At 43.3% G+C, this 144,179-nt stretch overlaps 3 protein-coding genes across 3 annotated transcripts in view; 2 read left to right on the forward strand and 1 right to left on the reverse strand.

The window, feature by feature from the left end:
• Nucleotides 1-22,070: 22,070 nt before the first annotated feature.
• MECP2 (methyl-CpG binding protein 2) lies at nucleotides 22,071-67,622 on the reverse strand. The gene is made up of 3 exons (XM_088455681.1): nucleotides 67,504-67,622; nucleotides 26,834-27,172; nucleotides 22,071-23,216 (listed from the first exon to the last, which is right to left on the reverse strand). Exons 1-3 carry the CDS (start codon nucleotides 67,533-67,535, stop codon nucleotides 22,208-22,210), a joined length of 1,380 nt encoding a protein of 459 aa, XP_088311807.1. The 5' UTR covers nucleotides 67,536-67,622; the 3' UTR covers nucleotides 22,071-22,207.
• Nucleotides 67,623-101,616: 33,994 nt separating this feature from the next.
• Nucleotides 101,617-113,574, forward strand: LOC148478281 (blue-sensitive opsin-like). Its single transcript, XM_088455680.1, has 5 exons — nucleotides 101,617-102,004; nucleotides 106,339-106,507; nucleotides 108,518-108,683; nucleotides 110,416-110,655; nucleotides 113,342-113,574. The coding sequence occupies exons 1-5, from the start codon at nucleotides 101,617-101,619 to the stop codon at nucleotides 113,465-113,467; spliced, it is 1,089 nt and encodes a 362-aa protein (XP_088311806.1). The 3' UTR covers nucleotides 113,468-113,574.
• Nucleotides 113,575-139,463: 25,889 nt separating this feature from the next.
• LOC148478282 (red-sensitive opsin) overlaps nucleotides 139,464-144,179 on the forward strand; it is a 12,913-nt gene continuing 8,197 nt past the window's right edge. The window contains exons 1-2 of the mRNA XM_088455679.1: nucleotides 139,464-139,694; nucleotides 140,517-140,813. Coding sequence (XP_088311805.1) covers nucleotides 139,586-139,694; nucleotides 140,517-140,813 — 406 coding nt within the window. The 5' untranslated portion in view covers nucleotides 139,464-139,585. The remainder of the gene's footprint in view (nucleotides 139,695-140,516; nucleotides 140,814-144,179) is intronic.

A 144,179-nucleotide genomic window follows, 5' to 3' on the forward strand; every position in this document is an offset into this window, starting at 1 on the left:
TTGGTGGTGAATGAGGGGAGTGTCTGGGTGCTGCTGGGATGTTGGTGGTGAATGAGAGCAGTGTCTAGGTGCTGCTGGGATGTTGGTGGTGAATGAGGAGTGTCTGGGTGCTGCTGGGATGTTGGTGGTGATGAGGAGTGTCTGGGTGCTGTTGGGATGTTGGTGGTGAACGAGGGCAGTGTCTAGGTGCTGCTGGGATGTTGGTGATGAATAAGGGGAGTGTTTGGGTGCTGCTGGGATGTTGGTGGTGAATGAGGGGAGTGTCTGGGTGCTGCAGGGATGTTGGTGGTGAATAAGGGGAGTATCTGGGTGCTGCTGGGATGTTGGTGGTGAATGAGGGGAGTATCTGGGTGCTGCTGGGATGTTGGTGGAGAATGAGGGGAGTATCTGGGTGCTGCTGGGATGTTGGTGGTGAATGAGGGGAGTGTCTGGGTGCTGCTGGGATGTTGGTGGTGAATGAGAGCAGTGTCTAGGTGCTGCTGGGATGTTGGTGGAGAATGAGGGGAGTATCTGGGTGCTGCTGGGATGTTGGTGAATGAGGGGAGTATCTGGGTGCTGCTGGGATGTTGGTGGTGAATGAGGGGAGTATCTGGGTGCTGCTGGGATGTCTGGGTGCTGCTGGGGTGTTGGTGGTGAATGAGGGGAGTGTCTGGGTGTTGCTGGGATATTAGTGAATGAGGGGAGTATCTGGGTGCTGCTGGGATGTTGGTGGTGAATGAGGGCAGTGTCTGGGTGCTGCTGTGATGTTGGTGGTGAATGAGGGGAGTATCTGGGTGCTGCTGGGATGTTGGTGGTGAATGAGGGGAGTATCTGGATGTTGTTGGTGAATGAGGGCAGTATCTGGGTGCTGCTGGAGTTTTGGAGAAAGCACAAGGGGGAGGGGCACCACCATCTATTTCGCCCCTGGGCGCCTGGTATGATCTTGCGCTCTTGCCCTTGAGGCAGTATTTTTGCCTGGGGCATGTGCAAAATTCCGTAGCCAAATGCAGAACTGTTTTGAAAATCTTGCTCTTCTCTACATTACTTTAAGTCACTACAGAGAACAAGCTGTGCTCCCCGCCAAGCTCAGCTCTGCCTTGTTCCATCTGATGGCAGACTAAGAACTCTCTTGAATGTGAGAGGGCTAAACGATTTCAAAATAAAATCAATAGTTTTAAGGCTATTGATTTCTGTGGAAGCACATTCATTTAAAATAATTCCTTGTCTATACCTTTGCTCTAGTCCATTACACTTTTCAACTAAAAGCCACCTAAATCATGTCTACAATCTATTTTCCAGTTGGTTTTTACAGTTATGAAGATAACTGATTTTAATATTTAATTTTCAATTTAAGTTAATTAAATTCACACATGGTTGAACATGTTTCAGCTGGATCGTTTCAACTGTCAGAAAAAATTGTGGTTCGATCCTCTGATTTTTCATGTGTGCACCTAGTTTTATACTTCATTGACACATATTATACTACAACTATGGAGCCGGACTATTACTTGTCTGCCTAGCCCTACTATACTTACTGTGACCGTGCTTCTCCTCTCCTGGTCTGTCCCGTCTTCCTAAAAGTGGGCTCCCACTGCGCATAACAGAGACGGGACATTGTCGATTAGTATATATAGATTACCTTATTGTTTTTGGCATTCCGGGTTAAGCAAATATGTTTTGCACTTATTTGATAGAGCTTACACATATCGCCAACATTCATGGTTTTATCTCCCTATTAGTGTGGTAAAACCACAAACTAATACCCCTTTTCCACCTAATTCCAGGTGTGACCCAGAGTTGGAACAAAGTTCCTATCCGGATCAGACCCGGAATTTTGCCGGGGCCTACTCGGGATATTCCACGAGTTGGCGCCGCTCACCCCGGAGTCGGGTCTACATAGACCCGGCTTTCCCGATGTGAAAGTGGACGCTTGGAGATGATGTCATCTCCAAGCGCCACTGAAACCGGACCAATCGGCCGGCTTGCAGCGCACTCCAGGTCATCGTGACCCGGAGTGCGCTGATCTCACAGCAGGGTTTCACGGGCTATGCCCGTGTTAAACCCTGCTAGTTACCTAAGTTGGATTGCCAGGTCCCTCGACCCGGCGATCCGACCCTCTCCCCTTTTACACCAGGGAGCTGCCCAGGTTAACCCTTCAAAAACCCGGGTTTTAGCTCCGGTGTAAAAGGGGTATTATTGTTTCATCTTTAAAAGGAAAAAACACTTGTTAGTAATGTACAAAATAAAAAAAAATAATGTGCAGAATTATGTACAACCATTACTTTTGTAATTAATGTAGGTAGGAAAATGTCATCTATGTTCTAAAGACTATTTCTGATGGAAGTAGATTGTAAGATCTTTGGGACAGACTCTAGTACTTTTTTTTTCCTAGTCATCACCATAATTGTTTATTTGTAAGACATCTCACAATGTTGCAGTAGGTAACTATAACTAAAACAGATACATACAAACTTGCTGAAGGAAGTGCTGATGCAATAACGGGTACACACTAGACCACAGGTTCTCAAACTCCGTCCTCAGGACCCCAAACAGTGCATGTTTTCCAGATTTCCTTACAGAATCACAATTGATATAATTAGCTCCACCTGTGAATCTTCTAGAATGTGTCAGTGAGTAATGACTACACCTGTGCACCTGCTGGGTAACCTGGAAAATGTGAACTGTGTGGGGTCCTGAGGACCGAGTTTGAGAACCACCACATTAGATATCTCCTCCGAGATATCGGGCACATAGTCTAGTGTGTACCCTCAATGTCACTGACGATGCACGCTCCCGCGCGTCGTCAGCCACATCACCCATTTGACCTGCATGCAGGTCCGATGGGTGATATCGTCGGCTTGTGCCATGCTGCCGAATGGAGCATGGCCCCTGCCGTCACAGGCAAGTGTACACACTAGACATCGTCTAGTGTGTACCGACCTTAAGAGAGTGCCTTGCTTATGAGACCTTACCATCTATACAGAAAAATAATGCTGAGATAATAGGAGATATTGGTGGTCCTGGACTCAGGACAAGGAGGTGTGACAGTGTCATAGTGTGCAATACCTAGCCCTTGATGGGTGTGCTCACCACTTCTGAAGTGCTACAGAAACCTAATTTTATTGCTGTCCGCAGTAGAGGCAACTGTATCTATAGCATATGCTACGAAAATGCTTCCCAATCCTCTGCCAATCAGAACAAATGTCCTGATCGTTGGCCATGGGACAGTCCCTCAGATGGGAACTGTCCAGCCAATATAGCAACAGTTGGGAGGTATTGCATCAGGAGGGTGTCAGTGCAGAGGTGGGTTTTGCAAAAATGCTCGATAGACTAGGGGCCTCGCAACAGCGCAGTTGGAGAATTGTTACATACTACGCACACAGCACAGTGCGTGTAGGTTATCATCGCAGAGTGACAGGTAGTCAGCGTTCAGGGGTGGTGACAGGGGAGTGGTTGAAGAAGCGCAGGCATGCCTGTCTGTTTGAATGCCGTTACATGAGCCATTGATACAGCTAACGCAGCTTGAGTACTTACTGCATGCAACGAGTTTAGCAATTTCTAGTTAAGGTCAGGGCTGCTGTAATTCTGCGTGAGGGGTCGATGTTACAAATGTGTACGCAGAATTGCAAGGTATTACGGATATAATAGCGGTAGTGGGAGGCAGTGGGCGTCTCTATGCTGGCATTGCGATAGCATTCATTTGCATGTTTTCGCAGCAGACCTGCATACGATTATGGAGCTGCGATCATAATAGCGATCCCTAATGAATCAGTCCCTAGGTCAGGAGAGAATGTACTGAGATGGGGCTTCATATATTAAAAGCAGCATGTGAGAACTCTTAGGGGTATATTTACTAAAGTGTGGGTTTTTAGAAGTGGAGATGTTGTCCATAGCAACCAGATTCTACTTACCATTTATCTAGCACCTTATAGAAGATAATAGCTGGAATCTGACTGGTTGCTATAGGCAACATCTCCACCCAGCAGCGACGAGACATCGGGGGCCATGCTGATGAATGCAGCTTGGCCTCCGCTGACGATATTGCCCCCCGGACCTGCATGCAATGTCGCGCGGGAGCGTGCCTCATCAGCGACATACACACTGGCAGATGTGCCCGATATGTAGTTCGATCCGAAGGGATCAGACAACATATCGTCTAGTGCAGGGGTTCCCAACCACGGTCCTCAAGGCACACTAACAGTCCAGGTTTTAAGGATAGCCATACTTGAGCACAGGTGTCTTAATTAGTACCTCAGTTATTTTGGTTAAACCATCTGTGCTCAAGCAAGGATATCACTAAAACCTGTTAAGTGTCCCTTGAGGACTGAGGTTGGGAAACACTGGTCTAGTGTGTACCTGGACTGTAAATGCCAGCCTCAGGGCCGGCTCGAGGAGGGCGGAAGTGCCCCCGCCCCATGCCACAGGATACATGTTATGCGCTCAGGGGAAGGCAGCAGTGATGGTCCGGGAAGAGAAGGGGCGTGGCACGAGGCCCGGCCCCGTGACTCGCAGCACGCCCCCTTTGCGAGTGCCCGCAACAGTGCGGACTGCCAGGGCTGAACTACAGCCCCAGTCCATCCCTGCTGGCGTAACACGGTAAAGCAAGGAAAAGGCCTTAATCAGTCATATGGTGACGTTGATGTGACGGGAAAAGCTCCACCTGTGAGGACCCTGCACAATGTTCTCCAAGCAATCTCTATCACATGAGGGGAAGAGTGCTACCAGTTAATTCCAACTGATGTGAGCTTAAAAATGTTGCACTTCTTCTAGCTGGAAAAACAAAAGTGCTAGTCTAGAGCACATGTATACCGTTCCTGTAAGTTATCTCCAGCTAATTTTAATGGGTCAAACATTTATAACTGTAAATATGCCTAGCTATAGTAATTACCATAATACCTAGAACTTGATTTTTTTTTTATATATATATAAAAACATTACATAAACTAGTTGATCATCATGAGCATAACGCTAGCCGTTGCTGAGGTTGTGAAAGTGTTGGGGCCAAGGCTTGCCGCTTCTCTTCTGAGTATACACGGGGCCCATTTCATACACTGCTGGGACTTCCAGTTAGGTATCAGACAAAACGGGGCTTCGCTGCACAGGTGTGGTTGCCTATATGTCGCCAATCATGAAATGTTGATATGTAAGAATGTTGTCATATCGTCCCTGACTGCTGCAGTTCACGTGACTTCCAGGTCAGAGCTGGGCTGCTCTGGGGTTATGAGTGGTTGTCAATCTTTTGACTACATCCCCTCACTGCCCATGCGTCAGTTCCAGAACATGAATTAGTTTCCTATGGAATTTGTCAATTTCATGTTATGCCCATGGTTCGAATTGCTTTGTAAATGCTCGCTGATATGTGGAACATGGAGCTTTCTGCAGTTGCCACTTCTGCCAGACATCGGCGTTGCAAATCACTGAAGGCGGGGTGCGCTGCCTGAAGGCTGGAGGCAAATTGTCAGAACTTCTAGTTCAGACCGAGGCAGTAGTTTTGTTACTTTAAAATACTCACCACCTTTTTATAAAGCAAGTTACCAGTATCACCTGGTGGTCAAATGGCGATATTAAGCAGTAAAACAGAAAATAAAAAGAAATAGTTCTAGATGTGAATAGTACCTAAAAAAAAAATTCTCAGAATCTTCAATTGGGGGGAGAATAGCAATAATCTCGCACCTCCAGAGCAAGTCTGATTTTTCCTAAAATCGTTAATTGAGGAAAAACCAGTGGAAGTTGCTCGGAGACCCTGGCGACAACTCCCGAGAACTAATTAAGCAATTGGAAGTTTCCAGTTAGCTTAATTAGTCCTAAGTTACTCACCTTCCAAAGAGGTGTCTTCTGCATCCAGCATCAGCATGTAGTGTGTGTATGAGCGAGTGTGAGCCCTCCCGTAACGGGCGCTGTGAGAACTACATCTCTCAGCAGCTCTTGCTTCTCCCACCAGTCCCCCTCCCAGTGACAAGATGGAGGGGAGGCCATCGGGAGCTGCGGAGACCCCCGGGCAGGTGTAATTTTTTTTTACGCGGCACTAGGTTTTTAGAGCTGAAAACGCCACAACCACTTTTTATTTTATTGGATACTGCGCTTATCGGGAGCGCTCATATTTAAATGAAATACAAGAGACAACACAGATAGGCATTCCCTGCTTTCTGGAAGGTGTTTTTCTGACAGCTAAAGGACATCATGTTTTCACCAGGGGTAACAGAGATCAGGACTCATCCTCTTTGTTTACTAGATGTATTTTGTACATCTCAGTTGCACATCTGTAGAAAAAAATAAGCTTCTAGGCAAACTACGAACAATGTTTTAAAAACCAAACACAAAAGTGACGCATGCAATAAGGGCAGTACCAAAGTCACCTCACACTCATGATTAATAAATGCACCTAAACCATTGACTATTTGGAGAGAAATGTAAAAGTTTATAATGGACTTTGAATAAATATTTCACTCTTCCCATTAAGTGCATTTTCAGGTCATGTGCAGACTTTTCTGGCAGCAGTCTCAAAGCCCAGGACATTGGCGCCCAACGGGAAATCCATATTTTTTTGCTTAACTTCCTTCAATGTACAAATTAATGTAAATATCACTCTGTACATATGAAACTTTGTCATAAAGTGACATCATTCCAGCCTACGTCTAATGAAAATTGCAATACAAATCATGTGATCAATATTGTATACAAATTTGAGTTATAGTGCCCGAGATCACTTGTGTGTACTGTCATCCCTTTAGATCTGCTTACACTTCTTGTTCAGGGTTGACTTTGAGTCAGCAATTTATATAGGCAGCGTGGGGGTGGAACGCATGGGGTTCTAATCCAACTAGGGCCCTATCTGTGTGTTGTCTGTACATTCTCCCAAAATTGTAAAAATTTATTGTTTCAAAAAATACTGGAAGATTATTTGGCTTAAGAAAACAATGGTATTTGTGGTGCATAATTCAGACTGTAAGTTGACCAGGGCATTGGCTAATGTCAATGATTACTCTCCGTACAGTGCTACAGAGTAGGTTTGGATTCTTCTAGCTAAACTACGTTTTCCAATCTTGCGGCTCATCTCTTTTCTTGAATGCTGTTTGCAAGGGATAAGTGACATCACCGTATGGGTAATGACCTTTGAAGAACAGCAATGTGTGGAGAGTTCAACCCAACAACATTCAGCAAAGAGCAGGAAGTAATGGCAAGAATCGGCAATATCCATGGAAACCCTTAAGAAGGGTGGTTTACTAACCTTTATTCTTTCCGTTGTACTGATTTCAGTGGTATTTTAATGAGTTTGGGCTAGTTGTCCCAGAGCAACATACTAAACTGAAGTGTTTAGAGGAAGACAGCAGTACAACCACCCTACAATAAATGGATTATACTGCATTTTAGTAAGAAGAAACAGGTTTTCCTTAAATCATCTGCATACAAAAATACATCATAGAGTAAATAAAACTAGTCAGTGCAAGTAAGTCATTAAAATGCTATAATTATAGGTAGATGGTGGGTAGACAGATCAGATGCCCCTAATGGCAATGAAGCCCTAACCTTTGTGTTTCCTACTTAAACTTACCAATGTCATTACACACACTGCTGAATTACTTAAGGGAAATGGTGGCAAAGTATCACACACACACACTTCCAATTCTCACCTCGTAAGTAAAGATTTTATTAACTTAAAAATTACCCCTCAATGATGTGAATTACAATTTTACAAGTGACTTAAAAGGGAACCTTCATAAGAAAAAAACATTTTATAAAAAAAAAAAAAAAAGGTCCACCTTTGTTCAAGCCCACCAACCCTGTCTCTATAAACCTCAATACCATTGCCGTACAACGGACTATAGAAGCACCTTTGCAATGGGGACAGTCAGGAAGTATAGCAGAAACCTCTCAGCACTAGACACGTAACAGGACATTTGAACTTCTGTGTATGGGAAAGTTTACAGGATGAAGAATCTAATAGGACAGGAGGTATAGCTATCCGATCAGGTGCACAATTTAATACACCACCTACCATCTTGGCTTTTTGCAGACCTAGGAAGTCACCCAACAATGAAATACCTTTAATCCTGTCAATCCACACTAATGTTGTGTGATAGTGGGTATATTAAGACAGGTCATTTAAAAGTAGCATAAGGCCCCCCATACACCAGCGACTGTTGCAATTCGGTGATTCCCAGATGCCGGGGTCGGAGGATCGGTGAAACCCAACACGATCATGATTTGCAAATTGGCGACTTTTAACATGTACAATTTCACCAATCATCCGACGTATCGGCGAACATTGATGGCCTCCAGTTGGCATTTCCAACAGGTGGATCTGCTTTTTCCGATCCGATGATGGGGCCTTTTGTCCAAAGGTGTTCAGTCTAACATATTTTAAAAATAAAAAGCCACCTGTGCATTTCATTAGAAAATCAACAAATGAAACACTATATAATTTTTGTAGCCTGAAGCATTTACTTTTCCATTATTGGTAATAATTCGTTAACATCTGAAATTCCACTATGTCCAGCAGTACAAATCTTTTACAGATTTGTGGGAAGATTCTTAATGGAGATGCCACTCACACTAGACACCATTTTTCAGTCTTCACAAACAGCTAGTATTAAAACATTAGTTCTTCTTTGCAAAAACGAAAGTGTCACACTCACCACTTTAAGCAAATGATTTTAGTAATGAGAATCTATGGTTAATATTACAGAAAATGTAAACCAATACTGTAGAAATGGTAACTGTAAGCGGATAAGGCAAGCAAGATTCTGGTGTTTATCTGGTCTAACAATCCATAGCATAATCAATATAAACCTTTCATCGACGACCTAAGCCAAAAAGGTAAACTGACCAAATGTATATGTAAAAATGCGAATATCCTGACAAAGCGTTAAAGGGGGAAGATAAAGCTTCTGTCATTTTATTCTAGCACAGCCTGTAAAGTGACTGCTGATTGGTTGCTATGGGCGATTTCTCCACGTTATAGCTGAGATTTGATAAATTTCCTCCTAAATGTTTAAAGAATGCATGTATATTTTAGGCAAGTTATTGATCATGATTGTTAGTCTTAGTGGGGGAATTCAATTAGACCCATTGAGTTAACAGGTACTAATTGAACAACGGACTCTATTTAATTAGCCCCGCTTATCAGGGATTTTTTTTCCCCAGGTCTCCCGAGACCCAAAAAAGAAACCTCAGATAAGTGTGCGATAACAGCCACTTAATTTCACGGATTCTGGGTGTTAACGGCCGTTATCAAGACTATCGGGTGAAAAAGGGAGACTACGTCCCTTTTTTACCAGTGATATCTTATCACCTGTAATTGAATTTCCCTCTTAGGCTCTAAGTGGCTCATTCCAATATTTTTAGTTCTAATAAGTTCCTAAACATTTTGTTTGTGCTGTTAAATAAATTAAACCTGCGTTTTAGTTGCCTTTTAATCAACCAAACATAGCATCTGAAGTTATTTCTCAGTAGGATATATCACAAGAACTTTAGTGGACACCAGAAATAAGCCAGACAAAAACAAACAAAAAACAAGTGTTTTAGGAGAGGAGTGAGATTAAGGTTAACAATGGGCTCATGAATAAAATAGCGTTCAGCATATTTATTAATGTGTTACAAAGCAGTTGTGTTTGGAACAGTTACTTCATTTTTGTTTAACAATACTAACTTCAGATAAAACATTTATCGACGTTGTCTTTTACCCATCAAAATCTACACACAAATATAAAATTTAAACACCACAGTTTTAACGGACTAGCAAGGAATTCAATGTCTTAAAACAAAAATCTAAATGTTTTCTTTTTAAAAGGGAGTAATAACCTGGAAGGGGAGGGGGTTAGGGAAAGAAACAGGCACTAGTCTGATACACGTGTTAACAGAGCAGAACTGTACAGAGAAAGCACTCAGCATACATTTAATTAACAGTCCTTGTATATTTGGTCATATGATGTTCAGTACGGATTCTTGAAGCAAAGTCTGTTTTGTACGGCTGTTGACAGAAGCGGTGAAAAACGGATCCCTGCGTCAAATAGGCGAGAAGCCACTGAAAGAAACAAATCTGTTTTGCACTTCTCAGACGGGATTTTCAATTGTCTTGAATGGTTCATTGATGCAATCTTGTACCAATCTAAATGTTACACTCGGTGATGGAAGTTTGCCATCTTCTAAAAGTTTCTATGTGATGCCCTGTGATATTTGTAGATCAAGAACATGTTTTTTTTTTTTTTTTTACATATTTGTGGGTCTGTCCACCTGCAGGGATGACGTCTTCAATCTGGTGATGAAATGGCGAAAATTTGGACGACCAGTAATGTATTTCTTATTCCTTTACCACATTGTTTATTTTGCAGTTGCGAAATTACATACAATTAATGTGTGTATATGTGTAGTGCACAAGAAATAACTTATGATTTTTTTTTTTTTCACTTAGCCTTCTTTTCAATCTTCAGAATGAGTTTTTGTAATAACATTCCAACAAGGAACATGGAAGCACAACCATCGTGTACAACTATCCACTGGTGGTGGAAGCACTAATATGTGTACTTTGATCGAATGCCCCATTGGGAAGAGTAACGATGAAGAGCAGGGCCAGGTTTCCATGGCTGTCGGTATAGGTAAAGTCCAGTTAAACAGATCCAGCTTCATGAGTGTCGACTCATGACTGAGAAGTGTAAAAATACAAAAATGTTTCTTTCATACACTACGTCCAGTTAACACAGGGAAGCGTTTTTCTAAATATATTTATGTATATATATATATATATAAAACCAGAAGCACGTGAGAGGTGACGTATCTGTTTGGACACAGAAGCAGACTGGCAGGCAGTATTTTTTTTTTTCTTAAGTTCCCTTGATCTACCCTACTGATACCACACATATTATAAGCAACTTGTATTATTCCAACAAACTTAGAAGAGAGCTGAAAGTAAACATTTTCTTAAAACGCAATGTATTGATGCAAAAACATTTTTTTTTTTTTTTTTTTTAATTATATATAGTTTGTGTAAAAAAGAAAAAAAAATCATGAAGCAAAAATAACTGACAAAAAAAGGTACAATTAATTTTGTGGACCACAAAACATTACAGAATGGATACGATTGCTGATTCACTAGCAGGAAGTGCACAGATGGCAGCTATTGTGGCATTTAGACCAGATTAAGAAGGCATGGCATCAGGATACCATAGTTTTTATACTCTGTTAAAGGTCTTAGAGGAAAGATACCTACTGTATGGCAAGTTTTTTTTTTTAAACTTGCTTCACTCTGGGTCTTAAATGTATTGCCCCATTAACTCGCACATTGCAGAAACCTAAAGATGTTTTTTTTTACAAAAATATAAATCTCTGCTAACTGCTTGCAGCTCAACGTTCAGATCCTTGTATTCTGTTCAGTCCCTGCCCACTACTCATTTATAGAAATTGTATTCTTTTCACAAACATGTTCTCCCCTGCTACACTTAGACACTTGGTAAAGGTCATTATAAGACACGACAGCCCATATTTGCTAAACATTGCATTCAATATTATTGCAGTTTTAAATCCCGCAGGTAAATCACTGATAAACAGCAGTTTTGAAAAATATAGGCCCAAGTTCTGAAAGGTAATTTTACCTGTCTGTATGTCTTTAGGCCTGTAAGTAGCAGTGGCAAAGCAATTACTAGGTTACAAATGTGTTAAAACACCAGCTTTTACCCTGACACCTATATGTAAATGTACACTCAAAATTGTTGTTTGTAAAGTGTATGCAAACTGGATCCGAGTCTCCACTCATTTCCCAGTTTTTTAATTGATTGGATAACATTACCACTCAGCTAGTACACTGCATAAAAGCCAATCAATGCTCAGTAAGTGTGAATATATAAACTGTGCCTCAAATGCTGCACACAATGCTTTGACTATTACTCAGGGCAGCATTGAAATAACTATTCAAGTCTTTCAGGGCCTCCTCCGATTACTGTTCAACAACAGATAACCAAGGCACATTTCTCTTGGAGGGCAAGACTTAGGGGTCGATTCAGACCCGGACGCCAAGCTGCACTCTCTTGTAGCCAAAAGGGGGCGGGTATGCAAATTCCGCGATCACACTGTCTGGTGTACGGACGCCCTCTATGTCTTAGAGAGCGACGGCAGAGCGAAAGCACGCTGGTATAAAGACGCCCACTTTTCTTTCTTAACACACGTCATCTCCAGGAAGTGTATGAATAATCAGAACCATTCGAGCTGCATGCAGCACTTGAGGTAGACCCTACCCCACCGCAAACACTGCGATCACAGCAGGCTGAAATACAACCAAGTGACGTGTATAATGACGCCTCCATGCTAATTATGCACACCCATAAAACTCAGTTTTGACGCCCAGACACGCCTGCGTTCGCAGCACCACTCCCCCGTTCACAAGCACCTTCCAGTTACCACCCACAATTGGCACTGTCACTCAAAGTAGCGTCCAGTCTGTGTACTACGAGCGCACGATTCCTGGACGCAGTGACTGGTTCATGCTTGCGTATTTTGATGCATGCACTGACGGGCCATAATTGCCCATAGGGTGCGTCCGCGGCTTAGTGACGGTCTCAATCGGGCCCTTAATTCCCAAATATTGTAGCTTTCAGAGACGATAATCCAATTGACTGCCAAATCCTAAGTCCTCTGTGCATTCTGGGCAGGTGTGCAAACCACAAATCTTCGCTCACTTTTATTTCGTCACACTTTCTCCAAAGTACATCATCGTAAATCCAAACAAGAGTTTATTTCCTGCAAGACTACAAATACATTTTTTTTAAATTTAATCTACATTTTCATGTGAAATGTAAAAAAATAAATAAATCCACTAAGATGTACTTTTTTTGATATCCATATAGCAAAAATATTTAATTATCAGCACTATTTTTTTGTCATTATTATTTTGAACAACTCTTATAACCCTTTTCCACCAAAAACCAGGCTCCAATCTGGGACACTGAGCACAGGTTGGAGCAGAGTTTTACCCCTTTCACACTGGTGGCTGGACCAGGTTCATTTCCCAGGTCCAGCCGTTCACACCAGACCCGCATCATCTGGTGTCACAGTTGATGCTTGGAGATGAGTCATCTCAAAGTGCTACTGAAGCCAGCTAGTTCACTGGTTTGAGGCACCGTTACCCAGGTCCAACCCTGGTAGCTACCCAGGTCACACGACCAGAGGTTTTTTTTTTTCCAAGGACCCTTTTACACAACGCCACGATCTGGCAATATGGGTTATATTGGCAGTGGAAGAGGAGTATAACTTGCTTTGTGGCTGGCGTTGTCAAGCTACTGAGCTACTGCTACTACATATCAGATGTGAGAAGAGAGATTGTTAGAAACAAGTATAAAAGAACTGCCTTTACTTGAAAGCTTAAAAGTGAGTGCTATATTTAGGTAAAAAGGCACACTAACCCCATATTTTTATCAGTCAAATACAACTATTAAGAGAGGATTTATTGTGTTATTCATGTTGCTGGATTTTATAGAGTTTCTATGAAATGTGTATTTAAGTCTGGTTAGTAGTTTTTAGGCCTCATACACCAGAGTGTATTTGTAAAATGCATGTAAAGAGGTCAGACGTTAAAACCAGTGCGTCTAGTGCTGCCATATTAAATGGAAAGTTTTTTTTGCATTTTTACGGTTGTTTTATTTCCATGTATTTTTGTAATCACACAAACGCTAGTAAAAATTTAATTAAGAGTATTTTAAAAGCCAATCAAAAGCACATAGACCTGCCACTAGGCCCCACCCCTATCTGAATTGAGGAAAGGTATACTTGTTTAGAAGAGTCTGTAGCCTTTTCCCGCCAGCCGTAACAAGGTACCCATACTCAGGGTGATCCAGAAACAAGCCAGATTCGGTTGTTCGTGTACATAAATCATGGGTAGATGAAAATGGCAGTGATTGCCTCACCTCACCTACATTCTGTCCTGACCAACATCTGATCATTCCCACTGGATTGTTGATTAGTATTACCCTGCAATTTAGGTCCCTCTGATACTAGAACAGTAATATGCGGGTACCTTTAGTTTACACTATGCTGTAAACAACAGGAAACGGTCATAAATAAGGATACTGTTGTCTTTAGCTTAGGTTGTCAAAATTGGTTGCAATTTGTTGGAAATAGACCAGGATTAGGATACTACTAATAAGCATATGAGTTAATCCTTAGTTTAGAGGTTATGCGGTCAATATCCCGACCGTGGGGATACCGGCACCGGAATCCTGACACCTCTCAGAATCTCAGCGCCGGCATCCCAACCGCCGGAATCCCGAAGGTAAGTAGAAGGATTGGGGGAGGGTTAGCGTTATGTTTTAGGCACTAGGGGGAGGGTTAAAGTTAGGCACTAAGTGGGGAAGGTTAAGGTGCGTGGAGGTTAGGTTTAGGTACATGGGGGGGGAGGTTAGGTTCAGGCACAGACGAGGGAGAAGGTTAAGACACCTACCGATTCTGACCGCCGGGATCCTGTACCCATTCCATTTATAGAGATTATGACAGTACAGGATCTCCCGGGCTGAAAAAATGAAGTCCTGTGTATAGCCACCAATGAGAGCAGAGCAGTCTATCAAGCTGACCATACACTGCAACTAATCGACTAGTTTGAACCATTACACTGCGCAACAGTGAAAGTATTTAGTTGTAATTGATTTCAGCATGCGAAGAACGAATATGATATTTAAACCTCTCAGTTAGCTCTCGGTTCCGAGATATAGCCCATTTATGATCATGTAGGGGTATTTTTTTAAATGTTAGGGAGTTTTGGCATCTAGAAAACATACAGGTTGGCTGAGTCATTGAAGGCCATGTTTGATTATTTTCTGTGTATATCTTCAAGTGAAGGTTATGGGCGATGGTTTTTTTTTTCTCCATTTGTTTTGAGTTTTGTGGTTATAACTTACATGACATTAAAAGCCAGGATGCCATGTAAATGTGTTAACATTGTTGACAATTTTTGTTACCAGTGTGATGATGTGAAATTTTCCACCAGGAAACAAATTGCTCCACTTGTGAAGCCAGCCTATCATCATTATTTTGGAATCAAGGTATGGGAACAGGACAAACCCTAGGCACTTCATATTTGCTGCATTACAAAGGCTTTGGAAGCCTTTAAAAAGTGTTGTGTATAGCTTCTTGGCTAACAGAAAAGCAGGAAACTATGTTGAGTTTGTGAACAACCTTCCAGAAAAGTAACATCAGTGAGGCTGCAACATGTCACTAAAAATCCACTTTCTCATCTGGACTTCTCCCCTGACAATTGCGGTGCAGTGGGTGACAAGCATGGTGAGCAATTCCACCAAGACATGTCAGCAATGGAAGGAAGGTATCAGTGTAGGTAGAACGCTTCAATGCTTGCCGACTACTGTTGGACAATGGTAAGAGATACCCCAGAAGAGTACAAGCTACAAGCAAATAGAAACCTCTCATGAATAGGCCACTATTGGAGATCGTACTATCGGTTGCAGCATGTGGTTTCATTTTATGTTCTTATCTGCAATTGAATCTGCTATTTATGCTGTATCAAGAAAATATCAGATTATTGCTTTTCACTATGACTATATTACTGAATTATATATAGATCAAAAACTACAGCTAATAAAAACATTTCTGAAGTCATATTCGTTTTATAGACTTCAAATGACTAAAGTATGACTATTTTTTAGAAAGGAAACAAATTAAAAAGTATTTATTTGTTGTACAGTGTTATTAATCAGTGTATGGTACTGAGCAATGATTATTTACAGCCTATAAATGGCTGAAAAACGGTTTGAATTACTAAATGTCAGATCCCCCTGACCGTTGTTTAGCTGACTTCAGGCTGTGCATGGCAATTTACCTCCATACATCGTGTAGTAAATGGAGATGCTCCAACTATTGGGCAGTTGGCTCCCCCCCTGTTCCTGTCGGTTGCTCTGCAGCACAATTGTGCAGAGTATTGCCAGATTTAAGCTGGATACACACTGATAGATATATCCGCCGTTCAGTGGAAAGGCCGATATATCTATAGCAAATCGTTGTTCACAGGCATACCGGATCAGGCCTGCAGCACAGCAGATGGCCGATATATATCTGAAAGTTATTGGTCCTCTGCTGGTGTGTACGGACTCCCCACCAATGAGTGACAGCTCATCTGGGTGGGCAAATTTAAATGCCCGTCCAGTTGTATTTTCAAGCCTGGGACATTGCGCAGACGATTGGTAAGTGTGTATGCACTTACCAATCGTCAGATAGGCCGGCAGAACAGTCGATCTAGTGCAGTGTTGGCTAACCTTGACACTCCAGCTGTTATGGAACTACATAACCCAGCATGCACTGCTACAGTTTTGCTATTAGGGCATGCTAAAACTGTGGCAGGGCATGCTGGGATATATAGTTCCACAACAGCTGGAGTGTCAAGGTTAGCCAACACTGATCTAGTGTGTACCCAAACTTTAGACTCATAATCATGTACACAAAACAAGAGAGATCACTCAGTAAGATAAAAGCTGAGCAGTGAACCTGCATACACCCCAATTCCCAAACAAAGCAGAGAGAAAGGTAATTAACTTGGGATTTTATTTTTACAACATGGACCTTAACCTGTAAAAGTATGCACACGTGCAAAAACTAAAAATCATGATCGTAGTTGTTTTAACGGACTCTAAAAGAATGTGCAACTTCATAAGGAGTTCCCACTAAACTAATGTATTCATTTACACAATGCCAGACATACGATAGCAATGTACAGCGGGCAACAATGACACATACATACAAAAACCAGAAGAAAAATACACTGCTCATCAGAGCTTACAGTCTACGAAGACACGAGTTATATAAGATAAAAGTGGATAGAGAGGATTTAAAATTATATAAGAAACAGGTATCTCAAAAGAGGTGGGCTTTAACTATTATTGAACATAAAATTTTGGGGAGACTGATGGAGAAATAGTTTCAGTGACCAAATATAGTGAGTTCAATAAAAGAAGTACAATATAGAAGGCGTGGAGGTGTAATGGTAAAGAGGATACAATTGAGGAGATTTGGATAGGTTTGTTGGGACATTGATAAAGTGCAGCAGTGTACTTACAAAGGACAGTAATGGAGGGTATTGTACAGTAGCGTGCAAAAGTCTTTGGCCAAAGCTTATATGTTTACTTATATTGCTATCTCAATGAATATCAACTTTAATTGCTGCCTAAAATCATCATGATTAGAAACGAGACTTTACTTCAAATGTACTATACTTAATTTACCATATTATTTCATATTTAATTTTCATCACAGTTTCAAGAGTTTATTGATATGCTAAAGTACGTAATTTAGAACTGGTCATTAATAAATCTGGTATGTACATTGATTATTTTTATTCAATAATATTTTTTAAATAAAATATATTTTTCTGGAATATTTTTTATCTTACTTTGTTTTTTTTTTTTTATAGTGTTGAAAGCAATAAGAACAACCATAACTTTTGCAAAACTAAGAGAAGACGTGAATATTCACCTGAATTGGGTGACTACATTCAAACTCTTTCTGAAAAACGTTATACTCATCGACAAATTGCTAAAAAATAAAAAATCAGTCTAGTGTAACAAATACATTAGCTCGATACAAAGAACAAGGTACAAACGTGACTAAAAAAAAAAAAACGTTCTGGAAGACCAAGGTGTACATCAAAAAGGGAAGATAAATACACTATCGTAATGAGTAAGCAAAACCGAAGACTCCCAGCAACTGCAATCAAAGAAGAACTCAATAAAATTAGACAAACTCCAGTATCAGTTGATACAGCTAAAAGATGGCTGAGTAATGTAGGTCTAAATGTTCGCATGGCTTGCAGAAAACCATTGTTGAGGTCTGTATATAAAGTAAAATGCCTTTGATGGGCCAAAGAACACTGGTATTGGACACGGGATCAGTGGAAAAAAGTATTTTGGACCAACAAGTCCAAATTTGAACTTTTCAAAACCAGAAGACGTCAGTATGTTTGAAGAATGGTCGGAGAACGTTAAACATAGTGGTGGTCATGTCATGATTTGGGTTGGTTTTGGTAGAGGAAAAGTTTTGAGATTTAGATCAAACAACATCGACTATGGATAAGAAATGATACCACAGTATTTTAGTACATCACATTGTACCAAGTGGAACTCGAAATATTGGAAAGGGGTTCATCAAAAAACAAGATAACAACCCCAAGTACAAATCTAAACTGTATAAATTATTTGAAAAGTAAAGAAGAGCCAAAAGTTCTACAAATTATGACATGGCCTCCACAGTCACCTGATCTCAAGCCCATTGAGAAACTATGGGATGAATTAGACAGAAAAAAAGTTTGTGTAATGGCTCCAACAAATACTAAAACTTATAGGAATGTCTGAACGAGGCGTGGAAAGGCTTAATTTACGAAACTTTAGAAAAGTCAGTGCCTCAAATGCCCAAATTATGTGAAGCAGTGATACGTGCCAAAAGGTGAACACAGTGATGAAAGACTAATTTAATCTTTAATTTATGGTTTTCTATAAAATGATAAATCATTTTGATGTTTAGTTACAATATCATGTTAAACATTATTATGAATTAATATTTTCATTATTTCACTACATTTTGTCTTTCGTTAACAATTATTTTCCTTAGCAAAGACTTTTGCACGCTAGTAATGCAGTAATACAGTAATGTAAATGCATGGAAAAAGAGTGCAGTGCGCTCGGACGCTATACAAAATTATATAATCGATAATGCATCTATTTTTAGCAGCAATGCACATTAATACACCACTGTAACTGATGGAGAAAAAAAATAAAAGAACAGTGACACCTATCTTAAAACTATGCTTTGACAGAAACTTAAATTTTCTACATTTTGCTGATCATGTCCCTTTAACACTGTCTTGATAGTTGTTTTAACACTTGATGACCTATGCCTTCACAATCAAACCTATTGCATGCGTGCATTGCAAATTTGACTTCATAACAGATTGACCTCCTTACTCTCACATAAAACTGTATTTTTAAAACATTAAATATAACTTTAATTACTTGTCTATGAGTTACACAAAAGGCCACATTTAAAAGGAAAACTGAAGATGCATTTCAAATTTAACATTAATTATTGTAAATAAATTAATTTACTTGTCGGTACAAGCAATCCTAAAACGTTATCTAATGGCAATGGAAAGAAATGCCTAAAACATTATAACTTTTTAGATAAGCAAAGAGAAAGGGAAACCATTCATATTTCTGAAGCAAAGGTCTGACTCATTATTACAGGTAGTTCTACTAGTGCTAAAGAATCAGAAAATGGATCATTCACTGTTTCAGGTCCACTTTAAAGAGAAAGAAATGCCATATTTAATGAAATATTTGTTGGAAAAATAAAAAACTCAGTAAAACAGTTCCAGTACATTTCTTTTTGCAACGTAAGTCATTCATGAGTCACATGGCTGCATATCTAAACACAAGAATGCTCCATCTCTGCAAATGGGACTAGGCAAGTCACAATATAGGACTCTCAGTCAGCTACAGTAGAACTACAAGGCCAAGCTGGCAAATCATGCTGGGAACTGTAGTTCAACCACAGCTAGAAACACACAGGGTGTCTAAGCCGGTGCTAAAAAGATATTTTAGATAATATAAGTAGGACAAACAATAAATGATTGATCAAAGCAGTTGGTTTTTGTGTATTTCAGTATACAGACATTTACACACATTATTTCCTAACATACGGATGCAAACGTCTTCCTATGTATCACACGGAATAATCAAACACTTGATTAATACATAACTAAAGTGCTCTCTATAAAAAGGCATTTGAGAATGGCACTTGATTTTTTACAAAGAAGTGCACAACTCTCGTTACAGGAAACCAATAGTTTAAAAAATAAAACAAAACAAAAAAAAAACCCAATGTGCTGAAAATCCTGTTTACAGAGCAGTTGTCTGTGTCGTTTCAGTCTGGATGTCTATGGAAGTGAAAAATATAACACTACCAGGCTAATTCCAGAGCTAGAAAAAGAGCTTGCGATCATTGCTCTGAACGGTCATGTGTGTATGATTGATAAACACAAAATACGGAAGCAGTTTTTTAGTTCACCGATTACTGCATGCCAAATATAAAGCAGTAAAAGTGCTGAAATGAAACCACAACATACGTTTCAACAAATGATCCTATGTGAATGAATTCCAAAGATTTGCACAAAGTAATAGATGAGAAGTTATTGGAAAACCTGCGCAGGTCTGACAGTTCCTTGTAGTAGCACAAGAGGGTGTGAACAAGACTGACGTTACACTGCTTCCCTTTGCCACAGTAACGCCGCCCATGAGGACAGTCCGTGAAGTGCTGCTCCTGACGTTACACATGTATACTGTATAGCATGGATTTCTCTGTAAACAAAGATTTTCTTTACCTTTCTTTGTAGAACAAAAGCAAGGTGCAGGTTAATAAGGACTTCCAGATTATGCCACCTCATCATGATGAAGATATAATAAAGTTATCATATTTTGATTAAATTATAAAAAGAGTAATTTTTTTTTCTAGCATACAGAACAATGCTTTGGAATGAGCATGAAGAAAACATGGTCGACACGGCCCACCTGCCTACATAGAAAGGTTGTCCTACACAGTTTCTGTAAAACAAAGTGTGTGTGCGTGTGATATATATATATCATACATACACACACACACACACACACACAGCGCCCTCACAAATTTGTATCAGTTAAAATTCATCGCAAAGGCCTTCACGTTATGTTTTAAAAAGGCAAGCACACGGAAACAAAAACTCACATTCGCTCAGTTACCGGGCTGAGGCTCTAACAATATTTTGCTAAACAACGACTTCCACAAAGTTCTAGGTGTCACCTAAGCAATCACTACTCTTGGGGATTTTTGTTGTTGTGCAGGAGGGAGATGTGGTGCCGCAGTATACATTACTATACTAAAACCACCGCATGTTAGTTCCTAACAGGAAGTCCTTATGAAACTGCAAGAAATAACCAAAAAAAGAAACTTCACCAAATTAAAACACTTAGAGTTTCGCAGCTTCATTTGACTGTCTGCATTAAAAAAAAAAAAAGTTAAACTAAATGTAATTTTATCTACAAAATAATGTCTCTATAAAAAGGACATAGAAACAACGTACAAAGACAAAAACATTCAACTAGCTTCCTGCCATTCAGTCTTACTCAAACCTGTTTTTGTTTCTATGGGCGAGATAAGCAGTGCAACATTGATTATTACTACAGAAGAGCTACTTATGTTTAAATTAACTGGAAGAACATTGCAGATAATTTTCCCCTTATAAATTGAACATACAGATGTGCGTATGACTGAATACGTATTTGCACTGTCTACTATAGCTGGTACGCCTGACCTCTATCGCGTACCGTGTGTTTTACCTTAACGAAACAATTTATTGCAGACCTCCCACCATTATAGAGATTGCACAGAGACTTTAAATTTCTGAATGTGGGGTAATAAAAAATAAAATGAATGGATTCAGGCAGTATATACTCCATAAAATACTCTGAGGGCTCTCCCATTTAGTCCAGTATAACTAATCATGTACCCAAAGTCACAAAAATATCAAACTATATACATGAGCCTTTGACAGACTACACCAACCGTGACACTCAACTAAAAAGAGAAGTGAGAGAGCCGGGGGTAATAACTATTTCCTTTGTGACTAGCTAAGATACTTTATTAAAATGCTAAAATAATTTTGTATACCCTGGCTTCGTCCATGGGACACAATCATTTGGCAATACTGTGGTCAGCATTAAATCGAACCCCTGTGATTTTATTTGCCACAGGTATAGTAACTAGATGCAAGATATCCAATGCTGATCTGCAACAATGTGAACCCCACTAGAGATGGCACAGGGATTTTTAAAATGTGCTAAACAAGAGGAAAGCTGAAGTTGTCATACCTAGAGTTACACAGACAACCCACCTTGGTCAGTAGTATGATGCAGACTAAACCATGTTGAAAGGAGCCTATTTAGTATAAAAAAAAAAGTGCAAAGCTGCTTCTGGCTCTGTTAGAAGTCTTCACCCCTGACTGACTGTGCTCGTCGGTATTAAAAAGATCCATGTTACACATTGACTCCCACCCCGAAGCTACGAAACTCCAAGCTACAGGAGGAAAAATAGACTTTTCTTTACTTCAATTATAGGGAAGCTTTGTCAGAGCCCTACCCACAAGGAGAAAAGACAACAGCTGCCTTTATTATATTTAACTGTTTTTTGTTTTTTTTCCCCAATAATCTTCTTACAGTCAGCTAACTCTCTCGGTCACCGGTGTTCTGGTATCAACAGGTTCCTCCCTGGTCGGTCTTTGTACAGATGAAGTAATAATGTCTTTTCGTTCACCTTCTCTGTTTCTGCACTTCTCTGCAGGCTTAGGCGGCTCCTGAGCACAGCCGTCGCTTTCGGCTATTTTCTCATCTTTGCAAATTTTGACACTTAAGTCCTGTGGTTCCTGGGCACTTATGCTGTCCTTTGAAGTCTCTGGTTCGGGGCTGGTTGTCGATGCCTTGGATTCAGAGTGGTGGTGGTGGTGATGGTGGTGATGATGGTGTTGGTGCTGTTGTTCCTTTTTGGGCAAACTACTTTTGCTTTTAGGACTACTCTCTTTGCTTTCTGGGCTTTTCGCAGGCTTCTGCACTTTGACGCTTTTCTCTAAGATGGCGGAAGGATACTCTGGGGTTTCTGGAACGTCTAAACTCACAGTTTCCCGTGTCTTGCGTTTCTTTATTGGTAATACGGTCTCTAGGAGTGGCTTGATGGAAGACTCTTTGATTGCTTTTTTCTTTGCTGCTTCCGCTGCAGCTGCTGCGGCGGCAGCAGCAATGGCACTGCCCGGCTTACGGCCCCGTTTTTTCGGTGCCGCTGGAGGATCAGTTTCCGATTTTCTTTTACGGCCTGGACGTTTAATGACGAGGACCTGTTCTGATGTCGTTGCATCAGGTTCTTCCTTATTTCCCGAAAGAGGCATTTTGACCAGTAGCTTCCCCGGAGTCTTTTCTATGACCCTTTTAACCTGAACACCCTCTAACTTGACAGCTGGCTTCGCTTTCACACTTCCTTTGGGCCTTCCTCTTCCTCTACCTGTGCCAGCAGGTTTTGGAGCTTTGGGTTTTTTCGGCTGTTTCTGCTCCCTCCGGGATGGACTTCCTCTCCCAGTTACAGTGAAATCAAAATCATTTGGATCAAGGGATGTGTCTCCTACCTTTTGGAAGTATGCTACAAGCTCAACTTTGGACCGGAAAGCTTTTCCATTTGGACTATAACAAAAGAAAATAAAAGAAAGAAAAAAGATGAATGCATAGGATTTGTAAAAATATACACTATATTTCGTGAGACAGCACAGGAACACAATACTAGTACTTACTATGAGCACACAGTAATAGGTAAGAGTAACAAGCTTTAGGTGGTGCCAACAGCTCCATAAACCAAAGACAGTCAACTATTACAATATGACTACAGTACTATATCCGATATACTAAGTATTTTATATACTGTGGCAGTATCACCAGAGATGGCGTTGGTGAGCAGCAGATTCTGTGTGGGATTGGAGAGATCCTCCCACACAGGGTTGAAATACTGAGTGGTGATACACCTGCCTGGTGGAGAGAGCTCAGGTGTGAGCTAATGAGAAGGCCGAGCAGTCAGGCTGGTGGAGACAGTCTAGTTGGGACTGTAACAGCCAGAGAGCCCAGTGAAGCTGAGCGAGCCATTGGGGGCCAGGAGGCCGGTGTCTGGACCTTGCGGGAGGCAAGGGGGGGGGGACTACAAAACTCTCTGACCATGGGACATTGAAGCAGTAAAGCTGCGGGCTGAGAAAGCCAGGGCCTATATTCTGTGTGATACAGGGAAGGCCACTAGGATTGTGTTTATGTAGCTGTGGCAGCCAAGCCATGCCAGGCTGGAGCTGGCGATAGGCCTGCAAGAAACAGGCAGGGACTTTGTTGGCAGACTAGCTGAGCTAGATACCCTAAACAGGGGCTAGATTGTTTTGTTATTTTCTGTTTGTTATTTTCTGTATCCTGAATTCACAAGCTGGCAGTAAAAGTATCATTTGTTTACTTGAAAGCCGTGTGTGGACCCTCAATAAGCACCTAAACACTGCACCCATTCACCCTCTGCCGAGCTAAATACCCCAAGTCATCACAATACATATACTAATCAGCCATAACATTAAAACCACTGACAGGTGACGTGAATAACATTGATCATTTCGTTACAATAGCACCTGACAAGAGGCGAGATATTTTAGGCAGAAAGTGAACACTCACACTCAGTTCTTCAAGTTTATGTGCTGGAAGCAAGAAAAATGGGCAAGTGTAAAGAATCTTTGACTAGAGCCGAATTGTTACGACTAGACGACTGGGTCAGAGCATCTCCAAAACGGCAGGTCTTGTGGAGTGTTACTGGTAAGGAGAACCGGTGAACCGGGACATGGACGCACGAGGCTCATTGATGCACGTGGGGAGCAAAGGTTAGCCTGTCTGGTCCTATGCCACAGAAGAGCAGCTGTAGCACAAATTGCTGAACAAGTTAATGCTGGCTATGATAGAAAGGTGTCAGAACACACAGTGCATCAAAGCTTGCTACGTAGGGGCTGCGTAAGAACACAACGGTCACAGTGCCCATGCTGACCTTAGCCAACCGCCAAAAGCGCCTACAATGGGCACATGAGTATCAGAACTGGACCATGGAGCAATGGAAGTAGGTGGCCTGGTCTGATGAATCACGTTTTCTCCAACATCATGTGGACGGCCAGGTGCATCTGTCTCATTTACCTGGTTAAGAAATGGCACCAGGATGCACTACGGGAAAAAGGCAAGCCGGCGAAGGCAGTGTGATGATCTGGGCAATGTTCTTTGACATGCACCACCTACCAAAACATTGTTGTACACCAAGTGCACCCCTTCATGGCAACAGTATATCCTGATGGCAGTGGGCTCTTTCAGCAGGATAATGCACTCTAGCACACTGCAGACATTGTTCAAGAACTGTTTGCAGAACATGACAAACTGATCAAGCATCTGTGGGATGTGCTGGAAAAAGTCAGAGCCATGGAGGCCCCACCTTGCAAACATCTTGGCACCAGATACCACAGGACACCTTCAGAGATCTTATGGAGTCTATGCTTCGATGGGTCAGAGCTGTTTTGGTAGCATGAGTGGGACCTACACAAAATTAGGCCGGTAGTTTTAATGTTATGGATAGTTATATATATATATATATATATATATATACATACATACACACATACACATATATATAAAATTAATCATGGTGCAAGACATACTTTCAATTTATATACAAAACCAGTTTGATTTGTGTCAGTTCGACTAGCTTTACACCATTAAGCATGTTTTTATAGAACAAGGTGGCAGTGGTTTTAGAGAAAAAGAGGTTTAAAAGAGTTTGGTAAAGTGAAGGAGTACCATTGAACATATGTAGGCACATTGGTGCACATTATTTTGTGGAGTAGTGAAGAAATTAAGTGAAATTTCGTGCAAGACTGTTGAAATGAGATAAAGGGGTGGAGAGGGGATGGATTTATAGGGATGTTTCTTGCTGTTCAGAGGAGCAGAAATCCATCTCCATTCTGCAAAAGGTCCTGAATTTTCCACCAGATCAAAGATAGCAGCCTTTGGGTCCTGTGCTACACCTTTAATAGGACATTTTTTGCTCACTCTAGGCTTATACATAAAATTAATTGATCTGTTTGTTTGCCTGTCTGGTTATGCATTCCAACACCCTGCAATAATTGGGATGAAATCAGGTAGATGTGGTCCAGTTGGATCCTAGCCAGGTTTTAGAGGGGTTAGGGTCCTGGTCGGACTTCCCGTTGGTGTACGCTGGGACGAACTTCGACCCGGGGACTCTGTTCTGGGCCTTCCACTGGATGGATTTGATAAAAACTTCAAAAGGAGGGGTGGCATGTGGTCTGGGACGCCTAATGGAGTGTGCTGTGCAGAATTTTGACCCAGAGAGCCTGTTCTGGGCCTTCCACTGGATGGATCTGGATGAAACTTTAATGATTTGTAATGACTGACAGTAATAACCGTAATTTAATGACCTGAATAAACTGACTGAAATCACCATAAATCAATGAACTAAAATAACTGACAGAAATGGAACTGGGAAGACTAAAACATATTGTGTACCCAAAAGTCTTGGAATAGCAACATTGCTAACAAAAGGAAAACTTTAAACCTATCTTGCAATGTTAAAGTGATTATAAAACTGAACAGAAAGAAAAGCTGGGGATTAGGGCTATTGGAGACACCACAAAAACGACACTGGCTAGCCACCTCATGGGTGTGTTGGAAGAGCTGCTACTTATTTCTCCAAACTCATTGATAACTTAATAAACTTGAAAATTTAAACCCAGGCAACGCAGTGTACTTCAGCTTGTGAGACACATAAAATTGCCGCATGCAATAAAAGGCATATTTCTATGTCCCTTCACTCGAATGGTTAATTCAAGCAGAGCTTTACTCTAGGAGAAAAATAGAAGCTTACTATTACTGAAAATGTAGCATAACAACGTGGTAGGAGCCTGGATGTTTGTGCAATGTTTATTCTGCCTCACAAAGTTTCTAGTTTGCAGAGAAGCCTCCTGGAAGGAACGCTGGGCAGACTATACAGGCACATTGATGCAAAACCAAGACATTATGCGGTGTGCTTTATAAATTACCTACTCTGTGTAATTTCTGTTGTTGCTCCCAGGGATAGAACTTACTCGTCGGAGTGATAATACTCATTATATTGTTATATTGCCAAGGGATGGCACCGATATGTTTGTTAACTGGTTTCTTTACAAATAATAATAATGAAAAAAATAAAAAAAAAGCTTGAAATCTTTTTTGTTTTTATAACAGCTTACTTGATCAAATATACATCATATTTTCCAGCTGAACGTCCCGACTTCCTCTGTTTGAGCTTTCTTGTCCAGCCTTCAGGAAGAGTAGGGTCATCATACATAGGCCCCCTGTCTCTAATAACAGAGCGTCTTTGCTTAGAAGAAGCAGAGGCTTCTGGGACAGCAGGAGCAGCCTCTGCACTTTCAGGCATCTCCGCTTTCCCTGCTTCTGCAGGTTCCTCTGACTGCTGTGCTGACGGATGAGCTTGCTCTGGGCTTTCTTCATCATTTCTTTTAAATTTTTTGAGTTTCCTGAGTTTTGGAGGTTTGTCTTTCTGATCCAAGTCTTCTGTCTTTTCCTCCCTTGGAAAACAAAACAAAAAAGATTATTAGAATGTACTTTTAAAGATTTATCGTCATTGTTTAATGGCCAGTAGTACTTGGAAGGGCAAAAGGGCACCCCCAAATGTTGTTAGACATGAGGGGAGGTATGAGCGTAAAGGGTCGGATGTCGAGTAGCTTGTAGAGAAGTTTCGGAGTCCATGAGAGATCTGAGGGCATATGTGACAAGAGGGCCTATTCTGCAGCTATTTGTGAGTACTGTACTATGTAGCAGAATTATTAAGCGAGTGGCAAATGGGTGCATTCTGGGAGGAGTGATTGGGAGCTTTTTTTTATGTTCTTGAAGTTAAGGGTAATGTGCAGCCCTTTTGGAGCTTGGTAAATGCGATCCTTTGATTGTACATCACTGGTATAGGAAGTCAACAATTTGCAAAATACTCTAACATCATCTGCATTTTTGTAGTCTTCATTCTAGCACCCTGCACCTGTCACAAACTGTGCAGTACCTCTTTCCTGCCTGGGGTGTCGCTCTCTCCTCTGGTGCCTATTGCACACTTTGGTTTGTATCTGAGCAGTTTGTTACATCAGCCGAGTATGCTGGAAGCACCAGAGCAGAGAGCGACATCCCTGGCAGGAAAGAGGAACTGCCCGAGTTGTGACAGGTGCTAGAATGAAGACTATTTTTGTATATATATATTTTTGAAAGCAGCAGCTAATTTAATCAGATTCCTAGAAATACAGCACTGTCACACAAAACAAATGGATTTACTCTTCACCTACGGAATTTAGTGCACCTCCAACCTGGCCATACTAGTTGCTTTGTATAGATTTGTCAAAAATCACTGCAGGGTCCATTGTTCTATACTTTAATAAGATAGATAAAGCTGCATGTGAATTGGATATATGACACTACAGGGGGAATTCAATTGTTTGTACGGGCCCGTTAGTAATAGGCGCCTGACGAAGCAACTAAATTTCTGCGCGCACCCTCCTGAGACCTGCTTTTGGGTGCTCTAACTAGGACTTTAGAAGGATTTAGCCGCTCTAAAAAGCTACAACCGGTTTGGGTGTGACAAGCAATGGGCGCCCGCGGCACTCATGCTCGATTGAAGCAACAATTGAACTGCTCCATCAGGCTCCCATTACTTCTAGGCGCACAAAAAAACAACTGAATTTCCCCCTACATGTCATACAGTGTGTGTGCTACTAACTAGCAATGTCCGGATGTACAGTTGCCTCTAAAGCTAGGTACACACTCTGCCAATCACTCTGCAGATCTGATTAACGCTGCGATCATCGGTGTACCCCATACACACTCCTCTTTGTCTAGCTCCGTGTGTACGTTCTTCAATGCCCGGAGGTCGGGCATCTTAAATATTAAACTGCTCATAAGATGCAACCTCCCGATCTGATTGTTTGTAGGAGCGTTTTAAGTCATTTATTTGCTACCGCTCCTGAATATACACCTATAAAATTGTATAGGTGTGTATCTAGCTTATGGGATTTATTTTATTTTCGGTTTCGTCCTACAACTCATAGGAAGAAATATCCAAATCTGAATTATTTGGTTTGGCGGGGAAATGCTATGTCATGTAAATAAAGCTAGGCTTGTTAAGTATTTTATTTACAGTGGACAGCATTTTTTTTTAGTCACTTTTAGACCACCTTCCCTCAATCTTAATAGATGATCTGTCAACAGGTCTTTTGTCATACTTTAGGAACTGAGAACAAGCTGACACAGGGCCTGATTCAGAGCCGGATGGTAATGCAATTGCAACTGCATTCTCTCACAGATCGCAGTTTCTAAAATATGCTAATGCCTTTCAAAAGCACAGCCGAGCATAGGGACGCCCACTACTGCCTTCTCCTATTCGTCCGACGATATGCAAGAGCGTAAACATTAGTAACATCAACACACAGCAGGCAGTCACACAATTTGTGAGGCAAGTCTGACCAGCTGCAACACCTGCAACTCTCCTGAGACGCATAGAGCTCTCATGCTACGCAGGAGAACGCAATGGCTAATTTATGCACGCCAATGAAATTACATTTTAACGGTCAGACACTCCTGCGTTCTTCTAACCACCCCCAAGCGCTGACTGTCACTCTTTACTAATAGTTCCTCTGTACAAACGTATTCGCATTGCAATCGCAGTGCGACGCTTGCGCATGCCCAATAACAAACGCTTGTTCTGTTAAAAATATTGGCATTGCGTCTATCTCTCAATCAGACCCACAGTCACCAGTCCCAGCCGTTCAATACACAAAGATCATCCCTAAAAGAAGAATGTAGCAGCCACTTATCCTGGGATAGCAGAAATCCATCAGATACTATAAACCACAGTGATGCATATCCCTGCATTTATATCTATGTATACAGAATTCCTAATAATCATCTGCTTTGTTTGTAGACATTGGCAGAAGCATGGACTCTTACTGGCAGAAGTTTTAAGTAGTTGGCATGACAGATTTATATTTGTAAGGCTAATCAGAATGCTTAATTATGCTTTGTAGCAAAACACTGTTTAAGAATGAAAAAAAAAAAAAAAAAAAAACTGGTACATACAGTTAAAGTGACAAAACCATGCTGTCAATCAAATCAGCGCCTGCCTAAGTAACAAATATCCAGATTGAATTAAAAATCAATGCTTTATATAAATACTGTACACAAGCCTAAACAATACGTTAGATATATTTCAGAGTGGAGCATTTGCCAATTTGAATAGTGTAAAACCTTTACATTTGTAGCCTAGTTCAGTATGCAGATTTGCCAGTTGCATCTGTACTATATTTGAGTTTAGTTTAGTACACTATGTAGACAAAAGTGATTGGACACGGACAGCAAATAGATCAACGGGATGTTATTGACGTCAGTACTTTGCTAAGAAGGGTGTCTGCAGTAATCACTGCACGTGGTGGAACTACAAACTGTCCACAAGTTCCTGGACAGGAGCAGGTGGTATGTTTTGCCATTCCAGTACAGTGACCGAAGGTCCAGTCGGCCTAGAAAGCACCCGCCGCTCTAATTTGTCCCAAAGGTTAGCAATGGGGTTATATCTGGACTCTGAGCTGGCCAGTCCATCTTTGTTACCGAATTTTCTGTATATCAGTCCAGCGTCACCCTGGATACATGACAGGTGGCACTATCGTCCTAATAAAAAATTCAGCATTGCAGCAATGACGGCCGATAGAGTTCAAGTTGTAGGATAGGCGGGTGGATAACCAGTGGCTGCTGCAGAGATGGCTGGTGCAGGATGGTTGGGGGCTGTCTTTACTCTCTGCAGGGCTCTTGTACTACACAAGTAGTTGCAGAGATGGCTGGTGAGGGCTTTCTGTGCTCCATCTGCTGCTGCGATGGCTGCATGTGCTGTCTTTCTGCGGGGCACTGATTGATGACATCACCGGCCAGTGCCCCAGAAGCTACAAATAACCCGGGTTGCGACCATTTCCACTGCCTCATTACTTGGAACCTACCAAAGTCCAACAATGCTTGATTCCTGGGTAGGATTGCAGGGTCAACTGACCTGGGTTATTTTTTTTGGAGCAGTTTCCATTAAGGCCCAACCCGGGTTGATCTGGCAATAACCCGGAATTTTTGCTCTACAAAGGGTACAAGTAAACATTTTAAAGTGTGTTGGTGCCTTTCTTTCTGAGAAGTACATACACTCCCCTCTAGTTCTTCTACCATATTGGAAAGGTGGTTGTCTTTTACAACTGAAAAAAAAAAAAATCTACTTCTGGCAGAACCACCAGTTTCAGTGTCTCAGTCTATTAACTGGATAGCTGAAATCACCCATACATTAACAAGAAGAGCTGAACTTTGCTTTGCTGCTCTTTCAGTTTCAGCAGTCATTTAAATTTACTGTAAATAAGCTTGAAAGGTATATCAACACCCAGCCAGTGAAATAAAAGCAGCATTGCTATGCAATAGACATCGAAATCGGATTACGGTACATAGAAAGATAAAAAAAAAGAAAATAAATAAACTCGGTCACCAATAGGACAAAAATGGGATTTTGGTACCTACCGGTAAATCCTTTGCTCTGATTCCACAGGGGACACTGGAGGTGCTTACGCTGGGGTATAGAGGCGTGGATAGCTGGAGCTGGCACTTTAAAATTTAGAAGTGTGAAGCTCCTCCCCCTCTATGCCCCACCAGCCCTCAGTTTAGAAAATGAAGACCGAGAGGAGGTGGAGAACAAGTGGAGTGAAAAGGAGAGAAGAACACACAATAACTGAATCATACAACATACAGAACAAAACCGAACAGGCAGGCATAGAGCGCAGAGGTGGCCGTCCAGTGTCCCCTGTGGAATCAGAGAAAAGGATTTACCGGTAGGTACCAAAATCCCATTTTCTCTTTCATCCACTAGGGGACACTGGAGGTGCTTACGCTGGGGACGTCCCAAAGTTATCCCCACGGGCGGGAGTGCTCTGTGGCGCCTGCAGAACAAGGCGGCCAAAACAGGACGCCGAAGAGGCAAATGTATCAAATTTGTAAAACTTGACAAACGTGTGAACTGAAGAAGTGGCCGCACGGCACAATTGTGACGTAGATGCTCCTCTACCGGCCGCCCATGACGCACCCACAGAACGTGTGGAATGAGCAGAAATTGACGAAGGAGGCCGACGGTTAGCACTAACATAAGCTTGATGAATAGTCAGCCGGATCCAACGTGCTAAAGTCTGCTGAGACGCTGGCCAACCCCTCCGAACCGCATCATAGAGGACAAAAAGCGACTCCGACTTACGAAGGGAAGCAGTCCTGTCAACATAGATGCGGAGAGCCCTAACCACATCCAAGGTAGAAGAACCAGAGTCCACCACCAACGATGGTACCACAATAGGCTGATTGATATGATAAAGGAGGCTGCACGCGCAAGACCCCTTGAAGAAACGTCTGCACCTCAGGAAGGAGAAAGAAAAATGGAAATGGCAAAAACCTGCACCTTTAAGGTTCCCAGACGAAGGCCAGAATCCAGACCCGTCTGAAGGAAAAGCAGAAACCGGGATAAGCGAAAGGTCCTAGACGGAAGATCCCGACTAGAACACCATGAGATATAAGCACGCCAGATGCGAGGATAATGCGCAGCCGAAACTGGCTTCCTGGCGCGTAGCATGGTGGGAATAACCGCGTCTGGGATACCTCTACGTCTTAGAATATCGGTTTCAAGAGCCACCCCGTTAAAAGTAGCTGCGCTAAGTTGGGGTGTATGAAAGGGCCCTGCAGCAGAAGATCCGGGCGCAGAGGAAGGGGCCACGGATCTTCTGATAATAGGGACCGAAGGTCCGAGAACCAACTTCTCCGAGGCCAGTTCGGGGCCACGAGAATTGCCGAGGCTGACTCCTGTCTTATTCTTTTTAGAAGACGAGGAAGAAGTGGAATCGGAGGGAAAAGGTAAACGAAGTCGTAGGTCCACGGACTTGTCAGAGCGTCTACTGCTTCCGCCTGCGGATCTCGAGTTCTTGACACGTATACTGGAAGCTGACGATTCAATCGTGACGCCTTGAGATCCACCCGAGGACATCCCCATCGACGTATCAGCACGTTGAACACGTCTGGATGAAGCTTCCATTCCCCGGGATGGACATCCTGTCGACTTAGGTAATCTGCTTCCCAGTTGTCCACACCCGGAATGAATACCGCTGACAGGATTATTGACTGATTCACGGCCCACCGGAGGATCAGAGTTACCTCTCGCATAGCCATGCGACTCCGAGTCCCTCCTTGACGGCTGATGTAAGCGACAGCCGCCGCGTTGTCAGACTGAACTCTTACCGGACGAGCCTTTAGCAACTCTGTTGCCTCTATCAGAGCATTGTAAATCGCTCTGAGTTCCAACACATTTATGGGCCACTCCTGTTCTAGAGGGGACCATCGACCCTGAACTCCCCTGGTTCCAAGCTCGCTATTACTGACTTTAGAGACTCCATCTTGAAACGATACATCTTCAGATACCGGTTCAAATACTTCAGGTTTAAGATGGGTCTGACCGAGCCATCCGGCTTGGGTACTACAAACAGGTTTGAGTAAAACCCCATACCTCGTTGAAGTTCCGGAACTAGAACTATCACAGAAGATACTACTAGAGACTGGATAGTCTCCTGTAGAACCTTGGCTCTTTCTGCCTGTATTGGCAGACTTGTAGTGAAGAACCGAGGTGGAGGGGAGGTCTCGAAATCTATTCGGTACCCCAGGGTAATTAAGTCTTCGGATCCATGGTTCTGTAGAAGTCTGGTTCCAAACTTGAAATCTTTGCAAGCGGCCTCCCACTGCAGATGGTCCCAGGTGGGACGGAAGACAGTCATGCCACTTGTTTCTCAGCTGGTTTAGGCTCTGGTCTACGAGCAACAGTGTGTGGACGACCTCTACCTCCTCTTGGTTGCGTGGGCGCACCTCTGGTCCTACCATGAAAGGAATGTGGCGCCCGAAAGGAATTAAACAAAGGTCCCGTGTAAATTCTTCTGGGAGCCGGTGCAGCTGACGGGAGGAGGGAAGACCCTGTGGCTTGGGATATCCATTTGTCTAATTCCGTCCCGAACAGCATGTCGCCAGTGAATGGTAGACTTTCCACCGCACGCTTGGATTCTGCGTCCGCTTGCCAAGCGCGTAGCCAGAGGGTTCTGCGGGCCAAAATCGCCAAAGCAGATATGCGAGCACTAATCTGACTGATATCTTTTGAAGCTTCTCCCATGTAAACTGCAGATTCACGGATGTGTTCTGCTAGTAGACGTAACTCTGCTCTGGAATTACCTGAGTCCAATCCTGTAATCAATTGATCGGCCCAGGAAACCACAGCCTTGTTAACCCAAGCGGTAACAAGTGTGGGCCTGAGTTGAGCACCCGCTGCTGTATAAATAAATCTTAGCGTAGTCTCCAACTTACGATCCGAAGGATCTTTTAGAACTGTAGCTCCTGGTACTGGGAGTGCTGTTTTCTTTGAGAGACGGGAGACAGACGCATCTACTGGAGGAGGGGTTTCCCACTTTTCCATCATGGATGAAGGAAAAGGGTAACTAGATGAAAACCGGTGCGGAAACTGGAACCTCTTATCCGGCTGTTTCCAAGCTACCGAGAGCTGTTGCTGAAGTTGCTGCGAGAACAGAAAAACTGCAGAGCTCTTCGGTTGTTCATTAAATAATTCAAACTCCTGTGATGGAGGAGTTATATCCTCAGGTAAATTGAGAGTCTTTATGACCGCCAAAATTAAAGATTCCACCCCGGGAGAGGTGGACTCTAACTCCTGAGGATCGTCCTGTAATGCAACCTCCAATTCCCCTTCTTCGGTATCCTCCATAGTAAGGAATTCTTCCTCTGACTCCTCTGACTGGATAACAGTCGTCAGAGTACGCTTAGGTCTCTGGTAGGAAGTGGAGGGTGCGGATGCCGCAGTGCCCATAACCTGTACCAAGGTGTCTAGAGACTTGGTTAGCCCCGCCACCCAGGGAGGTTGAGACTTACGTGCCTCAGCTAACTCAGACGTTAAGTCTGACATAGCTCCTACCATGTCAGCGGCCCTGGCAGAGCAACTGAGTCAGAAATAGCCATCGGTGGATCAATTGTTATACAAGCATCACATAACGTGGACCCAGTGGCATGCGGCTTAGATAGTTTGTGGTTACATTTAGAACAGACAAACATCTTTTGAGCCGCTTTTGTTTTGTTCGACATGGATAAACAACAGTCACCCAGACACAATAGACACAGCAGTGATTTGAAATAAAACAGAAGGCTGGTTGCGACACAGAGGACGAGGTACCCCCTCCCACAGATTAGATTCCCTGCACTGACACCCCAGTGTTACTCACAGCCTCTTGCCAGGGATGTAGACAGGAGAATCAGCCTTCTGCATGTGCCTGCAAACTACCTGTAGTGGAGAGATGCAGGCAAACAACAGGTTAAACGCAGCCCCCACGCTGCTCTAACAGCCACTGCCGCGTTAAATAGATAGGGAGCCAGCGCTATTAGGCTCCGCCCCCTTTCGCCTCAAGTCCGAGGGACTGGAAAATGGCCACCACGCTGCAGTTATCACCTCCCCCTTGTGCTAGCCCCGCTGAGAAGGAGCCGTCAGTCGCGCTCATCAGCGGGGAGAGGGGATAAGCATAAACATTGAGCAGCGCTTATAGCGCTCTCTGAATTCAGCGCTGGCGGCGGGGCAGGAGTCGGGGAAAGTGCAAGTGATCTGTACTCACTGCGCTCCTCTGGACGGCAGCACTTCTCTTCCCTGCTTCCTGGAGGCAGTCCGTGCTGTGTGTGTGTGCGGCAGTAAGGAGCTGTCAGATGCTTTTGGTGAAGCACTGCACACTCCTTCCTGTAACCCAGGAGGTTAACAGGGTGCCAGTAACCGGGACCCCACCTTTATAGAGGTGGCGAAGGGTACTTGAAAAATAATGTAAAAGATGTTTTAAAATAATAAACAAAAAATAATAGTGTAAAATAAAAAGAAATAATTAATTATGTGACCTGCTGGAGCACAGCAGATTGTGACCAGCTCTGACGGCACATTTTCTAAACTGAGGGCTGGTGGGGCATAGAGGGGACGGAGCTTCACACTTCTAAATTTTAAAGTGCCAGCTCCAGCTATCCATGCCTCTATACCCCAGCGTAAGCACCTCCATCCAGTGTCCCCTAGTGGATGAAAGAGAAATCTCTATATAATACTTGGCTATGGCATGTCATGAGATAGACATCCCCCATCCTGCATGCTACCGCCTTCGACTGCGTGAAACAGAGAGAAAGTGGTCAGGACAAGACTACCACAAAGAAAATATACTGGTAGGGTAACGCTCACTTCTGGCCAAGGGAGGAAGGTGGAACTCTCGGAGGATAACAATCCAAATATGGAGAGAATACACAAATCCCATATAGATGGTTCCCTATTAGCAATCAAAGCCATGACCCCAGTGCTGTGAGGAAGCAAAGCTAACTGATGTATCGGGGAGGTGAAAGCTTACTGCCTTATACTGCACAATACACGGTGGCCTAGATACAGACAGATGGTGCCTACCACATCAGAGCAGCGAGACAGTATCCCCTGCCTGCTTCTCAGCCACAGCTATGTAGTGTGTGGCTGCTGTGGAACACAGAGTACAGGAGGGGATGGAGCTAGGCTTAAAAAGTCTCTCCCCCATTGCCCTCTCTAGATTCACCATGGCATTGTACCATTTATTTACATATAGACTGCAAGTAGATATACTTTCATCTCTCTTTGAAGTTCCACTAATTTCTAAAGTATTCTTTTAACAATAAAGAATGAAAAAAAAAAAAAAGAGATCCTTTATAATTCATGTATTTTCATTATAGAATTGTTGAATGAAAACCATAATCAGGATGTATGAATCACCACGCAGCATTGTGTACATCCTGAGCTTAGAGAGATGGGCTTGGTAGTAATGGCGTGACTTCTTACGCATCATCAGACCAGTGTTCAGTACAGAGGGAACCTATCAGTATATATGCTATTTGCAGTGCATGTGGCACAGCTGTTCTGTGCTCTTGAACAGAAATTGTCAAGTTAAACTAGATTAGTGCAGCATTCTCAGACTGACGTAATGCTAGCACAGCGCTTACAACCACGTGTTATTATGACAAAAAGGCTCTAGCATTTATTTAATTTCACCAGTCATTACAGTGTATTACAGAAACGGAACGTGAAAATATTTCATATATGTAATCAGAGAGAGCTCAACACTATTTGCGGGTGTGTTTGCCTGAATCCTCTGATGTTCTGCAGTGAAATAAAGAATAATGAATGCTGGCAGAACACACCTAACAGTCATCAGCATCTTGCGTATTGTTATAAATGTATCACAGATGTCCACACATTGAATATTTGGTCCATAAGCATGAGCTCCAAACTGCAGCAGCTGCTTTCAATGTGGCCATGTCTGGGGCACAATAAGCATTCTACTCTGTTAACTGTAACTGTACACTTGTTTGTTCATTAGCGGAAAGCATTTTCCAGTGTCTTCAATCCAAAGGATTCAGAGGGGGGGGGTGGGGTTCAATGGTTTCTCACGACCGTAGCTCCCGTCTAAAGTGACTGAGAGCTATTCAATTGTTTTGGTCACCCTCACTCATCGCGGATTTCTGCTCGCACCCTCCTGAGGTACGAGCAGAAATCCGCCCAAAGTCGGGCCTTTGGGCGTCTTCACTGGCACTTAGCACGGGAGAAGCCGATTTAAGCAGCCAATCCCGTGAGTTGAGAGAACAAGAACGCAGCCGAATAGCTCCCATCACTTCAGACGGGAACTATGGACGCCCAAAACAATTGAATGGCTCCCAGAATATGCTGCCATGTTATAATCGTGTGAAAGACTAATCTTGGAGGCAGCCCTGCTGTAGTCTGCAAGATACCTAGGACTTGGGAGAAGATTTATAGTCAAGTAAGACAATGACCCAACACATACAGCAACAATAACATTGAAGTAGCTAAAGTGGAAATAAAAAGGTCAATGGCATGGAATGTGTCCTATCAAAGCTCAGCCCTTCAAGCCATCAAATCTGAGTAATGATTTCAGAGTTTCTGTCCATCAATGATACCCATAGAACATGAAGGAACTTGAGCAATACTGTAAAGACAAATGGTTGTAAATTACAGTGACGCTGTGCCAAGCTGCAGCGAAAGATACGCCTAGCAGGTATGTAATTCAGAGTATTTGTTGTTGATCAGTAGAAATAAATCCTGTACAAATTCATTTTGATACCATGGTGTAAGAAAATAAAATGAACAATTTTATAGCTACTAGATGCTTTTATGATTTATCACTTTATGGCTTAATTTTGATTATGTAAATTATCGTTAGGTCTCAATTCATTAGAATCCTTAGTGAAACCATTCAGTGCCTCATTTAGAATTAGGTGCAGAGCCAAAACAAAAAGAAGAAAACTTGCTCCTGATCACACAATGCAATGCAGGGAAAATACAGTCTTTACACTGCAATCCTGCACAAAATGGAAAATAACATTGTTAGCAACCCTCAAGAATGATCACACCCTAATAAAGTGCATGCAAAAATAGGCAAAGGTCATTATGTACACATCATGCAGAAACGAGTTGTGAGGCTACTTATGGGACTTCAGGGCTAACTGAATCGTCCCTTTAAAGTTTAGGTAGAACAACCCCGCCCAGAATTAAAATTTGCCCCACATCCCCTGCAATTCAACATAGTTATATGCCAAGGTACAAATTTGCTCCTAAATGTAATTGAAGCCCTCCATGTTCAATCAAATTCTTAAAATATTAAGGGAGCAATTCAATTCAACGCGAATTGAATAGCGCCGGCTATTCAATTCAGTGTGCTGTGTGGTCGGAGAATGGGTGTTAAGGTGCGGTAACCGGCATTCTCTGACCAAAGTGCCGGGCCGCACTGTTAGCGCAGCGCTATGTAGAAAAACAGCCGCACACCCGGCACTTTGGCCGGATTTCTCTTCGCATCCCCAGGGAGGTGCGAGAAGAAATCCTTAGCGCGCCCAAAGAGCGCGGTGTATTAAATAGCTTCGGGAGTCCCCCCCGTCGATATTCAATAGCGCGTTGAATTGAATTCCCCCCACAATTTTGTATAACACTCCCCAAAACAGGACCACAAAACAGGACCCAATTAAATTATATTTATTGTTTTACTTCTATAGTGCCAACAAGTAATACAGCGCTGTACAGAGACTCTCTGCCCCCAATTGGAGCTTACAGTCTAAATTCCCTACCAACGCAAACACACAGACAGGTTAATTGATTGTAGATTAAAATTAACCTAACAGTATGTTTTGGGAGTATGCGAGAAAACTGGAACACAAACTCCACATTGCCTATATCAAGCTGCTCGGAGCACAGATCTGTGACAGAGCATTATCTGCGAGTATAAAGCTGGGTTTACACTAAACGATGTGTATTCCCAGCGATGCGACACACGACCCGGCTGCCGACAAGCCAACATATTGGGCGGTCCGTACACACTGGGCGATCTGGTGTCTGACATGACAGTCCCCCCCCACATAGCTCTGCATGGGATCGTCAGCCGCATCGCCTGATCTTACATGCTGCACATAAGATCAGGCGATGAGGCAGAAGCCCCCACGGGAGCGCACACTACACGATGTACTGCATACACACTACACATATTTTAACGATTTGTCGTTCCGATGTGTCGGAATATGTAGGGGCCTTTAGGCTCATTACATGATATTCATAGGATCATTGTCAGGCATTTTGGTAGTTTTTAATTACACAGTGCAATACTGTGTAAACGGTTATCAGCTGTGATATCCTAGTACGTTGGCAGTTCAGAATCATTTACACCAAATCTGAATCAATCATCTGGGATCATTTGTGCAGCTGGTTAAACCTCACTGCTCCTACCCTCATTATAATTTACATAAGTGTGTTATGTGCATTTGACATTGAATGCCATCATGTGGAGTCATTTGGTATTGTGCTACCAAGTTAATGGTCTTTATAACAGCAACAGTGAAATATTGAATTTTATACACTTGAAACTATGTGCAGCAATATATTTCAAAGAGAACATTTATCAATTTAAAAAAAAAAAAGAAATTATAAAAAAACCTGTTTAGACATAAAACCATAACATGTTTCATTTACTTAAAAGATGGTCTTAAACAAGAAATAAAGAAGTGAGGTCCCGTACACAATAAATAAATACGATAATTTATTAAAGCAAAGGAACCATAACTATTAAATTAAAAGAGGGTAAAAAAAATACTATACTGTAATCCACTGTCTGATACTGAAGCAGCAATCGCACATAATTTGCTATAAAGAAAAGAAAACCTAAGTACCTATTAAGTATGCACTTGCTACCTCTTCCTAGAACTGATTATCTACTTTTCAAAATCGCTTTGAAAGAAAAACAGTTAACACTGCCAAATACAAACATAAACATCATGTGATTGCAGAGGAGGGTGTGAATAGTGAAATCAGAGCTCAGAGGAACATGCCAATGCCTCTCTCCTCACTACAACATGCGCCACGTAACTGTGGTTGCCACAGTAGTCACTAATATACTGGGGAAAAACGGTAGAATTATCAATTTAATCGCCCCCTACATCTTCCTGCTCTCTGACAACCTCCTTGCATGCATTCATGCTCCGCTTGCATATAAATCCACACACAATGCAACACCTCTTGACTCAATCCACTACTATTCATAACTAAAACAAATCCAGTCTCCTTATATAATACATTAAAATAAAATTATAACTAACCTGTTCTGTCCTGATATAGCAGCCTATGTCTACAACAACAAACTAAACACATACATAGACAATTCACTTCCAACCACCACATACTGTCTCTTGCTATTCAAATCTCAACAATTGCTCACCAAACAGACCTGCGTCCAGACAAAGGACTCCTACTGTACGCTGCTGAGCGCACCTGGGAGGAGTCATTGTACCCTACGTCCTCTGCTACAAAATCATCCTTTTGCAACACAGCCCTTTCACTTACCAAGAACTTACCAGCTTCACTTCTTTACTATCCACACGGTTGTCCAACTCCCGCTACCTCTCTGCTGCTTTCAACTTGTTTCTCTGCCTACTTGCACTACCTTCCCCTAAAAAGTGTCATACAATGGGATTTTTTTATTTTTATTTATTAACAGTTTATTTTATAGCGCAGCATATTTCGTTGCGCTTTACAATTAATAAACATTAATAGAACAAAACTGGGTAATAACAGACAGATATATAGGGGATGAAGTGATAAGGACAGGCATATCACTTATTGGAAATTCAAATGACAAAACTAGACAGATGCTGTAAACAGCCTCAAAACCACAAGCAATCATATCATTCCAACAATGTCATAAAGTTCACTACTCAAAGTTTTGTAAACAGAAAACACTGTTGAAAATCAAACACTGATCAGACTTGCTTTGCATAATCCTTATTGCTGGGCATACACTATACAATTATCTGGGTGATCCGCCTAATATTGGCGGTACATCTAGATAATTGTACAGCGTATGCGCAGGACCGAAAAGATCGGTCGGGCATGCCAGAGCGGTCAGCATGTCCGGCTGCATCGGGCAGTGTATGTTCTGCTGAAGCTGACTTATGTACATATCTCCTGTTCCTTCATAGGGAAGGAACGAGAAAATGTCTCCTCACCTGGGAAGGAGCACGGATATGGAGTGCCATACACTGTGAAATTTCTCATTGTATGCCCATAATATCTACTGCGTGTAAGGCTGCCAGATACAATGTCGGTCTGACAGGCATTTTATCTGCCAGTGTATACCTAGCATTATATTGCAACAAAATCATTTTCAGGCAAAATTACCACTTTATGTGACTTACTGTCTGCTAAAGGACACATCTCCATTTTAATCATAACATGGGTGACATCAAACTTCTCTGTGACATACTCTACTTTTTCGGCATGCAGAAAACATCCATCTACTTATTTGTTCCTTAACAACATTTTAGACCCCAAAAAAACAAAACAAAACAAAAAAAACAACAACATTTTAGGATAGAAATGTTAGAAAATGTTAAAAAGCTCCATATAGCGCTAAAATGTACATATATCGCTTATTCCTCCTACATAGTTTCTTTTTGTGAATTAACTGTTCTTAGGCTGTCATTCAGTTTGGTCAATTCATCACTTTCAGAGTTACTGACTATTTTAGTAGAGATGAGGGGTTCGGTTTTGACTTGGTTCTTTTCGCCAAATTAGCGCAAGCTGGGATTGATCCTATTGGCTATCCAAAACACGTGAGAGCCGGATGGTCAATAAGATGCAATTTTTGAGAATTGCACATAACAGAGTAAAAGCGAACCACTCATCTCTACTTTATAGGACCTAGTACCCGGAGCTATTCAGTTCACCGTGCTGTTAACTCCGACTTAAACCACTTAAGTTGGAAAATGCTGGTTAATGCGCCTAAAGCTGGGTGTTTAGTCATGCTAACCGGCATTCTCTGACTAAAATGCCGGCCGCGAGGCTGTTAGCACCGGGCTAGGCTGAAAAACAGCATCGCAGCTGGTACTTTAGTCAGATTTCTGCTCGCAACTCAGGAGGGTGTAAGAAGAAATCCTTTAGTTGAGCTACCAGCGCGGCGAATTGAATAGCTTCGGGAACGCCTTCCCAGAGCTATTCAGCATCGCGCTGAATTGAATCGCCCCTATATACTCAAAATACAACTTTTTAATCATAAGACAGGCTACAACAAAATGGTGCCTATAGGCAGTCTTCTTAAAAATGGCACCTAGATTTTGGATTGAAATGGCACCTGGATTTTGGATTGAATTAAGTACCATTAGAATATTAAATGTTGTCCCTCTTGTGTCTGCAATTACATATGTATGCTGATGAGTCATGTGATCTAGATTGATTGGATGATTAGCAAAGCATGTTAAAGGGCAATACAAGTACTGGCTGGGCTGGGAGTAGACACGCCCACTGAGGAAGTCCTTCGGGATGAAGCATGTTTGGGCTTGGCTTATGACGGAGACACTGACGTCATCAGTCCAAGAAGCGCTGGTGAATTTGAGAGGACGCCAGGGGTGCCGGCTTATGTGGGATGACCGGAGGTCCTTTTACTTTATGCAATGTTTGTGATATTTGCATATATCACAATTTTATATGTGAGTGGTTCTTAATTATTTTTAGTAAAGAATTGAGTTTTAAATGTACTTTACCATTGCGCCTCCTATTCTTTTTATCCACGTACAGATATATATATATATATATATACATACACACATATATATATACACACACACACACACACTATATATATATATATATATATATACACACACACACACACACACACACACACACACACATATATATATATATATATATATATACACACACACACACACACACACACACACACACACATATATACACACATACAGCTTTACATTATTAGGCACAAACACAGTAATAAAATTGTAAAAAAAATTAAGTAAAAGATTGATATGAGCGCTTAGGTAAAAAATGGGATTTTGGTACCTACCGGTAAATCCTTTTCTCTGATTCCACAGGGGACACTGGAGGTGCTTAGGCTGGGGTATAGAGGCGTGGATAGCTGGAGCTGGCACTTTAAAATTTAGAAGTGTGAAGCTCCTCCCACTCTCTGCCCCACCAGCCCTCAGTTTAGAAAATGAAGACCAAGAGGAGGTGGAGAACAAGCGGAGTGAAAAGGAGAGAAGAACACACAATAACTGAATCATACAACATACAGAACAAAACCGAACAGGCAGGCATAGAGCGCAGAGGTGGGCGTCCAGTGTCCCCTGTGGAATCAGAGAAAAGGATTTACCGGTAGGTACCAAAATCCCATTTTCTCTTTCATCCACTAGGGTACACTGAAGGTGCTTACGCTGGGGACGTCCCAAAGTTATCCCCACAGGCGGGAGTGCTCTGTGGCGCCTGTAGAACAAGGCGGCCAAAACGGGACAAAGAAGAGGCAAACGTATCAAATTTGTAAAGCTTGACAAACGTGTGAACTGAAGACCAAGTGGCCGCACGGCACAATTGTGACGTAGATGCTCCTCTACCGGCCGCCCATGACGCACCCACAGAACGTGTGGAATGAGCCGAAATTGACGAAGGAGGCCGATGGTTAGCACTAACATAAGCTTGATGAATAGTCAGCCGGATCCAACGTGCTAAAGTCTGCTTAGACGCTGGCCAGCCCCTCCGAACCGCATCATAGAGGACAAAAAGCGACTCAGACTTACGAAGGGAAGCAGTCCTGTCAACATAGATGCGGAGAGCCCTAACCACATCCAAGGTAGAAGAACCAGAGTCCACCACCAACGATGGTACCACAATAGGCTGATTGATATGGAAAACCGACATGACCTTAGGAAGGAAGGCGGTTATCGTCCGGAGTTCCGCTCTATCCGCATGAAACACTAGGTAAGGAGGTTTATAGGAAAGAGCCCCCAATTCCGAAACCCATACGAGCCGAAGCGAGAGCCAGGAGGATGACAGTCTTCAAAGGTTCAAACATGGGCGACTGAAGGAACAGAAGAACTAGATTAAGATCCCAGGGATCAATTGGATGTACAAAAGGAGGTTGCACGCGCAAGACCCCTTGAAGAAACGTCTGCACCTCAGGAAGGAGGGCCAATTTCCTTTGAAAGAAAATGGAAAGGGCAGAAACCTGCACCTTTAAAAGGTTCCCAGACGAAGGCCAGAATCCAGACCCGTCTGAAGGAAAAGCAGAAACCGGGATAAGCGAAAGGTCCTAGACGGAAGATCCCGACTGGAACACCATGAGATATAAGCGCGCCAGATGCGATGATAATGAGCAGCCGAAACTGGCTTCCTGGCGCGTGGCATGGTGGGAATAACCGCGTCTGGGATACCCCTACATCTTAGGATATCGGTTTCAAGAGCCACCCCGTTAAACGTAGCTGCGGTAAGTTGGGTTGTATGAAAGGGCCCTGCTGTAGAAGATCCGGGCGCAGCGGAAGTGGCCACGGATCGTCTGATAATAGGGACCGAAGGTCCGAGAACCAACTTCTCCAAGGCCAGTTCGGGGCCACAAGAATTACCAAGGCTGACTCCTGTCTTATTCTTTTTAGAAGACGAGAAAGAAGTGGAATCGGAGGGAAAAGGTAAACAAAGTCGTAGGTCCACGGACTTGTCAAAGCGTCTACTGCTTCCGCCTGCGGATCTCGAGTTCTTGACACGTATACTGGAAGCTGACGGTTCAATCGTGACGCCATGAGATGAAAGGGTAACTAGATGAAAACCGGCGCGGAAACTGGAACCTCTTATCCGGCTATTTCCAAGCTACCGAGAGCTGTTGCTGAAGTTGCTGCAAAAACTGAAAAACTGCAGAGCTCTTCGGTTGTTCGTTAAATAATTCAAACTCCTGTGATGGAGGAATTCTATCCTCAGGTAAATTCAGAGTCTTTATGACCGCCAAAATTAAAGATTCCACCCCGGGAGAGGTGGACTCTAACTCCTGAGGGGTGTCGTCCTGTAATGCAACCTCCAATTCCCCTTCTTCGGTATCCTCCATAGTAAGGAATTCTTCCTCCGACTCCTCTGACTGGAAAACAGTCGTCAGAGTACGCTTCGGTCTCTGGTAGGAAGTGGAGGGTGCGGATGCCGCTGTGCCCATAACCTGTACCAAGGTGTCTAGAGACTTAGTTAACCCCGCCACCCAGGGAGGTTGAGACTTACGTGCCTCAGCTAACTCTGACGTTAAGTCTGACATAACTCCTACCATGTCAGCGGCCCTGGCGGAGCAACTGAGTCAGGAATAGCCATCGGTGGATCAATTGTTATACAAGCATCACATAACGTGGCCCCAGTGGCATGCGGCTTAGATAGTTTGTGGTTACATTTAGAACAGACAAACGTCTTTTGAGCCGCTTTTGTTTTGTTTGGCATGGATAAACAACAACCACCCAGACACAATAGACACAGCAGTGATTAGAAATAAAACAGAAGGCTGGTTGGGACACAGAGGAAGAGGTACCCCCTCCCACAGATTAGATTCCCTGCACTGACACCCCAGTGTTACTCACAGCCTCTTGCCAGGGATGTAGACAGGAGAATCAGCCTTCTGCATGTGCCTGCACACTACCTGTAGTGGAGAGAAGCACGCAAACAACAGGTTAAAGAGCGGCTCCACGCTGCTCTAACAGCCACTTCCGCGTTAATTAGACAGGGAGCCGGCGCTATTAGGCTCCGCCCCCTTTCTCCTCAAGACCGAGGGACTGTAAAATGGCCACCACGCTGCAGCTATCGCCTCCCCCTGCGCTAGCCCCGCTGAGAAGGAGTCGCTAGTCGCGCTCATCAGCGGGGAGAGGGGAGAAGCATAAATCATTGAGCAGCGCTTATAGCGCTCTCTGAAGCCAGCGCTGGCAGCGGGGCAGGAGCCGGGGAAACTGCATGTGATTGTACTCACTGCGCTCCCCTCTGAACAGCACTCTCCTCACAGATTCTCCTGGAGGCAGTCTGTGCTGTGTGTGTTGGCGTTAAGGAGCTGTCAGTAGCTTTTAGTTTAAGCACTGCACACTCCTTCCACATTAACCCAGGAGGTTAACAGGTCGCCAGGTACCCGGACCCCACCCTTAGAGAGGTGGCGAAGGGTACCTCAAAAACCTAATGTAAAAGATGTTATAAAATAATAAAACAAAAATAAATATGTTAAATAAAAGAAATAAAATCGTTGACTTGCTGGAGCACAGCAGGTTGTGACCAGCTCCTTAGGCACATTTTCTAAACTGAGGGCTGGTGGGGCATAGAGGGGGAGGAGCTTCACACTTCTAAATTTTAAAGTGCCAGCTCCAGCTATCCACGCCTCTATACCCCAGCGTAAGCACCTCCAGTGTCCCCTAGTGGATGAAAGAGAAATTTACATAAGTCCAACTGACTCAATGTCAATTTGCCACACTTCACATGCACAAAAATTTTAGCTGAATTTAGCATACTAGGCAATGTATATACAGTTTCCTGCCTCTGTAGAGACGGACTGGGGACATACACAAACAACTTCAGTACAGGACGCGTGTCCCTTGCAGATGTGGATTAGTTAGTTTTGCGCCAACATGCAAAGCATTCCCCATGTACTGTCCTGTGCAAGCAGTCTCTGGCTGCTTTTCCCCTTACCCACTACATCAGGTGTGCCTTGAAGAATTCCATTACTATTCAGCACAAGGTTGGTTTTGTCCGGGAAACCTGGGTCTTGCACTTTAATTGCAGGCCCAACTTTACTAAGGTGTCAATCCTATTCCATGCGAAGGGTGCGAGTTGGTGTTGCAAAGGCTTTAAACCGCTGGCAATGGACCGACATCTCGCACCCTGCTCGCAGCCCGAATTCGTTTCATTTTGCTCAGCCCTAGGTCCATCTAGGAGCACCCGCGAGTCCATCACGTGGAATAGGATTGACCCATAAGAGTTTCTGTCCTGAGCTGAATGGATTAGCACTGGTTCACTGGTTTTGCAGCTGCAAGTATAGCTGATCACATACATATTTGGGTCACAAGTCTACATGCACCTGATTATTTAGCTCCTTATTTAAAGCAATATAGAATGTTATTACTTTATAAATAAGATATGTCAAAGATAGAAGTTTGACCACTGATTTTAATTGTCTTGTCCTATATGTGCAACCACAATTATCCACCTGGGTTATATTTGGCAACCATGGGACTCAATTCAATTGAGCGCGATGTAAATAGCGCCGGGAGATAGCTCCCGGAGCTATTCAATCCATCGCAATGTTAGGTCGGAGAAGGCTCGTTCTCGCGCCTTAAACAGGGTTTTAGGCGCGAGAATGGGCATTCCCCGACGCGATGGCCAGAAAACAGCCTCGCGCCGGGACTTTTGTCGGATTTCTGCTCGCATCCCCAGAGGGATGAGAGAAGAAATCCTTAGTCGGGGTTAGCTGCGCGGTGTATTGAATAGCTCCGGGAGCTGATCACGTAGAATAGAATCGTGCCCTTACAGAAAAAAACCTATGTGAAAACGCATTAGCAAGAACAAGAGAAATAAAAGAAGTGAAGGGAATGCACTGCACAATCGATACCTATATAGAAGAGATGCTACATGGTACAAAAGTAATTATTCCATCAGCAATAAAACATTTCCCCATATGTAAGCACAAATGAAGACATTACTGTTGCATTATTGAACTGTGGACAAACAGGAGTTTGAAGCCATAAAGGACAGTGTAAAGTGAAGTATGGCTTCCTAATGCAAGATTACCCCCAAAAGTAGTTACTATATTTCTTTAAGTGCAACTAACAAAAAACATTGGGAACACTGGAAGAGAATTATATTGAACAGAACAAGTGCCATTATAACATCATAGACGTACATATTTTCAAGGCCTAGCTGCACTTTATCACTGTTGTCTATGCTCCACTCTTCACCAGGAGGAAAAATGGAAGCTCATTCCTCCTGCAGGAAATTTTTAATTAGAGCTGTGGCTTTTATCATGGATAGCCAGGGCTATTTATTACGTCACCTAAAGTTTACTGCAACACAGTGAAAGAAATTTGCAACTGTTTACTTACTTCCTAAATAATACATAAATAAAAAGTCTATGGAGCAAAAAAAAAAAACACATAAGGTGGAGATTACAAAACTACCAACATCCACCACATAATTCAATGAGGGAGGGGCAGGTGTATGCACGAGGTCAGCATGCAGTTCCCTTCCCACTGAATAGATACAGGTAATGTCAGAGGCCAAAGCATGTTCTTTTTATAGAAAGAGATTGAGTCCATTATGGCTATTTAAATAGAAAAATAAAGTAAAAGATGGACTTATCTTTAACCACTTAACTAATGTTTTTTTTGTTTGTTTTCTTTTCAAAACCGCAAAGAAATAGATTTTTTATATTTTTTTTTAAGTTTAAAACGTAATTTTAAAAATATAGTTAAATCATTTATTTAAATATATATACCTAGCGGATGTTTTGCAACCGTCCCTCAAAAAACAGCTGCCTGCATATAAAAAGGTATCCCAAAAATCTTTTTCAATACAAGAAAAATACATATAATGCGGCGCTCATCTAAATCTCATATTGGCTAATGTTTGTGATGTTAAAATAAAATTCCAATGTCTTAAGGGGGGCATCCACTAGACGATTTTATCCCTGTCCAACCTCTAAACGATTTTCCCTTGAATCTTCCCTTGAAATTTGATCTTCCACTCTGAACGATTTGCAAACGATCTAACGATAAACAATGTCGTTTCAATCTGTGATTGACAGCTTTCAGCTATAGTGGGTTTGGGAGTGTCAGGGAGTGGTTCATCGTTTGATCGTTCAGCGTGAACGATGTGTAAACGATTTGTAAGCGATCTCCAAGTGATATGAAAGCGATCAAGTGAAATTGACCTGCATGTTCAGTCGATGGAGGAGACGATCAAACGAGCAGCAGGAGCGCGCATCGTTCATCGTTAAAAGCAATTACTGCATGATTTGCAAACGATTTTTAAACGATTGAACGATATCGTAATTGTTCAATCGCCTGCTAAAATTGTCTAGTGGATGCCCCGGATTAGGTATTGTTAATACCTAAGACATTGGAATTATCATTGTGTGGGACTGAGACTATACCAAAGTCTATATGAAACTGACTCCAAGGACATTGAGTGCTAGTTTAATCAGGAGAATATCTTTCTTTCATTTTATGTTATTTTAACATCACAAACATTAGCCAATATGAGATCTAGATGAGTGCCACATTATATGTATTTTTCACCAATGTAATTTCACTTCCCAACCCCATCAAAATAGCCCCCCCCCCCCCCCCAGTGCTATCTTCCCCTCCTCGCACTTCACTCTAGGAGCATGCACCCCAGAGTGCCATTCGCACAACATTTTGGGGCACGACTCAGGCAGTGATGTCAGCGATCACAGACCGCCGCATTACTGCAGGGCAGACAGGGGAGTCAGAGGAGATCCGTTCTGCACTTGTGCAGTACGGATCTTCTCTGCAGAAGCCAACAGACAGAGCGGGCTGGCGTGGTCGCATGTTATGTGACCTTGCCAGATGAAGCACTTCTGGCACTGGTTGCATCACATGCGACCACGCCAGGTAAGTGGTTAAAGAATGTTCCTTTTCCCATGTATTTTTTTTTATATCATAACATATAATATAGCATTACAGGCAGCTTTTGTTTACCCTTTACATTACCTCTTTTTACACACTTTCAGTTTTACCAAATCAAACATGTTACAACTCAACCAAGTTATTTGCATGTAATCACTTTCCATTTGTATTGTGTTGTCTTCAGTTGTTAATTATCATTAATCAAATGTTTTGTTAAAAGTGTGACGAATAGATCATTACGATTTACTTATTTATAATAGACAAAAGTAGGGGGCTAACCTTTAGGGCTCACTAGCATCTATGCATTAAGTTTTGTTAACTTAAGGGAACAATTTATTCCAAAACAGGGCAGCACAAATAAGACCCCTTAAAGTGGATTTAAAATTACACGTTTGCAGCACCTACTAGTTGCAAGCTCGAAAAATGATGGAGAGTTATGAAGCAGTTCACTTATGGATCGATATGTAACTGGAAGCATCCCACTAACATGACAACATTGCTGAGAATCTATGTCTATAGAAGTGATGGGTATTAGGCTGAAGGGAAATCTTCAAGCCTTTACTTGCGATTCCCAACTCCTTCCTGCTTCACGGTCAGATGTGGTCATAGCATGTAACACTTGTTTACAATGGCTGCTAATTTGTTAGTATGACGCTGCAGACACTGTGGCGATTAATAAATGAAAGTTAATAATTATAAAGATAGGTGACTGTCTAATTAATTGTATTGTTTTAACTTATTAATGAGATTGACACTAGTGAAGTGTATCAGGTTGCCTATCACTGGTCTATTGTTTATGCAACAAGAAGCACCGTGTAACCGTAATACATCTGGCATCAGGCAGAGAACCCAGTTGCCAGAGTTGACCGGATCTGAAAAGAGAGAAGATCAGTGCTGGTCAATAGTGGAGCGTTGTTAGCCAAGCCAAAAAGTTAGTACACAGGTTACTAAGCAAAGATATTGGCAAGGACAATGCGGTTTCGTAAACAAGTAACGACAGTAGAATACTTTCTGAAGGTTGTGGGTTAAATAGCCCAGTGCTTCCTCATATTGGCCATTGATTAGTAATAGCATTGTGCCATTACAAATTCCTAGATATTCTTCTCAAGAACTTTAGTTCAAAGAGGGGATTTAATTGTTTTAACGCAGCCACAGCTCCCATCTAAAGTGACGGGAGCGGTTTGATTGTTTGTGCCGCTAGCACCCTCCTGAGTAACCTTATTTCCTGGTTTCTTAGGACACGTTTATAGCATTCTCCACTAATTTTAGTATATGGACATTTTCTTCACGCTTCCAAAAACGCTGGGCCATAACGAACTAGTGTACTGAAACGTCTTTTGAAACATTCTTGAATCAACTCCTCTTCCTCTTCTCTACAGGAAATGGATTAATCGAGGAACAGTGTTAATAGCGCTAAATGAAAACTGGATGTATTTTTAGGCATTAAGAGTAGCTGTAAATGATAAGTCACCAGGTTTTATCTGCAGATCTCAAATGGCTCAATTGACATTTGAAATATGTAAAATTTTACTGTGGACCACCAAACCCAATCTCCCACATAGGGGGCAAATGTAATAGTCTGCGACTTGCAGGCATTGGCGAGTTTGCAGCAAGTTAGCCCTATTTTTTAAAATGATTGCCCCTTTAAAACGTTGGACAGACTTGCAGGAAACTCGCCGATGTCTCCATTACATTTACCCCATAGTAAGCAAAAAGTTACTGTGGTGTCTTGCTAGACTCTTTTATAGCATGCACAAGCATCTTTTTGTCGATATGGCGTGACTGAAGTACTTACAGATTTGTCCTTGTACATCCAGCCTCAATACGCCACGCAGCACAATTTGCCTGGCATGAGTGAGCCGCCAGGTCCAGTGCTAGTCTTCTAGCGTAGGGTGTCTTTTTCCTCTGAAAATGCTTCTAAGTCGCAATGACATGCGACTAGGATGCACCAGCAGACTGTGCTGATTAATCTGATATGTGACGTATATATGTGTGCGACTGAGTCTGTATGTGAACCACAACGGAACATGGAATGAGAAAAGCTTTGGCCGCTACATAGTAGCACTTCGTCTACAGATACAGAGACTCAGTCGCACTCAGATATAAAATTGCTGCATAATAAATCAATCAGCACAGTGTGCTGGTATGTCCTGGTCACATTGCATTGTGACTTAGGCAAAAAAAAGACACCCGGCGCTAGCAAAGTATAACGGGACCTGGCGCACAGGGAGGGGGTTTTTAGCATGACTGCAGCAAAGATGTATAAGGACACATCTGTATCGTGCCCAAATGCACCGGGTTTAGTCTTATAAAGTGCTAAAGCCATGCAAAGTCTTGGTTAGCGCACCCAAATGGCAGTTTGGATGCCAAAGAAAACCCCAAAATTTTCAAATATTTCTGCTCACCACCTAAGTGGGGTGTGGACAGAAATCTGGGCGCCTACGGCACTCACTTCCGATCGGAGCAACAAATGAATTGCTCCATTAAGTGCCCATTACGAATGGTCACGCAAAAATCAATTAAATTCCCCCCCTTAGAGAATTGCACAAAACAGCTCTGGATTCTTTTGGAACCAGGAATCAAAGAGGGATGATGTCTATAATTTAGGGGGGGGGGGGGGGATTTTTTAAAATGATAATTATGTTGCGCATTCAGGTGTCCATACAGTTAAACTGTAGATAAGTAATAAGGCAAGCTTTTAAAAAACGTAGTGATTGCATTTGATTTGCCATTAGATGCAGGTGGAAGACTGAACATAAACTTATTCCAAGGTTCAGGCAAAAATTTCTCCATGATTCTGAAGTCAATTTAACTTCAATCAGAAACCACTGTATGTGGAATGCTCTAGAGACTAAGATATTTTCGGATAACCAAATCATCTGGATGTTCAGCAGAAAGGAGACTGCTAGTGGAGGTGAAGTCACTTTAGAAAGAAGATCAACAACCACTCCATTGAAATGAACCTCAAAGGTGATGTTCGCATAGGCACAATTCTGCATAACCCACAATACCGACTACAGGCGCTCGTCTTAGCCTACATGTGAACGCTCCTTTTCCCCAGTTAAGCCCCTTCAGCCTGAAGTAGAGGCGCAGCAGACAGCAGTTGCTCATATTTGCTTATGTTCGGCTTTGGAGCATACATAACGCTAAAAATTGCAAGTTCCATCTGCAAAACACTCAAACAAACCCATAGGGGGTAATTAAATTTTTATGGGTATTGTAGTTCACATCTAAAGAGGCCGGAAGATATTTAAATGTTTTGTGCGACCAGTCCCCAAGACTACACTTAATTCCTGTGACGGACCCTTTCTAGCAGGGATTAGGCACATTTAGTATCTTTTCCCTTGCACTATTCCGGGTGCGCAGCAGTTACGGCACGCATGCCACTCGAGACCAGCCCCGAAGCCCTACTTATCTCAGATTTCTGCTCGCACCCCAGGAGGGGTTTGGGTGCCCAAAAGCCAAACTTTTTGCTGATTTCTGCTTGCCACATCTGGAGGATTCGAGCAGAAATCTTGGTGCCCACGGAACATACGCCCAATCGGAGCGACAATTGAACTGCTTCTTTGGAATCCCATGACTAACTGGCGCGCAAAAAAAAAATGTAATCCCTCCCTATATAGTTGAAGGGCTGGCTAGTAATATGCTGAACCCAATTTTATTGCTCTGTCCGTATGTAAATACCAGAATCAGCATTACACATATGTGCAATGCTTAACGCAGATTCCCAATTATCGGGAATCTGCGCGGACGCAGGACCCGTTCTGAAGTGGCAAGGCCAGGATCTGCATCCACAGATGCAGTTTCCTGGCCTCGCAAGCCGGCCATCCTGCGTAGGCTGAGGCTTACTCAACTGGCTGGCGCTGTCCACCATTGCAACTGATGGTCACAATGGTTATCCCAGCCAACGACGTCGTTCGCAGTGCTGGGATCGCAAATGCAGCAGGGGGTGTCAGACACCTCCTGCTGCATTTGCATATTAGCAAGGACGGAATTGCAAAGCTGCTTGCATGCAGCTTTGCAATTCCGTCCAGTGCTGAATCACCCCCACAGTCTTGTGTTACTCATTTTTCCCAAATGTAAAGCTTTACGCAGTATGTTGGCACTATATAAATAAATGTTAAGAAAAAAAATCTTCTTAATAAGCTTGATCTAAGAGAACAGGCTAAGAGGGGAATTCAATTGCATTTTGCACGACCATAAGTAATGGGTGTCCGACGGATCAATTCAATTGTTGCTCAGATGGAACGATGGCTCTCTGGTCAGGTACCCGGAAACTAGCAATGAAACAAGGTGGCAGGGTAAGAGAAAGATAAATACCCACACTGGGAAATAACTCGTTGCGAATACACTGGTGAGAGACACGCAGAGGATGTACTTGAAGAATGACTAATAGAGGGTACACTGGTGGTTGGCCCGTAAAGGGTATCGCTGGAGAATGTCTCGTAGAAGATACACTGGAGACTAACACATACAGAGTTCACTGGAGGATTACACGTAGGGAATACACTGGAGAATTGCACATAGAAGATTCACTGGAGAATGGCACGTGGAAGATTCACTAGAGAATAACTCGTAGGAGGTACACTGGGGAATATCACGGAGATTAGAGAAAGCGTACTGAGGGCACTTGGGATCCAGAAGCAGAATAGGGTACTGAGTGCACTTGTATCCAGACGCAGGATAGGGTACTGAGGGCACTTGTATCCAGACGCAGGATACGGTACTGAGGGCACTTGGGATACAGATGCAGAATAGGGTACTGAGTTAGTTCACAGGAGACCAGCACGGAGATAGAAAAAATGTAACACAAGGGATCAGCGGGAGAGCTGAACACCAAAAATCAGCGGGAGAGCTGAACACCAAAAATCAGCGGGAGAGCTTGAATATATAACACTAGAATCAGAGCGAGAGCTGAACACCATAAATCAGCATGAGAGCTGAATGAGTACGCTGGAGATCCTAAGGCGGAGAAGCACCGGTGAATATTTCAGCATGGAGCCTTGAGCGATGTAATAGTCACAATCACTGGAGAGTGAACGAAGTTGAACAGGCCCCTTCCTGTTACCTGGAGTCCTGCTTTATACCTCTAGGTAGCCGTCCATTGGAGGAGAGAGTCAGCTGAGAGCTGGCAAGGATACCACTGGATGAGGGACTAGTCAGGTGATAGGGACCAACATGGCAGCGCCCATGACCGCCACCAGGGGACCAGGACGCACACATGGAAGTCCTAGCAGACCCCGGGGAGAATACGCTGCTGAACCCGGCGTCTGACTGTCAGGAAGATCTGGGGATGTCAGCGAAATGGTGAGTAGTGGTCGATCCCAGGCCGCATCCTGACCGTTAAGTAACACTGCCAGAAACAATTATTAACTGAAACAGCACGAGTCTCAGTTTACTTGGTTTATTGGCTTACTGGCAGTTATCTTCAAAAGCTACAATATTCAACAAATGTTTTCTTACTATCTTTCCATGTAGGGAGGCCAATCGAGGATGTTTTTTTTCAATCCCGGGATTCGGAATTGAAAAATGCTGAATCCAGGGATTCCCGGAATTGAGTTGGTCACTGGGGCTTGCAGGTGTGGCTGGTGCTCAGCATTAAAAACAAACAAACAAACAAAAAAAACACACTACTAAACAGCAGAAAAAACAAAAACAAAAAAAACCTGCGTTCACCAACCTCGAAATTCTGGAATAGGAAGCTCCAAACCCAGGATTAAAATCCCGGCAATTTTAGGCCAAAAACCCGGGATCCTGGCGATCCCGGGATTGGCTTCCCTTCTTCCATGGCGTTACCCCTTAGAACTATAACATCCGTCAGACTCCCTGCATCTATGCATCCAAACTGCCTCATCCTAACACCACTTTCATGCAAGTTTTTCCCCCTATCTTTAATCCTTAACTGCAATGTCCTCAATCTGTTGCCAGAAAATAAAACTCATATTTTCACTCTCCAACTTTCCATTTCTATTAGTTGGTGATATCACTGCAACCAGTCTCCACCATCCATGTAACATACAGAGCATTCTGATTCAGAACACAATAGAGATCCAGCAAATCTCAAATACATTACAAGTTTTCCCATCACTTTCAAAATCCTTTAAATGAGCGCTATTAAGTACAAGCTTGTATCAAACTAACCTACATGACCTTTTTCCACTCAAATGTCTGGCAATAAAAGAAATGTGGCTCACAGTCAGACTTTGGGGTACATTTATTTAGCGGTGGCTTGCTTCATGGCAGTTTTGACCATGTTTAAAACAAACAAAACACAGCGTGCTTTGCTTTGATATTATTGCTGTTTTAAAATTTGATGGAAAATCCACCGCTTCTTACATTTAGCCCATTAGCTTCTCTGCAGCCCATTCACTTTCTACACCCTTCGAGGCCTGGAAAAAGACAAGGAGGTAGAGTTGGACTGCTCCTTTCCCTATGTTGTAAATCTAGTGTTACCAAATACCCCATCACTCACAGTCCCTGTACATGTTACCCGGATTTTCAACCCATTTCAACTCACTTTGTAAGTTGTGGAGTGCCACTGCCTCCCTAGACCACCTCAACAATTTCTTGAACATTTCTCTGCCCTGCTAATTATCCACATTCTCCATGATCTTCCAAACTACAAACTCTAACCTCCTTTCCCAGTAAACTACACTTCTACTACATTCAGTTTCTCATTTTATTAACACTCCTGTCCCCTTTCAGATCATCACTTTATCACCACCTAGCTCGCCTCCATTAACTTATAGGGCTAAATGTAAGCCTGCAGACAGCAGGCATCGGTGAGTTTCGTGCGAGATTAAAACATTGAGTAAATTAACAGTCATTTAAAAAGGCAAAAACAACCTGGTTTTGCCATTTAAATGACTGCTACATTAAAACATCGGGCAGCCTTGCACGGAACTCGCCGATGCCTGCAGTCCGCAGGCTGTTACACTTACCCCATAGTCTCTGCTGTCAAACTCTACCAAGCATCCCTGTAAACAACAAAAAGCTGGTGCCAGGATACCAAAATGGTTAAAATGTTATTTACATGATGGGAGCAATTCAATATGTTTTCACCGGCGGTGGTCAGGGCCAATCGCCCTATGGAGCAAATCAATTGTTGCTCCAATCAGGCACAAACAGTCGCTGGCATTACCGATTGCCCCCTCCTGAGGCGAGCGGTACTGTATGAAAAGTCCGTGCTTTGGGCGCCCTAACCAGGACTTTAGAAGTGTTCAGCTGTTTTACGCAGCTAAACACGGTCTAATTGGGCGCAACAATCGCAATAATGGGAGTCCACAAACAATTTAATAGCATCATTGGACGCCCATTGATTACTGTGACTTAAAATTAGATAGCCCCCCTATGGGGAGAATTCAATTGTGTTTTGGGTGTCTATCAGAGCAACTGAATTGCTTGTCTAATAAGATGCCAAATTAGCTGCTGCAGACACAGGCACATAACTATGACTTTAGACGCTCAAACCGGGAGATTAGTCGGGTGCTACTGGGCACATTAAACACTAATGGGCATCTATTGGAGAAACAATTTGTATATCTGTGTCCGACTGAGCCCGAATCTGTATATTAAGTGCTGCAATGCAGCAGCCGTGGCTTTCTCCACGCCAAATTATGTTGTACTTCGTATACAGATGCAGACTCAAGTCGCACACAGATATACCACTGTGGCATATCAAATTAACCAGTGCAGTCTTGTGAAGTGGTTTGTCACATCGCTTTGCGACTAAGTTGCATTTTCGGGCATACTGGGGGCGATGCTGAATTGCCTCAGGAAGGAGTTCCCGGAGCTATTCAATTGACCGCGCTGTTAAGTTCGACTACAGGATTTCTGCGCACACCCTCCTTAGGTGCGAGCGGAAATTTGACTTAAGTGCCGGCCACGATGTTGTTTTCCTGCTTAGCGCGGCGCTAAAAAAAAAAACCTCGCGGACGGCACTTTAGTTAGATGCCGGCTACCGCAACTGAACACCCAGTTTAAGGCGTGGTAACCAGCGTGCTCTGACTTAAGTTGTTCTAGTCGGACATAACAGCACATTCAATTGAATAGCTCTGGGAACTCTTTCCCGGGTGGTGCGGCTTAACAGATAGACAGTCTAGATAGACACCAGATGTTAGACAGTCAATAGGTCGACTGGGACAAAATAGTCGACAAAAAAAAAAATGCCTAACCTTAACAAACAAAAAAAAAATCCACATGTCGACCAATTTCATGTAGACCTTTTGTACCCGTCTACCTTTAGTGTGTCGACATTTTGCGATTCAATTGTTAGCACCTGCAGGTGCTGGGCGCCCGACAGAGCAATTCAATTGTTGCTCTGTACGGGCGCGTACAGCCGCGGGAGCATACATTTCAGCTCGCAGCCCACGGAGTTGCGAGCAGAAATCTGCGATAAGTCGGCACTTTGGGCACTCAAAGCAGGACGGCTTTAGCCGCTTTGCGCGGCTATACCCTGTCTGTTCGGGCGCGACATGTATGTAGTGTTCACTCTAGGTACGGTGACAGACCTAGAGAAAGGGCACATCCCCTTTTCGTCACTCTTGGGGGTGTGTCCGGCACTTACAGACATGCCGGGCAGCTCCCAAGCGCTGCGGTCACTGTGAATGGATGCCGGGCGCATGCGCCATTTTCCCCACCCACGGGACACTGCGGCCCACGGGAGGGGACAGAACCCGCAAGCTGTTTCAACTGGGGAGGGCAGGGTGCTTTCTGCCCTTTAGAAATAGGGCAGCACACCCTGCTGAAACAGCCTTGCGGGAACGCTATGCATGGGCGCTCAAACACAATTGAATATCGCACCCTGATCTCCAGTCACTTTAGACAGGAGATAGGGTGCGATAAAACAATTGAATCGCCCCCCTGGTGTCTATCAAAACATTGTCAACCTATTTACTGTCCATCTATAGTCCGGCACACCTTCCTGGGGATATGCAGCATTGCGCTAGGTGTAGGAGGACACATCAATTCGCTTGTTTGAGGGAAGGGAGTAGGATTTATTTTTTACTTTCCTCTTAGTTCACCTGGACTTATCACTACAATCATATAATGCAGATTCCATGTACTCAACATAGTTTTATTTGATACATGTGGAACATTATGGCCCATTACTAGTGTTCCCTCTAGCTCCGACGGCAGGCAGGGCGCCGAAGCTAGAGAGGGCAATCTTGTGCGCGCGCCCGAAAAGGGGGCGTGGTTATGAAAAGGGGGCTTGTCTATAAGACGCGTCCCCTTTTCGTCTTACTTGGGGGCGTGCCCGGCGCATACGGACATGCCGGGCAGCCCCCAAGCGCTGCAGAAAGGGAGAATAGATGCCGGGCGAATGCACCCGGCGTCTATTTTCCGGCGGTGACCGGGTCACCGCATGTTTGTCCACCCGTGGGACACTGCGTCCCGCGGGTGAAAACGGCTCCCGCAGGCTGTTGGGGCAGGGCGCTTTTTGCCCTCCTCCTGGAGGGCAGGGTGCTTTTTGCCCTCCAGAAGGAGGGCAGGGCGCCGCGCCCCGCTAAAACAGCCTAGCGGGAACGCTACATTACATACATTTGTATGCATTTTTTCACTTAGAACTGATAAAACTGATATTGGATTCTATGGGGCCAATACAATCCAGCGCAAGGTTCCAACAATGTGTGGCTGCGCACATGTTCAGCCATTATGGTACAGAAATCTTGCTTGTTTTTTTTTGTTCGTGCCTCTATGGGTTTAGTTTCCACTCACAGCAAAATGTACAAGTAATGGTGCATAACCACAGTCAGATTTTCCTTCAGATTTGTACAATAACTATTTTAAAAATCGTTCATATCTGAAAGAAAATCTGATGTGTGCCCCTGCAACGATGAACGATGCGCGTTCCCATTTGTCAGATAACGATATCTTACGTCTGATGTGTTTGCAGTCAGATTTGGTCATTTTCATTCATTTTAATACTGTAAATAATTGTTCGTAGTGCATCAAATCGTTGGTATAATCGTTCATCTGACAGATCTGACCATGTGTATGCACCATAAGAGAGCAATGTTGCTATATTGCACCAGTTTTCATTAATATCCCTTGATGTTTCCCATTAGAACTAGAGGCAAATTTATACACAATCTTTTCTAGTTGCATTTATATCAATAGTTCATCTCTTTTTATGCCCATTAAAATATTAGTGTCAGTTTTTCACGTAGAATGAGCCATTTGAAATATTTTCAATGTGATAATGTTATACAAAATATACAAGATATTGGTGTCTGAATCTATTTGCTTTATGTTAAAGATGATGACCAAAAATAAAACTGAGAACTTTTTTTAAAAAATTCTGATTCCCTTTGAGATTACATGTTCAAGAGATAGTCACCCCTGCATTCTTTAGGGTAAAGACTTGTGGAATTTTAAAGTTAAACAAGGACTGAATCAGTATCATTGGATCCTAAACTAAAATCTGAGCTATAATTAGCCCTGAATTGCCTGGCTACTTTATGTTACATATTGTATAATGTAGCCTTTGCCCGAACCTCAATGATTACAGACGTTGTTTCTTGCAAACAGATCCAACCCCTAAGCAATGCTCAATTTAGATTTTCCTGGAAGGCAGGGACGTTCACTTCCGTCCTCAATCTCCATGATATAAAGTGATGGCTCTGGGCCCATTCATTCATAGCTCTAGAAATGTCTACCTAGTCACATAAAAACTCATAGTGCTAAGGACATATTTCTGATCACAGTGGACATTTGTAATACTAAAGTGTCTCTCCGAAAAACATACTCGTAGCACCATAGAAATCCGTGATCACATTGGTGTGCATCTCTCTGACAGGGCCAGCAACCTCCAAACAGTCACAATAATGTTCCAGGAAAAAGAGGCGATACTTCACTACCTGTAGTCTGCCTATTGTGGCCTGCTCTCCAACCTCACATCAGAAAAGAGAAGGGAAAGGATGCCAGCAGTATGGTGTGTTGGTGGATGGTTGCATAGAGGTTGCTGCCAGGCCCCATGTTCCTCTGGGCCCAGTCTCTAGATGCAATAAATGCTGCTACACCACTGACGAGACAAATTGATCAATAAAGTTGCTCCGATGCGAACGATGAAAGAGAACTAACCAAGGAAAGACAAAAAAAAAAATGTCCTTCTTGTGATAATGATGTCAGAACAAAGAACCAAGTCATCCTAGAATAGCAAGTAGTGAATTCTTGGTCTGGCTCTAGTACACAGAAAATAAATGATCCACATTGGCATCCTTTCAGATTCCGTAACAGGAAATGTAAAACTTCCCGATTTAGCTCACCAATTGTAACTGGCCCTATACACAGTTTAAAAACACATTAGGCAGAGTAGCGCCCAGGAGCTAAAGCCATTTGCCATGTAAATCATGCAGAAACTCGTCATTCCCTGCTTGTTAACATTACCAGTAACCTTGATATCTCGTTCAATCCTCACCTCAACGTCTCCAAGGAGAACAATTTCCTCAACTTCCAGATAGCCGGGATCACCAAATCACTTGAAGAAACCTTTCTAACCATCACACCACACCTTAGCTAGTATTATTCATTGTTTCACTATTTTTGGAGAGGTTGTGGTGGGTACACCAATGCAGTGAAGAATTTACAAATACTGCAATATGACAGAGGGCACCTAGAGACTCTGTTTTTTAAAAAAAATAATAATTGTTTTCTAATGCAAATGCATTTGATGTCTTAAGACCAGTATGTTTGCTGTCACATTCCCAAGAATCCACACAGAAGTAATGTGATGGGCTGCCTGAGGCTCACTCTGAAGAGTCTTATTTGTTCCAAGATCATCTACATTTTCCATTGTTAAGCAAAGGCAGCCACAATGGAATTCTTCTGGTTTGGCTTTTGTCCCATTCTCCCATGCTAATGGCAACAGCAACAATAAGGTTTGAAATGGGCTTTCCTTTAGGTTGACTACTTGTGCATCAACTCCTGAAACTTTTAACAAAAAATATCTATAGAATAATCCGCTTAAGCATTTCTGAAATGGACATGTGCAGTGGGAGCGTCCCTCCTTTCCCCAGTTCTCGCTGTCAGGAGGGGAGTACCCTGCACATGGTGAGCATCGCTGGGCAGGGGAGCGCTGAGGTAACCCGGACCTTTTTTTTCTTCTTTAATTAGTTGTGAATTAGTCTGATTTTTATTCATAGATTTTCTGTTCAGCAGTAATAAATGTTTAATGCATGTGTTCTCCCATATCAAATAATCTATTGACCACAGCATAGAATACAATTGTATCCAGAGAGCTTGTATATTCTAAATTAGTGCAACAAAACAACTGCTGTTTCTTTTGCAGGGAATACATCATGCCCTGCAAATTATTGGCCCGATCCAAGATTATCAGCAGCTGCATAATGTATTGCAGAGACTGATCAGCAATGATCGGACGGGTAGGACATGCTGAAAACTTCCCTGACTGATCTGATCATCGGTCGGCCCCATCTGGCAGCGTATACATTGCCGCAGCTGACATTTCCCATGTTCCTTCACAAGAATATTTTCCGCCCCAGGGGAGGAGCGCAGATATCGTGGGCCATACACCGTGATACATCTCACAGTGTATGGCCATGATATCTGCTGGGTGTCAGGCTGTCAGATAAAATCTCTGTCAGTCCGACAAGACATTTTATCTGACCGAGTATTCCCAGCAGTAGTCAGGGCTAAAACCTTTAAACGAAAGCTAGAAAGAAATGTACGAGTATCTGGCAGAGGTCGAAGGAAAGCATTTACAAGCCAATAAATTAAACTGGTCCAGATGACCATATTTATGATTAGTGAGCATATGTATTGAAAAAAGAAAAAGAAAAAAAAAAAAGGGTTATTAAGGTGATTGTATTTCCCCAGAATACACAGGGAGAAAACAACAATTATATGTTCAAAGTACTGTAAATCGTGAACATAAGGGAGAGATTCAATTTGTCGGCATCAATGTAATGTGCCGTACCAGAATAGCACATTCGGCCGTTTGGTCTGACAGTTGCTAGTTAAGTCAGAGAATAATGGTTCTCGCAACTTAACCTGGGTGTTTAGTCGGAGAATGCCGGTTGTCGCGACTAAAGTGCCAAGCACGCGGCTGTAAGCGCCGCGCTAAACAGGAAAATAGCCACGCGGCTGGCACTTTAGTCAGATTTCTCCACGCACCCTCAGGAGGGCGAGAAAAGAAATCCTTTAGTCTGACCAAACAGTGCAGTGAAATTAATGGCTCCAGGGGCTCCCTACCGGGGCTATTCAGCATCGCGCTGAATTGAATCGAGCCTATTGTATTCGCTTTCATCACAAGGTTTCTTTAGCACCCCAGATGTTGGCACTACTGTAATTGGTCGACATGTCTACAGGTATTCCCCGCTTAATTTTCACCAAGACTTTAGATAGGTTTTGCCATATTATGCGTCTAAACCTGGTATAATTAGTCAAGACAAGCACAATAATTAATGGCCGGCCAAAAATTTCTACGGCTAAAAAAATACAATTAAATCGAGAGCCAGCGTAAAAAATTAGAATACAGTAGATGTGATCAAGTTCCCTATTCTTAAAATGTTTCACAACCAAGCAAACTTTCTATCACCAATCACCCTAGGATAAATTAACTTTGGGGGCAATTCATCTCAGTGGGAGTTGGATAGTGATGGGAGGGAACTCCTGCAGATATTCAATTCATTGGGGGAAATTCAATTCAGCGCGATGTTGAATAGCGACGGGAGGGAGCTCCCAAAGCTATTCAATACACAACGCTGTTTGGGCGGGCTAAGAAATTCTTCTCGCACCCCCTTGGGGATGCAAGGAGAAATCCGACAAAAGTGCCGGGTGCGCAGCTGTTTTTCTGCATAGCGCGGCGCTAACACCTGCACGCCGGGAACTTTGGTCAGAGAATGCCGGTTACCGCGCCATAACACCCTTGATAAGGCGCGATGACCGGCATTCTCCGTCCACACAGCGCACTGAATTGAATAGCACCGGGAGCTCGCTTCCGGCACTATTCAATTCGTGTTGAATTGAGTTCCCCCCATTGCGATGTTTGCTGCAATAGGAAGCAGTTAAGTCAGAGAATGGCGGTTCTCCCGACTTAACCCGGGTGTTTAGTCGCGAGAGAAACCGGCATTTTCAGACTAAAGTGCCAGCCGCAAGGCTGTTAGCGTCGCAGTAAGCCGGAAAACAGCTTCGTGGCCAACACTCTAGTCGAATTTCTCCTTGCACCTTCAGGAGGGTGCGAGAAGAAACCATTAGTCGGCCTAAACAGCGCGCTGAAGTATATAGCTCCGGGAGCTTCCTCCCGGCGCTATTCAATTCTCGCTGAATTAAATTGACCCCTTTATTTGCTTTACCAAAGCAAATGTTAGATTTTTTTGCAACATACTGGAACAAACGTATTAGGGCGAATTCAATTAGCCGCAGGACTTTGCGTGGGCTTACAGCTCCTGGGTTAAGTGCTTGAAGCTATTCAATTATATCCTGCAGTAAGCCCAGCATCTGAAGCGTTATAAGGTATAGATTCCAGTTAATTGTCCATAGTTATGCAATTACCGCACACAGTAAGCACTTAACGAGAATTTTTCCCTGGTGCAAACAGAAATCCACCACCTGCGGTGCTTAACGCAGGTAGTAATTGAATAGCTCCAGGCTCTTAACATCAGAAGCTAAACACCTGCGGTAAGTCCTGCAGCTAGTTGAATTCCCCCTTTATTTTAAGTCAGAGGTAAAAGAAAAAAAAAGCTACAAGTCTGAGGGGGAAAAAAAAACTCACCTCTCATTATTCTGTTTGTTGAATAATAAAAGGTGGTTAATGGTGCATACACACGGTCAGGTCAGATATCAGACAACGATAACGTTGTCTGATCATCCTGCATGTGCTGGATGGTTGATATCAATCATCCAGCACACCATTAACCCCCAAACTACTATAACGACCCGCAATCAACGATCGCGGGTCCCTATAGTAACCTGGTCGATATCAACCAGGTTGGACTGCATGTACGGGCGATGGTCGTTATCGACCATCCTTGCCCACGCATCGTCCGTCGTTTGGGGGTTGGAAGGGGCCAAAAAAAGGACGATATAACGTTATTGTTCATATTGTCCTACATAATCTGACCGTGTGTATGTACCTTAGAGTAGTGAAGCAAATAATGTTTCAGAAGCACACAGATGACTAATACAAAACTAAACTGGCAGTTTAATGTAAAAAGAACACTGCATTTTTATGTTTTTTTTTAACCCATGAACAATTTTGCCCATTTATTCACAAGTCCTCCTTACCACAATTGTTGTTTGTTTCTAATAAAGTTTAATACAGATATAAGAACATTTCCTGAAAAGGACTTATGCAGGCTATACATAAGCGCCACGATTCACAAAGCCAATCCGCGGACATCAATGATCGGTGATCCCAGACTTAACTATTCCGACCATTTTTTGGGTTGGAATCAGAGAATCAAGATAGTCCAACATGTTGGATTTCCCTAACTCAATGATCCCGGTAGAAATAGGAATTGGGGCAAGCCATTGCAGATGTATAGGCCCCATTACAGTACTTGACCGACGCTGTGAGTTTTATTCCTCAGCCTACAACAGTTCACCAAATTGAATCAGCTTTATTACAATTATCTACTTACAGTTACGGAAATGTAAATTTACACAAGATGACTAATTTGGCACCTGACTTTTCTTCTGACAAAGTTAGGAGTCTAAGTAGATGTGCATGGTTACAGACCTATCACAATGGGAGAGGGGGGGTTCAAATGTACACGATTTCTGTTGCCAGGCACTATGCATTTGTCAGCCAGCTATGGTACTTGTGACTTTGAAAGTTTTCCCACGCACCTCTATAAGTTGCGAAGGAAAAATAGCGATGCTGGCAAATGCAATGTGCTGTTCCGGACTCGCATACCGTGTGCAATTGAAGTCCCCTCAATATACACAACAGTCATGGTTAATAATCTCTCCACATTTCAGAAACCTTAAGGACAAAAAACAGAAATGACCCATTTGTAGTAATAAACAAGGCACAGACAATTGAAGAACAATGCAAGTACACTTTATATTACCGCATTGACATATGCATTATATTTATATATGGATTATGCAGTATTACAAAATCATATTTATATGTGGAGGTCGCAGTATTCATATTTATATGTGGAAGTCGCAGTTTACAGCTTTACATTGATATGCAGCGTAGGCATTATTACAGCACATTTAGGCATCATACTACAGAGTATTATTGCAGCATTATAGTTATCTGAGGAGTAGGTATTTTAGCATTATATTTATGTGGAGCACAAGGTATTATTACTACAGCATATCCATGTGAAGAACGCATTATTATTACAGCATTATATTCATCTGAAGAATGCAGTATTATTACTGCATTCTAAGTGGAGCAGGCAGTATTACTACAGTATAATATTCATGTTATATAGGCAATATTACATCATATTTATGTAGCATATATCGTGTTATTACAGCCTTATATTTCTGTGATGTAGGCAGTTTTACCACAGTATTATATTCATGTGGAGTAATGGAGCACACACACGGTCAGATTTTTCTTCAGATCTGAACGATAACAATTTAAAAATTTGTTCAATCGTTCATATCTGAAGGAAAATCTGACATATCTGTCAGATGAACGATTTGAACGATGCGCGTTCCCGATGGTCAGATAACGATATCTGATGTGTTTGCAGTCAGACTTGGACGATTCCATTCATTTTAATGCAGTCAAAAATCGTTCAAATCTTTGGTAAAATCGTTCATATCGTTCATCTGACAGATCGGACAAATCTGACCGCGTGTATGCTCCACTAGCCGTATTATTACATCATATTTATGTAGCATATGCAGTGTTATTACAGCCTTATATTTCTGTGACGTAGGCAGTTTTATCACAGTATTATATTCATGTGGAGTAAGCTGTATTATTACATCATATTTATGTAGCATATACAGTGTTATTACAGCCTTATATTTCTGTGACAGGCAGTTTTAGCACAGTATTATATTCATGTGGAATAAGCCATATTATTACAGCATATTTATGTAGCATTTACAGTATTATTACAGCATTCTATTTCTATATTGAGTGGGCAGTATTATTACAGCACAATATTATTTTTTTTTAACACTGAATAGGCATTATTACACCATATACAGTATTATTACAGGATTATAATCATAGACATCGCAGCATGGGTGTGTGGCATATACAGTATTATATTTATCTGTGGAGTATACAGTATTATTATAGCATATTTCTATATAGCGTACAGCATCATATTCCTGTGTATTATTATTACACCTACAGGATTACACACCCTGGTGTAAATGTAAAGTTGCATGGAGCATAAGCACGCACTGGTACCTTCGGCAGGTATGCAGCCCCACCATATGCCCAGAGAGGGGTGTGCCCTGCAGCATGTCCCCCTGCCCAGGCCCCCGTCTCCCCTGGCACACACGGTGCATGGAGTGTCCAGGGCCTCCCCATGACGGGGAGCCCAATGACGCACTGAACAAATGCCAACCTGGGCAGGGGGGAGAATGCCGTGCCACCCGGATAGCCGCCCCACCATCCCCGCCGGCACCCTGCACCGCTGCGGAGGACCGGGGGCAACAGCGGCAACTGACAGTGACATTTTATTCTCCCACAACCCCGCCCCCCGGACTCAGGGATTCACCACACACATACAACGCCCCTCTCACACACAGGGATACAATGGCAGGCATTCGGCGGGCGATGGGGCGGGAGGGGGAAGGGGAGGAGGGGGATGGGAGGCACGCAGACCGGCCGGGACCCAGCACTCACAGTCTCTCCTCTCCGCTCGGCGCGGCGGCCATTTTCTAACGGCTCCTCCACACAGGCTGAGGAGGGAAAGGGGGTGGGCCGGGCTCGAGAGCAGCGGCGAGGTGACGTCACCGCGCCAAGCCTACCTCTGCCTCCACTCGCAGTCCCAGTGACGTGAGCTGGTCTCATTGTAGAGGGGAAGTGGGCGGGGCGGCCGCTTCCCGCCCGCTGCAGGCCGGAGAAGCCCGCCCTCACCCAGGCACAGCCCTATGGAAAGGGGCTATTGGCTTTTTCAAACTTTCGTGTCAGAAAAAACCCTTAAAGCCATAATAACTGACGCAGTATTACAGTAACGCAGTTACTATATGAAGGAGTTGTATGTACAATATAAGGCTCCCATGCTGTGCCTTCTTTTGTGGCTTTTGTAGGAGAAGGCAGCAAACTCTTCAGAAAATAATCAATAAAGAAAGTAAAAAGAAACAAAACCCTGCATTCTCTTCAGTATCCAAAATCCTGATTATGGGAAAGGAAAACAGTAGCACTGTGGGTACAGGCATATTCTGTATATAGGGGCATGATATGTATCAAAGCTTGATGTGAGATACAATTGTGAAATATATATCACCAACCAATCAGCTCCAAACTCATTTCTTACACTCAGCCTGCAAAATGTAAGTTAGAAGCTGATTGGTTGGTGATATATATAGCTCACAATTTTATCTAACATCAAGCTTTGATACATATGCCCCATAGGCAGAATCCAAACCAACAGCACAAGTTGGTTATGACTGAGGCTTAGCTCATGCAGCTGCTTGTTCCTGCAGATTGGCTTCATTCTGCCCTGTGTTCACGGATTATACCTTAATGCAAGGGTTTTTGGTACATGTAGGGTGTCATTTAAGGGGTCTAGATTAGATATACGTTCCGCCAGTCCGTGTGAGTATATGTGTGGCCATTTGCCTCACGGTAGCTCTGTACTCGCTGATTTTTGTTCACAGCCTCACAGGGCTGTTTACTAAACTCTGCGAGTCCGGAGAGAGATAGGGCCGCAAAGGGGGCGAGATGAGGCGCCATTGTCGTCATTTCCATGCTGTTACATGCACACGCTGCACTGGTGCCCGAACGATGCAGCAATTGAATTTCCCCGTTGTGCGTCCATTGTATTTGGGCGCCCCCCCCAAAAAAACATTTAAATCGCCCCCCTTAGAGTTGAATGTTAAAAAGCAACCTTTGGCGTGCACAAAAGTGTATCTGCAAACTTGCATTTTTTTCATTAAGATAGGTGCAGCTTAGTATATACTGCATAAATGGATCCGAAACAAAGTTACTGTATGCTGGTAATCATCAACATATCTGCCATAAGGTCCATATATAGATAGGCTACATGCAGAACCGTAACTAGACTTTTTGGTGCACTGTGCCAGAAAGAGCTTTGGCGCTCCCCCCATTTTTCAAAGGGACATAACGTACCCAAAAAAGGGCCAGGGAAGAGATAGGGGAGGCCAGGAGATGCTGGGGATTTAAATAAGAGGAAGCTACAAGTGAGAATGATAATTAACAGAAAATTCACAGGCCCAAACAGCACTCCCTGACCTGCGGTGCCACGGCACCGGCCGCACTACCCTAGTTACGGTCCTGGCTACATGTAGCTATAATTAAACAGTTGTGTGTATGACACATTTGCCCTAAACCTCTAATCAGGACCATAACTAGGGGTGTGTAGCTTTTGGGTTAAATTTCCACCAGGATACTATCTCTGGAGTTTGTATATTCTCCCCATGTTTGCTTGGGTTAACTGCCACACTCCAAAAAAAACATAGTTAAAGGTTAATCTGCTTCTGACAAAATGAAACCTAATGGAGCCAGATTGTGTAGAGTGTCTTGTGTGAAATTTCCCTGTGCAAAAAATGGACCCATGAATATGTCCCTATGCGGACTTGCTTGAGTTTGGCTCTGTAGGGGTGTTAATAAGTAGGCAAGTATGATAAGAGCAGGTTCACATACAGAGGTGCAAACCAGATGCACATATGAGAGAACTCATGATTAGAGGGTGGTCAGGGGCAGGTACAAATGCACTTAGATGACCGTTGTCAGCAGTAGCGAGATGCTTGTGATTGGCTGACTGAGAATGTACCGCTGTCGCTGATAGATGCTTTCTTTGTTGCTGGAACATATGATTTTGAAATTAAGTTTTTTTTTTCCACAAACGAGACAAAGGGGTACACAGGGGCAGAACTATGGGAGACAATGGAGGCGCCTGCTGCCGGGCTCCAGCTCTGAAGGGGCACCTCCTCCATTGTCCACAACATATTCACCCCACTTAGGACTGTAACTATGTATCCGGAGTGTACCGTCACGGCCGCCCAATACATAGCACTCCTTCCCAGCACCTGAGAAGCCACCATAAACTAGTGGAGAGCTCCATGTCAGACTATCAGCTGCTGCCTTCGTCTATCTATAGCCTGTCAGCAAGCGAATAGCTACATTACAGTGTCAGCGACTGTGACAGGGGGGGCACCAAATTATAACTTGCCTCCGGGCATCTGGGATGAACTTACACCACTGGGGGTACAGTATATTGCACACTTGCCTACTCTCCCGAAATTGCAGGAAGACTCCCGAAAATCAGATGGCGCTCCTGGCCACCCGGAAGAGTGAACAAGTCTCCTGCAATATAGGGCTGGTACAAGTGACAATGGTGCACCAGTGGTGGATTGTTCAGAACCACCAGCGGTGTTTCAGTATGCATGGGCATTGAACGTGGCCGTCTCAGTGCTTGCACATTCCAGCGCATGATAGAACACAAGGCGGAAAATGGCATTTGGAACTTATTGCCGCTGCGGCACTGCAAGAGGACGCCACTGCAGTGACTGTGTGCATCTTTGAATCAGGCCCAGAGCCTCCAGTTGATGAAAATACCCCTGAGCAAGGCCAGATTAACAAGGGGGGCAGATGGAGCTCCAGCTCCAGGCCTTTACTTAAAAATAGGCCCTTCATTATTACAGCATGATGATGACCAGTCACCAGGTGGCCGCACGGTCGGCCATAAATATTATTACTATTTTCCTCACAAAAATATGCAATTTCTTATACTTTTACATATTTAGAGAGACATTGGGGCTGATAGTGTAGGGGGTGTACACGCACACACAGCACTATCAGCCGTCTCTATCATGACATCTCTCCCATAGTGCACTGCGTGAACCGGAAGCCAGAGCTCACGAATGAGCTACAGTCTCTGGCTCCGGGAGGGAGCTGGGCGCCCGCTGGTTACAATCAGCGGGCGTCTGGCAAATAATGCCTCCCTGCGGTGCCGGGGTTAGGTTGGCCGGAGGAGGCGGAACTGGTTCCGTCTACTCCGGTTCACATTAACCCCGATGACTGTGGGGGCCCTTCAGGTGTGGGGGACCAGGGATGATCACCCCTGTCGCCCCCCCTTAATCCAACCCTGCTAGCGGGGTTAGGTTTTGGGGGGGAATTAGGGTTAGGCACCCCCCCTAGAGGGTTATGTTTAAGGAGCGGTAAGGTGGGGTTAGGGTTAGGCACTAGGGAGGGAGGTTAGGGTTAGGCACCACTAAGGGAGGGTTAGGGGGGAACGGGGGGGACAAAGGAGGAAAGGGTACTTACCTGCCTCTGTCGAGATCTTGATCCTGTCGGGCAGCCGCTGTCGGGATTTGAACCGGCGACTAAACAGCCGCCGGCATTTCAATCCAATTCCGTTTTTCCTTCCTGACAGTGTAATACAGTATTGTTATGTGTATAACACATTTTCCTTCCATACCGCACAATGTAGTATACTATTGTGCCAGTTCATTATGATAAATGCATACAATGTATGTAAAATAATACAAGCAGATTACACCAGTCATTATTGTCAACATGTTTAGTGTATTGATACGTCTGTAGCAAAGAAATGGATAATTTAATGTTCCACTTCTAGATGCGCTTATCAACTACTTTACGTGGTAATTAGAGCAATGGGCATGACACATTTCTCTACAAATCCAATAGTGTACTACAGTATTATAGTAAGCATATAATGCATTCTCCCCACATCCCTAACAGTGTAGTACAGTATTATAGTAAGCATATAATGCATTTTCCCCACATCCCTAACAGTGTAGTACAGTATTATAGTAAGCATATAAAGCATTTTCCCCACATCCCTAACAGTGTAGTACAGTATATTATGTTATGTATATGACGCATGTTCCCCACATCCCTAACAGTGTAGTACAGTATATTATTTTATACAAATTATGCATTTTCCCCACATCCCTAACAGTGTAGTACAGTATATTATGTTATGTATAAGACGCATGTTCCCCACATCCCTAACAGTGTAGTACAGTATATTATGTTATACAAATGACGCATTTTCCCCACATCCCTAACAGTGTAGTACAGTATATTATATAATGCATATGACGCATTTTCCCCACATCCTTAACAGTGTAGTACAGTATATTATGTTATACAAATGACGCATGTTCCCCACATCCCTAACAGTGTAGTACAGTATATTATTTTATACAAATTATGCATTTTCCCCACATCCCTAACAGTGTAGTACAGTATATTATGTTATGTATAAGACGCATGTTCCCCACATCCCTAACAGTGTAGTACAGTATATTATTTTATACAAATGATGCATTTTCCCCACATCCCTAACAGTGTAGTACAGTATATTATGTTATACAAATGACGCATTTTCCCCACATCCCTAACAGTGTAGTACAGTATATTATATAATGCATATGACGCATTTTCCCCACATCCTTAACAGTGTAGTACAGTATATTATGTTATACAAATGACGCATTTTCCCCACATACCTAACAGTGTAGTACAGTATATTATATTATGCATATGACGCATTTTCCCCACATCCCTAACAGTGTAGTACAGTATATTATGTTATGCATATGAAGCATTTTCCCCACATACCTATCAGTGTAGTACAGTATATTATGTTATGCATATAACACATTTTCCCCACATCCCTAACAGTGTAGTACAGTATATTATGTTATGCATATGAAGAATTTTCCCCACATACCTAACAGTGTAGTACAAAATTATATTATGCATATAATGCATTTTCCTGACATACCTATCAGTGTAGACAGTACAGTATTATGTTATGCATATAATGCATATTCCCCACATCCCTAACAGTGTAGTACAGTATTATGTTATGCATATAATGCATTTTCCCCACATACCTAACAGTGTAGTACAGTATATTATGTTATGCATATAATGCATTTTCCACACATACCTATCAGTGTAGTACGGTATTATTTTTGACATATAATGCATTTTCCCGACATACCTATCAGTGTAGACAGTACAGTATTATGTTATGCATATAATGCATTTTCCCCACATACCTAACAGTGTAGTACAGTATTATGTTATGCATATAATGCATTTTCCCCACATACCTAACAGTGTAGTACAGTATTATGTTATGCATATAATGCATTTTCCCCACATACCTAACAGTGTAGTACAGTATTATGTTATGCATATAATGCATTTTCCCCACATACCTAACAGTGTAGTACAGTATTATGTTATGCATATAATGCATTTTCCCCACATACCTAACAGTGTAGTACAGTATTATGTTATGCATATAATGCATTTTCCCCACATACCTAACAGTGTAGTACAGTATATTATGTTTGGCATATAATGCATTTTCCCCACATACCTAACAGTGTAGTACAGTATTATGTTTGGCATATAATGCATTTTCCCCACATACCTAACAGTGTAGTACAGTATTATGTTATGCATATAATGCATTTTCCCCACATACCTAACAGTGTAGTACAGTATTATGTTTGGCATATAATGCATTTTCCACACATACCTATCAGTGTAGTACAGTATTATGTTATGCATGTAATGCTTTTTGCCCACATATTTAACAGTGTAGTACAGTGTAATGTTATACATATAATGCATTTTCCCCATGTACCATTTTCCACACATACCTATCAGTGTATTACAGTATTATGTTATGCATATAATGCATTTTCCCCACATACCTATCATTGTAGTACAGTATTATGTTATGTATGTACAGGTTGAGTCTCCCATATCCAAAATGCTTGGGACCAGGGGTGTTTTGGATATCAGAATTTTCCGTATTTTGGAGTAATTGCATATTATAATGAAATATCTTGGGAATAGGACCCAAATATACACACAGAACACATTTATGTGTTATATACACCTTATACACACAGCCTGCAGGTCATTTTATACAATATATTCAATAATTTTGTGGTTCAAACAAAGTTTGTGTACAGAAATGAAATTCATTTATGTTTCAGATACACCTTATACATACAGGCTGAAGGTAATTTTATACAATATTTTTAATAATTTGTGGCTTAGACAAAGTTTGTGTACATTGAACCATCAAAAATCAAAGGTTTAATTATTTCAGTCATGCCAAAAAAATTCCGTATTTCATAATATTTGGATATGGGAGACTCAACCTGTAATGCTTTTTCCCCACATATTTAACAGTGTAGTTCAATATAATGTTATACAGGTTGAGTCTCCCATATCCAAAATGCTTGGGACCAAGGGTATTTTGGATATCGGATAATTCCATATTTTGGAATAATTGCATACCATATTGAAATGTCTTAGGAATAGGGCCCAAATCTAAGCATAGAATGCATTTATGAATCATATACACCTTATACACACAGCCTGAAGGTAATTTTATACAATATTTTCAATAATTTTGTGGCTCAAACAAAGTTTGTGTGCATACATGAAATTCATTTATGTTTCATATACACCTTATATACACAGCCTATAGGTCATCTTATACTTTATTTTTAATAATTGTGTGCCTTAATAAAGTTTGTGTGCATTGAACCATCAAAAATCAAAAGTTTCACTATCTCAGTCATGCTAAAAATATTCCGTATTTCGGAATATTCCGTATTTTGGAATATTTGGATATGGGAGACTGAACCTGTACATATAATGCATTTTCCCCACATACCTAACAGTGTAGTACAGTATTGTTATACATATAATGCATCGTCCCCACATATTTAACAGTGTAGTACAGTATTATGTTATACATATAATGCATCGTCCCCACATATTTAACAGTGTAGTACAGTATTATGTTATACATATAATGCATCGTCCCCACATATTTAACAGTTTAGTACAGTATTATGTTATGCATATAACATATTTTCCCCATATCCCTAACAGCGTAGTACATTATTATGTCATGCATATAACACATTTTCCTAACAGTGTAGTACAATATTATGCCCATAACTTACTTTTCCCTACCTGAGAGTGCAGTACTCTGGGAGTGAGGCATTTTCCCTTCATATATGACAAAGGAATACTCTTTAATGCATCTGACGCATGTTTCCTACTGATATGACAGTTTAGTCCAATAATATATTATGTAACATTATTATGCTATCTCATTCTGAAAAATTAATGTAATATATGTAAAATAGTGCAATTGGATTATGTAGAAGACTAGAAAATGTCTTAACAAGAAAGAAAATAGTAAATTAATATAATAATAATAATAATAATAATAATAATAATAATAATAAAACAACGGTAACGAAAAACTACTCTAGAGCGACCAGCACATCTAGGGATGTGGATAATATAGAATCTCTTGACTCATGCATGTTAATTCATGGGATAGATCCTCTATGGACTCGCTTTTCTTCTGCTTCTCTTCTGTCTATTTTCACCACATGTTCAACACCTGTGTATGAAATGAAGCAATTTAGTGTAACAATACACGTCTTATATTTATTTTGAATTACATAACATGGCATAAATTCTTCCAGCGATTTATTATAAAAAAAATATGTGTATTAGAATATATGCATTTGCATTTGTGTCCATATATTAATTTGTTCTCTTTATCATATGCATTTATGTTCTGTCTTCCGGCACCACTATTTATTTAGCTTATTCATAAAAGCACAAACTAAACCTGTACAATTGCAAAACACAACAAGCCGGTCACCAAGGGCCTATAGAAAGGGGCGCAGCTAAGGGGGGCTGGAGGAGTACATGCCACTGGTGAGTGTGTGTGTGTGGCGGATGGAGGGGCTCTATGGGGTTGTGACAGCGTTATAGGGAAGTGCCTGAGGGATCAATGATAAAAAAATAAATAATAATAATTCCAGTGAATTCTAATTATTTTGATTACATAATGTTAATTTTGGTTTCTGAGGAGGTAACTGCACCACACTAATAAGGCAATATGAAACGTGATGGAATTTTAAAGTAGTTAATTTGACTGTATGTGGGTTTAATGATCATTGCGATCTGGCTATCTAGCTGCATTTTTTTTTATAAAATGCTTTTAAATTTTATATATATATATATATATATACAGTATATATATATATATATATATATATATATATAGTATACACAGTATATATGACTTGGTGATTTAAACAATACTGGAGTCCTGGTGCTTTTCTTGTAGCCACAGTTCCTATCACAAACGTTGTTCTACAAGCGGCACTCAGTAAATAAAACTTGGGCTCAGCAAATCACTTTTTACGGCGTCTGAGTTTTATTTACTGAGCATCAGTGACTTGGAATAATGTGTGTGTCATACTTGCCTACTTTTGAAAAAGCATTTCAGGGAGATTGTGAGAGCAACACCTATGAGCACGGCGGTAAAGTCGGAGTGTACTACTACATCTGAGAGGCGTGTCATAAAATTGACTAAAGCTAGTTGATTGGTTGGAATGAAAATCTGGTAAGGGATGAAAGCAAATGACAATCAGCAATTTGCTCACAAACGCCGGAAAATGGCCAAAAACTGTTGTTTGAACAAATTGTTTAGATCAAACATTTAACAAACTTGTCTGAACGACCATTTTCATCTGTTTTCTGGCATTTAGGAGCAAATTTCTGATCATCAGTTACTCCCATACGTTACCAGATTTTCATTCCAACCAGACAACTAGTTGGCAGGTTGGACAGATAATCTTTAGATGTGTGGCCAGCTTTACATCCAAATGTAAATGAGCTCCAAAGCAGTTATCTACTGGTTGATGAAAACACATTAATACTTTTCAGAAAATACATTTAGCCATAGGGATCATTGGGGTAGATGTATTATAGCGGCACTTAACGTGCCGCTATAACGCTTCCCGCTTCGCCTCTTTACCGAGGCGAAGCAGGAAGCACTACCGATGAGATGTATGAACATCTCATCAGCCGGAGAGGGGGAGCGTTAACTCCCCCCTCCGGCGCTACCCGCTAGTGACCACAGCGCATCAGCCTAGTGCTGATGCCCTGTGTCTCTGTCCCGGCCGGCTCCACTGAGCATGCGCAGGATCTCGCAAGTATCGCGAGATCCCCGCGCGCAGCCTGGAGCCGGCAGCAGGGACAGCGCTGTCCCTGCTGTGGGAATAGGCTAGCGCCAGGCTGTAGCTGTCGATAGAGACAGCTACAGCGGGCCGAATGGTCAGGCGATCTGACCGTTCATACATGGCCCAGGCTATCGGCCCTGCTATCTTGTAGATAGTAGCGCCGATAATGACAGGGGCACATAGCACCCCTGTCATTTACCGCCCAGACCCCCGATCATATATCGGGGAGAAGCGGTATCAGCGCACATAACGTGCGCTGATACCGCTTCTGGGCTTCGTACATCTCCCCCATTGTGCCTTATAACCAATGCAGGGAAATTATACTAATGATCCCATTTGAATGTATTTATCTCTGTGTTGTTGTTTTTTTAATATATATAACAGCTTCATAATGGGGGTAAGGTGCAATCAGGGAGATTGCTAGACTCTTCAGGGAGACAGGGAGATTGCTACTATTTCATACTATTGATAAGTATGGTGTGTGTGTAATATTAATTAAATATTTATTTTGAATTACATAACATAGAGTAAAAAACGATAAAAATATAATGAAAAATCGTAATATTAATCTTCTCAAGATCAATATTATTTTGATACATGCGCATTTGGGGGGACAGGAGAAAAACTGTACGTATGAGCAGTATGGAAAAATAAAATGGTGACGCATGTGCATTTCAGCCAGAGACGCCGGGGTCCTGGTAAGTATATTGCTGCTGCAGCATCGGGATTTTTTGAATTGATTCTAGTAACACATCGTGGGGGTAATTCAACTAGCCTCAATAAGTTTTCGGAGGCAAAAAACTCGACTTTTTCAAAATATTTTAGCTTCGGCAATTCATTTAGAGCCCGTTTTATGCACCCGGAAAATAAATTTTTGGGCAAAAACACATAGAATCTGTGAATAATTCATGGACCTATGTGTTTTAGCTGCTGGCTACCTGAAAACAGGCTAATTTTTCGGAGACTGCTGAGGTCCCAAAAAATAAAATCCATGATAACTACTAATGGTGCCCGCGCTTCGGGGCTATTTGGATAGAGCCGGGGGGTTAATTTGCCCAAGTTACATTACCACGGCTAATTTTAACAATCCCCCCCACACACACCACCAATGTCTCCAGTAACGATTAAAAAAAAATTCTCTTGATACTTTGGGTATGAAAAGTGATATTTTCGAAAGATTAATGATTGATGTCCATAGGTAATATGGCGTGCAGACAAGGTGGAAATCAGTGATGAAATAATAGAAAATTTAAAATTTTGGCTCTTTTTGTTATCTTTTTTTAAATAATAATTTTTATTGACTGAGAGAGCATACATTACCGCATAATGGCAGCACAGACGGTGTAATGGTTAGCATAACTGCCTCATAGCACTGAGGTCGTGGGTTCATTTCCCACTACTGCCCTAACTGTTCTTGCGTGGGTTTCCTCCGTGTGCTCCGGTTTCCTCCCACACTCCAAAAATATACTGGTAGGTTAATTGGCTCCCAACAAAATTAATCCTAGTGTGTATGTATGTGTGTGTGCATGTGATAGGGAATATAGATTGTAAGCTCTACTGGGGCAGGGACAGATGTGGATGGACAAATACTCTCTGTAAGCACTGCGGAATATGTGTGTGCTATATAAATAACTGGTAATAAATAAATAATAATTTATAATGAAATAATATTATACAGTATGTGTCACAATAGGATTAATATATACGAGACATAAATATATGTAGATATAATCATATCAATATCAGTACAAAACTCCTTAAATAGTATCCAGGAGTAAAAAGCTATAAAAATATAATGAAAAATAATCTCACCAAGATAATAAAGTTATATATCAAATAGAATGGCAATAAATTACCAATGAGACATCATGTTAACTTAGAAGGATAGTGAGGGGTGTGTCCAGGGCTGAGTAAACTAAAAAGGTGCACCTCCATCCAGGAGAGTCATAGGGGTAAATTTACTAAAGTGACAGTTTTTAGAAATGGCGATGTTGCCCATAGCAACCAATCAGATTATACTTAAAATGGAACTAGTACCTTCTAGAAAATAATAGCTAGAATCTGATTGGTTGTGATGAGCAACATCTCCATTTCTAAAAACTCTCACTTTAGTAAATATACCCCATATTGTTTTTTGTTATCTTTTTAAGGGGCCTATTCGTCAAAATGGCCCGTTAACCATACGGAAATGCTAGTTTCCACATATTTTAGTTACCGGACCACTCATCATCAGGGGTCCCAAATGGACCACCTGATATTCAGCAAACTCCGGAAACTGAAAGTTTTCGGAGTTCGCCTGCAAGAACAAGCTCCATCTTCCTATGGGAAGGAATTCCGGGGATGAGAAGAAGGATCCCTCCGCCGCCTTTTCACTACCTCCCCGGTGGCTCTGCACATGCGTGACATCGGGTCACGCACGCGTAGCCGTGGCGACGGGGAGGAGGTAAGTAACGCAGCTACTTCTGTAACTGCGATACTAACCGAGGGGACAGCTGCTTTTTGGAGCAGCTGTCCTCGTACCGGAGAAATTATGAATTGCTCCGGTGTAAAGTTTCCCCCACTGCGAGTTGGATACTTAAGTATCCTTCTCAGCGAGATCATTACATAATCATCGGGGGCCATACGGCCTCCGATGATGAATAAGCCCCTAAGAAAGCTAAGTGGCACCTTTCTGCATGCTGCTTTATTACCTTGGTAAGCACCAGGCCAATATTGTTGGTACAGTACCATCCTGTGCATTCATTTTATTTTATAATCCCTTAACAAAGGTGCAGCAAGCACATACATGGGTGATGTCAGGTTCTATACCACTATGGCACGGGCTGGTACAGATGAGTAATCTTTTATGTTATGTGATGTAAAATCAAGAGCATTTTTACTGCATTTTATGGTGTGCAGCTTTCAGGCTGGATATCTATGTGTGGTGACGATTAAATTTGTTTAAATGTTTAAATCATGCACCCTGCTGCTTGGAAATGTTAGGGTGTGCGTTCCTCGTTTCTATATGGCACTCACAGGACTATTAAAATAAATACATCACACCCTGATTTTACTCTGGAATCAGGGTGTCATCTGGTCCCCTATGGAAGACTCTGGATGTATTTGAGATAAACTTCAGTTATGTTCTTTGATTTCCTGATGCAGGAGTAAAATGGAATAAGCTGGACTCTTTTGTATTGACTTGCAAATTGTAGTGCCACTACTGCAATATATATTGATTGTAATTTTGGTGGGTACCTAGGCCAGTTTAAGTATGTGGCTGGAGGAATGCCAATCCCTCATTTGCTGATGTGAGATACTTACAGAAACAGCTTTAAATGACAGCAGAATAGCAGCCTGATGGTTAAACTGCTGATGTTAGATACTTATAGGAATGGATTTGAATGACAGCAGAATACATACCATTTACAGAATGTGATAAGGGAGGAAGTATCCCATGTAATGCTGGGAAGGAGCTCTGCCGTATCGTGGCTTACAGACAGAACAATGTAAGAGATACATTGATTGAATTTGTTTCAAATCATTTTATTTTCTGTAACTACTCAAGTCATAATTCTGCATGCAAACTTGATAACTAACATTGGGCCCGATTCATGTTTGCACGCAATGCTGATGTTCACGCAACTGAACGATTATCGGACGACTGCGCGTGCACTGCGATCGTACACTGCGCACGTGTCAAGTTACCTTGTTGCTCGCACTGAGAATGTAATCGCAAAGTGATTGATAGAACAAGACTGTTTGGAGGTGTCAACTGGGAGTGGTTGGAAAAACGCAGGCGTGTCATGGCCGTTTCCGGGGTGTATATCTGCCGTCAGCTACGATCGTATACGTAGTTAAACATGGCACCTATGTCGCTACTGCCGCTGCTGTGTATCCATAGGGCTACCCAGGGGTGTCTTAAGAGAGGAGGGGGCCCGTGTGCACTCCCCATGCGGGGCCCCCTACTCTCTCCCCGGTGGCCAGCAGCCAACTGACGCAGCTGGCCAGCCACCGGAGCATTAGTAGACTCCGGGCACTAGAGTGTGTCCGGAGTCTACTGCGCAGACGCAAAACACCAGAAAAATGGCCGCGGCTGCCACTTTTCCGGTGTTCTAAGCAACGCTGACAGGCGCCGCGGGACCACGGACAGGTACGTTTAAATTATATGGGTGCGGGGTGTGCGTTGCGGGGCCCCCCTGACCTGGGGGCCCGTGTGCCCCGCACACACTGTACCCATTATAGATACGCCCCTGGTGCTACCCTAGCAGTCGATGTTCCATGTTCTTGCGTATAGCCTGTGTATGTGTACGCAGTTGCAAATTAATTTGCGATGGCTCCAGTGGGCGTTTATCTTCTATTCTGGGTGACGACTTCGGCAGTGCCGAAGCCTTAAAATTCGCAATTGAGAATGCAGTTGCGTACCGACATGAATCAGGCCCTTTGTCTGGCTACACACTAGACAATATATTGGATGATTTGTCGTTTACAGCCGAATCAGAACAACAAATCGTCTACATCGTCAACTGTGTACGTAGCATCGCGCACTCCCTTGCGTCGTTCATCACTACAGGCAGATCTGAAGATATCGTTCACAATTTTGTTCATATCATGTCGTGTACGGACAACTAGACGACCAGGTGATATGTTAACGTTATATAGTTAACGACCAAACGATGCAAGATATATCGTTCAGCCGTTTGAAGGATGGCACAGTGTGTACGCACCATGAGCCTGATTCATTACACATCGCTATTGCGATCGCAGCTGCGATTACGAAAGCAGTTTTACTGTGAAAATATGCTGATTGCAATCTCAATGCCGTCGCAGCCTAACATGAGGACGCCCCGTTTTACCTTACACACATCTGTATTACTTTGCAAGACTGCGAAACCAACAGTAACATCGAGTACAATCGGAGCCTCACGCACACTTGCACAAGCTCTGACCTTACTCAGAAATTGCTAACTTCATCGCTTGCAGTGAAAGCCCAAGCTGCGTATGGCATCGCCCCTGTATCGGCGTTCCAAGGTACTGGCACGCCTGCGTTTCACCGACCACCCCCCCGTCACAACCCCAAAATGGTCACTTCCTGTCAATCACTCTGCGATGGGTCTGCGTAGTCACTGCGATCGCAGTCAAGTCTTCGTGCACTTCGATGCATACGTATGTGCAGAAGGCAACAATTGGCCAGTTGCATGCGTAATCGCAGTTGCAATTGGTAATGAATCAGGCCTTATATCATGGTGGAGGGATATTTCAAATAGCCAGTGCAGGAAGGGTAGAGTTGAGTGCAGTATGGAATTGTCAAGTCGCCAAGCTCTGCAAAAACTCGATATGTGCATATAACATTCGCCTAATTGCTACTGTGTGCCTGTTATTATGGAGGCACCCAAACACAGGGCCTGCTGCAGAGATTTACGTAAATCTGATGTTTGATGATTTGTGCAGGAGCTGCACCACTGCACAAGTGCAAATCTGGTCCAGCGTCATCAGGCGCAGTTCCCCAAAAGCCGCATCATGATTGACATGCTGCTGGCATTTGAGGGTGGTGATGGGATCTCTTACAGAAAACGGCAGCGTATCGGCTCCGTTTTCTCTGCGTGCCAAAATCAGCGGCTGCGTCTTTCGATACAGCTTCACTGGCCCCAGCAACGACATTTTGAAGTCTGTTGTACACGCAGTTGAACTGATACAGTTGAACCGATACTGTGCCTTCGTGCGGGGGCCGTGTGCCCGCACACACTGCACCCATTATAGATACGCCCCTGGTGCTACCCTAGCAGTCGATGTTCCTTGTTCTAGCGTATAGCCTGTGTATGTGTACGCAGTTGCAAATTAATTTGCAATGGCTCCAGTGGGCGTTTATCTTCTATTTTGGGCGACAACTTCGGCAGTGCCGAAGCCTTAAAATTCGCAATTGCGAATGCAGTTGCGTACCGACATGAATCAGGCCCTTTGTCTGGCTACACACTAGACAATATATTGGACAATTTGTCATTTACAGCCGAATCAGAACAACAAATCATCTACATCGTCCACTGTGTACGTAGCATCGCGCACTCCCTTGCGTCGTTCATCACTACAGGCAGATATGAAGATATCGTTAACAATTTTGTTCATATCATCTCGTGCATGGACAACTGGATGACCAGGTGATATGTTAATGTTAAATAGTTATAGAGCAAACGATGCAAGATATATCGTTCAGCCGTTTGAAGGATCGCACAGTGTGTACACACCATGGACCTGATTCATTACGCATCGCTATTGCGATCGCAGCTGCGATTACGAAAGCAGTCTTACTGCGAAAATATGCTAATGATTGCAATCTCAATGCCGTCGCAGCCTACCATAAGGACCATAAATAGCGTTTTTCTATACGTGGTGCAGAATAGTATTCAGGAGTATTTTTTCCAGAAAATAACTTATCCCAGCAAATTTGGGGTACTTGAAAATGGGGGTCAGCATATTTAAAAGTGAAGTTGAAAAAATCATGAAAAATCCACCTGCCGAAAGCACCTGCAATCAAAAAAACACCTGGGGCATACTTGGGGACCCCCCCAGAGTCAAGTTTGCTAGTTTTTAACTTTGTAGCCCAATAATTATTTTTTTGCCCCCTTTTTCAAAGCCATTTTTTGGGGTGTCCTTAAGTGTTTTTTTTAATTTTTTTTTACACAGTTTACCTTTGGGGTACTGTCTGAAGGCTGCACGGGGGTTCCCGCAATGTTGCACCCCAATACCCCAATTCTGCACTTTTTTCCGCCTGCTATTAATAGGTGAAACCTTTTCGCCTAATACATTGCATTGAGGCGGAAAGTCTTTCAAATTGAATACGGGGTAAAAGCAAAACAGGCGAAAATGACATCATCGGCGAAAATGTATCGCGGATCCGGACTTTTCGCCTCAAATTGAAAACGGGCCATAGTTTTAAAAATCAATTTTTTTCAAATTTAAACATTTCAAGTCCAATGAATGACCCGAGTTTAAAGGTTTAGGCAAGCAAATATTTTTATTAAAAAATGTACATTTCAGTTATAAAAAAAAAAAAACCCTATTCAGAGAACAAGCAAAGGATTAAGGGCCTGATTCAGAGGTGCTCTGAATCAGCCTGGCGATGGTCGCGATTATTGCGACCATCGGGCTTGCATCGAGACCCTGTGGTAGGGTCTCGGCTCCCGCAAACCCGAGTGGACTTCCTGCTCTAATAGAGCAGGAAGTCCACTACTGACATCACGAGTGATGTCAGTAGGGCCGCCCACAAACGGCAGGCGTTTGTGAAACCACCCCCCCTCCCCACCTACAAAACGGGGCGAGCTGTCAATCAACATCGACAGCCGCCCCGTCTTGTAGCTGTGCGCTCGCAAGCGGGTCTGAATCAGGCCCTAAGAACTTACAGCCGTTCTGCAGCAATGGAAGTAAAACACTGTTTTTGTTCAATGCTTTAATTTCGGGGTGCATTGAGACGAGGGTGATGTCTCAGTAGGGGTGTTCCACTTATTTTAGTGTCCCTAATCTTATTTCCTACCCCTAACCCTGCCCCTAATGTCAAACCCTAATCCCCCCTCTCTTCCCGCTGCCTAACCCCAACCTCCCCCCATAGCCTAACTCTAACTCCCTCAGTGGCACATAGCCCTCAGACTGTCAACATTTCACATAGCGACAGTTCAGATGCTGACATTTTGAACATGTCGACATTCCGAGGATATCAACATGATGCCTGCTGACAGTTTGAACCATGTTGACATTATATTGCTGACATTGGTGTGTCGGCATTATGCATGTCAAAATTGTTGTTGTTGACCTTCTGACCGGATACCCATTGATACAAACGGTGTACATTTTAATAAAAATGGTCATGTACACATTTGTGTCTAATCAACATGGTTGAGAAAATCTATTTTTTTTAACTGCATAACCGCTGACATAGATAAAGGCCGACCCTCGCTCATAGGCCTATGGTGCATAGAGGGGGTCCGCCTTATATGTTTCTATGATAAATACATGGACATTTGTGCAATTTTTTTTTACTTTCTTAATTTAATCATTATAGTAAAATACATCTTAAACTGTTGGCATCATTTTCTTTTTCTGTCGTCGGAAAACATGTTTTTGCACAAACTGGTTAATTATGGCAGAATAACTAGGCACCAGCAATTATGCAGCCTGAATTCAGCTAGTAAAAGTAGATTTGTATGAAATGCACTTGAGATTAAGTTATAACTCTCACAAAGGATAAGTGCATCTGCTAAGACAGAAATGTGCGTGAAAATCAAAGAGAAGATGAGACCGTTTCTCCAGCTGTACCAAGTGGTGAAGAAATTAAGAATGACAAGATTAGAAAAGGAGGTTGAAAGAGAAAGCAAGAGAACAATGTAAGCACGCCAGCAGGACAGGAGGCGGATATCAGGGGGAAAAGTTCCTTATCCCTCTCAAAGACATTTGCATCTTGATTTAACGCTAAGGGGGGAGTTTTATGTTGCTGTCCTGTAATCAGCCTATAAAAGTAGAAATTCCCAGTACTTGTGCAGCATGTAAAAACTGATGTGGTTTGCATAGGCATAGCAGAGCTATATGGATTGGCCAGCTAAACATCTGTAAAAGAACCAGTATTTGTAAAGGTGCATAACTCAACTAGCAGATATTAATGGACGACTGAACGATAACGACATCATTATCGTTTAGTCGTCCATTAATCGTGCATGAATCAGGCACTAAAATATCGGAAACGACCAGCGATGCGCGGTCCCGCTGGTCGTTTCCAACATCTATCATCGCCCGAACATGCCGGTCAATCTGCCGATAACGACAGATTGGCCATGTTCGGGGATGATGGAGGGTGTCTACACTGAATGACTGATCGTTCAGTGTAGGCACTGCAGGGGATGCGAAACGATGGTACGATTATGATGTTGTAATTGTACTGTCTTCCCTGGGTCGCGTAGTGGATGTGCCCCTTAAGACAGTAACTGTAGCATTTGTTACACACTCTGGGCCTGATTCAGAGATGGGCGCTAATGCGATCACAGCTGTGATTTCATACGCAATGCAGCAGCGAAAATATGCTAATGTTAGCAAAGATCACCGAGCATAAAGATGCCCACTGCTGCCTTCTTACCTGCGTGCGACAACGCACACCTGCGGAAATACCGGTAACATCAACCCACATCGGTGGCCATCTTACCCTTGCGGCAGGTCTGATCAGCCGCAGCCTTGTTAGCTCTTCTGACACGCAGAGCTAGGCATGCACTCACAGTGGCTAATTTATGCACGCCCATCTAACGGCATTTAAATGGACAGACACGCCTGGGTTTTTCTGACCACTCCCGGTTACCACCCCCAAACACTGACAACCTGTCACTCACTTTGTGATGGGATCCTCTATGCGCCTGTAATCGCAATGCAATCGCTGCGCACGTGCAGTGCGGCTTATACACATGTGCGATGACAATCGCTCGATCCGCATTAAAATTGCATTAGCATCCTTCTCTGCATCAAGCCCTATATTTCCATACTCTCTAAGCATAGAGAGAGGTGTTACCGGGAGATATATCTCACCTGCAACCTTAACACACAGTGGCCTCCACTTTACCCACACTCACAGGCCTGAATGCAGATTAAGAGATGCGGCTGGCCTCCCCATTACACATGCTCCTTGTTCTAACAACTGTTCCATCAATCCATCTTTCTATGGACCTCATTCAGACCCGGTCGCAAGCGCCGAGCGCTCGCAACCGGGTCGATGTTAAGGTCCTGCGCACAGGGTTCTAGGATTGGTTCTACCCAGAGCAAGGAGCACAGAGTAGGAGATGCGGGCTGGAGATCAAAGCAGTTACTGGAGCAGCAGAACAGGTAAGAGCTGCCATGCGACCCGGAAGAGGGTGAAGAGCATGTCACACATTCTCCCCCTCCCCCCATATAGCAGAGCCGGTACCAGTTGGGGCCACAAAGTGTCTGTCTACTTCTGTTAAAATCGTTCATTTGGAGGAAAAGTGTCCAATTTATCTCCTATACTAAAATGATTATCTCCCAACTAGTTGGGTGAAGTCAAACATGTTTGATTCCTTCTGCTAGTTGAAACAACCATTTTCAACCATTTTACAGCGTGTAGGAGCAAATGGCCAATTGTGGTTTGCTAACACACCAGAAGATTATAGTTCCAACCAGGCAACTAGTTGGCTGGTTGAACAATAATCACTAATACCCCTTTTACACCAGAGCTAAAACTCGTGTTATTGCAGGGTTAACCCGGGTAGCTCCTTGGGGTAAAAGGGGACAGGGTTGGATTCCCGGGTCGATTGACCCTACAATCCAACCCAGGTAACTTGCAGGGTTTAACACAGGAAAAACCCGTGAAACCATGCATTGTAAACGGCACGATCCGGGTCAGGGTGACCTGGATCGTGCCGCATGCCTGCCGATTGGCCGGCTTCAGTGGCGCTTGGCGATTACGTCATCTCCAAGCGTCCACTTCAATGCCGGAAAAGCCGGGTCTCTGCAGACCCGGCTCCAGTGTGAATGGCGCCGACTTGGGAATATCCTGGGTCAGTGCCGGGGAAATTCCGGGTCTGATCTGGATTGGAACCCAGCTCCAACCTCCGGGTCAGACCCGGCTTTACGGTATGAAAGCGGTATTAGTGTGTGGCCATCTTAAGTTCCAGTGGGGCAGGGACTGATGTAAATGGCAAATATCTTCTATAGAGAGCTGTATAATTAGTGGTGCTATATAAATAATTGATAATAATATAATTTCAACTGCTATTGTTCAACTAGAATAGAATATTAATCCAACATCTGTGTTCAATCATAGACAGGGGAGTAGATTCAATTAGCCATGGGAGTAAAGGTGTATACAGATGGGACGATCTGTACCACCAACGCCATGAAAGATATCTTTGAAAGAGAGTCATCCTGCCACATCTCTGAACATGCAAAGTTGACAATATCGTCCAGATTGGCCTGAATGTACAGACAATCATAGATATCGTTATCGTTCATGCGGGAACGCGCATCGTTGGTCGTTCACTGAATACGATAACGATATGAACGATATAGCGCTGAACGATATCATTATAGTTCATATCGTAATGATATATCTGTCCGTGTTTACACAAATTTACTGCACGGCTGCTGCTCCCGGGCTTAACGCCTGGAGCTCTTCAATTACTGTGCATTTCCATGTGTGGTAAGCCCGCTGTTACCTCTTAGCTCCCGGATTAAGTGCTTGGAGCTAAGGCACTAACTTGCGAGGTAAGCCCCAGAGGATGCACTTAATGCAGATTTTCCCTCGCAACTCCCGAGGCTGCAGTGCACTCACTGAGTCTTACTGCGCAGGTAGCAGCAGTAATTGAATAGCTGAGGGCAGAGCTAATTGAATCTTACCCTAAAACGGGTTTAATTAATTACTTTATGTATATTGTCACCATCTTTAATTTAGGGCTCAACAGTGATTTTCTCACCCTTAAAAAAACCATAAGATTTTGGTGCTTGAACATCACCTATCCCCATGCGTACGGTACAGAGCAGGGTCGGACTGGTCCACAGGGGTACAAGGGAAACCCCCGGTGAGCCCCAATGCCTTAGGGCCCAACCCTTCCTCTAGGGATCAGGTTCCAGACTGGGCAATTGAATTATACATTATACAAATGTTACATTATACTGCACATAACTATGGTGTATTTTCTACAATACATTGCTGTTATTAATCTAGTACATTATCATGCATGCACCAGCAGTATTTACTATGTATATATTTTTAAAAGGGCCCAGACCATACACACTTTAATGGTTAACCAAGCCTCTGTGAAGGCTAGCCACACCCTTCTGGAGGCTGGCCACACCCCTAAGTATGGGCCCTTATCACTGCATTTTCCCGGTGGGCCCTTCATGCACCAGTGCAACACTGGTACAGAGAGAAGCATATGTAGCAATGTCTGTACCACTATCTTCTTATTTACATTATATTTCATGATAATACCTTTTATATGAACTATGACACTTTTTTTTTTTAATTGCTATTGTAACTATGACTTAAGGGAGCAAAATATGTGCAGTTATTTGCAACTTGTGCTTTGTATGTTGTTCTGTGATGCCTTGTGCTGGGTCATATCACTTCACACTTCTCTTATTATAGCATACATACCACCCTGGTAGGTGACAGGAGAATTTGCTTTAGGGCCTTTTAACCTGTAATATATCACTGAATGGCAGCTGGTGCTCATTTGGAGATCCGTACTAGTTACTGACCTCCGTAGCACATGGTACACAGAGTTTTTCCATCTTTGCTTACATACTGCTGCAAAAATATAAGTAGGCAGTCAGGGAGTCAGAATCCGGCGGTGATACGGATTCACCTTGGGAGCTGAGACAAGCTTTTAAATCACTGGCAGGTGCTTAGGGTGATTATGTTTTTCATTGCCAACTAAAATCAGGACACCAGAGCGCTGAGGGCACAGTTTTCAGTATCTGCTGCAACCTCCGGCAAACGGGTTACACAAAGTGGGTAAACAAAGCACCACAATATATCTGATCTGGGGGCATATGGTACATGAGGTTAATTTAGGTTAAAACATTGCACAATAGCTTCACCTAGAAAAAAGATTGGTTCATGCTTTAAGAATCAGATGAATGATTTTGGATGGTGGCGATTTTAATGGATCCCTCTTACTAAAAGAAGTCATAGCTAAAGGCAGCCATACACTGTGCAATTATCATCCGATTATGGCTGATTGGGCCGCAACCAACCATCACAACCGACCACCAATGATCAGACGGTCGGGCCTGAAAAATCTTTCAACATTCCGACAGATGCTATAGTTAGTGCTACCGAGGACACATCTGTAGTGAGGAGTAATGGTGCGTACACACTAGACGATATGCTCCCTGAGCGATATCGTCTAGTGTGTCCCCGGCAGGGTGTTCTCAATGTCGTTCATGACATTGAGCACACCCGCTGAACGATATCATTAACGATATCGTTCAGCGCCGGGCTCTCTTCCCCCATTCCCCAACATGCAGCAACCTGACGACATCGTCAGGTTGGCCTGCATGTTAACCTGATGAACGATGATGACGAACAACCCGCGGGAACGTGCGTCGTCGTTATTGTTCATCGTTTTTGGGATAAAAATGGACGATAAAGTGGACGACTGAACGATAACGATATCGTTATCGTTCAGTCGTCCACTTTAATCACCCAGTGTGTACCCACCATTAATTTGACCATTCCTATGGCGCAATTAATATGCAACGTAGCTTGAGAAGTGAAAAGTCAAAACTCATGTCAAAGCACCACTTATGTCAGGGCCTCACTGCCGAATGGATTTGAGTACTGAGCAAAAACAAGACATTAGCAAAAAAGCATGTATGTTGAGTTGGATGCATGATGTATGGATGTGCCTGAAGATGCGTCTTTAGGTGGGTACACAGTGAATGATCACTCCTTCCGTCCTTCATTAACATGAATGGGGCCACATTGGATGTCATCAGGTTTGATTTGCAGCACATCAAACCTGACGACGTCACATGCGACCGCAGGAGCGCGCATATCGTGCATAAACACAGCACGATATGAACGACATTGTCCCAGTGTGTAAACGGAATAACACAAAACAGTAGTATTTGCCCCAGGCGTAAATCAGGAATACAGGTGAGTATACTTACATCTAACAAAAGAGTAAAAATGTGGCTTGACACTGTTATCAGTAAATGTTAAAGTCACATTACCCTATTTCAGAGGTTCCCAAACTCCTCCATTACAGTCCAGGTTTTAAGGATATCCATACTTAAGTCCAGATGATTAAATCAAATTGACTGAGGTACTAATAAAGTCACCTGTGCTCAAGCAGGGATATCCTTCAAATCTGGATTGTAATGGCGGAGTTTGGGAACCTCTGCCCTACTTGCATATATAAACACTCCAACATCTGTAGTTTTCCCCTATAAAAATCCAATAGGAATCTTCCTGCAATAGTACAAGTGTAAATAAATGACAAATAAGTAATGCAAATATATGACTTCATGTAATATAGCCACAATGCCAATTAATTCAGTACTGTCAACTTGAAAGGTCAATACGCAAACAGCCAGTTAGCCGCTAGATAGTGCAGCTTAGTTTCAGTATCACTATTGCATATATTTTGGTGCACATGAGCAGAACGGAAATATGTATATTACATTATTAAACGACGACCTTGGAGTTAATTTATTTTACATTGTTCTAGATTTATCCCAATGTGACTGTATTGTATCTAGTAACGGTATTCTATAACGCATGATCGCAAAGGTACATTGGGGCTGCCTTTACTTTAAGCATCATAAGTAGATTTTTTTAGTTTATCATTACATCAGTTTCTCTGTGCACAACTAAGCTTGCGGACTCTCTATTGATGTCACTGTGACATTTCATAACAGGTAGTTAGAATGCAGCAGTCACATAAGATGCTTCTCAATTTCTTGAATATTCGTATTAAAATAAATCTGTAAAGCCGGCCATACACGGTGCGATTTCCTAACGTTCAGATGTCTTGTACGATTTCCCTTGAGATTCTTCCCTTGAAATTCTCTGTACGAATTGTCAACTGGTATACACGATTGTACATACGAGCATACGATACCGTCATATCCGATTGCGCCGTCAATCCCAAAATGCAGGAGGGGAGTGGCCAGGGATTTTGCAAGATATCGTACATCGCACATCGGATCTTACGCCAGCAAAGCAGCATACGATGTGTATCACATCGTACACGATAGGTCGAAATCTTACCGCTTTTCCATAAGATCTACGATGCAGAATTACGACGGCGGGGACGCGCATCATTGTACAAATACCGCACACGATGTACACTATTGGTCGATACGATTGATCTAAATCGTCCATATCGTGCAAAAATCGTACCGTGTATGGGCCGCATAAGAGTAGTGACGTGGATGTACCGCACCTACGAGAACAACGTCCAAAAGATATCGATAATGATGCATAAGACCTAGACACCTGCCGCTTTATTATACCTTCATGGACATTTCACTACTTAGTGCAGTTTAATGGTTAAATACATCATTCTACGGCTCTACAGACCATGGCTGTCAATTACAGATTATTGACTGATTTTTATTGGTCAGCGACTAGACCCACAGTAGTTCCTCCACTCAGGGGCGTTTTAAGAGAGGAGGGGGCCAGTGTGCAGCCTCCGTTTGGGCCCCCTCCTCTTTAATTGCGGCTCAGCAGCACTGAGCGCTGTAGATTCTGGAATCATGCCAGAATCTACAGCGCATGTGCGGGTCTCCGGGAAAATGGCGCCCGCGTCTACTTTCCCAGGGACATCTTTTCTGTGCATGCGCAGATCATTGGGAAAATGGGCGCCACCATTTTCCCAGTGTGTTTGCTGCTCTACAGCGCCTGACCGGCGCTGCGGAGCAGGACTTGGGGAATCGGCGGAGAGGTAAGTATAATAACCTATGGGTGCAGGGTGTGCTGTGTGGTCTCCCCTGGACCCGGGGGCCTGTGTGCCCCGCACAACCTCCACCCATTATAGATTTGCACCTGCCTCCACCGGATACAACTAAATTACCTGCATAATTCAAAGTCAGTATTTTATATGGTATTATGCAACACAATAAACTTTTTTTTTTTCTTCTAAAAATACCCATTGCTTCCTAACTTTCAAATGGTCACTTACTAAGACAGAGGGCCTGATTCATTTAGGATCGCTATTGCGATCGCAGCTCCATAATCGCACGCAGGTCTGCTGCCAACATATGATAGTGAATGCTATCTCAATGCCGTCGCACTGCCAGCATAGAGACGCCCACTGCCGCTATCTCACATTCGTAATACTTTGCACACCTCCATAAACATCAGTAACATCGAGTACCATCGGCCCCTCATGTAGAATTACAGCATCCCTGACCCTACTTAGAAATTGCTAACCTCGTTGCACGCAGTGAGTACTCAAGCTGCGTATGCAATCGCACTGGCTAATTTATGTACGCCCATGTAACGGCGTTCAAACGGACAGACACGCCTGCGTTTCTCCGACCGCTCCCCCGTCACCACCCCCAAACGCTCACTGCCTGTCAATCACTTTGCAATGGCTCTCCGTGGTCTCTGTGATTGCAGTAGTGCCTTCCCGCATGCACACTGCGATGCGTACGCATCGCAGCATGCAACCATCGTCCGACTGTGTACGCTTTAGCAATAGCGAGCCAATAATGAATCAGGCCCATAGTTTTTATTCAATAGCTAGACATTCTTCTGCACCTTCACTAACCCTCAAGGTGCACATTTACCTAACACAGCTTTACATGACACAAAGGGCTCGATACAGAACCACTCGCTAGATGCGTTCGCAGGCAGCCAAAGTTTGCAAATCTTGCGATCGCATGGCAAGGCATTAGGACGCCCACTATGTCTTAGCGTATGATCGCAGTGTGTATTTAGACGCCCACCAGCCTGTCTTAAGACGCCCACTTATGCACGTCATCTCCAGGAATTGTATGCAGCCATCGGTAACATCGAGTACCATCGGAAGCGAATGCAGCACTTGTGGTTGACCATACCCTACCGCAAGCACTGCGAGGGCTCCAGTATGAAATACAACCTGGTGACCTGTACTATGACGCTCCGTAATAATTACGCACGCCTCTGAAATGGCGTAAAGACGCTCAGACACGCCTGTATTCGCACCATCACTCTCCTGATTCCGTCGACCAACCCCTGTTACTACCCACAAACGGCTTGTCCTGTCACTCAGTCTAACGAGCCGTCTTTGCTTAACGGGCGATCGCATGGACTGGTTCTTGCACGGGCACTGTGATGCATACCCATGCGCACATTGCAAACATCGAGCCCAAAGCACTAAGGGCCTGATTCAGAGCCGCTCGTAAGCGGACGCTCATTCGTTCTGACCGATGTTCGCACATCTGCGCATGCGTACGGGTTGTAATATGCATGCGCGAACCAGTCAGTGCGGCCGAAAATCGTTTGTTCGCTAAATAGCGAATGCCTGCTATTTTGAGTGACAGGAGGAGGCGTATGTGGGTGGTAACAGGGGAAGGTGCTTGAAAACGGGGAGTGGAATTCAGAACGCAGGAGTGCTTAAAGGTCAAAACGGGCGTTTTAAGGGAGTGCATAATTAAAACAGCAGCGTCAGCGACCACGTCACTTGGTTGTTTTATAGTCAGAACTGCTCGCAATATAGTGGTAGGAAAAATCAGCCACAAGAATAGCGAGCAGTTCATACGCTGTTCGATGTACTCGATTAATCTAATAAATAGCGGACATGACGTATGGTGCGAGCGGCCAGGGGGCGTCTTTTTCAAAATTACGACCGCACGTTTTGCTCGCTCGTTCAGACATAGAGGCGTGAACAGACCGCAAAGAGCGAACGGTTCATTTGAATAGCCACCCCCTTTTTCAAGAACGAACGACCGCAAATAGCGACCGGCTCTGAATCAGGCCCTAAAACCAGACAGTCTTCATCTGTATGCAGTATAATCCAATAGCCAGTTGTGCACCCTAAAAGAGTGATGCCCTTAGTCCTTAATATCTGATGTGAGCTGAAGAGCAGAGCTTATTTTTGGCATCCTTGCTTTTAATATGATATGTGGTACCAGACTTTGGCAGAAACAAGTAAAGCAAACACAGTTTTAATACTGTCTGTTATTTACTTTAATGACGGTGTTACTAATTGTTGCAAGTGCAAAGCACAGCTCTAACTGCATGCCATTAGTTACCGGGACAGTCCTACTAATTTATGCAGGAGCACAACTGGCAGCTAATACAACGATATGCAGTCGGGAAGCCGGCGGACCCAATCAGGTGTGGGGGTGGTTTTACAAGTGTGTGAGTCATTTTACACAGCAGGTAACATTTCTCAGAGCTATAATCACATTCAATGACACCCACCTAACCGGTATGCAACACAGAACATCACTATATAGTGGCAGACAAAGCCCTAAAATGACAAATATATAGCGCACAGCCTTCTGTGACATTTAATTTACACTGCTCCCCTCTGATGTCCGCTGTACGGTGTAAAGCCCCCTTATGTCCAATATATAATGCATCTGATGTAAAGCTCATAGGCTGGGATGCAATCGGGAAGCCGGCTGACGTAAGCCCGACAGCCGGCTTCCAGACTGCTTAATCCCGGCGAGGGTTAAATGACAGGCGCCTAAATCTAGACGCCAGTCATTTTACAGATGCCGGGAGACTGGCCCGGCATCCCGATCGAAGGGACGCCGGGCGCCCAGCGCATATAGCCGTGAGGGGTGGGGAGGGTTAGGTTTAGGGTTCCCGGGTAGAACTTAGGGTTAGGCACCCCCCGGGAGGTTGGGTTTAGGCTAGGTGAAGGGGGAGTTAGGGTTAGGCACCCCCGGGGGGAGGTTAGGGTTAGGTACCCCCCCGGGGGACTTAGGTTTAGGCAGCGGGGAAGGGCGGGTTAGGTTTAGGCACTTAGAGGGGGGATTAGGGTTAGGCACAGGGGGGAAGGTTAGGGTTAGGCCTAAGGGAGGGTTAGGGGGTAGAATTAGGTTAGACAATACTTACCTTGGATGATCGGGATTTCCTTCTCTGTCGGGATGCAGCTGTCAGGATCCCAACCGCCGGGCATGGGTCCGGCGGTAAATCATATTGATTCCAATACAACTAACCATATATCATTCTGTCTATTACAAAAACAGCTCTACTAATCCCTGCATGTACTTTAAGGCCGACTTATGCTACTAACCACCGTTTCCATATTGCACTGAAAATATAATTTTAACAGTAATTGTGACACTGATTGCTGGTTGAGTGGACTGTTGGTGATACAGGGCTATGAATGACTGTACAAATTGCAGTGATAACAGCTATTATCTGAACAGTGATTGTGATATTTGACTATATGCTCAGTGGATTGCTGCTAATATAGATATTGTAATACTGATCAATGATATATTTAGGGGAATGGCAAACAAGGAATATTGATATTATTATAGTTCTGTATTTATTTTATAAGTGTATGTGTGTGTTTCATTGTTGGTATAATTTTTCATTAAATACATATTTTCCAAGCACTTCTCTCTCATTCTCTTTCCAATAACTATAGATCCTATGAATCTTGTCAGTGACGTATTCAGAAGCTGGCGCCGCACAGCAGCTAGCAAAGACTCTGGCGCTGTTCGAGAGTCGTTGCTCTCTTCTGCGCATGCGCCATCTTTCCAAATGTATCACCTGGAATATGGTGCCACAAAAGAAGCATAGGGAGCTGGCGCACCGCACAGGAGGCACATTTCATCAGGTGCGGGAGGCCAAGGGACATCGCCCCGCTTCATGGTGGGGGGAGGGGGACTGCACACGGGCCCCCTCAGTTCTTAATATACCCCTGCTGAGATGCCCACTTTGTGCTTCTTCAAACGCTGTAATCCTGCTAGATGCATCTTTAGACGCAGCCATCGGTCGCACCATGGAAATTTGCATCAGCCCCCTGCTAGGCGCAGATTCTCCGTCATAGTATGGCCTCCAATGTCAGCGGTTAAGCGTCTGAGTTCACAAACTGTTTAACGACAGGCCCGCTACACTCCCATAACACGCGTATAAGACGGACCATCTCCGTGCGTCTGAATAGCCACCTCCCAGTCACCTCCCAGGAACGTCCAGCACATTTCCAGTACATTTCTGTTAGCATGCATCTCAATTGCAGCTCTGCCTGAGATGCATGCGCTGTGCGACTTTTTAGCGACTTAGACTGGGCTGAAGAACATTGGCCATTTGCGCGCCTGTCGACATTGTACTTGCACAGTACTTGTGTACTTTACGGACTCATTGCAGAGAGAACCCAAGTGTCCTACACTCATTATTTATTATTATCAATCATGGTAATGTCTAAATCCCCTTCACTAAGAGGACCCTGACGTTATCAGCCAGTGTCCAGCGTAATTCCCAGTGCCCAGCGTTATTCCCTACCATCCAAATGGGCATAGTGGGAGAATATAACCTTGTGGCGAGCGTAACGAGGCAAGCACAGCGAGCCCGCCAGGGGACAACTTTCTTCTTTAGGTGGGGACAACTTTCGGTGCTTGTGTACGTAAAGTACACAAGTACCATTTAAAACATTCATTGGGTTCTCTCTGCAGTGAGTCCGTAAAGTACACAAGTACCTAACCGACTCAGATCCGGGCCCATAGCAGGGTTGCCAATATTCTGGCTGCCCCTTCCTGGAGGGAGCAGCCAGATCGGCATAGCAGAGGGGCGTGGCCAGCACAAAAGGGCAAAGCCGGACAGATTACAACTGCACAATATGGACATTTTTCCGATGTGATAATAGTTACTTCTAATTGATTTCAGCATGCAAAGAATGAATATGACATTTAAAACTCTCAGTTAGCTCTGAGTTCCAAGATATAGCCCATTTATAATGATGCAGGGGTATTCCTAGTGAAGTGGGCAGAATGGAGAGAATCTGACCAGCAATCTGCGTTCTGCGCGGAGGGGGCGGGGCCTAATGACCCAATTAAATTAATAAATTATTTGTCCCCTCCCTTATTCAAATATATGCGATTCACGGGATTACCCACACAAGATAACTGTGGTGCACTGAGTGACAAGCATAGTGAGCGATTCCACCAAGACATTTCAGCAATGGAACAAAGATATCAGGGTAGGTGATCACTACTATAGGACAGTGACAAGAGATGCCCCAGAAGAGGAGTACAAGCGACAAGCAAATAGAAAGCGCCCCCATGAATAGGCCACTATGGGCCTGATTCAGACCCACTCGCGAGCGGCTGTCCGCTCGCAAGTGGGTCGATGGTCTGCACTGAGCATGCGCATGACGGAGGGAGCTCCGTCGTGCGCATGCGCCAGACACGACGAGCGAAGGACTTTCCTTCGCTCGTTGTGTCCGATCAAAGGGGGCGTGCTGTCAATGTTGATTGACAGCACGCCCCCTTTGGTGGGCGTGCCGGGGGCGTGCCTCCCTGACGGGGGCGTTCCCACGGGAACGTTCCCGTCAGAAGCCGGCCCACTGACATCACTAGTGATGTCAGTGGGAGTGATTTTGGCTCTGATAGAGCCAAAATCACTCCGGAGCTTGCGGTTGAAAACCTCAACCGCAGGCTCCGGCTCGCAATTTCGATGGTCGCGATGGTCACAATGCACGCTCGTATAGCCTGTGGGTGGTGACCCACAGCTATACGAGCGTCCAGGAGGACGCTCCATGAAAATGGAGCCCGGCCCTCATTCAGAGCGTGCGCTCTGCTCAGAGCGTACGGCTCTGAATGAGGGCCTATATTAGATAGTACTTTCCTATGCTGTATGTTTGTTTCGTATGCTGTATGTTTGTTTCATTTTGTGTTCTTATTTGTGATTGATTGAATTAAAACAACTGTTATTTATTTTCTATCAAGAAAATATCAGATTATTTTAAAATAGCTTTTCACTATGACTATATTACTAATGTACATACATAGTGCAAGTAGTGTAGCTCAAAAAATAGAGCTAGTAAAAACATTATGAAATCATTTTAGTTTTTCTTGACCTCAAATTAGTAATGTATGACTATTTTTAGAAAGGAAACAAATTAAAAGTATTAATTTGTTGTACAGTGTTATCTGTATTTTGTTATCACGTCATTCAGCCCCGGCCCCGTTACACAATGCCGAGATTACCGATTTTCGGGAGGCTCCCGGCCGAATCGGAAGGGTAGCCAAGCATGGCCCATAGTGATTTTAAAATGCATCAAAGCAGTAAACTGACCCTAGGTGAGAGGTTTACTGAATGGTATAATGTCTAATTAATGCATATATACAGGTCTCTAGTAAGAAAACTCCCCAGGCTTCCATAGTTTGGCAGTTCAGAGGTCTGTTGGGTTTTTGAATTTTTATTTTGTGATGACGATGTACAGAAATACTGGCTGCTTCTTTATTTAAGCCTATACTGCCACCTAGTGTAAGCAAACTAATAACAGCGCCAACTATTTCCATGTACAGTAGTCTATTCTATAGTGTCCACTGTAAATTGCAGGAGTGCTCAGCTTTTCATTTGTTCTCTAGGTTTACTCCTTTTTTTGCCATTATAAAGTATATATTCGTTTACAATGCATGCTTATTTGTAGTAGCGAATATACACATAGGGCATGATTCCGAGTGGTAGGCTGTCTTTGGACGCAGCAGCGATGCTAACATATGCTAATGCAGTAAAAGGTGTCCGAGGACAAGAGGCAGCATCGGATCACATGACGATGGCCACAGTCATCTGCCATCTGAGTAAGCCTAAAGGCCCCCACACACAGTATGTTTTTGTAAAACGATATGTTACTTTTCGACCGATTGGAACAAAATATAGTTTAAAAAGTGCTATGGGGGTCATTCAGACCCGGTCGTTAGCGCCGATGCGCTCGGACCGGGTCGATGGCCCCCCACATAGCATGCGCACGACGGCGCCGGCGCCGTCGTTCGCATGCGTGAGACCCGCTACGACTGACAGCGCCGGTCGTAGCGGGTCTCGATCCAAAGGGGGCAAGCTGTCAATGTTGATTGACAGCTCGCCCCGTTTGGAAGGCGGGCCGGGGGGGTGGCAGCCCAAACGGAGGCGTTCCCATGGGAACGCCTGCTGTTTGGGGGAGGCCCCACTGACATCACTAGTGATGTCAGTGGAGAGCTTCCGGCTCAGACAGAGCCGAAAGCTCTCCAGGGCTTATGACAAGGGAGACCCTACCCTAGGGTCTCGTCGTAAGCCCCGATGGTCGCGATGGTCTTGACCATCGTGACCATCACCTTTGGCGGTCGTAAGGCTGAGGGTGTTAAACCACAGCCTTGCCACCGCAAAGGAGGACGTCTTGAAATTCAAGAGGTCCTCCCCTCATTCAGACCGACCACACGCTCTGTGCGACCGGCTCTGAATGAGGTCCTATGCGTGGGCATGATAACGATGCCGATATGCGCTCCCGCTGTCGTTGATCGTGGTCGCTGATCCCTTGAACATGCAGAAAGATCTCGACCTGTTTTTCACACATCGTTCCGTGTGTATGCACGATGAACGATGTCATGTACGATGAACGATTTGCTGTCAAGTTTCCTGGCCACTCCCCTCCACCATTTTGTGCCAGCCAACGGAGAGACCGAAGATGCATTGTGGGGATAATTGCTGCCAAACGATATATCATTAACGATTTTCAGTCGTTAACGATCCATCTATATTGTTTGATCGTTTGTGCAATCGTTCCAGGTGTATGCACAATATCATTTGTCCGGGAGTGTTCAGGAGCTCAAGGTAAATCACTAACGACATTGGATAGTTACCTACATCCTACCGTGTGTACCCAGCTTTAGCTTCCTCAGAATGACCGCCGGTACTGCTCAGCTGGGGTCAGGAAATCTGCGTTGGAAGATACGGCACGCCTCTGTTTTGGGAAACAGATACCGTCCCTGTCCATTCGCCACCCCCAAACGGCCGCAGCCGTGGTCTCAGTATATGCGCTCTGTGACCGGGTACATGCACAGCCCCCCAAATAGCAGTCATTTGCGACAGATGGGGGAATGTGAGTGAGTCTGATTCTGGCCCCTAGGGTGTGAATTGAGAAGTGCATGTAAAATACAATATATAAATATATATACATATATATATAATTATATATATATATATATATATGCACTGTATATATATATATATATATATATATAGATAGATAGATAGATATAGATGTATGTATGTATATATATATATATATATATATATAAACGGCCCTATTCAGCTTGATCTAACAGCCAGAATATCACCAAATTTGGGCCCTACCGGTTCTGCAATACGCAGCATGTACAGCAGATACAAAGATATACATACTATTTGCTATACCAGGCCAGATACACCATACTTATCTGATTAGTCTTCTGATTTGTTTATATTTTCCTTTTATTTGATTAGTGAATGAGTCTGATTGAAATAACGTGCCGGATTCTCAGTTGGCCGCAGCCGCGCCTGTGACTTTTGCCGGTCGCACACTTTGTTTCCCGTGCGCCTCAATCCTTACTCTGACTGTGCGCACGATAACTGCTCCACCGCGTCTGCCATTGCCGCTGTGTCCGATTCAGAATCAGGCCCATTGTGTGTAAGAATTATAAAGTGCTTTGCTACAGACCATGAGGGCTATTTATCTAATTTACACCTGTTTTCTACATATCACACCCTAATGCATTAGGAACTGATTCATTTGCTTTTAATTAGCATTTGTTAGGAGCTTACTTGTGTAAATGAAAAGTCTTCATTTTGCTGATAATGTATTGTTGTTTTTGTATTATGATACTGTACTGTATATGATGTATTATGTTTTTGGCACACTTATTTGACATTCTGCTTAGGTATGTATAGGTAAAGTTATATGAGCGTACCTGATAAGTATCTTAAAACGCTAGATTAAAACCGTCCGTCTGTATTAGGTGACTCTAAAGGAGATTGCCTCAAAGATTATCCCTTACCACCTTCCCAAGCAAGTCCACCATTGTGGCTGGATAAAAATTACTAAGCCCAGATTTTAGTTCTCAAATAAGATTAGGAGTAAAGGAACAATTGGGGTCCATGCCAGACCTTTTCTTTCTTGAAGGACTATAAAAGACACTCATTTTTGTGACCTGCATTGTACTATAGGGGATAAGTTCTCTGTGTGTCAGGGGACCATCGGTGGTTGCATCTCAGAGGGCTTCACTTGTACTAGCTGCAGAGACATCTCCTGTTTATCATCGTAACCCCTTCGGTTCCAAAATGAGCAGAGGCCGTCCAGATATGAGGATGGAGATGCCAGATGAATTCTACATCCCCATTCCTCTGGAAACCACTAACATTTCCTCCGTCAGCCCATTCCTGGTACCCCAGACACATCTAGGCACCCCTGGCATATTTATGAGCATGTCGGCGTTCATGTTATTCACCATCATCTTTGGCTTTCCCCTCAACGTTCTGACAGTCGTCTGCACCGCCAAGTACAAGAAGTTGCGCTCCCACCTTAACTACATCCTGGTAAATCTGGCTGTTGCCAACCTGGTAGTAATCTGTTTCGGCTCCACCACTGCCTTTTACAGCTTCTCTCAAATGTACTTCTCTCTGGGCACATTGGCTTGCAAGTTGGAAGGTTTCTCGGCCACATTAGGAGGCAAGTATTTTCATCTTCACCCGTCCACATTAGCTGCTTAGCTGACTGGAGATATCATTTGGTATAAATATTCAATATGGTGCATAAATTGCAGGTTTTGGTAGTTCTTGTATTAAAGTACATATGATAGTTGCTTGAGACATAGGGACTGATTCAGATTTAGGAATAGAGCAAGTAACTGAGCACCTGGACAAACCATGTTGCAATGGAAGGGATGCAAATGCACTCATTATTTTGCATGTGGGGTAAATACTGGCTGCTGTTTGCATGTAGCCCACAAATGCTTTATTTTACACTGCCAATTAGATATTAGTTTGGACATGCGCCTCCCAAATCTAAGTCTCTCTGCCCCAAATGCAGTGCAACCTGGTTTTACCAAGGTGCACAGTTAAGCTAGGTACACACTATACAATTATTGGGCCGATTTACCAATAATCGGTTGATCGGCCTTATTTATTGGATAGTGTGTATGTATGAACAATTGTTTCAGTGTTTCAAGAATAAAACGGTTCAAAAACATCCACAAACGCATTCCTTCCATTATCCCATCTGTCGGTCAAGACCAAAAAGGTCGGCCTCAATTTCCCCATATGGATCAGTGTGTGTGCATTCCCAATAATCTGCTCATATTTCCTTTGTATTCCTGCCACTAAGTCATCCTACGTGTGGGCGGCCATATGCAAAATCAGTGTGGTGTGGCGGAAAATGGGCAGCTTCTATAAAAAAATTGGCATAATGTGTAGCACAGATATTGGGGGGGGTTTAAATTTGTCGAAAAATCGCCCCGTCTGTCATCCTGATAAAAAAAAAACGGACAGTGTGCACTTAGCTTTACTTGCTCTTTCTTACGCCATTCCCAAATCTGAATCAGGCCCATAGGGAGTGTAGTTCATTGACAAACTGCGCAGTCATAGACCCTCTCTGTCAAACACTTTCAAGGGGGTAGTCTCAACTCTACATTTGAGGTATCATTTATGGTACAGATCCTTTATTGACCCCACTTTGTAATTTACATATTTGTCGTTCTTGGGGTTTACAGACTAGGGGCCTAATTCAGAGATTTACGCAGTGTCGATATTTACAGAGATTGTGCGATTTTTAGCCATTGTGCATGCGTGTAACTCGTACTGAGCAAGTGCAGCGATTGGTTTGCGATTATGCTTGCACAGAGAATTCATTCGCAAAGTGAGCGACAGGTAGTCAGTGTTTGGGTGAGTTAATGTTTTAAACTCTGTTTTATGGTCGTGCATAAATTAGCAATTGCGAACTCCTTCGCAGCATGAGAGCTCTTAGGGGTCTATTTACTAAGCAGTGCTAGGAGACAGAGTGAAAAGTGATAAGAAAGTGATAAGGTGCCAGCCAATCAGCTCCCAACTGTCATTTTTCAAACACCGCCTGTGAGATGACAGTTGGGAGCTGATTGGCTGACACCTTATCACTATCTTATCACTTTTCACTCTGTCTCTTAACACTGCTTAGTAAATAGAACCCCATTGTGTGTCAGGAGAGCTGCAGTGTTTGAGACAGGTCAGTCTTCACTTAGAAGTTGCGTGGCTGCCCGATCTGCGTCGATGTTTACGCTGTTGTACGTCGTCGGATGGATACGATGAAGCAGCAGTGGGCATCACTTTGCTCTGGTAAGCTCTGGAACACATTAGTCTATTTTCTCAATTGTGATCCGTATGAGATCGCAGTTGTGATTACATTAGCATAAATCGCTAAATCAGGCCCTACTGTAAGTTCCCTTTTAAGCAGTTGGTGCTAAATCCAATAATGATATTGTGATTAATTCCATACTACAGCCAGAATTCTACACGTCTGCTATATGATATTTCTCCTTTGAAGCATGGACATTTATCCCTGTTGGAGAAGGCAATTGATTGCTATGTTTATTATAAGCTTGTTTGCACAATTTTTTTTGTCACTTTTGTTTTGATCTGAAAACCAGTCTTGGCACAACACTTCGCCAATATTACATTGATATTAATGTGTCCGCCAGCAGAAAAATTGGTAAGATAGTTCTTGTAATTCATTCTGAAACAACATCAAGATCTTTGTTCAAGCGTTGCGACAAGCGTGAAAGGCACGTGTAGTTGTGGGTTTAGTCTAGGTGTATGCCAAAATTGTAGCCAACCTTCACACAGTAAAAACAAAAAGCAACAAAAATTGGCTAAATGTGATATCCATGGTATATGTGATATATATGACAGTACTAATTGACACCCACTAGAGAACATTAAGCTTATTAAGGGGTCTATTTACTAAGCAGTGTTAGGAGACAGAGTGAAAGTGATAAGTGCCAGCCAATCAGCTCCCAACTGTCATCTCACAGGCTGTGTTTGCAAAATGACAGTTGGGAGCTGATTGGCTGGCACCTTATCACTTTCTTATCACTTTTCACTCTGGGCCTGATTCAGACCCGCTCGCAAGCGCTATGCGCTCACGAACTGGTTGATGTTTGGCCACTGCGGAACGCCTGCCGTTTGGGGGCGGCCCCACTGACAGTGATGTCAGTGGTGAGCTTCCGGCTCTATTAAGAGCCAGAAGCTCACTGGGGCTTGCGAGAACGAGACCCTACCGCAAGGGTCTCGTCGCAAGCCACGATGGTTGCGATGGTCGAGACCATCGCGACCATCACCTGGCCGCTACAATAGCTGTGGGTGGTCACCCACAGCTATTCGAGCGGCCAGGGGCCGCACAAAAAAACCCCCCAAAAACGCCCTGATTCAGAGCGAGTGCTCTTTCAGAGCGTCCGGCTCTGAATCAGGCCCCCTGTCTCCTAACAGTGCTTAGTAAGTAGACATCTTAGTTTGCTATAACTATTTGCCCGGCTTGTATATGTATATATATATGGATGTATGAACTTTCCTCTTTGCAAGACCATTTGCCAGATGTCAGCCCCAGAAGAGAATGCAGCAAAACTTAAAATATATATTTTTTAACTCTTTGGCAGTCCCCAGTTTGGGAAGCTGCCCGTCGTTACCACTCTTGTTTCCATGACCCAGCTCTGGACATGCACATGCACCGCACTGAAGAGAAGAGCTAGGTCCTCAGAAGGGATGGGTGGGTTCGGTGCAGTGACATTGCTGGGGTCCCTTCACCTCTGGGCCCCGTAGTGGCAGCACCTCCTGCGCCCACTGAAGCTCCGCCAATTGGCATCAGGACTTCTTCATTTCACGAGTCACATGTGCATTTGTCTCCAAGGTCAAATTCAGCTTGGCACATTATCTCCTGTCCTAAATAGGTGCAACTTAATTGACATTTTTACTACGGGTTGTACCATTGATTTTTTAGAACAGGATTAGGATGTAATTCTTACTTTTTTCAGTTACATTGCCTTAAGGTGCCCATACATCTGCGATGGATCGTCGCGTTGCAATCGGAAATGCCGATCCGCCGGTCGAAAAAGCCGGGTGGAAACGCCGGCCGGCCACCATCGACGTTCAGCGATCCGTCGCAGGATCGCTGAAATTTTACATGTTAAATTTAGCCGATTTGACAATCGCGATAATTTTTTGATCGTGATTGTCATATCGGGGAAATCCAACATGTTGGATTTCTGCGATCCTGCGATGCCGGGTTGCAGCATGGCAGGATCGCGGCAATCCGTCGCTGATGTATGGGGCCCTTTACTTTTACCCCATTGCCTTGTCTTTTAGCTCTTCCTACATTCTCTTTTGGTATAATTGATGCAGCTGGTGTCAAATTTAAGTTAAAAAATATTGTACAAATGTATTAATGTAATCTGAATTTATTTATGTGATCTCTGTAGGGACTGGCGTCCTGGTGATAGTTCTCGAAAACTTGATCCCTGTGTTATATATATAAAGCGGTTTATAACTTTATGGTATCTTTGGTTATAGATACTTTCTGTAAATGTTGCTGATATGGCTACATGAGGCTAAGAATGAAACACGCACTTCTCATATTTAAGGTCAGATGGTTTACACAACATATATGTTGTATAGTGGCACAGTGGTCAGCATTGCTACCTCACAGCACTGGGGGTCATGAGTTCAATATCCAAGCAGGGCTGTATCTGTGTGGCATTTGTACGTTCTCCCTGTGTTTGCGGAAGTTTCTCATGCATACTCCAGTTTCCTTCTTTTACACTCCAATGTTAACTGGCTGCTGACTAAAAATTTGAAAAAAATTGGGATATTAAATCCCGTTGCAAAAGTCGCTGAAAATCTGGTTTTTAACAAATCGCTTCATGTCATTTTCCCTCTTAGGCGTGTAATAATCCGCACAATAAGTACAGTATGTGTTATTTTCTTTCACCCACGGCAATTTTCTGCACATTAATAAACATTTCATTTACACATTCTCTCTAGGAATGGTCAGCCTGTGGTCTCTGGCCGTTGTGGCCTTCGAAAGGTTCCTGGTGATCTGTAAACCCATGGGTAGCTTCACATTCAGAGAGACCCATGCTATTGTCGGCTGTGTCTTCACCTGGGCGATTGGGTTAATAGCGGCTGCACCCCCATTGCTGGGCTGGAGCAGGTATGGTACTTATCTCTCATGGATATATACTGGTTGCTTTCCGAATCCCTGATCTTATCGTATTATCATCTGGGATTTTACCATTTTAAAGTGAAAAGCCAAGACTGTCTCAGACGTAAAAGACACCCCATATCAAGCTTCAAAACAGGATAACCTGAACTTCTTTAAAAGCCAGAGCCTAATTATGCTTTATGCCCTCTCCCATCTGCATCATTGTGTCCTTTGGATGTGCTGTGATGTGTCAAAGCAAAGGCTTAGGGGTCTATTTACTAAGCAGTGTTAGGAGACAGAGTGAAAAGTGATAAGGTGCCAGCCAATCAGCTCCCAACTGTCATCTCACAGGCTGTGTATGAAAAATGACAGTTGGGAGCTGATTGGCTGGCACCTTACCACTTTTCACTCTGTCTCCTAACACAGCTTAGTAAATAGACCCCATAGTTTCAACCTGCTTCTCCACAGTACAGAGGAACAAGATCTTGGGTGAAGGACACCCACCAACACGGGTGTCAGCTGCACAGTAGTCTGGCATTATGAGGCACCCTCACCCACTACCGCTGGCTGTGCCTTTATAGCAGCACAGCCGCAGCAGCACATTGGGCAGCGAGAGAGCGTAGACTGCTGCAGCAGTCTCCTCTCACTGGCTTTGCCACTAATTCTAGTCTCTTTGTAGAGACCTTTCCACGCTTCACTGATTTGGCCACGTCTCTCCCAGCACCTGGGCCCATCAGAGCTTTCTATGGCCCTGGGCGTACATACTACTGTTCTCTCTATGAGTAAACAGGCGCACGTGCTATCCTTGCTGAGCTGGATCATGCCTCTAGACTCTAGAGCAGGGGTCTTCAAACTTGGCCCTCCAGATGCTGTGGAACTACACATCCCAGCATGCACTGCACATAGTTTTAGCATGCTGTTATAGCAAAAAGGTGGCAGTGCATGCTGGGATGTGTAGTTCCACAGCAGCTGGAGGGCCAAGTTTGAAGACCCCTGCTCTAGAGTCTAGTGTATATAGTACAGCTAGCTCTGCAAGCTAAGCAAAATGTGACTTCTTTCCCAGCGCTCTTTGCACTTGTCATTTAGATGAAAATTCCGTCCAACTCAACATAAGTCCCTAAATGTTTGCTTGTCTTTTTTGTATGTGTTTACAACGTTTCTTCAATGAATCAATTTTAAAAATACATACACGTCCTTTTTATAGTACAAAAATGTTTAGAACATACATTTTGGAAATGGTGAATGTCAATTTGCCTGATTTATATGTTCACATTGTATCATGATTATGTGTGTATAAGAGAGTGTATTGGTTATTGGTAAAGAACCTTGGGCCTGATTTAGCAGCGATCGTAATTTCTGTCGGCGGCTGCGATTTTGCATGGAACGCAGCTGCGAAAATATGCTAATGCCCGCCAAAGCTCAGCCGCCATAAAGACGCCCACTGCTGCTTTCTCATATTCGTCCAATGGCGCAAACATCTGTACCATCGGCGCACATCAGGTAACCAGCCACAGACACTGCAAGTCTCCTCGCACGCAGAGGGCTCTCATGCTGCCTATGCAATCGCAGTGGCTACTTTATGCACGCTCATGAAACAGCGTTCAAACGTACAGACATGCCTGCGGTTTTCTGACCACCTCCCCCAAACGCTGACAGCCTCTCACTCACTTTTTGATGGATTGCTCTGTGCATTCCGTAATCGCAATGTGATCTTTAGCGCGCGCAGTGCGGCTTATATGCATGCGCAATGGCAAACAATTGCTTGATGTGCGTCCGTTATCGCATTTGCGCTCACTACTGAATCAGGCCTATTGTGCAAAAGAGAAATGATCAGTCTGTTATTATTATCTGAATTCTCTAGTAATAATGAAAGTTATTTAGCATTTAAATCACCCTGAAATGATAAGTGTACTGGGAGTAGGGCAGCTGCAGAGCCTCGTTCCCCTGTCACATCCCTCTCCTGTACACTGATGGCAAGCTGCTCTTCTTACGGTGACTGATTTCTGTTGGCTTTTGCAGGTACATCCCGGAAGGTCTGCAGTGTTCCTGCGGCCCAGACTGGTACACGGTGAACAACAAGTGGAACAATGAGTCCTATGTACTTTTCATGTTCTGCTTCTGCTTTGGATTTCCTCTCTCAGTCATTGTGTTCTCCTATGGTCGCTTGCTCCTTACTCTCCATGCCGTAAGTGGTGCTTTAAGATACAATAAGTAGAAGCTCACTGCCATACTGTCACTAAGTCACCGCAATGTATACCTGTACATTAAGCAATAGAATACACAGTGACATTGGCATGTCAGTCTGATTTCATGTGATTTATCATGCAGTTCTAGGGATGAACTCATGAGGCTTCCACTTGAAATTCAGTCTTCTAGAAATGTGACAGCCAGCCTTCTACGCTATTGGCTACATGTCAGAAGTGATTGCATCACATCACAATCTCTTCCAACAGCTGTAGGAGATATCAATTATTTTTAGCCAATCAGATATGACGTCCGCTGTCATTGCCTTCCACTACCAGGCTGCTGGTGATGGGTGTGGGCGATGCAACAAGAAGTAAGACTTTACAATACAGAAATAAAACAAAATGGGATTAAAACAGACAGTCGCTAGGAAACATCCCCATAGTGCGTTCCATTAAATGTATAGGGACCTCAGAGGTGCCAGAGATTTCATAACCTTATGGAAAGGAAAATTCTTTGCACACTCCCAGCAAGCAGGGATAAGCCTTTATCCTCACTACCCTTTTTGTTTTAAATGCTCTGCTGCAAGGCTTGACCCCCAAGCCTTGCAGCAGAGGGAAGCCTGAAGAGCCTTGCTCCCCAAGGGGCTCCAGGTGTTGGTGGTGCCAAGGTGGTCCCCCCTAGCTTCAGTTAAGGGTGACCTGAAGATTCATTTTCTCCTCAACCGGGGCCTTCTGGCTGTAAAGGGGATGGAGAGAGAAAGGACCTTTCTACTTCTGGAGAGGGTCCCATGCCCCCAGCACAGATTTGACTGCACTGGGTGATTGGAGGATGCGCCTTGGGCTTTAATTAAAAAAAAAAAAAATTAAGAAACATTAAGAGTTCTGATGTTCTGGAGATTGTAGTTTGTACTTCCCCACTGTCTAGAGCTACGGTTTTTGTATTGAGTGAAGGGAGATTTTTCCACAGTACCAAGCAAAACCTATTGTGTGCAGCAGTGCACCTTCATGCCTCCAGACCTGGAGTGACACAGGGGGAGCCTAGAGAGACACAGAGGAGGCCTGGAGTAGCATCGGGGGAGCCTGGAGAGACACAGATGAGGCCTGGAGTAGCACCGGGGGAGCCTGGAGAGACACAGAGGACTCCTGGAGTGACACAGTGGGAGCCCAGAGAGACACACAGGAGGCCTGGAGTGACACAGGGGGAGCCCGGAGAGACACAAAGGAAGTCGGGAGTGACACAGGGAAACCTGGAGAGACACAGGGGGAGCCTAGAGTGATATAGGGGGCACCAGTACTTAACTTTGCCAGAGGCGCTCGGACCACTGGATACACAGTGATTTGACATCCTTGGTCTTGCCAGCATTCTGTGATATTCTTCTTGTGAGATCAGGCATGTAACTTCTCACGATCTAATACCCTGAGGAACTCATTCACACCTATCCACTTGTAATGTTAAGACATTAAAGAATATTTTAAACTGCATTAAAAATAAGACAAACAGGAGTCAATGATGCCATTCCTAACATCAGATGATAATATATTAGAACACAGCAAATACTATTTTACATACAGTATGTTAATGCACCTTACCGTCGCCATATATTATATTGGTAAAAGTGGTGCAAACAACTACAAGGTTGCGGTGGTTAATGAATCAGCCGGATTAGTGAGTTGCACTGTTATAGTGTAAGACTTACAGTTTGTAACCACTGTGCTTCAACCCCTGTTCAGGTCGCCAAGCAGCAGGAGCAGTCAGCCACCACACAGAAGGCTGAGCGGGAGGTGACCAGGATGGTGATTGTGATGGTGGCTGGATTCTTAGTATGCTGGCTTCCCTATGCTTCCTTTGCTTTGTGGGCTGTAACCCATCGCGGAGAAATGTTTGACTTGCGCTTTGCCTCCATCCCTTCTGTATTTTCAAAGGCCTCCACTGTTTACAACCCATTTATTTACATCTTCATGAACAGACAGGTACGTTTGTCTTTGAGTCTTACTCTAATAACTATGGGGGGATGTTTTAAATCTTGGAGAGAGACGAAGTACTAACCAATCAGCTCCTAACTGTCTTTTTTTCAAACACAGCCTGTAAAGTGAACGTTAGGAGCTGATTGGTTGGTACTTTATCTCTCTCCCAGGCTTGATACATTTAGCCCCATGTTTCCTAAATGTTTCGTATTTACTATTTAAGTTTTTATGGGGTCATCCACATATGTTAAAAAATACATCTTCACTGGATGAATGCTTTATTTAAAAGAGAAAAAAATATAGTCAGAATGTCTGCGGAAACTATAACAGAGGACGAGCCCCCAAAATGTGGTCCAACTCTGTAACATTGCTCTGGCTCACAGAAATCTCAGCAGATGCACAAATGCTGTAAATTCATTTCAGACCCCACCTAAACTTTTGCTATAGGAACCAGAGATCTTGTGTCCACCCCCTCTGTAGACTCCAGTTACAGTCAGGTGCATAAATATTGGGACATTGACAGAATTTTCATATTTTGGCCTCTATTCACCACCACAATGGCTTTGAAATGAAACAAACAAGATGTGCTTTAACTGCAGACTTTCAGATTTAATTTGAGGGTAATTACATCCAAATCAGGTGAACAGTGTAGGAATTACAATGGTTTCTATATGTGCCTCCCACTTTTTAAGGGGCCAAAAGTAATGGGACAATCAACTCAAAAGCTATTTCATGGACAGGTGTGGGCTATTCCCTCGTTATTTCATTATCAATTAAGCAGGTAACAGGTTTGGAGTTGATTCTCGGTGTGACATTTGCATTTGGAATCAGTTGCTGTCGACTCTCAATATGAGAACCAAAGAGCTGTCACTATCAGTGAAGCAAGCCATCATTAGGCTGAGAAATCAAAACAAACTCATCAGAGAGATACCAAAAACATTAGGTGTGGCCAAATCAACTGTTTGGAACATTCTTAAAAAGAAAGAATGCACTGGAGAGCTCAGCAACACCAAAAGACCCGGAAGACCACGGAAAACAACTGTGGTGGATGACAGAAGAATTATTTCCCTGGTGAAGAAAAACCCCTTCACAACAGTTGGCCAAATCGAGAACACTCTCCAGGAGGTAGGTGTATATGCGTCAAAGTCAACAATCAAGAGAAGACTTCACAAGAGTGAATATAGAGGGTTCACCACAAGATGTAAACCATTGGTGAGCCACAAAAACAGGAAGACCAGATTAGAGTTTGCCAAACAACATCTAAAAAAGCCATTACAGTTCTGGAACAACATCCTATGGACAGATGAGACAAAGATCAACTTGTACCAGAGTGATGGGAAGAGAGGAGTATGGAGAAGGAAAGGAACTGCTCATGATCCAAAACATACCACCTCATCAGTGAAGTATGGTGGTGGTAGTGTCATGGCGTGGGCATGTATGGCTGCCAATGGAACTGGTTCCCTTGTATTTATTGATGATGTGACTGCTGACAAAAGCAGCAGAATGAATTCTGAAGTGTTTCGGGCAATATTATATACTCATATTCAGTCAAATGCTTCAGAACTCATTGGACGGCGCTTCACAGTGCAGATGGACAATGACCCGAAGCATACTGCAAAAGCAACCAAAGAGTTTTTTAAGGCTAAAAAGTGGAATGTTATGCAATGGCCAAGTCAATCCCCTGACCTGAATCCGATTGAGCATGCATTTCACTTGATGAAGACAAAACTGAAGGGAAAATGCCTCAAGAACAAGCAGGAACTGAAGACATTTGCAGTAGAGGCCTGGCAGAGCATCACCAGGGATGAAACCCAGCGTCTGGTGATGTCTATGCGTTCCAGACTTCAGGCTGTAATTGCCTGCAAAGGATTTGCAACAAAGTATTAAAAAGTGAAAGTTAGATTTAGGATTGTTTAGTTTGTCCCATTACTTTTGGCCCCTTAAAAAGTGGGAGGCACATATAGAAACCGTTGTAATTCCTACACCGTTCACCTGATTTGGATGTAATTACCCTCAAATTAAATCTGAAAGTCTGCAGTTAAAGCACAATTTGTTTGTTTCATTTCAAAGCCATTGTGGTGGTAAATAGAGGCCAAAATATGAAAATTCTGTCAATGTCCCAATATTTATGCACCTGACTGTATTTTCAGCACTGTGTATGCACAAGGAAGCCCTGCTTGGGCTTTGAGCTCTGGAAATAATTCCTGAAACAGGGCTTGAATGCACATGTGCCAGCCACTGAGCATGCTTGGAAGAGCGGAAGGCCGCAACATTTGGACTGGCATTATCCCGGCCCATATCTGTTACACTTTCTGGTTGCATTCTCTGTATGCCTTAGACATGTCTGTGTTCTTCCAAGGAAATATGTCACCTTTTATCTCTGTGATACAGTATTAAATGTTCTGCTTGTGAGCAGGGCCTTCATACCTCAATTATCAAGCATTGGAGAGAGATAAAGTGCAACCAATCAGCTTCTGTCATTTCTCTCATTTTGATATGACCGTTAGAAGCTGATTGGTGGCTTTGAGCAACTTCTCTACTTTATCTCTCTCCAAATCTTGATACATCTCCCCCTAATCTCTGTGAATAGTCTTATTTTAATAATGTTTTGCTCCTAATTGTAAAGCACACAGTAAAATCCTGGCACTATGTAGATAAATGTTCATCCTTTATAATACTTCTGTTTCTACAGTTCCGATCTTGCATGATGAAGCTGATCTTCTGTGGAAAGAATCCTTTAGGTGACGACGAGGATTCATCTGCCTCTGGGTCTACCCAGGTGTCTTCAGTGTCCAGCAGTCAGGTGGCTCCGGCATAACGACAGCCGCGCCCGGCCTCTGTTCTGCCATGTCTGCTGCAATGGCTGTGTGCCCTAAAAATTTTCAGGGTGACACACCGCTATCCTCCAAAAGCCCACACCCAGTAAGCCCATAACCTCCATGCAAATAAGATATTCATCTCGGCCATGTAGACCTGACATCATTAGGGGTCCCTTAATAATTTCCTCGATAGATAGCACACATGGGACCCCTGGTTACTAAGAGTATGTGGTCACAGGCCGCGGGAGGGTACACACATTTCACTGTGTCAAGTATGATTTAGAAACTCTTTTCATTGTTTTGATTCTTCATTTTTTCTTAAGCGTCCCAAAAAGTTCAAGCCCATTTCTGCCAGAACATATTTCACAGTGTATCTGAAGCCTCTTTATAATAATCATTTATTTTTTGTTTTAAATAACTTTCCAAAGTGACGTTTGTATTCAAGTTAAATATAAGATTAATTTTTATTCTTTCTCTGAAAACAGTACAGGAAGTGGATTCATGAGACTGTGGGACTTATTATTAGACCATTGTAATAATTCACTCGTAGTGCATTATCTTATTTCTTCTTGCTACTTGTGACAAACCCACCTTTATCTATGTTACAGTACCATGATCCTTTTATATTGGACATTGTGTAATCAGATGCTTTGCTTGCTATCCGAAGCCCCCGCTCCCCCCCCCCCACTCCCTCTATATTAAGATATACTCATATCCAACTACAAATATTTATACAATAATGGAATAATGTGACGTTCTACTGCAGATGTCTGGAATGGAACTTGATACATGCTACTCTATTGAACACGTATTTAAACTGTTAAATTGTCTTAGTATATGTTGCATAGGGAACTGACTAAATGGGAGAAGTATCAAACCTTCAAGAGAGATAAAATAGAGAAGTTGCTTATAGCAACCAATCAGCTGCTAGCTATCATTTAACTAGCAATGTCTAAAAAAATGACAGAAGCTGATTGGTCGCTATGGCTAACTTTTCCCTTTTATCTCTCTCGAAGTTTAGATACATCTCCCCCTTAGTAAAGATCCAGGTGGGATATAGAAACATCTATAAAGACGTATATAGCATGTTGCTGTATCACAACGGGAACTTGTTTTACCAGGACACAAATAAACAAACCTAGTGCAAAGGTAATACTTCACATTTGTCAGCACAACATATCCCATTCATTTGTTATATTCATAAATAAGGGTTTTGGCCTTCAGAAACATTGGTAATGTGCTTGAGATGGTTTGATTAACAACAGAAGACAGACACAATGGGGTCAATCCTATTAGGTGTGAATTGCGAGTAGCAAGTTTTGTTTTTTGAAACTCGCACACTTCGCAGCGAAGCGCTCTCCCGAGAATTCTCCAATCCAAATTCCTATTCGCACTACTTGCAGCGGAGGGGTGCGATTTGACTGCCAAATGAGATTTGCAAGAATTGCATGAACATGTGGGGAGACCATCCTGGACCCCCCAAAATGGATAATTTTGTTAGCAGGACTGTATAGAAGGCTGTTTGTGGGCATTAGGAAGGTACTTACTTTTTTTACCTGCCAAAAAGTACATGTAATTATTGGACTAATTAAGCTAATTGGAAACTTCCAAATGCCTAATTAGTCATTAGGAGGGGGTGTCCAAGGGGTTCAGCACAGTATCCCGACATTTTAACCTTAAAATAAAGATTTTCCTCTCCATCTCTCACCCTCAGGGAGGTGCGAATGGAACGTTGCGAATTCAGTCTGACTGATTCAGTGCGGGTTGCTAATTGGATTGCAAAATGAATTCGCTATGAGAATTCGAAGTGAAAATAGCAACTCGCACCTAATAGGATTGACCCCAAAGTACGGATGTGTGTTTTTGTAATGGACTGATGCCAACACCCTGCATTACTTCCAAGATTACATGGCGACCATCATGTTTAATTATCCCTGATGAACGTACCTTTTAAGTAGGACCTATGTGGATTTAATTAAAGATGCAACTTTAAATGATCAAATGCACATTTAAATAAAAGAGTATTGGTTAACCTGGCATATCTGGCAAAAATCATGGGCTCGTCCTGGTAGCGAGATTTGTATATCCATGAAGGTTTGTTACTTTGTAATGATGCCGTACTGTAGCCATAACTTTGTTCCTGCTCTGACTGTGCATCAGCTACTTATCACATTGACAAATACGATATGTAAATGCCTTTGGGTGCTTCTATGCGCTCTATATAGTATTGCTGGTGACAGTAATACCTTTGTCTCTGTATTGGGCCAGCAATGTGCTATATGTTTTGCTAAACATGTACCAGTTGTTATTGATGGGTTTGTGGCAGTCCTGTAAAGGAAATTGGCGGAAATATCATGTTATTAGGAGGACAGGAATTCCGTTCAGATGAATTGTGAATGGTTGGCACAACGTCTCTGGGGCATTTAAAAAAAAAAAAAAAAGGCCAGCTCATTCCACATTTCATGAAAAACAACGTCCTTGTTCTGGAGCAAATGATAATAAACCTTCATCTGCAACATCTCCAAGGGTCAATATGACCATAACGGTCTAGATGTGTGATCATTATGCAGATGCAGACAGAAGCTGGATGTATTTTATTATTATTATTGCTTTTATATACTTTTTGTGGCAGTGCAAAACTGTCATCAACCCCCCCCCCCCTCTCCCGAGAGCTCAAGAGCAAAGCTTGTACAGATACTGCTCCCATGATGATTAACCCTTCTCATACTGTGTCCCTGGCTTTGTTCTGCGCATCCTCATGAGGGAAATAACGAACATGTTCAATATTGTAAATAGCGTTCCTCAGGGCTGATATCTGTATCTCTTTCTCTGTAGGGAGTAGTTTAGCTTTGGGCACCTGTCATTTCATTAAATAAACATACCAGATGCATCTCTGACGCTGCTCTCTGCCAACTGTGTCAAGTTATTCCGGCTTACCTGACCAAAGTACTGCACAACCTCGCTAATGTACAAACTTTATTCATCTCGCAATCCATTTTGGCAATAATCAATCTATATGGTGGGATACTGTTCTATGGTAATAACATCTTCACAGTACAGGCAGCAGAGTGGTAAGTGTCCTGTTTTTAGCTTAAAAAGCTTCAGCCACACCATGGTGAATGGGTACATACCAAAATGCACCAAATCGGACTGTCCTGCAGAAAGGATGACAGCTGGGATGTATATTTTACTTGAAAAACATTATTTTATGGGTCAGTTGTGAGACCGATAATTACCACCTTGATGCAGAATGTACTAAGGTGCTCCTCTCCTCAGCAAGGCCGCGCCTCTTCTGGGGCTCTTTCATTCCTCTTACAGCAGGGATGGGGAACCTCCTGCCCGGGGGCCGTATAAGGCCCCCGGAGTCATTTGGTCTGGCCCTTTGAGCTTTTTTCTGCTAGCCTCATCTGGCTAGCAGGGTGCCTAGAATAGTACCCTGCAGACAGAAATTATGCAGCAGTGCCACTTGGAGCGTCCTTAGGACGCTTTAGATCAGGGGTCTTCAAACTTGGCCCTCCAGCTGCTGTGGAATTACACATCCCAGCATGCACTGCCACCTTTTTGATATAACAGCATGCTAAAACTATGTGCAGTGCATGCTGGGATGTGTAGTTCCACAGCATCTGGAGGGCCAAGTTTGAAGACCCCTGCTTTAGATGGTCACACCACTGCCCTTACGGATGCGTATGCTCCGGGCATTGCTGTAACCACCGGCAATTGTGGCCCCACCCCTATGTGATGTCATGCGGGGGGCAGGGCCTGCGAATAATGTTATATATGTCAAAATGGCCCTCTGCAGAAAAAAGGTTCCCCACCCCTGTCTTACAGCCTCAGCTGAAACCAGGGGAGAAGGCGTGTGAGCAAGAGGACCAATCACATCCTTCAGCCTCTCCCTTGCTGCCGTATAAAGTTGGTTAGCGAAATGGATTCGCTGGTTCTGTAACACCAATTAAAGAACTGTCTGTGGCTGCCACTTGGGCTCTGAATAGGGCAATGGGCAACTCAGTAAAATCTTTTACTAATAATTATGTTCATTTATGTTAGATGTAAAAAATTATGACATTTAAGTTGCTTGTCGAGTAACAGGATGGTCGGTCAGCGGATGCAAATAATCACAGCCTGGTCTTGAGTCTTTTGAGTCACGAACTGCGGTTGTAGCCATCGGATCAACTGCGTAACCATCAGAGTAACTCCCAGGTTACTCAGGATGTCTGGGCAAATCACTCTTCCGGGGCCAGTAAAGCTGCGTCCAGTGATGCAGCCACTGGCTTCGGCACGCTCAGAAAACGAGCCCAACACGCCCCTATTTTCTGGAACGCTCCTGTCGCCGCCCCCAAACGCCAGCAGCATGTCAATCATGCTGCAGCTTTTGGGGCACTGCAAGCGACAATCGCAGCCCCAGATCTGTACATCTGCGGTGCTGCTTCTGTGCATGTGCAGAACTAAAAGCATTGTACTGTAGATGTGTGTAAACATCTGGTTTACGTACATCTCTGAATTAAACTTGGCCCGATGTGCAGCTGTTAAAATCACCACATGATGCCTCCAATTCAGTGTCGGAACTAGCGGCGGTGCACCGGAGCCCGCTGTGGTGTTAAGGGGCCAGTGTCCCCCGGGCCCCACAGTATTTAAGTGTAGTGCAGACCGCAGTGAGTGGTCCGCACTACACAGTAACAAACACACTGGCTGTGTGTTTGTTATAGCAGCCAATGAGAGTCAGACAGACTCTCATTGGCTGTTGAGTCCACGGGGGGAGCCGACTGGAGCTCACTCATTAGCTCCGCTTTCCGGCTCCCCCCGCAGTGGGTGATGGGAAAGACGTCATGCCATGGTGCAGTGCGGGCAGGGGGGTGGACAGTGGCGGTCTCGCAGGAGCGGGAATTCAGGTAAGTTGTGTGGGATTTTTTGTGGGTGTAAAGGGCACGGGCCCTGACACTGCATTTGGAGGGGCACTACTGGGGGTACTGTACAGGGGGGTGGCCGCTACTAGGGGCACTGTATGGGGGGGCCCGCTACTGGGGGCATTGTATAGAGGGGGTGGCTGCTACTGGGGCACTGTATAGGGGGGACTACTACTGGGGGCAATGCATAGGAGGGATTACTACTGGGGGCATTGCGTAGGGGGGACCACTTCTGGGGGCATTGTATATGGGGCACTACTGGGGGCACTGCATAGGGGGATCACTACTGGGGGCACTGCATAGGGGGACCCAAACCAGATTCTTGCACTTGGGCCCACCACTCTCTAGTTCCGCCACTACTCCAATTTATTTACGTGGCAGACATTTTTCTTGGCCTATAAAGTCAAGCCTTAATTTTTTGATTTTAGTTGCAAAATGCAAAGACATTGGCAGATAAATCGATATTGGTAACTATTCACACTAATCCTGTTAATACAAACACATCAAGAGTCTGAATCAAGCAATCACTTTTAGCCTCCAGTGTTGAAATCTAGAATTGTCCTGGGAATATACCTGTCTGCCCTCCAAGATAACCCATCGACCCTGGCCCTGATTTGCACCTGAACCTGAACCCCAAGGAAACAATTCACTGGATAATGGTGTCGTGGTTGTAGTGAATCAGGGCTGTAGTTAACTGCATATTCTACATTAACTCCAGCAGTTAAAGTTCAGAAAAAGTGTAGATAAGCAACTGATTGGGTTGAGTTAGGAAGCCTATGCGCTTTACATCAGATGCATTATATATTGGACATAAGGGGGCTTTACACTGTACAGCGGACATCAGAGGGGAGCAGTGTAAATTAAATGTCACAGAAGACTGTGCGCTATATATTTGTCATTTTAGGGCTTTGTCTGCCACTGTATATTGATGTTCTGTGTTGCATACCGGTTAGGTGGGTGTCATTGAATGTGATTATAGCTCTGAGAAGTGTTACCTGCTGTGTAAAATGACTCACACACTTGTAAGACCACCCCCACACCTGATCAGGCATGCCCTCATTCTGCCATGCCATGTAAGAGCCTCCCGTATTTCAGTCGTCCCTTGCTGACATCTCTGCAGGTCACATGTAAACACTACTCACAATCGATGGTGCTTTCTGCAATGATGACACCACTGTCAGCAAGGAAAGTAGAATCCTTTGGCGCAGAGAATTGGAAAAGAAGTACAAATAGCATGCACCAATGGCACCATTCTCACTGTTGGAATTGGTGAAGAGCGAGTGCAGAATTTTCATAGATGCATTGTTGTATTCTTGTCTGAATTAATATCAGATGCTAGTACATTGGACTCAACATTAGCCGGGTCTCGAGCAGATATAATGTAAGAAATATAATAATATATAGTGTAGAGTGTAACATCACTAATTCATAACTACTTACAGTATATATATACTCTCACCTGAATACGGTGACAGAAGAGTTTTTAAAACTGACTTATTACATCCAGGAGTTTCAGCTTCCTCATGGACCCCATATAAAGACCCCAAAATGTCCTTGACCATTCTCCAGTGTTCAATACATTTTATTGTATTCACTCTGATGAAGACATTAGGGATCATCAGCATCATCTACAAAACTGCAGAAGCACAATTTAAGTGCTGTTTTGCAACATCACGTCTTCACTTGCACAAGTGCATCCATCTTACCGGTAAGAGCCTTGTCTGCGGTGAGCGGGGGCTGGGAAGCACAGCAGTGGTTGCCTGGCCACTACCCTTAATGTTTCTGTGCAGTTCTGCGATGTACTGCACTGTTCTACCCTGGTCTTGCACCAGATTGAAGGCAAATGTATAAATCTTGAATCCACTGAATTGTCTTGTGAATAGTACACACAATTTCTGCCACCACTCTAAGGGCCTGATTAAGAGCAGTTCACCTATGTTGTAAGTACTGCGCATGCGTCCGAGTCGTACTGCGCATGCGCCACGATGGATGCCGCACGGAGACGCAGAATGAATTTGGACGCAGAGAGTGGATTTTAGCAGGATTTCCTGGGAGGTAACAAAGTGGTGGCTAGGCAGACGCCGACGTTTCTCGGGCGTGACGCTGACAGCGGCATGCTCGCTCACGGCGCCATGCTCACACAGAGAAACTGCACCTGCCATGTGAGTGTGGTCAAAATAGCTTTGCCATTGCCTTTTGTAGTCATTATGTATACATTCAGAATGTCGACACCAGAATGTCAAGATAGCCTGAATGTTGACAATCATAATGTCGACATGGTCAGAATGTTGACATTTATTTTGTTGACAATCATAATGCCGACAGTAGATGTCACTGTAAGGGTTAGGCTTCAGTGTGCGTTAGGGTAGGTTTAGGTCTCTAACACTGGAAAAACACCATGTCGGCATGTCATCATAACGTCAATGTCGACATTCTGAATACTGACATTACATCTCACACCTTTGCAGCTATGTAATGTTTGATTCCCGGGAGTCATTATTTCTTTTTATTAATGAGCTATGAAATCTTGCAGACCTGAGCATCTCTTTCTGGCAGTACCAAAATATAAAATAACAAATGTCCAGATTATTAGTTTTAATTGGAAATGTCAGATTTAGCATTCTCACTTACAGAAGCTCTTGTATTGCTGTAGAGTTCTAGAAATGTTGCAGTAACTTACCTCTGTTATTATTTGATTAACATCCCACCCAATTCTTACACCTCTCGTCAGGTCTTGCCCACCAGTTCAGATAATGCAAGAGAAAAAATATTTTTAGGTAAAAATGGATTATTTGGGACATGACATGGAACATGAAACTTTTTTTATTTTACAGTTTCCTATGAAAATTAGTTAAGATACAAGTATAACATAGTTACTCAGCAAATGAGTGGCAGTCAAAGATAAATATATATATGTTCATTCTTACAGTTGCTTAATTCCCCTTTTTTAAAATCAGAAATCAGTGTAATCTATATAATAATCGAGAACGGCATGTCCTGAGAATTATAATTGCAGCGACAGATAGGGGACAGACAAGCAGCGGAGAACCCTGTGTCGGTGCAGAAAGTATTACAGAGGGGTGGGATGATGGTGGACTGATGGGGGCGGGATGATGGGGGCGGGATGAAGGTGGACTGATGGGGGTGGGATGATGGTGGACTGATGGGGGCGGGATGATGGGGGCGGGATGAAGGTGGACTGATGGGGGTGGGATGATGGTGGACTGATGGGGGCGGGATGATGGGGGCGGGATGATGGTGGACTGATGGGGGTGGGATGATGGTGGACTGATGGGGGTGGGATGATGGTGGACTAATGGGGGCGGGATGGAGGTGGACTGATGGGGGTGGGATGATGGTGGACTGATGGGGGCGGGATGATGGGGGCGGGATGATGGTGGACTGATGGGGGTGGGATGATGGTGGACTGATGGGGGTGGGATGATGGTGGACTAATGGGGGCGGGATGATGGTGGACTGATGGGGGCGGGATGATGGGGGCGGGATGATGGTGGACTGATGGGGGTGGGATGATGGTGGACTGATGGGGGTGGGATGATGGTGGACTAATGGGGGCGGGATGGAGGTGGACTGATGGGGGTGGGATGATGGTGGACTGATGGGGGTGGGGTGATGGTGGACTGATGGGGGCGGGATGGGGGTGGAGTGATGGTGGACTGATGGGGGCGGGATGGGGGTGGACTGATGGGGGCGGGATGGGGGTGAACCAGCATATGCTAGATCTATGAAACTAGTATTATAATAGCCAAATTTCAATGCGATCTGACTTCCGCTGTGTATGATGGAGACAGAACAACCATTCACAATTATTAAATAAATTATCCCACTTGCTCTTTACAAACCACCTATTTTCCAACCAAAGAAAGTAATGCCAGAAGTTGCATTGCATAGAGATCACGGCCTTGTGTATTGCACAATTACTAATTTAAAACATGGCTAATAATGGTGCCAATGTGTTGATCGTTATCAGGGAAAAAATAGTAAAAAACACCTAGCACCATTCTTTATTCATCATACAGTAATATAAACAGTCTAGACCAGTGGTCACCAAACTTATTTGAGGTGTGAGCTACTTTAGAAAAATTAAACCCCCTGAAGAGCTACTAAAATTGGAGAAAAAGAAAATCTGGCTAATAACCGAACAATTGAAGGTCATTTAATGAAAAAAAAAATGTTTTATAGAAAAAAAAACAATGCATTTAATTATTACAGTGATATTGTTGTACTTTGAAACTAAAACTTAAGCACAGGCACATGTTAATTTTCATCTCCAAGGAGTTATGTTCAGTAGAGGAGCAAAAGATATAGGCAGGGCAGGAAGGAAGTCACTAGCTCCGCCATATCGTAGACGCTGTGGGTGAAACCCCGGGGAAGCACATCAGGTGAATGCTGTAGAGGCTGCGGGAATCACCTGACATGCTTCCCTGTGGCTCCACCCATGGCGTCAACGCCACAGGGGAGAATACGTCAGAGGTCACTTCCTCTTAGTTGATTCGGCAGTACTGCAGCTAGGTGAGCTACCAAAATTAAGACCACGAGCTACCAGTTGGAGACCACTGGTCTAGACATTATTCCTTATAGGTGTTTAGAATGTTATGCTATATTGCCACCTAGTAGCAATATTGCTATATTGCCACCTAGTAGTGGAAGCTGGTAATACACCACACACTGATAATATAATCTTTAAACATACAGCTTTGGGTGGTCACCCTGGTGCGAATACCATCTTCATGAGACAGGTCACTTTGTCGCTCGGCTTTACAGCCCCCAAAAGTAGATTATTAACTAATTTGAGCATGGAGACTTTGGGCCTGATTGTGAGTAGCACACAGGTCCGTATGGGGCCCAATTTAGGGGCCCATTTGTGAATAATCCCATTCTCAATGTGATCTGGGCGCAATATTTGTATTCAAAATCTCATTGCAGTATGTGATAATACCGCCCGAATGTACAGTATCCAATAGCACATGCAGGACATACTTGCCGACTTCTAAAAGTCCCTCCCCGGGAGAAGCCCAGGAAGGAGGAGGTGGGTGGTGTTGGGGGTTGGGCCAGATGATCCATGTCATTAAACCCCACCCCACACAGTGAAAATGATGAAAATCATGCATATTTGAATAGGGAGCGGGGCTAAATGACACAATTATAATAGAATCACGTCATTAGGCCCTGTCCCCTTCTCACGGACCCGCCGATCGGCGTGAACATTTTCCTGATTCTGCCCACTTCACTAGGAAATGGGTAGAATGCGGGAGAAGTGTCTAAAAAAAATCGGGAGCCTCCTGCAAGTATGATGCAGGGACAGGGGCTCCGATCTGCTTGGAGTGAAGTGACCGCATCAGTGGTCTATTCGGTCCTCTTATCGGGAGTCCTGCGCATGCATGGTCTACTGACCACTCATGTGCGGCGGCCATTGCCGGACAGGGTTCCTCACCCGGTAAATTTTGCCAGAGTTGGGCCATATTGTGAGTTTTGCACATGCCGAGTGGACGCCAATTTCAGACGGGTCTTTTGCACCCAGCATATGTTGTGTGTAAGTGCCAATACTAATGCCAACGTTTGCTCTTGCTTGTGGAAAAACTGGGGAGGTGCAATGCGTACGCATTAGGTCGTGCGTAGAGTCGCAGCAGTCCATTTTGAAATCCATCCGGTCGCATATACCTGATTGCAACTCAAAATCAGGCCATTATATATACAAATTATGTGTACCCCTCTGCGGAAAGAGCAAAAAATACCAAACACTATGTGCTATATAAAAAAAACAGCAAATATATGATTGCTAGGCATTGTAAGTGGCTGTAAGGAACATCACACAACTAAGGCTAATAAGAATTACTTATTTTATAGATAAGACTACTAATCTCACATGATACATCATGTTGTCGAAAACTTTTAATACACGGCTTTGAAGTGTCAGTAAGGTTTTATAAAGTGAAGTGACATAGTAGCAGCCAGTCCAGCCAGAGCCTTGGATTAAAACGTACAAGGGTCTGGTATCTAAACCTCCTGCTGAATTCAAACCAGAGGCCTCGAGTCCTGTTAATCATCTTACCCAACACTGCCCCCCGGCTGCCAGTGTGGTACATGACCGAGTTCTGCTAGTAGTGAACTTTTGTTTCGAAATTTGGAATAGTTCAGAACTAGCGGAATTCCTGTCAAGGACCCACAGAAAGAGGGCAGTGGTGTTGCTTCCACGCCCAGTCCACGCTACGGCAAAAGCAGAATAAGAAAGACAAGAAGTTATTATATTGTTTACAGAAATGACTATAAATACAAAGTCTCATACAGCATATTTATGTATACATTGCTGCAAACTCTCGCACGGGCATAATACAACAGTACAAAACATTTTCAGAGCCAGATGTAAAGCCATTAGCTTCAGAAAATCTAATTACATTGTTAATGGTTCTCCATTCAATTTGTTTTAACTTTGTATCCCTTCAACTGTTTGGATTATTTGCAAGGCATTTTTATTCTAGCGCTTTATGGAAGAAATACAGCCCTTATAATTGTTTTTAAATATCTCTGCCTTCTATAGCAGAATGAGTTGACTGTGTTTCATCTTGACAGTGATCGGGTTCTCAGTCCAGCTGCTTAACTACTGTATTTCCTTTGTGAATAAAAGGGTAGCTCATATCTAGCCCTGTTTGAAATATGGTCAACGTTCAGTAAAGATTGCAAAAAAAAAAAACCATCTTTCATCACAGTAGAAACAGTGGTAGCAGCTTTAGCAACCAACCACGCCATGAGCTATGGTGACCTTCTGGCAAAAGAAATATATTATGCGGGTTCACCATAACTTTGTGATCACAGCAGGATAACCTATTATTTAACAATTATAAAATGCATTTATCATTGTGAGCATTGTACCATGACACCACTGCAAAGCTCTCCTGGGAGAACTCAGAACTCCAATATATGCTAAGCAGTTAGCACTGCTGCTAACACAAAGCTAGGTGCCCAGACACAGACTGGGGTCCAGAAACCCTTTACCGTGCCACTGTGTATCTTACCTGAGAGATCTTACAGTATTGCGATAGAAAAGCACAGCAGTGATAGAGAGTCACAAATGAATGTGTCTCTGCTGTTGTGCGGCCTCATTGGGGGAGTTGTGGCCACGCCCCCTTAGGATAATTTTTTTTTATTTTTTTTTAAATAATTTTTACAGCACCGTGGAGGGGGGCACTGTGAGCCCTCAGCCCGGCGCAATGTCAGGGGGGGGGGCGCAATCAGTCTCCCACTGCAGTCCTACACACAGCAGCGTGTGCTGGGCCGCTGTGAGGTAAGAGGGGGGGGAGGTGGCGCCTGGCACCTCCAGCAAGCCTGCGTAAATAGTACCCGCTTCCCACCCTCTCTGCGTCCCTGCACCTCCCCAATAAACCCTTCTTGGTCTGTTAGCTGTCACGAGCAGGGCCTTCCATCCTCTTGGTTCTCACCCTGCACTATCAGCAGTGCAAAGCAATGCACTGGGGCCCCTACTCACCCATTCTGCCCCCAGTAGTAAGCCCCTTATATAGTGCCCCCAGTAGTAATCCCCCCTATGCAGTGCCCCCAGTAGTGGTACCCCCTATGCAGTGCCCTTTATATAGTGCCGCCAGCAGTAGCCCCCCCCATGCAGTGCCCCCAGTAGTGGTACCCCTTATGCAGTGCCCTTACAATAGTGGCCCCAGTTGTAGTCCCCCCTATGCAGTACCCCCAGTATTGCCCTTTATATAGAGCCCCCAGTAGTGGTCCCCCGATGCAGTGCCCCCAGTGGTAGTCTCCCCCCTATACAGTGCCCCTAGTTGTAGTCCCCTCCCCTTGTAGTGCCCCTAGTAGTAGTCCCCTCTTGTAGTGCCCCTAGTAGTAGTCCCCTCTTGTAGTGCCCCTAGTAGTAGTCCCCCCCTTGTAGTGCCCCTAGTAGTAGTCCCCCCCTTGTAGTGCCCCAAGCCTTGTAGTGCCCCTAGTAGTAGTTCCCCCCTTGTAGTGCCCCCAGTGGAGGTCCCCCCCTATGCAGTGTCCCCCGATGCGGTGCCCCTAGTAGATGTCCCCCCTTGTAGTTCCCCTAGTAGTAGTCCCCACCTTGTAGTACCCCCAGTAGTAGTCCCCTCATGTAGTGACCCCAGTAGTAGTCCCCCCCTTGTAGTGCCCCTAGTAGTAGTCTCCCCCTTGTAGTGCCCCCAGTAGTGGTTCACCCCTTGTAGTGCGCCCAGTAGTAGTCCCCCCTTGTAGTGCCCCCAGTAGTAGTCCCCACCTTGTAGTGCCCCTAGTTGTAGTCCCCCCCATGTAGTGCCCCCAGTAGTAGTCCCCCCCTTGTAGTGCCCCCAGTAGTGGTCCACCCAAGACACACACATAATAAAAAAAAAAAAAAAAAAACACCTGAATCCCCGCTCCCGCCGTCGCTGCCATCCGCTCCTCCGTCCGTCCTCCCAGGCCGTCCTCCCGGGCCGGCCCGCTCTGCATTATGGGAGAGACGTCATGACGTCTCTCCCATTACCCACTGCGGGAGCCAGAAGATGGAGCTCATGAGTGAGCACCAGCCTGGCACCGGCAGTGGGCGCAGCAGTCAATGAGAGTCTAAATAATACAAACACACAGCTGCCGGCGCCGGTGGCAGTAAGTTTGTCACACACGGTGTAGTGCTGACCGAACTCTGTCCGGTCAGCAGTACACGCGCGGTGCAGCTGTGTCACAGAGACACAGACTGCCCGCGGCCCGCATGGTCGCAGCCGAGGCACCCTCCACTATGTGGCGCCCTGCTTGGCTATGTACCATGTGTACCAGTGGAAGGGTGGGTCGCTAGTCACAGGGGGGGCTGGCAGATCGGACACAGTGCTTTAAAAAAAAATTACTAACTGGCCGCAGCTGCAGGGGGCTGGAGGGCCCCTTGAAGCTTCGGGCCCTTGGGCAACTGCCCTAAAAGCCCAATGGAAGAGACGGCCCTGTACTATCCTTGTCACCAATACGCTCCCAATCACAGTCATCCACTGTGATCCTTTCTGTCTGCCCTTCCGAGGGCTATTGAGTGCTACTTTTATTAACTGTCACTCATTTGTATAACTATTTGATCCCCCCACTAATCTTTTAGTATTGTATTATTTATACCATTGTAATTCTCCTTCCTTGCTACAACGGAAACTTGCTTGCGCCATATAATTAAGAGTTCATAATAATAACTGAAGGTATAGATTTCATGGCAATACATTACTCAATAAAACTCTGTCTTCCAAATGAACAGATGCCAAGTCCCAGACTGCTAATGCCATGAAATCCTGAACATTTTAACATTATTAAGTCTGAACCTGGCCATGACATTATGGAGCCATACCGCAACTTATCCGCCATATATGGTGCTGGTATCATGGCAAGGTTTCCTGAGCTCCTTTATTGGTGTTTGAGGAAAAACTTGTGATGTTGGTGGCTGTGATATGCCTTTCTGAAACTTCACATTGCGGTCATCGCACAGAGTTGAAATCGTCCCTATGAGTTTTTTAAATTGAGCTATCAAATTCCCAACCGTCCCTCTTTTGGGCCATAGGGCTATTTGCGAGCGCTCGCTCTGAATCAGGGAGGTTTTAAAAAAAAAAACAGTCCGCCTCCAGGCCACTCGCATAGCTGTGGGTGACCATCCACAGCTTTTGCGAGCGGCCTGGCGATGGTCATGATTATCGCGACCATCGGGCTTGCGACGAGACCCTTGTGGTAGGGTCTCGGTTCCCGCAAACCCGAGTGAACTTCCTGCTCCAATAGAGCAGGAAGTTCACTACTGACATCACGAATGTCAGTAGGGCTGCCCACAAATGGCAGGCGTTACCTCGGGAACGCCTCCGTTTGTCCAGCCACCCCCCCTCCCCGCCTACAAAAAGGAGCGAGCTGTCGATCAACATCGACAGCCGCCCCCTTTTGTAGCGAGCCCCGGAGCGAGTGACTTCTCACTCGCTCCAGGGCTCGCGCACGCCGCGCGTGTGCACTGGCCGACCATCAACCTGCTACACTCGCGAGCAGGTCTGAATCAGGCCCATAGTCCCCTGTCTCTTCTTTCCTTATTGCAGCATTCACAGATATCTTGTCCATTTGTGCTGAACTACTGCTTCCCCTTAGTGGAGTGTCTGAACCTACGTGCTGAAGCAGATTTTCCTGGGTCTACCACATACAAATGTTTATAGCTCACTACTAAAAAATGGCCGCTGAGATGGGTGTGAGTGAGAGGCCCAATAGAAAGCTGCAGACTCCATGACTGCGGCTTCTAATTGGCCCATAGGATCACACACCCCTCAGCAGCTTCACAAAGCCTATGCTTTCTGATCAGGACTGTGAGACGAATGCAGAGCCCCTGTAGAACTGTCTGGCAGCTCCGCTTAATTACAGCATAAAAATAGTTTTAAACTTTTTTTGTTATATAGATATTGTCCTACTTGTTCCCAGGGCTCCAGGAAGAAAATTCTTGTTTAATAGAGTTCAGCTTTGATCACTCTGATTTTATTCTGTATATTTTAGCCATTATTTGCATCATCAGCTACAGTTATTTTTGTTCTCTTTTTGATATAATACAGCTCTGTTGTGATCTTTTCTTTGCGTACTACTGTGTACAGAGGGCAGCGTTTTGTTGTATATACATGAACCATAGAAATAGAGAACGGGGTCTGATTCTATAATTACCGGGCAGCAGCACAGAAAGTAGGCAGAATAATCGAGCAACATACTCAATAAAAGTTGCCATAAGGAATGTACAATTCATACTTGCCTTCTTTTGAAAAAGCATTTCAGGGAGATTGTGAAAGCAACACCTACTATATGAGCGCAGTGGTAAAGTGGCGTGTACTGCTACATCTGAGAGACGTGTCATAAACCTGACTTACATCCAAATGTAAACAAGCCCCAAAGCAGTCAGTACGATCTATTTGTGGATGAAAACACACTGATACTTTTCAGGGCTTGCTCATGTATTAGGTTTTACAAGTGGTTCCCTATAAATGGCCAAGAGAAACGTTATATGAAAAGGCATGTGGCCATAGGGATCATTGTGCCTTATAACCAATGCAGGGAAATGACACTGATTATACCATTTGAATGTATATATCTCTGATGTCTCACCCCCCTCCCCCAAGTATATAACAACTGAATAATGGTGGTAAGGTGCAATCAGGGAGATTGCTAGACTCTTCAGGGAGTCAGGGAGAATGAGGGAGAGTTGGAAGGTATTTTACATGACAATAAAGTGTAGTAATCAGAGGGTAGAAAACCCAATAATGTCACTTTTTTCAGATATGAAAGAAACATGTCTGCATTTTCGCTCAAAAATAATTGTGACAGAATTCATTACAGTACAGCTCTAATGTTGTATTCGTTGTTTAGTGATATGTAGACTTTGGATACAGGTCTACTTTATGCGATCAGCTTAAGGGGGGTATTTATCAAAGCTGGGAGAGAAATAAAATTGTGAAGCTGCATAAACACACACACAACGATTTACTAAATGAACGATTTTAGTAAACGATTTTCGGTCATTTTTTCAAGGGAAAAATGAACGAAAATTGTTTACTAAAATCGTTCATTTACTAAATGTAATGAACGATTTTTTTTTAACTACAAACGATTTTTGCATATTCCCTTACTGAAAATCGTTGAGTTGGTCAGTCTGACTGAACTACAAACTACAAACGTGAACGCGCATGAACGATAATAGTTAATCGTTTTCACTCAGAAAGTGAACGATTTTTTTAACGATTGAACGATATCGTTATCGATAATCGTTCAAAAAATCGTTGTGTGTGTATGCACCTTGAGAGATAAAGTACTAACCAATCAGCTTCCAATTTACATTTGGCAGGCTGTGTTTAAAAATTGATAGTTAGGAGCTGATTGGTTGGTAATTCATTTTTTTACAATTGTATCTGTCTCCCAGCTTTGATAAATACCCACATTCTTTCCATGTTCATGTCCAAGTTTATGAATGTATGAAAAGTCTGGAATAAGGTGCGTACACACTAGACGATATGCTCCCTGAGCGATATCGTCTAGTGTGTCCCCGGCAGGGTGTGCTCAATGTCGTTCATGACATTGAGCACACCCGCTGAACGATATCATTAACGATATTGTCCAGCGCTGGGCTCTCTTCCCCCATTCCCCAACATGCAGCAACCTAACGGCATCGTCAGGTTGGCCTGCATGTTAACCCAATGAACGATGATGACGAACGACCCGCGGGATCGCGCATCGCCGTTATCGTTCATCGTTTTTGTGTTAAAAATGGACGATAAAGTGGACGACTGAACGATAACGATATCATTATCGTTCAGTCGTCCACTTTAATCGCCAAGTGTGTACGCACCATTACAGTTTTAAGTCTTCCTCTTTGATCACTTAAAATGTGTTGTTGTTTTTTCTTCAGGGAAGAGGTTTTTGGCAAAAAAAAAAAAAGCAAACTGCACTAAAAACTCAATGTGACCTGTTCGAATAAGTATACAGCAGTATTTAAAGAAAACAAAATACATGAAAGCATTTCATTATATTTACAGAATTAAATGTGTAAAACTTTGTGCTTTTTCGTTAGTGAGAGGAAGTAAATTTAATTTACACAGCTCACATAACTGTATCAGATCAAACTGATAGGACTGATACTATATATTGTATGATGATACATTATATCACATCTTATATAGTCTAATAAAATGTAGCAATAAAATAATTATTCAAATATAAAATATGTACCTATGGAATAAGCTCCAATAATTAAAATAAATCAGGGGTTCTCAAACTCGGTCCTCGGGACCCCATGCAGGTCACGTTTTCCAGGTCACCTAGCAGGAGCACAGGTGTATTCATTACTCACTGACACATTTTAAAAGATCCACAAGTGGAGCTAATTATTTCACTTCTGATTCTGTGAGGAGACCTGGAAACAATGCACTGTTCGGAGTCCTCAGGACCCCAAACAGTGCATGTTTTCCCGGTCTCACAGAATCAGGAGTGAAATAATTAGCTCCACCTGTGGATCTTTTAAAATGTGTCAGTGAGCAACGACACCTGCTGGGTGACCTACAAAACATGAACTATGTGAGGTCCTGAGAACCGCGGTTGAGAACCACTGAACTAGAACATAATATGCCTCTTACCCACAATATGCCTCTTACCCATAATGCTCTCCGGTGACCAAGGTGCACTTCAATCTAAAAATCTAAAAAAATTCTGTGTGGCAATAGGATGCTTGACAATAGTTTTACGTCATACACTAATGAAAAAATTGCTTACTGCTTTCAAAAAATTTGTCTATATAAAAAGGCATATTTTAAAAACATTGCTTCCATTCACCAGTATGTCAGTAGGAAATCTTTCTTTCATCTGTGTAAAAATGTACATATATTTGATATATTCTCTTCTCATAACTACAGCTATTCTGTAATTTCCCATTATGGTGCAGGTTCATAATATAGTATGTAAATAATAAATCTGCCATATTATGTTGCATAGTTCTCTCCTGTTCACCTCTAAATAGTTGTAGTAGTGTTTAAAAGCCTTTTAATGTCATTTACTTACATAGTGATGATCACAGTACCTTTGTGTGATGTTGCGTCCCCCATCTTTCTGTAGTCAGCACCATCCTTAAAGAGTAGCACTCCGAAGTGGTGTCTTTTTAACCTGTACTCTCTTTTTTTCTTTCCTCTCTTCACTTAGCCTAAATTTCATCGCCCATGTCTCCCCAGCACGGGCAGATTAAACATTTTCTTAATCTGCCTTCCCTGGCCTGAACTAAGAATCCCTAGAGGGATTAGTGACACTCATGGACATTTGATGTCAGTCTCCATCAGTCTCTTGCCGAAAGTGTGACACGTTTATAAGATTTGGGGTTCTTTGCACTAACTAGTTCCTAGTACAAAGTAGAAAGCGGAGATAATCTCAGGTGCATCTGTCAAAAGGCATCTGCTAAGACTGTATTAAATTAGAACATCAATTGAGAGTTCTAAGTCAAGGTGAAAGCTCCCCACAGATTCGTATCCTACAGAATACCATTTACACAACACAAAAACCACAGTGCATAATATTTGTGATTCAGTCGTTCATTGTCCTGCCTTTTAATGGGCTGAAAAGTGATTTACTTAGAAAGCCATCTATAGATATTTTATGTATGGCTATTCAGTATTATTCTAGCATCTAATTTATTGCATAGCAGTGCCAAGCTGTCTTCCCTATGTCTTGTGATATTTAACTACGGGGATGGACTGTTCAAAAAGATCTATGGCTTACACATCATTATCACAGCTCTCTTCTTGGTATGTGCAAGGTTATCTATATGGGTGTTGTATTATGCAGACAGTGTTTTTCACAATGTCGACACAGATGAAATGTCTCACATACAGACTGTTGCTCACTACTTGAAGATCATCAGTGTAGGGAAGGTGATATGGGGTTCTTAGAGGGGTGATTCAATTAAACACATTGGCCGTAGTGTGCCGTTCCCATAGAGGAGTGCAGTCTTATCGATGATGAAGGTACCGCAATAATGTGCAAATATGCTCAACGGCGAACGCCTTGGTGATATTTGGCAGCACACCGCCCATGATTGATAGGGCAGAACAGACGGCACATTACTGCCTCACAGCACTAAGGTCGTGGTTTCGATTCCAGCTACGGCCCTAACTGTGTGGAGTTTGTATATTCTCCCTGTGCTTGCGTGGGTTTCCTCCGGGTACTCCGGTTTCCTCCCACACTCCAAAAAATATACTGGTAGTTTAATTGGCTCCCAAGAAAAATTAACCCTAGTGTGTATGTGAGCATGTGATGGGGAATATAGAGTGTAAGCTCCACTGGGGCAGGGACTGATGTGAATGGCCAAATATTCTCTATAAAGCGCTGCGGAATATGTGTGCGCTATATAAATAACTGATAATAAATAAAATAAAAATTGAATGGTCCCCTCAAAGCCCTGGTGACTATACTTGTTCTAAACTGTTCTATCTTGTAGTTTTGTTCCTCCCTGAGTTCTACTCCTCTTCTCATCATTCCATGTACAGTATATGCAACCGAGCCTGATTTTGTGCATCACACACAGGGTTGACACAAGCCCTGGCAGTACTCTTGGTGTCCTCCAACACTTGGAAGTGGAGACCCCTTCACAGTAGCGGAACTAGCGAGTGATGTGCCCAGGTGCAAAAATATGCAAATCATGAGGTGCTGGAGCAGGGGACATGGCTGGGAGGTCAGGATGGGGAGAGCTGGCTAGGCGTGTCAGAGAATGGAGTGCTGAGAGGAGGCTGGGGATGATCTGAGGAGTCAGATTAAATACAAGCTTAAAAAAAACCCTGTTCATAAAAATGTCAAAGGGGCAAGTGCCCCCCCTCCTCCCCCAGTCCCAACTTAATACCTGTGTAACCCTGAATCAGTGTATCCGAGTTCTGAAAAACATTCCCCAGAATAGGGAGGTGATGGCCAGTGATAGAAGGTGAGACAGGTCTCAACCAGATGAGCTACAATGTGAGATCAGAACTGCATGTGGCTACCCCAGTGAGCATGTCAGTCACAGGAGGAGAGGCTGCAGTGGGATAGAGATTGGCATTGACCATCAATGGGTAGCAACCTGGGGTGTAACTATGTATAAGGCCCCATAGCAAAAATGTTTAGGGGCCCCTATTTATCAACCAATGGTGAAAAATGTATGTAACACATGTAACTTTGACAAGTAAAATGGGCCCCTCCTAAGCTCTCGGCCCCATAGCAGCTACACCCCTTGCAACTATGTAGTTACGCCGATGGTAGCAACCATCGATGGTCTGACACTTATGCTTTTTACCATCAATGACACAGATCTAATGTTTCTCTGTCATTGATGGTAGAGAAGTTTGTTTTCCCGGCACAGCGCTTAGCTGTTATATTGCTTAGCCCTGCCCCCATTTGTGATTGGCCCACCAGAGTCACTTGTCCCACAGTCACTGTCGATGGTTCAAACCATTGCTAGTTTCCTGTCTATGGTTTCCTGCCAGTGATGTAAAATACTGATCGTACCATTGATGGTGAACCATTCCATGGCTATCCCTACAATGGCGGGAGTGAGAGGCCATTCCTTAGTTATCTGTTGAGTAAAGAGGTATACTCCAACCTATGAGATAACTAGGTGTTTACTGCTGTGTGTTGTAATGAGACAGCCAGTGATGAAATGTTCCGTGAGTCAACTGCATCCTAGCATCTGACTTGCTGCAACTGAGTAGAGAGGAGAAATGTGAAAGATTGCATTTAAATAAAACTACTTATTTGTTTGTTAAATGATAAAATTACCTAATTCCCATTCACTTCTACACTTGCTGCATCTACATTACATTTTATTTACTATTGTTAAACCTGAAGGTTGATTTAATCCACAGGATCCAGAGATGGGAGAGAGAATGAGCTACGGCTGGGTGGTTTACACTAGGGTATTATAAGATGAGACTTACCCCATACCTCCAATACCCAAGGGTTACTCATACAGTAAAATAATATACACTATGTAGACAAAAGTGATTGGACACTGACAGCAAATAGATCAACGAGATGTTATTGATGTCAGTACTTTGTAGGTCCACCACGTACAGTGATTACTGCAGACACCCTTCTTGGCAAATGTCCACAAGTTCCTGGACAACAGCAGGCGGTATGTTTTGCCATTCTGCCTTATGTACGAGTCGGCCTAGAATGCACCCATCGCTCCATTTCATCCCAAAGGTCATCAGTGGGGTTAAGATCTGGACTCTGAGCTGGCCATTCCATCTGGGATACCGAATTTTCTGTATACCAGTCCACCGTAGCCCTGCAAACATGACAGGTGGCATCGTCGTCCTGATAAAAAACATTTGCCGTTTCTGTAGAGCTGCCACAATGTAGGGAGCACAGAGTTATCGAAAACATCTCTATACTTTTCGTTTTATACCATCACTAACACATGTCTGCTGCAGGAGCACCATTTCACTTTTGCGGGGGTGTCCAATCATTTATGTCTACATAGTGTATTTATAATATAATATATGATATATATATAACCAACATGGGGTAACGGACGGCACTCTGGGGCTCAGCATACAAAGAAAAACAAACTATAATGTTGGTGGTCAACATTTCAGAGCTTCCACGCTCTTTTATCAAGACTATACATTGTATAGTCTTGATAAAAGAGCGTGGTAGCTCTGAAATGTTGACCACCACCATTATAGTTTGTTTTTCGTTGTGTGCTGAGCCCCAGAGTGCCGTCCGTTACCCCATGTTGTCTATGAATTATCTCTGGAAAGGCACCTGAGCAAGCTGCTTGATATTTTTCTGAGTGCCGGTCTACCAAAAGTCTCTCTCTCTCTCTCTCTCTCTCTCTCTCTCTCTCTCTCTCTCTCTCTCTCTTTCTCTCTCTCTCTCTCTCTCTATATATATATATATATATATATATATATGGAAAAGAGGGGGTACCTTTGGTGCGCTATGACGTTGAATATTTATTGCAATTTTAGCTGTTGGTCAAACACAACCTTCTAGTTACTCTTCAAATCATCATTTGTTTATGTTTTGGATATTATTCATAAAATAAAAGCCCTATGGCAGCCCATAATTCTTATACCTGAATATTTTATTATTGGTATATCAACAGAGGTAAAAATATATAAAACAATTTACAATACAAATCAATACATAAATAGCATAAAACAACTTTTAGTAATCCTGCCCCAGTGCAGAAGGATAGATTTTTATCTGCCACCTAAACCCTTACGGGAGTGAGCTCTTAGGTGGACCTCTCATGTGGTAGGTGCAGGTTTTTCAAAGCGATGACCCTATGCGATTCGTCCACATACGGGACTTCATCAGGGGTAAATACAAAAATGGAACTGGTTTGAATAAACACTCGATGATATGGAACTGGTTAGAACACTCAGTGGTATAAGCTTATTTTCCGTTCCTTGATAGGGAGAAGTTCCTAGAAAGGCTCTTAGAAGCCAAGTAGTTCTTATAACGATTTTACTGGAACAATTGGATGTTTCTCAACCGATAAATGTAACCAGAATCCCAAATAGCAATTTAAATATGAAGACGCATCATATACTCCGAATGTGTAAAAACGATGAGACCCAGTGCCAAGCAAGTATATATAGACATATAGGCAACACTACACAGACTCTCTATCAAAGTCAAAAGAAACACAGGTCCAACCATTTTCAAATGCAACGTTTCAGAGGCTTTAATCCATCTTTCATCATGGAATGTGCCTTGACGAAAGATGGATTAAAGCATCTGAAATGTTGCATTTGAAAGCGGTTGTACCCGTGTTGGTTTTGACTTTGATAAAGAGTCCGTGGAGTGCTGCCTATACAGTATGTCTGGTATGTGAGGCTGGGAGTTCTGCCCTGTCTAAAGAATTTGCACCCCGACTGTTGGATGATATTTATGGAGTGCCAGTCCTAGTTCTACTTTTTTTTTTTTTCTTCACAAAATGTTAACTTTTGATATTGATAAATGGGTGACATATATTCAGGGGATGTAGTTATTAGACTGGCGGACGCAATGCCGCCTTTCTAAACACCGACACTTTCTGCCCGACACAGAACTTAACATAGGCGTCAAAATGCCGACGCCTATGTTAATCCCAATGCCGGAAGATCGACCCCCGCCATCTCGATCGTCATCTGACGGGTAAGTATAACACTTGGCCTGGGGATTGGGGGGTTAGGTTTAGGGACCCCCGGGGGGACTTAGGGTTAGGTACCCACCTGGGAAAGGTTAGGGTTAGGCTAGGGGATGTATTGATTTACATCACCTCTACAATTAGACACTTTACTGACTTGGAGCCGCCATAACTATTTATTTCAAAATGGTCAGCACTTTATATATTAGAAATGTAGTATAAAAAAAAACAAAAAAAACAAACAAACAAAGCTTCATATAGCCTGCTTGCATTTTCAAAGCTCGTCCTAGAGTGTGACAACAAATATGTCAACAGACAGGAAGCAACTGATAAATAATTTACTGAATAAACTGAGCTGTTTTGACAACCAGATATAGTATAGTCACTGTCTTTCTTTTTGTATGTGTAATAATACTAAAAGGGGACTACAGAAGATTTTACTATGCAGGTCCACTTGCTTATCTCCACTACCCTTAGATATGACAGATTTGTTGAATACCTGCAGTTGTATCTTTTTTTTCCATTATTATTATTGTTTATTTATGTTTGGTGTTTTGCAGCAGAATTTAAGCAGCAATAATATTAAATGTAAAACCAGCAATGTATGTGGCAATAATATTAAATGTTTTGCATGTAATATTATTGCCACTTTAATCCTGTGACAAAAAAAATGCTGAAAAATTTGCGATTCTGCAAAAACGCCTCATTGCACTTACAGTAGATACTGTATCTGTAGCCAATACAATTTAGTGATAATAATCGAGTTACAAAACATAATAAAATCACTAAAATATATATAAGAATGCCCATTTCTTACATCGTTGTTAACAACTCTTATTTATGATTCCTATTGACATTGATAACATCTAGGTAAATTTCAAATAATATCAGTGCCATGCTGTCTTTTTTTTTTTATTAAATATATATTGTGATAGAAGCACTGGAACAGTTTTGAATGGCTTCTATGTCTGTCCCAGATTCCTGTCCTATGTGTTTTAAAACCCCCAGGAGAAGTCTGTTTGGAAAAACAGACTAGAAATGTCGGTTTTAGTGAAAAGCCGGAATGGGTCCTGGGGGTGTGGATGTTAGGAGAGGGAGGCTCCATCCACAGGCCACTCCAGGTATTGGGCCTTTCAGCCTGGTAGCAGGCTCGTTAGGGCTTGCACCTGAAAGTGGCTCAGATAAGCTGGGTTTTGTTATAGCTGAGTGTCTCATACCTGGGAGGCCAGGCCCGCAGGCTAGTTTGCTCTGAGACACTGTGTGATACCACCTGTAAGTACTGTGGACGTGAACTTATTTAGTCTTCTGTTAGCGAGGGAACCTGCTGTCTAGTTAGAGCCCAGACGGGCTAGGATTTTTTTTGTGTTTTATTTTATTTATGTGTCCAGTACAATAAAGACTGGCTCCGACCAGCTTGCACGAGAACCCCAGAATTGTGTCCTGTTTCTCCAGCTGCTGTGCGTGTAAAGAGGGAGTCCATCTACCCAGGAGAGAGACCCCTATCCTGACTGTCACTATATATATATATATATATATATATCTCTATATATATATATATATATATATATACATACACAGTATTTATAGCACCTGACTAGGCTTCACATTACATCTGCTCACCTTAATACCATAATCCTGATTCAAGAAACTGGCACAGTGTCTGGTCCTGTATGATCCGTAGCTTTCCTTACCTGTAAACATTTTTCTGTTTTTCTCATTTAAAAAGAACAAAACAAAACAGTGAAGCATTTCTCCTGCGGAAACTTTGGAGAAAAATAAAATGTTAGTATTAAAAGATCAGATTCTATCCAGCTGTTTTCCATTAAAATACGTGATTTGCATGACTGGTCATGACAGATGTAGATCCTGAGAACAGATGGTAGGACGGGAGACATGTGGCCTCCAAAACTTTCTCTGGAAGTATGTTTTAATTTTCGCCTTTGCTGGATGCTCAAACACACAACAGTCTGCAATGTTTTCAGGAGAGGTCACATGGAATCCAGTCCTGGAATAGATATTCTTAGCGCTAATTGTTTCTATGCCATGTACAGTGATCTTTATTTTATATACAAATTTAACTTCCCCTAATTAACACAGTGACCCCAATTTCACAAAGTGAAGGGCATTAGCAAACGAACAGACATGGAGAAGATGAGATTGGATTTGGTGGCTAACAACCCCCCTCTCCCCCGAGCCTCTCCCCTCCTTTTTCTCTCTTTCCTCTTATCCTGTCACCCAAAGTGTCCAGAAAAGTCAACTTAACCTGATCAAGTGACGTAAGCCCACAGCACAGAGCTAGATAGATTGAGTGTGGAAGGGAGGGGTGAAGTTAAAACTCATATGCCAATTAAGGGATAAAAAGTTTAAGGGGGTTTGAGCTGGTGTGTGAGTGTCTAGGTTAATCCATCTCCGCTCAGTATATAACAGGAGATAGGTCACCCTACCATCCATCCAAGTGACAGATTTAGACAGCAAAGGAGTAGAGAACAGACAGTGTGTGAGGTAGGGAGAGGAGGAACGAAGGGACCAAGGGCATCTTGCAGCAAACATAAAGTAAAATCTGGTGGTAGAGGGACGCGCAGGTTATGGCTGCCTCATGGAATGAAGCTATATTTGCGGCGCGGAGAAAGCACGATGATGAGGACACCACCAGAAGTAGCGTTTTCATATATACCAATAGCAACAACACACGGGGTGAGTAATGGATTAATCCTGGAAACCGCAGGTCAGCATTTGAATAACACACAAACATAGAAAATTAAGCTTTTTGGTGTAATAATGATACTTTTTGATTACTGACGTATTAAAACTTTTAGATATGTTTGTTTTTATACCTAAAATGGCATGTTTACGAGTTCGCTATTATATGTGATCAATAGCTTTGTACTATCAACCAATTGGTATTTTAGGTTGTACTCCTAATATTAATTCAACATAGTTTTTGGACTGCGTTGGGTCTCATTTGCAGATTGCAAAAAATAAAGCTGAGGCTCAGAACATGCCAAAATCCCCTATGGTGGTGAGGTTTGCCTTGACTTGCGCATATGTGCCAAGATGCTAGAGCTTGCAGGGGTACTGATGACTGCACCAGCCACTCTTCTATGTGGTGGTCCACCTCAAAGCTTCAGAGCAGTTGTAAATTAGATACATTGGTGGCAAAATGAATCAATTATGAGTGTGACTATAAAAAGTTTTTTTTTCTCCGATATTTGAGGTAGTCGTTGCTTAAAGTAATTTTGCCATGTTGTAACTGAGCAATTAAGGTGATGGTTTAAAGTACCTGACGACTTACAGTCAGTTGTTATATATTGCTTTTCATCCTTGTAACATCCTACTCTCATCTTTACACTGTCTGACTATGATTTGATAGAATCGGTAGATTGTGGGATTACAAATAGGCGCCCATGTTGATTTGGTAGATCTGGGTCATTCAGGAGATTCCATTTAGATCGTGGTATATCTACAATGTTGCTGCAGATTAAGCATACAATAGAGCGTCTCTTTTATTATCCCCAGGTCCCTTTGAAGGTCCAAATTACCACATCGCACCACGATGGGTCTACAATGTCACCACTATCTGGATGATATTCGTAGTGGGTGCCTCGGTTTTCACAAATGGGCTGGTCTTGGTAGCTACATTCAAATTCAAGAAGCTTCGACACCCCCTGAACTGGATACTGGTCAACCTGGCTATTGCTGACCTTGGGGAGACGGTCATCGCTAGTACCATCAGTGTCTTCAACCAGATTTTTGGTTACTTCATCCTGGGCCACCCTCTGTGTGTCATTGAAGGCTACACGGTTTCAGTCTGTGGTAAGATATGGTGGCAGTGCCTCGTCAAGCACTATAAGATAAAATAGCATATACAATGGTGCATCATTTATGACGCACGACTGTAATTATATATGAACTCTGTCGTTTATTGAAGTCGAAAATTATACTCAATTATATATCATACTGTGTGATGTCACTAATAAGGAAATACGCGGTTTTACAGTGCTAAGGACGCATTCCCAACTGTTGTCCATTCACTGTGAAACCAATCATTAAAGTTAGATCCATTTCCTTCCTGTGAGGAGCGGCGAATGGTGAGTACATTAGCCCAATACTGTGTAGACACATGAGGCTATAGGCCGGGATGTCCCAAGAGGGTGTTGCAGTACTCGTGAATTATCCTCTGCAGGATCCCTTTACAAAAAAAAAATATATATATTGCCCCCTCCACCTCCCCAAAGCGAATCGATTATATTTTCACACTTTCTTCCTATAGCAGACCTATCTCTCCACCCCAATGGTTGTAGAAAATTCTATTTATACAGTATAGAATTTGGTGCCTGCAATCCCAGAAAATAAGAATTACACCAGTACGGTACCCCGAGCTGCCGCATGTAGAGTCCAGACGATTGCCCTACTAAAGGGACAGCCCTTTTATCGAGTTCTATAGGGCATAATATGATATTTAGATGTGCATGAGACTATATAGTAGCGTATTAGCTATGTGTTTGCAAGTGATGCTATACTGGGGCTTATAGTGCAGTTAGTATGATAGCATGTAACATTCTATATGGGAGTATGTGAGGTCATGATATAGACAGTATACCTATCTCGGTAATATCACACTCATTAAATATTTGTTTCTTCCAAATCACAACTTATCCTTCTCACTGTAGCACACATAAAGAAGTTACTTATTTACTGCAATAAGTGTAGCTTTTTTTTCACCATACTACGCACAGTGCATCAAATATATCATTTTAGTGGGTCAATTTACATGTTTGTTTGAGGTTTTTGCATACTACCCTAGTATATGGCAATTGTACAGTGTGCACTAATGTATTTCCAGCAATCCAACTGTAACGAAATGTAAGCATGCCTTTGTCCGGCTTTGTGGTGCTGCTCTTTATCCTAAACGGTTGTGTTCCGATAAAGGGGATTACCACATTTACATGCTGACATGTCTACAGCAGTTTCAGGTGGTTGCTTGTTAGATCATTTGGAAATAGTGACAGACTGACAAGACATAGAATTATGTAGGTAATGGTGACAGGCTGGCTAGACAAAAAATCATGTAGGTAGCAGCCAGTGCTTTTTTTCTATGGAAAATTATTTTCCCGGTCATTTCTTAAACTCATGCCTGGCTTGATGAAGGTCCTGTGTACTGGTAAGTGCCTCACAGGCAGTGTCACACACAGTGGGTGTCTCTGAGTAACTAGAAATCCACCCTAACGGACCACAATCAGAGCCCCGCCCATTCACATCTTAATGTTGTGATTTGCGGGTGCCATTTTGGCCACACCCCCTCCCAAGAACCCATGAATTGCGGCCATGTGGGGCGGGGCCTATTAACACAATTTACCAATCCCTGTCCCCAAGAACTACTGCATTGCATCTCTCCTCTGAAGATAAGTGAAAGTGTGAGATAGATAGATAGATAGATAGATAGATAGATAGATAGATAGATAGATAGATAGAGTATAAAAAAAAACACCCTTGCAAACACTTCTTTTGCCCCTGCCCGGTCTATAGAGTATGGTGAAACAAGTTCAAGGAGTGTTAAAATACACCACAGACGGTATTACCAAAGAACTTTTTGTGTAAAATATTTATACCAGTACTGGCTGACGTTGAGTACCTTCAGAAAAAAAGCTCTGGAAACCACTAATAGTCAAAAAAGGTGTCAAACGGTGACCACATTTTACAGTGAATCCGAAAAATCAGGTTCTCAAATCAAAAGGAAACACCTATATGGTGTGTAACGTTTGCTAATGGCAAAATTGTGCTCAAACTCACCAAGCGAGTTTCCATAGCATGTAATGATAAGTGATATTGTTTCCGATCATCCGCAGGTTCACGACATGGAAAAGAAATGAAAATCAAGAAAAAAAATATAGCGTACTATGTGAGGGTACAACATGTCATTCTTAATAAACAAGATTTTGCTCACGTGATCCAATTTTTTTTTTTTTAAATAATATTGTGATGACATTCTTCTTCAATAGTGAAAGTAACCCTCTGTGATGCAGTGCTCATCCATGATCAGAAAAAGCAAAAAGGACCATAGGGGGCCGATGCCAACTGAGCACTACATCAGTTTGGGTGAAATTGAGTGGTCGCGTAATTGCAGAACGGCAGCCAGGCGCATTTATATGTCTGACAAAGCCACATTATTTCTGACATACATACTTACTCTCCATGGAGTGTCCGGGAGACTACTGAGTTATGGGTAGCTCTCCTGGACTCCAGCGAGAGTAGGACAAACTCCCACCTGTTGCTCACTGCTGCCCACTTCCCAAGTGAAGTAGGTGGTCCGGACGGCTTTATGATGCACTTCGCACACCACACAGTATTGAAAATTGCCGTTTTGCATAGCAGGGGGTGCATAGCAACGTGGCTTTAATTTTAGCTAGTCCAAGGTTACTGTCCTGTGTGCACTACTGTTATGTGTACGCATTTGGCCCTTCATGAGCAAAGCAGTGTAATTCTGGACATATATGCCAACTGTCCTTGCAGTGAGAACAAAGGCCTTACTGAGTGAGACAGTTACTCAACATCTTCTACTATCCCATCAGAACCGGGAAAGTTGGCAGACTGTCCTGCTCTCCCCTACCTGTTCTGCCTGCTGTTGCTGCAGGTGTCTTAAGGTGCTGCTTGTATGGATCTTGGAATGTTAGGTTTGTGTTTGAAAAGGCATAGGTACATGACATATGGAAAGTTTAGCAATGAGTGAACCCTCTAGACATCTTTCCCCCACACCAGCCCTGATGTTAAATCAGTAGCACACATGCTTAATAAATAGACCTCAATACCTGCAGCCATCACATTAACTTGATAGTATCCATGTTTAATAAATTAACCTATTTCACTACCAAAAATCTCTAACAGTAAATTATTAGTATTAGCATATAATAAACAGCTGTCCCAAACTCATTTCCACAATTAATTATTAGCCTCTAAGCCACTCCAGAATTAAATAAATAGTCCCATTATCCCAACCAATTCAAGCAGTACCATGTATCTCCTTTTAAAATAAGTTACTTCCAACATTACCCCACCAAAAAATGTCTATCTTCCACTTACTTTTAAATGACCATCCCTCGCCCTCATCATTGAATGAATAGCCTGTGTAATCCCTCACACATTACATAGAGTCCTCCCTCCCCTCGCACTTACCTCTGTCTT

The sequence above is a fragment of the Taudactylus pleione genome, unplaced genomic scaffold (assembly GCF_031769625.1).
Source record: "Taudactylus pleione unplaced genomic scaffold, aTauple2 ptg000665l, whole genome shotgun sequence".
Classification (NCBI taxonomy): domain Eukaryota; kingdom Metazoa; phylum Chordata; class Amphibia; order Anura; family Myobatrachidae; genus Taudactylus; species Taudactylus pleione.

Coding starts and splice junctions, on each gene's coding strand:
- MECP2 (XM_088455681.1), bottom strand. CDS start 67,535: ATGGCCGCCGCGCCGAGCGGAGAGGAGAGACT. Junction 27,173..67,503: donor CCGAGCGGAGAGGAGAGACT/GTGAGTGCTGGG, acceptor TTGTTTTCCAAG/GGAGGAAAAGACAGAAGACT. Junction 23,217..26,833: donor TATGATGTATATTTGATCAA/GTAAGCTGTTAT, acceptor CTTTTGTTATAG/TCCAAATGGAAAAGCTTTCC.
- LOC148478281 (XM_088455680.1), top strand. CDS start 101,617: ATGAGCAGAGGCCGTCCAGATATGAGGATGGAGATGCCAGATGAATTC. Junction 106,508..108,517: donor CCATTGCTGGGCTGGAGCAG/GTATGGTACTTA, acceptor TGGCTTTTGCAG/GTACATCCCGGAAGGTCTGC. Junction 110,656..113,341: donor ACATCTTCATGAACAGACAG/GTACGTTTGTCT, acceptor CTGTTTCTACAG/TTCCGATCTTGCATGATGAA.